Below are 109,175 nucleotides of genomic sequence, written 5' to 3' on the forward strand. Positions count from 1 at the left end.
ATCTCTTTTGCTTCTATTAAGTCCTTGCTGTTTCTCTCCTTTAATGTGCCCACCTTTGCATGAAAAGTTCCCTTGGTATCTCCGGTTTTCTTGAAGAGATCTCTAGTCTTTCCCATTCTATTGTTTTCCTCTATTTCTTTGCACTATATACTTAAGAAGGCTTTCTTATCTCTCTTGGCTGTTCTTTGTAAATCTGCATTCAGATAGGCATATCTTTCCTTTTGTCTTTTGCCTTTTGCTTCTCTTCTTTTCTCAGCTATTTGTAAGGCCTCCTCAGACAACCAGTTTGCCTTCTTGCATTTCTTTTTCTTTGGGATGGTTTTGGTCACTGTCTCCTGTACAATGTTATGAACCTCCTTCCATAGTTCTTCAGGCACTCTATCAGATCTAATCCCTTGAATCTATTTGTCACTTCTACTATATAATAATAAGAGATTTGATAATATTGTCATTTCAAGGTTGTGATGTAAGAAATAGATGGCCTGCAGGTTAGACATTTACAACTGGCCTCCTGTTTTTATTTCATGGGTCATGAAGAAGTGGGCTTCAGGTTGGGTACTTAATAACTGTTAGCATTTCTTGAGACAAGAGACAGGTGACCTCCAGTGAAGGCATTTACAGTCACCCTCCTGTTTGCCCTCCAAAATGGAAGTAACAACAGAAAGAGGGTAAATAGTCAGTATTTGTCCTTATAAACACCTTAGGGTAATAGTCATGGCAATAGTCAAGGTAATAGTCATGGTAAGGACAAAGAGGGGCAAAACTCTTTCTGAGTAAAGGATTAAGGGATCTCAGCTCCCCCTTCTTTTGGGAAGAGGGAGATACTACACATGGGCAGAAAGTCTCCTTGTGGGTCAGAAGTCAAGGAATAATGCCAGGCCATAATAAGTCTTGCTCCTTCTAGAAGCCTTCATTTGAAGATCCACCTTGGCTGAGGGGTGCATGGGCACTCAGGTGCATGTCCTAGGATAGGTCAGCTATGAAAAAAGAGACCAGATAATTGGCCTGAAGCAAGACAAAGACCCAGAAGAATGCCCTATATAAGTGACTTAACTGTCTTCTTACTGTGCCCCACCTTACGAGGGGGGACACCCACAGCCATTCTCTCTGGGTGTGTATCTCTCCTTGCTCCTGTCTTAACTAAACAAACCATTTCTCTCTGTGCTCTCCCATTTGTTGCTGTTCTTTGTCTCTAATAATAAGCTTCGTACCTGCATTTACATTTTCTGCCTGTGTGATAAATGCATTTTTCACTGGGGCGCAAAGATCCCAGGAAAATTAGCTTCTAGCCTTTTAGCCCTTGCTGATCTGGTGGCTAGAATTCCTGGCTTTCACACAGGTTGCCCACGTTCAGCTCCTGGGCAGAGAATTAAGGTCTCATTTCTAGTCACCATTCACTGCCACCTCACTGAGAGAAGTTGTACAAATGGAATCATACAATAACCTTTTGAGATTACTTTCTTTTTTAAACTCAACATAATCCCTCAAGAGCCATCAAAGTTCTATTTATCAGGGGTTTTTCCTTTTTCTTGTTGAGTGGTATTTTATGGTATGAATACCACAGTTCAGCAATTCATCCATTAAAGAATTTATATTGTTCCCAGTGTGGGACTATTATGAACTACTATAAAAGCTTGGGTACCAGTTTTTGTGTGGACATAAATCTTCATTTCTCTGGGTAAAGGCTTACTTTGGGCTGCTTTAACAAAATACCATAGACTGGGTAAAAACATCACTGAACTGGTTTCACAGGTTCACAGCTGGAGAGGATCTTTGCCACTTTGTAATACGGAATGCCTTTTTGCCATTGTCTGATGACATCTTTATTTCTCTCTGAGACATCATTGGAATCATCTTTAGTATCCATATTTCTACCAACACTCTGTATGTGATTATTTGTATTCGCTAAGAAGATGGAAGCTTTCTCTACAGCGCTCCTCTTTCCTTTCTGAGCTGTCATCAGAATTACCTTTAACAGTCCCTTCATGGCAATATCGACTTTTTCTAGCTTGTATAAAATCACTACCAGGGACTTCCCTGGCAGTCCAGTGATTCAGACTCCATGCTACCACTGCAGGGAGCAAGTTCCTTGTCCTGGGAACTAAGATCCCACACATTTCACGCAGCAAAAAAAAGAAAAAGAATAAGAAATCACAAGCAGCCTCTACCCATTAACCAGTTCACAAGCCACTACCACAATTTTTTGGTATTTGTTACAGCCGCACCCCACTTCTCAGCATCAATTTCTGTCTCAGGGCTTTTCAGAGAAATACAACTAACAGAAGATAGATATAGAGATGGCTACAATTTATAATGCGGAATTGGCTTATGTGATTATGGAGGCTGAGGAGTCTCATGATTTACTGTCCGCAAGCTGGAAACCAAGGAAAGTTAGCAGTGTAATTCCAGCCCAAGTCTGAAGGACTAAGAATCAGAGCAACAGCTATGTAACAAATTCATTCATGTTTGTCCCCAGGTCCACTTTTCCTATACCATAACAGTAAATAGGCAGAAGGCAAAGGACAACGCCAAAGCCTTTGACTGTGTGGATCACAACAAACAGTGGAAAATTCTTAAAGAGATGGGAATACCAGACCACCTGACCTGTCTCCTGAGAAATCTGTATGCAGGTCAAGAAGCAACAGTTAGAACTGGACATGGAACAACAGACTGGGTCCAAATAGGAAAAGGAGTACGTCAAGGCTGTATATTGTCACCCTACTTATTTAACTTATATGCACAGTCCATCATGCTCCATGTGCTCCAGGCTGGATGGAGCACAAGCTGGAATCAAGATTGCCTGGAAAAATATCAATAACCTCAGATATGCAGATAACACCACTCTTATGGCAGAGAGCAAGAAAGAACCAAAGAGCCTCTTGATGAAAGTGAAAGAGGAGAGTGAAAAAGTTGGGTTAAAACTCAGCATTCAGAAAACGAAGATCAAGACATCCAGTCCCATCACTTCATGGCAAATAGATGGGGAAACAATGGAAACAGTAACAGACTTTATTTTTTTAGACTCCAAAATCACTGCAGATGGTGACTGCAGCCAGGAAATTAAAAGACACTTGCTGCTTGGAAGAAAAGCTATGACACACCTAGACAGCATATTAAAAAGCAGAGACATTACTTTGCCAACAAAGGTCCGTCTAGCCAAAGCTATGGTTTTTCCAGTAGTCATGCATAGATGTGAGAGTTGGACTATAAAGAAAGCTGAGCACTGAAGAATTGATGCTTTTGAGCTGTGGTGTTGGAGAAGTTTCTTAAGAGTCCCCTGGACTGCAAGGAGATCAAACCAGTCAATCTTAAAAGAAATCAGTCCTGAATATTCATTGGAAGGACTCATCCTGAAGCTCATTGGAAAAGACCCTGATGCTGGGAAAGATTGAAGGCAGGAGGAGAAGGGGACAACAGAGGACAAGATGGTTGGATGGCATCACCAACTCAAGGGACATGAGTCTGAGCAAGCTCCAGGAGTTGATGATGGACAGGGAGGCGTGGTGTGCTGCAGTCCATGGAGTCGCAGAGTCGGGAAGAGCAACATCTAAATTATCTAACTTATCTAACAAAAGGGGCTATAAAGATAACCTGATTTCACCATGGATGCAGAATAGCCTCATTCTCAGATAAGAAAGACTTAGATATGGAAAAGGAACTAGCCATCAAGTTCTAAGGGGAGAAAAGAGGGGTGAATGCAAACAAAAGTCTGGGACAGGATTGGATCAGCTACCTTGGTGGAACATAAAGGATAATTCTGTTGTTGAGCATACAGTTTGTGGGGCTTTCCTACACAATAGAAAAGTCCAGGCAAGAAGTGACGACCACCTAAAAGAATGAATTTTTATGTTATCGGCATTATCTCATCTAATTTTGAAATTGTAATCTTGTCTTTGTGATATATACTTAGTGCTACAGGATACTTTTTATTTCATAGCTGAGGAAACTGAGGCTCAGAGAAGCTAAATCCTTTACTTACCCAAGACCACCCAGGCATTAAGGGTCTAAACCAGGATCCAAACCAAACTTCTGGCCTACTTTGAACCCTACGTTCTTTCTCAGCACCGAGGAACCACACTTTTTGCTGGCTTCCATCCCTGACTTATTTTTGCCAACAATCAACAGTGTTAAACATTTATTCATGATTGCCTTCATTAGGGCTTTACAGGTGGCTCAATGATAAAGAATCTGCCTGCCAATGCAGGAGATGAAGAAGATGTGGGTTTCATCCCTGGGTTGGGAAAATCTCCTGGCAGAGGAAATGGCAACCCACTCCAACGTTCTCCCCTGAAGAATCCCATGGACAGAGGAGCCTGGCGGGCTATATAGTCCATGGGGTTGCACAGAGTGGACAGGACTGAGAATGCACGCCTTCATCAGAGCTATTTTCCTCCTTCATTTAGGTGAAGATGTCAGTGTTTTCTTTATTAGCAATAAGAAATTGTTAACAGGTTTATTTTTTCCTAACAAATGATTCTCAAGATGACAAAATTGAAAAACATTAAGCCTTGCTTAAAATACAGGGCTACAATCAATTTGTGAAGATGTTTCAATTTCATACTGAAAAAATCATTTTTTTTTCCTTTTTATTACTTACATTTTCCTCTCATTTGGCTTTAGCACCATCAGAGCTGGTTTTTAAAAAACAATAATTTACACATAAATAATGGATAGAAATTTGTTGTGCAGTGCAGTAGCAACTAGCCTCAGAGGGCTACTGAGCACTTCAAATGGCTTCATCCTAAGTGAGATATGCCAGAAGCCTAGAATACACATTGGATTTTGATTAGTATGAAAAAAAATTTTTTGTATCTTTATTAATTACATGTTGGAATGATACCATTTGGAATCTACTTAAGTAAATGATATTATGTAAATTAATTTCACCTGTTTCTTTTCACTCGCGTAAGGTGCATTCTAGAAAATTTATAATTATGTAAGTGGCTTGCATTTGTGGCTCTCATATTTTGATTAGACAGCACTGGCAGAAGATGAAAAAGAGAGGCGTTTCATTGAAAGGTAGTGTATTTTCTTAAAATTTCTGGAGGGTAAGAGAAAAGAGAAGAGAGTAAAGCTTGGTCATACTGTGACCTACTGTGATAAACACCTACAGTGAATTGAGAGGAGCGGGGGTGGGAGGCGTATTTCGATTCTGTTCCTCTTCCCTTCCCCCGCGACTAACATAGCAGGTGGCAGACGAGCTTCCACTGCCCGGCTGCCTGCCAGTCCTCGGGTCTCGCCTGCGCCCGCACATTGAACACACCTGCGCGCCTCCGGAAGGTGAGCGTCCGCGAACCCTGGCGCCGGCTCCACGCCCCCTCCCCCCGTAATTTATTTATTTCCTGGCCTCAACCGTCAGTCTCGCACTTCTCTCCCGAGAACCATCGCGCAGGCCGGGCCTAGCAGGGGTAAGCGCCCCGTTCAGCCCCTCGCCCGGCCCCCGCGGCCTAGGCGCCGCTCGCCGGACCGCCTGCTGGGCCGCGGCTGCCCGCCCGCCCGCCGCGAACGGGAGGAGCCGAGGCCGGCGCGCCCTGGGCCTCCGGGCCGCGGGGGGCCGCTGTGACCCGCCTTCGCCCCCGCCGCGCCGGAGGCGGGGGAGCCAGATTTGTGGGGAGAATCGGAAAGCCGAGGCTAGCCTCGGGGGGCGGGCGCTCCGAAGCAGCGGGTTCGGCGGGTGCTTTAGCTGCCGTCCGCTCCGCCCGCCCGAAGCGCTGAGGAGCCTAGCGGGGACCCGCCGCCCTCCTCCTCCATGAGGCCTGAGTGAGCGCCGCGGCGAGAGCCGGCCCGCGGCGCCTCCCCTCGTGTCTTCTCCCGAGCGCAGCAGCAGCGGCCCCCGGAGGAGGAGGAGGAGCATGTCGGACGGTTTCGACCGGGCCCCAGGTGCTGGTCGGGGCCGGAGCCGGGGCCTGGGCCGCGGAGGGGGCGGGCCTGAGGGCGCTGGTTTCCCGAACGGAGCGGGGCCTGCTGAGCGGCCGCGGCACCAGCCGCCGCCGCCGCCGCCTCAACCCAAAGCTCCGGGCTTCCTGCAGCCGCCGCCGCTGCGCCAGCCCAGGACGGCCCCGCCGCCAGGGGCCCAGTGCGAGGTCCCCGCCGGCCCCCAGCGGCCTGCCCGGCCCGGGGCGCTCCCAGGTACGGAGCCGCTCTAGGGGACCCCGTCCTCCTGGGCCAACGCTTCCCCCACCACGGCCCTCCGCGCGCCCCCGAGGAGGGAGGCGCGCTGTCCCCTCTTTACACCCCAATTCCCCGAGAGCGTTCCCCGAAGGGCCCGGTTGTTTCGGGGTGGGGACGGGCCCAGAACCGGGTTTGGAAGGTGGCCGCCAGAATCCTTTGTGCTCCCCGGCGGGGGGAGGGGCCCGTGGCGCCCTCTGAGTTCTGCTGTCCCGGGAGGAAGTAAAATTCGCCTCCACTCCCCAGCCCCCGAGGGGGAGGCCTGAGGCGGGCATCCACCTCTTTTTAACCGACTCTTTAAAAAAGAAAAAATGAAAAATAAGCCCTCACGTATTTATTTAGAAAGCGGTATGTACATAAAATGATTAAAGCAAGTCTATTGTTCCTTTTTGCAGGCTCTTTGCAGCTATCCTGACGATAACCTTAAATTTCGTGGTGGTTCTTGTTTGACTTAGAAACCAGTCTTGCTCAGATGGCTTTTCCGTATATGTAAGTTATTATCCAAAGGAATGAAAGCATCTGACACCAATTTTTTTCCCCCCTTTCCCAGAACAAACGAGGCCCCTGAGAGCTCCATCTAGTTCGCCGGATAACATCCCACAGCAGAATTCGGAGTCAGCAATGGCTAAACCCCAGGTGGTTGTAGCTCCTGTATTAATGTCTAAGCTGTCTGTAAACGCCCCTGAATTCTACCCATCAAGTTATTCTTCTAATTATACAGTAAGTACACCTTTTTACTACAACTCTAATTTAGTATTACTGGAAGAATGTGGTTATTACATCATTTATCAGTATGCTGGTGTGCTTTCTGTACCTCACATAAAAACATGAATGTATTGAAATCATGAGGAAACAAAAGTGATTCAGGAATGTATTTATTATATTCGAGGTAGTTATTACAGTCAAGGTATCAGAACATAAGCTTGAGAGTAGAGAGTCTTGTCTATTTTGTTCATTGCTGTATTTCCACCATCTATAGTTTAATAAATTTACAGTGGTCAAGGACATCTTCAGTCTATAAAACTGAAGTCTGTGTCCTGACTTTATGGACGACCTATAGAATAGTGGCCTGGAAAAGTTAATTTTTAATTTGATTTTAGCGGAACAGCTGGATATTCACTGGTAACTTTAGGGTAAATTAAACTGGTTTTGCTGTGGGCTAATTGTGGTAGGTGTTTGAATGTTAAGAAGTACACATCTGGGCTCTGTTATGTTAAAATAGAAGTGTTTCTGGTTCTAATTAACAGTTATATAGAAATGTAGGGAGTTTTGATAAAGTGTTTAGGTATAAAGAACTTCTTTCAGATTCATCTTTGTCAATAATATAAATGTTAGAAATTGGTGTCACCTAAATATCAAGAGAAAACAATCAAGCATGGTTGGGATACAAAGAAAAGAATTGTTGTGATAGTAAATGCATAGCAATTGATTGTAGATAAATAGGGCAGGGACCATTCTGGATTGAAGAAATAATACTTTAGCATAAGTCCTGTCTCTCCTGTTCTTCATTTTTTGACATGTAAGTATACGGAATAGTGTAACTCAGGTTTAGCTCAAAGTTTCACAATGTGAAAATACTTGGGCATCCAGATAATGAAAAGGAACGTTATCACCATCCCCACAGCCCACTCTGTCTCCTTCTAGTCATTACTGTTCTCCAAAGTCAAAGTCGCTCAGTCCTGTCTTGCCTCTTTGTGACCCCATGGACTATACAATCCATGGAATTTTCCAGGCCAGAATACTGGAGTGGGTAGCCTTTCCCTTCTCCAGGGGATCTTCCCAACCCAGGGATCGAACCCAGGTCTCCTGCATTGCAGGCAGATTCTTGACCAGCTGAGCCGTAAGGGAAGTCCACTGCTCTCCAAAGGTAACCACTATTTTGATCTAACAGTAATCTTGCTTCTGTTCAAAATTCATATAAATGGAGTCTCATAGAATATACTATTTTTCTCTTTTCATTCAACATCAGTATTAATCAGTATTGCAGCATGTTGCTGGAGGTGATTTATTCTCGTGGCAATCCACTGTGTGAATATTTGTTGATGAACATTTGGTTGGCTTTCACAGTCGGGCTATTATGTTTGGGGCTGCTGTTCTTGTCCATGTCCTTGTTTGTGTTTGGTATATATCTAGGAGTGGAGTTGTTGGGACATACGGTAGCTAGGTTTAGTAAAGACTTCTGAATACTTTTCCAAAAAGACTGATTCCAGTGTATTCATTGAGTACCATATGGTTTCCAGGTAGTTTAATTCCTTATCAGCACTTGGTATTTGCTATTTTAAGTTTAGCTATTCCGGTGGGTGTGTGTCATCTTTTTTAATTTGAAAAGCCCCTGATCAACTAATGGTAGCACACCTTTTTTGTTGCTTTGGGGGAGAGAGTTAGAGGGACTTTACTTCCATATTTGATAGAAGGTATAGGAGAACTTTTTATTCCATATTTTAGAAACTTCATGCATCTTAGACTGCATTAGGAAAGAGCTTTGGGGCTGGAGAGGGGAAAGTACAGGCATAGCAGGAAGAGCAGTTGACTTGGGGTGGAATGGGCCATCAATTATGTAAAGTAGAAATGAGAGCAGCTTGGATTCTTGCCCCAAAACTGTTTTTGGCTTAGAGAAGAAAGGAACCATTTGAGAGCTTTGAGTAGCTGAGTAACTTAAGGATACTTACCTTAACAGCCACAAATGGTTTCTCATTTGTTTGCTTTCCCAGTGATTTGGGCTATTTCATGGTGAGAGGAATGTAGTTTTTTCATAATTCTCTACCAGCTAGTTTCTTAAATAGTTCACGTGACTCCCTGAGAGCAGTGTATTGAGCCATGTTAGTCGACTTCTTTGAGCCATTGCCATCTTTTTGGCACTTCTTAATCTCTTGTATATCAGCTCCAGCTTGGCTCTGTTTGCCAGAGCAAACTGCAGACTGGAAGCCCTGTCTGCATGGCTCACATGTTGCCTGCAGGTGTCTTCTTTGGCCCTGAGTATTTTTTAAAGTGGGGCTTTATACTTTACCAGTACTTATATTAGATACTGCAAAGCTGAATTTTTTTTTTTTTTTTTTTTTTGAGGTTTCTTTGAAATCATAAGATCTGGCCATACTGGACTGCTATTTTGATAGAGCAAATGTTGGCTGGAGCTGAATAGAGGCAGCCCCTTTAGATGGTGTGTAAGCTCTAATTTGCTCACCGGCTTACTTCATTTGCCTGTAATCCACCTGGATTCTATAGGCATTCAAGCTTGCTGAGTGCGTCTGTGCTCAGTCATGTCTGACTCTTGGCGACCCCATGGACTGTAGTCAGCCAGGCTCCTCTGACTTTGGGATTTTCCAGGCAGGAATACTGGAGTGGGTTGCCATTTCCTTCTCCAGGGCTCAAACCAGGGTATCTTGCATTGCAGGCAGATTCTTTACTGTCTGAGCCACCAGGGAAGCCCCAAGAATGAGTCCGGCTCATATCAAAACTTTAAGGACTAGACACAGAACGGGGGACGTGCGCATCAGAGCACTCACAGGGCTACCCAGGAATCCAGCCTGCGTCTTTTGCATCTTGTGCGTTGTCGGCGGATTCTTTACCATTTCGCCACCTGGGAAGCTTGCTACTCCTGCCCTGTTATATCATTCTCTGGCCTTAGCCTTTTACCCTCTGTCAAAGCTAAGAGTTTTTCTCAGTCACAGAACAGCAATATCCTTGATTTTTCCCTTAAGTCTTAGGATAAAGTCTGATTATGAGAGAAGCTTTTCCTGACAGTAACCATAATCCAGAGTTAGCTGTATTCATTCACTTGTTCAGAAAATAATTGAATACTTAACCATGAATCAAGGGCTGGGGATACAGCAGTGGATAAAAAGTTCTTATCTTTGTAGAGCCTGTATTCTAGTGGTCTCCTGGCTGGATTTCCAGAAATTTCTTGAATCTTCCTTTGTTATACACGTGAGAGGCTATTGCTTGATATCCTTGAGCAGGATCTGCTCTCAAGAATGCATGTGTTTTACATTTTTTACAATAGTCTTTTACTGTGCTTTCATAACCTTTCTAAAACTCTAGGTCCTTTTATCTTCAAACCTTCCTTTAATCTCACTGCTAGAATCTTCTTTATATGCCTTCTTACCAGTGAGTTGCCGTGTCCATCTATTCCTGGCCATTGCTTTTTCTCAGGTCAACTACTACCTCTTAAATATTTAATCATGGTTCACTTATGAGAACCAAAAATTCCACATAGGAGTTGATAAATTATTTACTAAGAGACAAAATCCCCCACCCTCCCCAACATGCACAAAAAATCCCAGCTTTTTCTGAGAACATCCTCCTTCAAGTTACTGCCCAGTTTTTCTTGCCTTTTAATTGTAACATTCTTCAAAGGAAAAATTGTTCACTGTTGTCACTACTTTACACCTCACTGACCATTGAAACCTCTGCAGACTGATCCTCTTAATTGTACTATTTTTGTGACAGCTGAGGTTTTTATTTTAAAATTGATTGTCGTCTTAACTCTCATCTAAATAGACTTCTTGAACACCGTGTGATCTGTAAGGTTGACCTCCTGGTGTAGGTCCTGAGCAAGGTGCCAAGGGCACATTTTAAGTCTTTCAAAATTTCCTCCTTTTTAAGAACTGAATATTTATGATCCTAATCTTGTCTTAAATTTTTCTCTCTTCACGTAGTTTTGATTACCAAGACTGCAACCATCATTTTTTCAGATTTGAACCAATGAAATTATTCTACAGCATTTGCTCCTATGAGCACCTCTCCTCATTTACTTTTCCTTTGGCTTCTGTGGCAGTTCTTCATCCTTCGAATTTTCAGACCATTCCTCCTCTACTCAGACTGCAGGCTCTGAGAATTGTCTTTTTTCTGTTTTATTACTTCCCTTGATGATACTACATATCTCCTAGAATCTGACCACCACATACCTGCTTGCTGATAACTCTGGAATCTAATTCTTCCTCTCAACTCCAGGCTTATGTTTCCATTTGTTTTGCCCTCTTCTGAGGATTGCACATTCAAACTCAAGAACAAAGAAAAATTCATGTTTTGCAAACCTTTGCTTACATTTTTATATTCTACCTAACTGCTCAGGCTAAAAGCTTGTATGGTGTATGACTCACTTTCCTCTTTCACAGTCTTGCCCGCTTTTGATCAAGTTAACTAAAATAGTCTTGACTGTTCACGTAAATGTCTGATCATTTTCTTTTGTTCCCACTGCTTTGGTTAGGGGCTTATCTCTTGACAGTGTATTCAAAGTACCTATGATGTTCCTACTAATCTCTTGTCACAGAATTCTAAGAAAAATAAAACTTAAATATTCCTCAACTTGGAAGCCATTTGACTTCACATTAAAGACTGAAGAAATTTATACTTTAAAAAAATCTGGTACTAGAGAACTAACATAGGCTTTGATTCCAACATTGGAGTGTTCCTCTGTTCAGAATACTCTGTGCCTCCCTTTTCCCTTTGTGAAACAGCAGGCTTTGAATCCCCTGTTCAGCTCTATTCAGAACAGCTCTGTTTTCCTCTTTTACTTTCACATTTCAGATTCCCTTAAAAGAGTAATGCTTATTTGGGGGAAAAAAACAAAAAACAAAAACTGAAGTCAATGTTCTAACCTGCATTTTGCTTCAATGAATGACATTTGATCAGAACAGTTAGGAAATCAATACCATTTGCTGAGAGACTTCCTGCTTTTCATTGTCATTAATAGTAGGATACCACAAATGTGTAAATTTTAAATTGCATATCAAAATCTTAAAACTAGTTTTTAATTGTAAAACTCATATATGTTTGTAGTTAACATTAAGTAATTATTTAATATAATGCATTTGTAATGCTTAACCACTTTCACAATTTCATAATAAAGTCAGTGCCGTACCAGGTTGCTTCAGTCATGTCCAACTCTTTGCGACCTACAATCTTTATGGACAGTAGCCTGCCAGGCTTCTGTCCATGGGATTCTCCACAAGAATACTGGTGTGGGTTGCCATGCCCTCCTCCAGGGGATCTTCCCAACCCAGGGATCTAACCCACGTCTCCTGTGGCTCCTACATTATAGGCGGACCCTGAGCCACAAGGGAAGCCCTAAAGAGTGAGTATTTATAATTGTTTCCTCACTCCATAGATAACTTATCCTTTGTCTATCTTTACAGAAATTTTCATTGCCTATAACTAACAGTTAAATAGTATGAAAATATGGTTCTGTATTCTTTTAATTTGCTGTGTTGATAGTATTTCTGTATTGATACTTGTCTTTTCAGTGGCTATATGGTGTTTTATCGTGTGGCTATAAGGTAACATACTTAACCAATTCTTTGAATTGTTAGATGAATTTTTGGCAACTTACATGTAATTAAAAACTTATTTTAAGTTTATAAATAAGTAAACTTATGTATCAAAATTGGGTTATAGGCCTTTGAATTTTTTGGAGTATAGCACAGAAGTTAAAAGCAGAGACTTTGTTCTGTGCTCAATTCTTAATAATTTGTATGTCTGTAAGAGCTATATGAGCATGCGCAGATTACTTGAGTTGGTACAACATCCTTCCTTGCCTAAACCCACCCTAACCCCGACCCCTGCTTGGTTTTTTCACTGCCTCTTGAGTTGGTCTTAGTGTGGTCCCCAAACCCTACAAGAACTCCCCATTTGCCTCATGGATCGCATTAGCAACTGCCTTATCCTCAGTTTGTGTATTCTGGCATCTCTTAAAGGTATTAGGCAAATGCATATCTCCTTAGGGCCTGTATACTTCTTGTCCTCCTTGCATAAAATCTTTCCTCAGATATTTGTGTTGCTGGTTTTAGGGTTGGTTGTTTTGCTTTTTCTTTCTCAGTTCGGATATTAACTGTTCGGAATTCTTCCCTGACAGTTTTTTCCACTATATCTCAATATCTGAAAAGTGTCTGCCATTATGAAGTAATAAACCCAAGAGAGGAAGGAGGACTTTGTCTCCTTTATCCATGATGTGGCAGTATTCCCAGCACCTAGAGCAGTCAAGTAAGCAGTAACACTCAGATGGTTTTGAATGAACAACATGCTATATTTGCAACTGGTGGCTATTGGTTTATTGATAGAGGACCATCCTAGGTACCAACAGGTGTAGTTGATCATTCTCCTTTCTGGATGCTTTTTACACTTTAGCTCCTTTAGGTGTGAGAACATGGCTGTTGTATTTGGAATGTGTTTCAGTATTTTCCTAGAAATTTAAAATTTGTTGAATACTTAGTGCCTTACTGTGTACTGGTCCAAGGGCTTTTACTGATTAACTCACTTAACTCATTAACTCATGTAATTCTGTCACACAGCTGTAATGTTTATGATTCATGAATTTGAATTTCATCAACACTGATGCTTACTTTATCTTACAGTACAGTTACTTAATTTGGATTCAAGTGTGTAATCAGACATTTAAAGTATGCAAGTTTCCCTGCTCTTCTGCTCAGTGAACCCTGTATGAGCACTATAGGCACCATGCTCTGCTCTTCCTGCCTCTGCTCTTAATTCCTGAGTCCTCTTATAGTACCTGTAGTAGGTCATGTTAAATATGACTGTAGTGTCTAAAAGTATAAAAAAATTATGCAACATGGCCTCTAAATGGTAGTCAGCTTAAGAATAGTGGTCATTACTAGCAGTGTTAGTCTTCTCACTAAGATTATACATCCAGCTTCAACATGGGGCTTTCCTAGGGCAAATTCTGACTAGGTATGATTTTTTTTTTTTTTTCCCCTTCCTTACTTTACTCACTGACTTTGGAACTTAACTCCTTCATAAAATGCTTCCATACTGTAGTCATAATTGTTTCATGTGGTTTCTCATTTTGGCTTCTTTTGGAAAGGGGTAAATTTTATCAAGCATAGTTATTGGATTTCCCTGGTGGCTCAGATGGTAAAGAATTTGCCTGCAGTGCACGGGACCCACGGGTTCAATCCCTAGGTTGGGAAGATTTCCTGGAGAAGGTAATGGCTGTCCACTCCAGTGTTGTTGCCTGGAGAATCCCATGGACAGAGGAGCCTGGCAGGCTACAGTCCCTGGGATTAGAGTCAAGACATGACTGAGCGACTAACACTATCACTTTCATGGACTTAAAAGCAAAACAAAAACAAAACAGATGATGAAGCAGACATCAGTCAACTTTTGGGCTTCCCTGGTGGCTCAGCTGGTAAAGAATCCACCTGCAATGCAGGAGACCTGGTTTTGATCCCTGGGTTGGGAAGATCCCCTAAAGAAGGAAATAACTCTCAAGTAAACTTCAGAATGCTTTAAGTGGTATTCCAGACATTGTGAACATAAGGATTAATACTCAGATCTGTTATCTTTTGCACCAGTCACCCTACTCAACATTCTGCCATTATTTAAAATGCTGGAAACTAATAAAGGTGATAGTGGTTTTAAAAAAAAAACAAAACTTTATTGGGAGTATAGTTGATTTACAGTGTTGTTAGTTTCAACAAAGTGGAACCTGTTGTACCTATGTCTACTTTTTTAGATTGTTTTCTCATATAGCTCTTTACAGAGTGTTGAGTAGAGTTGCTTTTGCAATACAGGAGCTCCTTATTAATTATGTGTTTTGTATACAGTAGTATGTATATGTCAATCCCATTCTCCATAAGTTTTTTTTCTATGTCTGTGACTCCCATTTCTGTTTTGGAAATAAATTCGTGTCATTTTTTAAAGACTTGATTGTGCATATAAGCAATCATCATATGACCTTTGTCTTTCTCTGACTTATTTTGATAATCTCTAGGTTCATCCATTATTTCATTTTTTACAGCTGTATATAAGTACCACATCTTTATCCATTCATCTCTCGATGGACATTTAGGTTGCTTCTGTGTCTTGGCTGTTGTAAATAGTGCTGCTGTGAACATTGAGATGATAGTGATATTAATTGGAAACTTGCTACTATCAAGATTGGCTGGACATAGCAGCCAGAAAGTCTCTTACCACTGTACACTATATTTTGTAATCATTTAAACTATAAAGACATTTTCTGTCTTTGGAGATTGACAGATAACAAACTTTTTTTTCCAATATAGAAATTGTTGAATGTCTACAAGGAAAGAGAATGGTATATTGAATGCCCATGGCCTCAATAGTTAACTACATGTGGCCATTCTTGTTTGTATATATCTGGTCCCTCTCCCCCTTCCATTTTGAAACAAATCCTGAATCTTATTATTAACTCTAAATTTTGATATTGGGTCTTACAGTGAAATACTGGTTTAAACTTTACTTCTCAGTAATCTTGTAAATCTGCCAGAGGTGGGAAGACAGTTCTCTACCCAGCTAGATGGAGCCCTTCTGTTACCACATTTTGGCTGTTAGGCAAGGAAAAAGTGGACTGAACTTTTTGAAGAAAATAACATTTTATCAGGTGAAAGATTCTTAAAAATACCATTTGAGCTAGAGACATTCCAATTTAAAGCTGCCTCATGTTTATTTTAGCTAGTTGCATGGGTTAATTTTTTCTCTTTTAACCTTTGACCTATAGGAATCCTATGAGGACGGTTGTGAGGATTATCCTACTTTATCAGAATATGTTCAGGATTTTTTGAATCATCTTACAGAACAGCCTGGCAGTTTTGAAACTGAAATTGGACAGTTTGCAGAGACCCTGAATGGCTGGGTTACAACAGATGATGCTTTGCAAGAACTTATGGAACTCATCTATCAACAGGTAGGTTGGCTGACTGCATGCGTGCTCATTGAACAGCTGCCCTGATGGTGGAAGATGGTGGCTGCTCCTTGAGGGGAGCCAGGTTCACGTTCACCAGCCTCGACATGCCTTGACTGTTTATGGTTCATGGGAGCTTTTAAGTCTCTGTTGTACAAAATTTCTGTAATTAGAGATCCAGGACTGTAGCCAAGGCTCTGTACAGGCATTTGGAAGGAGTTTTGGACACTTATGAAGACACTACATGAATATCTTGCTTTTTTCCAAACCCCTGTTTTACAAGAATCTGCCGTTATTGGAGTAGGGGAGAAAAAGTCATGGGAGAACTTTTTTGCCTCGTAAATGATTCTTTATTAAAAAAAAAAAAAAAAGACTATAAACACTGACTCGAATCTTAACGTTTCTGCTTGTCTTTAAAATTTTCAAGGATTTTTAATTCCTTAAAAAATCTAATGTCAGTCTAGGTTATTTACACAGAGTTTAGTTTTAATCTTAGCATATTGGTCATTGATACGTTAATGCTATTTTAAGGGGGAAAACATAGTACTCAATTTTGAAGATAAATCTAAGGTCAGTGAGTGAGACTGGCCAAAAACAATAGGAGATAAGTGCCGCCCAAGGTTATATTTCTCTTCAAGTCATTGCCGAAGGAGCAGCTCTAACTTGGATATATGAAAGGGTGACTTACGATAGCAGGTCAATTTTTTTTTTAACTGAGTGTTTCATTTGACTATTTTTCCAGTTTGTTCTCAATTGTTTCTAGACTCCTATATTACCTGGCCAGTTCATAGATTTTTTTTTGAAAATGCCTGAGCTTTTAGGAAGATAGAACTGCTCTGTTTGTCCTGAATCCTACTTTTGACATGAAAACTGTTCATCTTCCTTGGTGTTAAACCAGTAAGAAATATGTAAACTCATATCATGGAGCATGGAGATACAAAGATTAAAACCTTTGTAGCAGAAAGAGTTAAAATTGGTTGTCAGTGGAAGTAAAGTTGAGGTATAGCAGGGATGCATGAAACTTTAATGACCAATTTTGTTGTCTTTAAATTTACTTTAAATTTTAAGAGCAAAAGCAGTGCCAATAATGGAAAAAGTATAAAATTTGAATTTTAAGTCTTTTGTGGTATCAGATACACATATATGAACGTCAGTACAATCAGTCAGTCTTCCTAGATGAGAAATGTACAGGGTCCTATGTGAGCAGGGAAGTAATTAGAAATAAAATGTTCTAATTATAAAGTACTTCATGCCTGGCATTGCTAAACACTTGACCTGTAGTTAACTCACTTAATCCTTGGTGGTTGTAACATACTACGTTTATCCCCATTTTATACATAGCTTAACAGAGGTTACATGACTTGTCTTAAGGTCACACGTGCGTAAGTAGACCCAGCATAGGGTTGGAGCAGCATTCAGGCCGTTTGTTAGATCTAAGCCCTGGTTAACTACTGCCTTGTGAGAAGCCCCTTAATGTGAGTGCTCTGCTGTTCTTTAAAAACTGCAGTGAAAGTGAAGCTTCCTGAGTACTTCTTTGGCTATATCACCCAGTCTTTGATATTCAGTGTTTTTCCATTGTCTTATTAAAAATATTTTATTTCTTTTGATTTTCTCTTTACCTTGAGTGTTGGAAGTGTTGCTGAAATGTTAACCTTTTGCATCAGGGATCTTAATTACCTCTATAGGAATCAAAACTGAAGCTCAGGGAGGTTTAGTAATGTCCAGGGTCACAAATGTCCAGGCCTGTCTTGTTCTGGACAGCTAGATGCCAGAGTTGGTGCCATCCTATTCCTGAAAGATACTCTGATCAATAGTTCCACAAATACTCTTCATAATTGGCACTATGCAACTGGGTACCTGTACATATTTTATGCAGAAATGAACAGATTATCTGTTTGCTTTCTGCTAACCTCGGGTAAATGATGGGGAGAGCTTGCCTTAATGTTTTTCTTTGTATTTATTCTGGTTCTTGGTGTAAGTTTGGGAGAGAGAGTTAATTTCCTTATGCCTAACAATCATAAATGACTTGTAACTTTCTGTATAGTACTGAAGGTAGGAATGTTTTTTTCTCTTTAGAAAATTGTTGTGAAGTGTTTGCATTAATGACTTGATGTATCTGTGTCATACAAAACTTTTTTCTTTTTGAAAGGCCACATCTATCCCCAATTTCTCTTACATGGGAGCACGCCTCTGTAACTACCTGTCCCATCATCTGACAATTAGCCCACAGAGTGGCAACTTTCGCCAATTGCTACTTCAAAGGTCAGTGTGAACGTATGAGAGTGAAGGAGAACTCCTAAACATGCTAGAATTTGACCATTCTTCTTGCTAAGATTGCACTTCACAGGAAGTTTCTGGGAAAAATAGGGCAGACCATTCTTATTTTTGAATATAGTATTAAAAGTTTATACTCATATATAGCAGTCTTTTTTCGGTAATGGTCTCTGCCTTTGGTTTTGTGCCTGGAAGGGCCTTTTCTTTTTCCAAGATCTTAAAAATGGTCATTTTACATATTTCTTTGTACTTACTTTTGGCTTGAGTAAGGATCTAATTTCACTTACTGCCACACATTTAACCAGTTTTTCCCATACTACATTTTTGAATGATCCATTCCTTATTGACTAGAAGTGCTACCTTTATTGCACTACATCCTTACATTTGGGTTGATTCTGGACTTTAATTATATTCTATTCATTACTTTTTCTCTTCCTGATTTATTACCACGCTATTAAAAAGCTCTTAATTTCCTCACAACTAGTCTAGTTAGTTCCCCATTTTGTATGTGTGTGTGTGGTCTTCTTTGCTACTCTGCCATGTTTATTTTCTCCAGACTTTAGAATCAGCATGTGAAATTACAGACCTTGTTAGTATTTATTGATGTTTTGGCATGACATTGAATTTATGAGCTAATACAGGGAAATTTTCTTATAATTTGAGTTTTTTAATCAATAACATTGTTTTTGAGTTTATTATAATTTGTCTATTAGCTCTTTGAAAATACTTTTAATGGTTGCAAAGTATTCCATCATGTGGTTAAACTGCACTTTAACAGAATAGATTCCAAAAGTACACTCCAGAGACACTTAAAATTAAGTTTTTGGTGAAGGTGAAACTTCACATAGTTTAGTAGAAGACAAACTGTGCTGCTGACGTAACTGGCTAGTCATTTGGGGTGGGGGAAAACAAAGATGGATTCTTGTCTTACTCTCTACACCAAAAAGTATTTCAAATATAAAAAACAGTAAATACTAAGGAAAAATTGACAAAAAAAAATTGGTTGGCAAAGCCCTTTAAAGTAAGACATAATACCCACAGGCCCTAAAAGAAGAGATTAAACTTAATATAGATTATAAAATTGGGGGGGGTCATAATTTATATGAAGTAAATTAAAAATAGAGAAATTTGTAACACATGGCAATGAGCCCATTTATTTAATATGAAAAGAGGGGCCTCTTAGGAATGAGTAAGAAAAAGGCAAGTATTTTAGTAGAAATATTTGGAATGACTCCAGATAGGTGCAGTTTGGGAAAATGTAAATGACAAATTTATAAAAAGATAGCTAATCTACCTAATAATTAAAGAAGTACAAGTTAGAGCTTCTGGGAAGGTGTAAAAGTAGGCATTTGAAGAGGTAGAATGGCAGAAAGGCTTGCTTATCTTCCCTTGTGCTGCTCACCCTTGGAAATGGCCTGAGCCCCCTCTCTTGGGAATTCTGATACTAGACTGAAGTGGAGCCTGGGCATGGTTTATAAAGCTCTCCCAAGTGATTCTACTGTGTAGTCATGGCTGAGAACCAGTCTTCTGACTCTTCTGATTATATACCCACTGTGTATGCTTCTCTAGTATTGGCATATGGTCAAAGCTATTAACATGGAGAAATGCTACTCATGTAACAAGCAAAAAGGTAGTAATCTTATTAACTGAAAAATGTAGGCATACTTTGAAAAAAAACAGAAGTTACCTTTACAGCAGTCACCTCTAGGTTGTAATGTCTTTTGTTCTTTTTATTTCAAAAAGGTTAAAACTAAAATATAACCATGTGTTGCTTTTATAATTGAAAATCTTTAGCTTAAAGTTTTAGGGTCTTTCCTCTCACCAAGATAATCAGTCATGCACAAGGGTTGGGATTTACATTTGTACATAACTGACGTATATTAATGTATAATCTAGTAGCATTGATAGAACCAAAAGGTTACTTCATCAAAGCTCTTTCCTGAAAAGTCATGACAGGAAGGGCAGACAAAGGAAAGTAGCCAAGGTGCATGGTTAACTGAATTGGCATTAATTAACTGATCCTTTCCATTATTAACCAAAGTATTCTATTTATAGATAATCCCAGCTTTTTTTCTGATGAATTAATTTAATATGTTTGAAAAGATAACCAACAGTGCTTTCTTAAAAAGCCTAGTGAGACAATAAAATGAGGTGGTGGGTTTTTGTTTTGTTCTTTTTTAGTGCCAATATACAACAAACCTCTTGAAACCTGTGCTGCTGTAGCTTGTTACAGACTTGATCTAATAGGCTTATTTTCAACTATTGTTACCAATTTCTTAAAACTAGGAATCATTGTATGAAAGATAATACATATTCTGATCTCTGCAATAGACAGGAACACTTTTATTACAGAAAATCAAAATGTTGGTGCATTGTGCTCGCCTCTGTATTGCTTGTGAACAACCACACTGACAAATGGTTATCTTACTTGATTATTTTTTTTTAAAAAGCAATATGAGATTACAAAAGGTATGTCTTTATTAGATGTCGGACTGAATATGAAGTTAAAGATCAAGCTGCAAAAGGGGATGAAGTGACTCGAAAACGATTCCATGCATTTGTACTCTTTCTGGGAGAACTCTATCTTAACCTGGAGGTGAGTACTTTTCGGTAGTGACAAAGCCTAAGAATATAAATTGATCTCAAGGGATTTGTGTTTACCGTAGCCTTTTACAACATCAGGGATGAAATGGGAGAGGAAAAAAGTCTCAGTACCTACTCATGGTAGTTGTGGTGGTAGTTGTTGTTCAGTCGCTAAGTTGTGACTAACTCTTTTGTGACCCCGTGGACTGTAGCCCACCAGGCTCCTCTGTCCATGAGATTTCCCAGCAAGAATACTGGAGTGGGTTACCATTTCCTTCTTCGAGGATCTTCCTGACCCAGGGATCAAACCCACATCTCCTTCATTGGCAGGCAGATTACTTACCACTAAGCCACCAGGGTCTGTCCTCAAATGGAACACATACACCATTCTGTCTTCCTGTTCATGGGAAGGGTGTTGGGAGATGGTTACTAAGCACTTTAAAGTCATTATATACTTTTTGAAAGCCACGGTTTACATGTGATTTTAAGCTTTTGGAATACAGACAATCACACTTTTTTGAATCCTTGTTTCATAAATATTAGCACACTTAGTTTGTTGACTTTCAGATGGTGACTCAAAAGCAGCTTGTCCTACGGAGCACAAAGTTTTGAGTGAAGAGAGGAGAGATTAAAGTTTCTGAGGTTGTTTTTTTCACCTAACTCACCCTCTGTAGTTTTTTGGTCCTATTGTATGTATTAGTTTTCCACATAAACTGTATTTGTATGAAGTCTGCTGCTAAATTGGTGGTATACTTGAGTAAGTATATGCTTGTTGGTAGGCAACAGAAGTGCTGAATTACTTTGTAATGGGCTTGCTTGTTTTTCTTTTGACTAGTTACTCCCAGGTATAGGTATAGGGTCTTAAAACCCTGATTTGGGGACTTAGTATTGTAAATGCCACTGAAAAGACACATGAATCTACCATCAAATGTACGTCTCAGTGCATCTAGATCTTTGTCCAGTCTTGTGCCTGATTTACCATCCATTTTTACCACAGATAGCCTTAATTTAAAAAAAAACTCATGCCTTAATCTTAGTTTATTTGATATTAAGCCAAATAAGAGCACCAATATCAATTGTGCTTTAAATGAATTGTTACTTTAAGAATGCTGTTGAATTTCCTGTGTAGAAATAATAATATGTGTAGGGAGAATGATAAAGATAAGCCATGACTCCTGCGTCTATAGTTCAAGTCAGAGAGCCAAGATACATGTTCCATTCTGATATAAATTAAAGTGTTTTAAAATAGTATAAAAAGCCAAAAAAAAGCTCTGTGTTCCCCAAAAGATATTAACTTTATAGACTAGAAACTCCTTTATGAAGCGGTAAAATTAAGAGGCTTAAATTATCCTGACTGTGTGTTTGGTTTTAACCTAAAACACTTTATTTTTCCAACATTTTGTTAAACCATTTATATATGTGTATTTTGGCATGGTTGCTTTTTCTTTTCTTTTGCCCCAAAAGATTAAAGGGACAAATGGACAGGTTACAAGGGCAGACATTCTTCAGACCGGTCTTCGGGAGTTGCTGAATGCCCTCTTCTCTAATCCTATGGATGACAACTTAATCTGTGCAGTAAAATTACTGAAGGTGGGTTTTACTTACTTTTTTTCTTAAAATTTAAAATGTTTTATCCCTCTAGTGCATAACTTAGAGGAAGGGAAGTACAATACATATACAAATTCAAGATTAAGTTATCGAAGTTAAACACTTTTTTTGTCTCTCGAATTTAAATATTGGAAGAGCAGTATATACTTACTGCTTAATATAAGCAGCAAAATTTAAAAGTAAAAAATGGAAGTTCTTCACCCTTTCTGTAAAGTCCCTTTTCTTCCTTTCCTCTGTATGTATGCTCTCATCAGATCTTATTCTGTTGTGGTTTGTTTTTTTTTAATCACCAAATGAGAATCTTGGATTTTTGCATGGCTCTTTTTTCAGTAGCTTCCTAGTGTTGCATTGTATGCATGCGCATTGTTTATCCATTCCGTACTTGAACAGTTATTTTCAGTTTAGCCACTGCAGCACTGTCAGTAATCTTTAATTGTATCTTCATATATGCAGTTGTTTATGTAAGTTAAATTCCTACACATAGATTTGGTGGCTTAAGGAGCATGTATACCTCAATTTGATAGGTAATGCCAAATTTCCCTTCCAAATGCTTATTAACCAGAGTGTATTCCCAGCAACAGTGAACGAGCATACCTCTTTCCCCGTATCCTTAATCAGTGATGGGAGAATCAATCCTAGATTTTATCATTGTGATGAGTAAAAACCAAAACATTTTAATTTGCATTTCCTTGTGAATTTAAGCTTTTTTTGGTTTATAAGCAATTTTTTTTTCCCACAGTTTCTGTGAATTACCTGTTTCTATCCTTAACTTTTTCCTGATGAAGTTTGTGTTTTTTAAGTTCTGAGTTTCTATACATAATGGATGTTGTATATATTAAAAAGTGTTGGTTAAAATTGTATACCTATTTTAGTCATACAGCAAATCTGTATAGTCATTGGCATATAAAACCTGTGATTAAATTTCTGCTATAGTTCATTCCTTTTCCTTGTCAAGAAGAACAAAGGTGTAGTGATTCTTGAATATTAGATGGTAGAAAATAATTGGGAATATTTATGTTGCTAAATTCATCCTGTTTAAAGAATGCTTGAACTGCTAAGATCTTTTTAGAATTTCAATACTTCATTGAATTCCTTTTTTTTTTTTTAACTGATATTTGCTTGTTTAGTTGACAGGGTCAGTTTTAGAAGATGCCTGGAAGGAAAAAGGAAAGACTGACATGGAAGAAATTATTCAGAGAATTGAAAATGTTGTCCTAGATGCAAATTGCAGCAGGTAGGAAAAGAACTAGTATAGACAGCCAGTAGATATTCCTTGCTTTTTCTTTGGGGTGTTTTTAATCTGTTGTACTTTATCGGAATAATCTTAATAGATCCACAGAAATTTCTTCCTTTATCTATGGATTCTGCTCACCTAGCCACTTCCTTCAATTATGCTTATAAATAGAAGTTAAGATATTCCTATGGGAGTGTGAGTCCATTAAAAAAAAAAAGATTCATACTTTTAAATTCAATAAATACTTGGATAAAGTACAACTGTAAATCCAGTTGGAGGTATAAAAATGTTAGCAGGATCCCACTGCCTTTGAGAACCATATATAGTCACAGTTACCTAGAACAAGTATCAAGGCTGTTTATTCCCAAAAAAGACAGCAGGAGCTAGGCAGTGGGGTACAAGCACATAGCTTACACCTCAGTGCATGCGAGAGCAGTTTGTATCCTTTGGCCAGTGCTGGATGCTGCTGACCAAGTGTGGCTCTTAGAGGTGAGGACTGGCCCTTCAGTGGGCGGCACTGTGGGAGTCTGACCTCGATAAAGCGGAAATTGCTGCCACACACAGTGAGGCTAAGGTAAAGATCTAGAAGTGGTTCTTTGAAGTCCCTCTCCCTCCCGTGGCTTCAGGTCATCTTTTCCACAGCACCATCAGTGAGGGTCAAAGGCACACAGATCTCACTGGAGATCAGCTACCCTCCTGCGAGAGTCTGAAGGGTACTATTGCCATTGGAAGGAAGAAATTGTTCCCCAGGTCAAGGAGACGAAAGAAGTACTGACTGTAGCCCTGGCACCAACCTTCTGGGGCCTTTTCAAGCATCTGGAAAGGGTCTCTGAAAAGGCTAACAGGGAGCTGAGCCTGCCAACTGGCATTCCCATTGTCTATGAATTGGACAGAAACATGAAGCCCAGCAAGCCTGTGCAGTTCCTAGGGCATAAGGAGACAGTGTGTAAAGCCATGGAAGCTGTGTGCCCAGGGCAAGGCCAAGAAGGAAAAGCAAGCAGCAGACTAGTCCCAAGGATACCCTCCCTGCCCCTCCCATTCCTTTGCACTTCCCCCTTGCACATGTCACAGCGACCACATCTGTGTAAGTGGCAGCTCCGGATGGAGACTGGTGGCTCCCCATTTTGTATTAGCTATTTTGTCTATTGCACCCACTCCCTTCATACACTCTAGTTAGAACAGCACATCTGGGGCAGGGTCCTCAGTCTAAGCTGAGGGAAGCCTTGTTCAAGAAGGTCAACAGGTAGTAATTCAGGGGCATTTGTCAGTGCTTTGTTTATTACAAGGCCTTGTTTGAATAATGGTAGGGTAGCCATGTTAAGGTGTGAGCAATGAGGGGAGGCAGGAGAGCCTATTTGTGTTTCCAAGGGCCAGTCCTGTACTATCCTGTAGTCAAGTGACTGCATGGCTCTAGTCATTGCAGTGGGAAATGAATGTAACCTGTGATGATTCAAAGAAATATTTCTTCCCTGGCTCCAGGAGATTGGGATTGATCCTGAATGTTTCTGTGTTGTCTTTATTTTTACAAAAAGTTGTATAATTAAAAACATTCTGGAGTTGCTGGTGGCAGTTTCAATATTACCACATGTGGTCATCACAAAATAAGCCGTTCCTTACACCACCATGGGATAAGCTCCTTAACTTCTAAAGTGTAAGGAGTTCATGTTTTGATGTAAGTTAGAATTCCTCCCCTCCTTATTTTATGGCAGTGAAATGCCTCTTGATCAAGTCCAAGTATGTCTTTCATTGTGCCCTGATTTCTGAATCTTGTTCCAGTTGCTTGGCCTGCCACTTGGACCCACAACTCATTTGAGCGTAACTGTACCAAATTTTTTTTCCAGATCAGTATAATAAAGGAGTGATATTCATTTTTTAAAGGAGATAAATTTGTTTCATTATAGGAAATGTCTAGTAAATCAATGCATGTTAAATTTTTTAAACAAAGTTTTAAGCATCTGTGATATATTAGAGAATGGTAACGCTTGCTCACCTTAACTCATTTTTAACTTTTGTCTGCAGAGATGTAAAACAGATGCTTTTGAAGCTTGTAGAACTCCGGTCAAGTAACTGGGGTAGAGTCCATGCAGCTTCAACATACAGGGAAGCAACACCTGAAAATGATCCTAATTATTTTATGGTATGCCAGTGGATGCATTTTAAGTTTGGTTATTGCTTGAATTCAGATTCTGGTAATTTGTAGATAAGTTACATAAAGCAGAATTTAATATAACAGTTCTTCACTGACTTAGGGTCACATGGCAGCCATGGAATCCTTAGTGAAAGGGTAGACTAGAGAAATAGCCATTTAAAGGCAAGGGAAATTGATAAGGCTTGGCTTGCACTTGGGTGAATGTAGGGATTCCTTGAAGCAGTTTTTCCAGAGAATTCATGATCAAAGGCCTGTATCTCAAACTTTTACTGGCATTTTGTAGTAAATTAAGAAAATGAAAATCGTTACCAGGCCAGTGATGCTCTGAAGCTCTCAATAAGATAGGCATAAAGAAACCTTGGAGGAATGCTTTTATTATAATCCAGTCTTGGAGATGGCTTTAAAGAAAAAATGGTGGTGGGAACCACAGCTAAAAATCAGTTGACTTTAAATCACAATGCACAACAGACCAAGTCACTTAGAGTGTGACGGGAAGTAGACAGGGTTAGACATAGGAGCTGGAGACAAGGAAACAGTCATCTAAAGACTGTAGACTTTTGCAGTGAAATGGAAATGGCTGCTAGGAAGTTTTTTGCTTGTTACTGCATCATCAGTTACAGTTGAGTGACCTCAGCCATGTTCTATTAATGTGCTTTTAAAAAATCAATTCTGAAATAACATATTTTAATCACTCTTGATTCCTCCTAGAATGAGCCAACATTTTATACATCTGATGGTGTTCCTTTCACTGCAGCTGATCCAGGTATGTCATCTCAGCCATTTTCTGCCCATTTATTGGTAAGATATTGAATTACAGAAACCATACCCTCACCGGCATGAAGTTGTAGCTTTTTGAAGAATTCACATCATTGTAAAATATAGGGTAAAGTTTTGTCTCGCTAGAATATTCTCACAGTTACCGTTTGGAACCACTTCAGGTTGAACATCTGATTCAGTATATAGTACCTTGTCACCTTAACAGTGAAGGATTGGAAGAATCCCTCAATTAAATGCAACCATTTTTATCTTTTCTCTAATACTTTATTTTTAATACTCTAAACTTTCAGGTAGTTAGAATGAAAGGGAAGGATGGTTCTAGTTCACTATGTAGTCTGCAGCTTTCATTGGTACAGGTTAATACTTGCAGATACTAAGAATTGTGGATTTTATTAATAGTTGGGTCAGTTAATTAAAATCTAAATCTGTGCACACTACTCCTTCCAGAAAAGGGCCATTTGTAAAATGATTGCTTTAATTGTGGTAAACAGAACTGAACTGTGAGCAACAGAAAATTTTCCCACTTAGTACAACCTTAACAGCCAGCTTATCAGAATTTTCTCATTTGTTTCCTCTGGATTGCAGACACTGACTGTCCTGTGCCTCTAGCACAGAGGTCAAAAGAACTGCTTAACTTCTCAACTTTATGAATTACAGACATAAGTACAATTTAAAGTTGAAAAGTTAAGCAGTTCTTATGACCTCTTTGGTGGTTTTTATATTGTTGAGTATTTCAAAACTGGCCACCAAAAACCTGGCCAGTTTGATTCACTGTCAAGATAATCCAATTTCACTATATCATTATATATCTTGGGTCTTTTCCAAGAAATAAAACTGTATAGATAATACTAAGCCATTTTCTGTTACTGTAATTGATCTTTCACCCTCAAGTCCAGTCCTTCCATAATGTCCCTCCTAGGATACTTACTATCCTGACGTTGGTGTCATTGTGTTGTCTTTTTACTTCATATTTCTGTAAGTTATAGGTATTAACCATACACAGTAGTATTAACCTAAAAGGTACCTTATTGTGCATGTCTTTCTGCAGCTTATTTTTTTACTCAGTATTTTTGGTTTTTGTTTGTGTTGAGATACATAAATGCCAAATGATAATCTACTGAGAGTAAACCATAATTTATAGATTCCATCCCCGTTGGGCCCCGCCCCCCCCCCCCCCCCCGCCGTTATTTTTACAATGCGGGGGGGTGGTTCGCACTTATTACTACCCATAATACCATGCAAACAAACCTTTAAGAATCTGTGCATATAGAGAAATTTCCTTAGGGTAAAGAAGTAGAATTGTTAGATTATAGGCAATATACATCTTCAGCTTCACTAGATGTTGCTAATCTGCTTTCCGTCATGATTATACAGCTTTATATTCCCACCAGCAGCATATGAAAGTTCCTGTTTCCCATTGTTGGTAACACTTACTATTACCAGACTTATTTTTCTTTCACCAGACCTCTTTTTCTGGTTTCTGTTTTGTTTTTATTAACCTTTTGATTTCTTTGAGAATCACCTGCTTGTGTCCTTTTCACATATCTCTATTGAATCATTTGTTTTTCTTACTGATTTGTAATTACTTACATGGTCTGGAAAGTGATCCTTAGTTTCTCCCAGTATGTGCTATCTTTGCATTTTTTTGTCTTATGTAGAAGCTTTGAGTGTTAGAGTCTTATGTGTGTCTATGACTTAGTTTCCTTACTACAGTCAAATTCTATTGTTTTCTAAACCCTGTTTGTTTAATCCATCTGGCTAACTCTTGTATGTGAGATATGGTAGGAATTAAATATTCTATAGTTTCTCATTTCAGCACAGATGATGCGTCCTCTCTTGGATAAAATATCCCTCTGTGTACCGTGTAACGCCTATAACTTTCTGTCTTATTCCTGTGTCTGTGGATCTTCGTTTGTCTTGACATCAATACTGCATTCTTTTAAAATTTTATTAATTTTCTGGCTCTGCTGGGTCTTTGTTGCTGCATAGGCTTTCTCTAGTTGCGGGGAATGGTGGCTTGTCTCTTGGCTCAGGGGTTCTAGAACACACAGGTTTAGTTGCTCCGTAGCATGTGGGATCTTCCTGGACCAGGGAACAAACCTGTGTCTCCTACATTGGCAGGTGGATTCTTAACCACTGGACCACCAGGTAGTCCCAATACTGCATTCTTAGTTATTCTAACATACTGTAAATCTTGCTGTGTCTGGTAAGACAGATTTTCCTTCTTCCCCTTACTCTTTGAAGCTGCCTTGATTCATTTTGGTTCTTTGATCTTCCTTTTTGTCTAATCTGTCTTTCCTACTTATTTCTGGTGACTCTGGAAATTCATTTTAGTTTTCAAATAGTTTTGTTTCTGAATTTTGTTCAAAGTATCTTGATCTTAAAGTTTCAAGGCCTTTTTTCTCATTATTCTAAATATGCTTAGTTTTGCTCCATATTTTAATTCTAACCCTACTGTTTCTTCTGTCATATACAAAATTAATTCTTTATATTGTGATATTTTTTGCAATCTCATAATTTAGCTTTCTTAAACTTTTGAAATGTTTTCAAACTTACTTTAAAGCTACGAAAGTAAAAACAGTGGAAAGAACATCCATCTGCCTTTTACTCAGATGTATCTCTTTGGTTAACAGTGTTTTCTATTTATAATTTGTTCTTTCCACATTCACTTTTTCCTTAAATCATTTGAAGTTACATATATTATGGCCCTTTCATGACTGCTCTAGCATTCTAACTACTGCCTGTTTTTTATGAAAAAGCCTTGTGACTTGGATTATAGGAACATGTATCCAAAGGGGAGTTTGTATTTGCTGTGTCAGGAGCCACAGGAGTAACACTGGCTTGGGAAATAAATAAATAAAATATTTTTATTTTCTTGTCATAGATATTCTTTATGTGGATAATAGTAATTTGAAATGCATACCCATTGTTAAAAATTCTCTGGGGAATTATCCTTCAATTAAAAATAATTTTAAAAAATTATCTAGGGAACCAGTTTCTTCACAGTTCTTCTGTCCTGATTCCAAACGCAGGCAAGGACAGCCAAGCTTCTTTTCCATCTCCCTTTACAACTGAGGTTTTTCATTTTTTTCTTGGTTCACCTTTTGCTTGAAATACCAGTTCTTTGTCCTGGGTTTGTGTAGGTGAGATGGACGTGGGGCATGAATTCCATCTCCCTGTTTCACGTGGACTCAAGACCTTGCCTTCTGACCGTCTGTGGGTTTTAAAATCCAGGCTCTTTGTTCCTAAGACCGCTTGGTCTACCAGCCTCCCAGCCGTAAGAGTTATGTCATCTGGTGACGTGAGCGGGTGTGTGTGTGAGTGAGTGAGTAAATGTGAACTCATTCATACATTTAAGAGAGTGTTTTATCTGTTGCTTTATTTATTGCAGGACCGTCTTATAGTTAAAATTATCTCAAATACCAAGATTGGATATCAAAAATATCACTAGCCCTTTGAACTGGAATTAGTTTTATAGAGACTAACAATCTTGGAAAAACATGGTCTCTGTCAAGTTTAATGTAATTATATCATCCTCTTGAAATTTGAGGTAGCTGTTCACAAGAAACTGACTGTAAGATAACTAGTTCTAATATACACTGACCCATTTTACTAATAAGGGGTAAGGGCTTTATACATACTTGTTCATCTTAAAAGATACTCAGTAACTCTGCCTAAGACATTGGCAGATAGAGAGCCATAATACCACCTTCTTACTGCCTTAGAAAGCCCAACCAACGGAAAGCTCCTGTTACTGCTAAGTCGCTTCAGTCGTGTCCGACTCTGTGCGACCCCACAGATGGCAGCCCACTAGGCTCCTCTGTCCCTGGGATTCTCCAGGCAAGAGTACTGGAGTGGGTTGCCATTTCCTTCTCCAATGCATGAAAGTGAAAAGTGAAAGTGAAGTCACTCAGTCCTGCCCGCCTCACAGCAACCCCATGGACTGTAGCCCATCAGGCTCCTCCGCCCATGGGATTTTCCAGGCAAGAGTACTGGAGTGGGGTGCCATTGCCTTCTCCGAGGGGAAAGTTGGTATAGCTGAAACACTTACCAGGTATCCACCTTCCATCTATCTCTAAGAGAGAGGGAAGAAAAGAAAATCTCCTCTACTCAGAACATTTGCTAGGTTAGCCTCCTCTGAGAAACTTTGAGCAATGATGGCTCTTACCTGCTAGCCAGATAGCTGAGGAATAATGGAGCCAAAAGCTAGGAGGTTCAATTGAAATCCCTCCTTGTGGAAGGACAAACAGCAGTATGGAAGAAACAAGTTAGGACAGTATCTTTTCTGATGGAAAGAAACAGAGAATGTAAACAGCACACACATGGTTGTGAAGTGTACTCTGATATGTTCATAGTGGCTTTGAGTCCCATCATATATTTAGAGGAATATTATACTGTTCACCTCTGAACTGCACAGGTCTGTGTCTATGTGATTTTTTTCACTAAATGTGTACTACAGTACTTATGTAGGGTTAGCTAAATCAGCAAATACAAAGGAACCGTGTATAAGGAGGGCCAACTAAGTTACATACGAATTTTTGAGAATGTGGAAGGTCAGTGACCAATAAGGGTCAATTGTATAATTTATGAGCACATGGTGTACAGGGGAGAGAGAAAGCAAACCAGTTAGAATGTAAGTTGTGTAAAAGATATTCTTAAATATGTAAATGGAACCTTAACTGCTATTTAAATATATCTACTTAAAAATCATAATATTAAAAACAAAATTTAGGGGTAACTTGGCTGTTTCATACAAATATTTTTAGTATTAAAATTTTTTATTTTTTATAGATTACCAAGAGAAATATCAAGAGTTACTTGAAAGAGAAGACTTTTTTCCAGATTATGAAGAAAATGGAACAGATTTATCAGGGGGTGGTGATCCGTAAGTTCTTCAGATCCTTTTTTTGTTTTGAGGGTTTGGTTTTTTTTGGATTTTTGTTTTCATTTTTCTGTTTGGCCATGTGATGCAGATTGCAGGCGAGATCTTAGTTCCCCTGCAGGGATTGAACCCATCCCCCCTGCAGTGGAAGTATGGAGTCCTCAAAACTGAACTGCCAGAAAATTCCCATCTTTAGCTGCTTTCTTTGTGAATTCCTGTGGCCATAGTTTGTGGATGGAGTTTATAGACTAGAAAAGATGATGAAAGAATATGCATTTTGATTTAATGATGTTAAAGTAATATATATGTAGTTACTTACTAGAAATTTTCAGAAAATCATATTAGAGAAAACAATATGAAAATTAAATATAGTTAAGGTGAAAAAACTATTAATGTAGCATATTCAAACAGTTTTTATAAAATAGATTCTATTAACTTTAATACTATAAGATCTTGGGCAAGTTCTATGCCTTTTTCTCCATCTATTGAATAGGAATAGTAGTACCCCTCCTTGAATATTTTTGAGACTTAAATGAGATACATAAACAACTTGGAGTAGCTGCCTGGCACACAGTAAAAGTCTCAAAGCTTGGCTGTTAAGGGATTAAAGTTAAAACACAGATAACTATATGAAAATGTTTGGACTGATAGACATATAAGACATATAAATTATAGTCCTATATCCCATATCTCAGTCTTTACCTGCCATTCTTTATGACAAAAGAAACTTTTATTGTATTGCTCACTTATCATTAGATCATACTACATTTGTATATAGAAAGACCAGGAACTTGAGGTTTAGTCCCAGTTCTGTTAACAATTCATGTGAATTTGAACAGGCTACTTAGATTCTCCTCTTCATAAGCAGAGGGCAGAAATAAATCCGTGACTTCAGTGTTTCTTATCCCATCTCATGTATTGTAGGTTTAAAAAAAAAAAAAAAAAGAATCACATTTATTCTTTCTCCAGGTAGTGACATTTTAAATATGTCTGATTTTCTGATAGTGTCATACTTTTATATACTAGCTTAATAGAGAAAAATACAGGGATGTGCTTCCAAGCACAGTTAGGAAGGTTCAACCCTGCTGAGAGCACCAGTGGAAACTGAAAGTTGTCCTTCCATTAAATGTCAGGTTATCCTCTACAGTTTAGCTTGGTAAGCGTTATAGTCTCTTTGCCCTAATGAACTTGAGGCATGAGGAAAGGAGGAGAAAGACCCATCAGCAATTGGTAGGACTGGCAAAATAATTTGTCACGTGTTGGTGGAAAGGGTCCTGGGGGTGGGGAGATACACACTTTCATGACTTAGTATCTTAGACATTTTCTGAATTAAAAAATAAATAAACCTCATCTGTGCTGCTTTCACAGGTACTTGGATGATATTGATGATGAGATGGACCCAGAGATAGAAGAAGCTTATGAAAAGTTTTGTTTGGAATCAGAGCGTAAGCGAAAACAGTAAAGTTAAATTTCAGCATATCCGTTTTATAAAGCAGTTCAGGTTATGGTGATTTAGCAGAACACAGGAAAGCAAGAAAATGTGTCACACTTATACCAAATTAAGGATGTTGAGTTATGTTACTAATGTATGCAACTTTAATTTTGTTTAACATTCTCTGCCAAAATAAACTTTATTCCCTATAACTTAAAATGTGTATATATATATAATAGTTTATTATGTACAGTTAATTCCACTGTTTTGGCTGCAATAAAATCGATTTTGAAAAAAATAAAATGTTGAAAGTAAATTTTGCTAGCTGGTTAGTAGCTTATCCTTACATTCTACTTTTCTTGAGGGAAAAATTCTTTGCCTGGAAATACATATAACTGCAAAATGTAGCATCCTTTCTTAGATATGATTATTATAGCTTTCACTTAGTTTTACATTTAGTCTCAATGAATTGAGTTTCAAATATGAATCACAATCACAAATATCTTTAGAACTTGAAGTCTTAGAAATGTCATTAACAACTGATTTACATGTCCAGATGCTATTTGATACCAAGGGCTTTTAAAATGGCATTTTAAAAAAAAGAACTCCCAACTAAACAAGATCTTCACTGAAGATTTGTTGCAGTTCTAGAATTTTTTTTTAACCTAACCTCATTACTTTAAAAACCTAGAATATTATTCTGCTTCATTTATATGGCTTTCTCATTTTTGTTTTATAGCATAAGTTGCATTGACTTTTTTACTAGAGAATTTTACTAGGTCTTTGTCACTCAAGTTTTCATCTGCTTTATAATCGATAAACCTTGAACCACTTTTCTAATACTTTTACTATAATGTGGTACCACCTCAGCCCTACCTTAGTAATATTTTTACCTATGTCAAAAATCTTTTTCCAACTAACTAAAACTTATGTACAAAAAGATTGCTTGTAAATATGCATGTAAATAGTTCTGTTAATAACCCACTGTTTTACATTTGGTACATCTGTGTCTGCTAATTCAATTAGCTTTCTCACTTTTTGGCTTGTTTGTTTGGTCTGGATTAAAATTAGACTTTAAAAATAAAATTTAAATAGTTTTGTTTCCTCTAAGTTTTTGGAGTAGTATCCTGGAATTCTAAAGAATTTCTGTTGAATTTTTTTACATGACATCATAAAATTAAGATTTGAAATCAAACTACTAGGATAGAAGATATTCAATGTCTGTTGAAATGAGTTTCAATAAACATTCACATCTACTTGGAAAAACTAGCAATTATGAAATGTAAACTGTTAGTGTTCTTATTGTAAAAGGCAAGTATATATGTAATTGGGGTTTTTGAAATTTGTAATAGAATTTTTTTCAAAATGGTGGCTAACATGGTGGCTATTGCCTCAATCTGAAGTTCTCTGAAGGTTGTGCTCACTGAATGAATCTCAGGGATGAGGGGAAGGGCGTGTAGGAAAAAGGCTGGACATTAGGCTGGGGCCAAGAATATGCTCACTGAATATACTTTAAACTTTGTGCAGTTACTCTGTGAATAACCACCCAGTTTTATCTAAATGTTACCAATATGCTATGCTTACAACAGCTAGCAATAGGATCAGTATGTTCCAGTTACTGGTGCTACTTAAGTAACCGGCCAGACTATAACCATTTTATCATGCTCATGTTTCTGTGGCTTAGGAATTTGGACAAGGTACCAGAAGGGGTACTATTTTTCTAGTCTGCAACATTTGGAAAAAGTAAGGTCTAGGGATGGATGGCTAGAACAGCTGGCTGCTGTAATCTTTTAGAGTTGTCTTCATGCACATGGCTGATGACTGGGCTGAGGCCATCCTTGACCTGAAGCACCTACACCTGGCCTGTCCACGTGGCTTAGACTTCTCACAACATGGCAGCTGGTTAAGAGGGGGCATTACAAAGACCCAGGAAGAAGCTGCATTCAGAAGTTGCAAGCAGCATTGCTTCTGCTACAGTCTCTGGGTTCTGAATAGCTTGCTAAAAAGCCATATCAGATAGGAGGCCTTCAAGGAACGTGTGGACATGTTTTAAATACTGAAAGGAAGAGGTGGCCTTTAGGATTGCCATGTCTTCCACAGAACTTACAGATCCGTACATCCTTTGTAACAGGGATTATTAGTACAAATCTTTAATGAGCAAGGACACAAAGGTGCTAGTGAATGTTAGTCTTGTAACAAAGTACAAATATTAGTCTTGGAAGTCGTGTCATTAACTCAGACCCTCTGTCTGTATTGTCAGTGCCCTGCAGCCAGAGACTACCAGGGCCACACCTGTACCTGAATATGTTGAGTTTAGTACTTGTCAAGAGGCAGAATATCCACCATGGGGAACTGTTGCTAAGTCACTTCAGTCGTGTCCGACTATGTGCAACCCCATAGACAGCAGACCACCAGGCTCCCCGTCCCTGGGATTCTCCAGGCAAGAACACTGGAGTGGGTTGCCATTATGTCAATAAGAGTGTTCAAAAGAACCTATATAGGATTGGTGCTTTGATTGGATAATTTGGGAGAGGGCCTAAGAAACTGGAGATTTGCTGTAGCCTGGATGCTGTCAGAAAGCAGGGGAATTGCATGATTAGGTATATTATTCAGTCTTATCTGTCATGAGGATAGTAGGATATGGATTAATTTGTCATTGTTTTTTTAAATCGTCACATTAAGAGAGGATGCTTGGTGTAAAGAGTAAAAAACTGTGGGGCTGAAGGACTGAAAATCGGCTTAAACTGAAAAAGCAGCAGCCCTGCCTGTTAATCAACCTGGGAAGTCAGACACAGATAAAGCCAGCTGCAGCTTAATAGACAATGTTTTTCCCAAGGTCATAACCCCCAGTGTGTGTGTGAGACCAGGGCTTTGTTATCACTGATGCTTTCAGACCTGCTTTGCAGTTCTCATCCATCTTTTGGGGGATACCCAGTTGCTAAACTGCCCTCACCTCAGGATAGCAGCCAGTCCCTTAGCTAAACCCTGTTGCTAATCCTGCTACAGAAAGAGCATCCAACCAGGAACTGGTCTCTCTCCCCTTAGAGCTTCCTCAGAATTTCTCAGCAGGAACTCAGACCTTACAACGAAGATGCCCTCCTCCCCCTGTGGAGAACCTCATTTGAAGTATACTTTCTTGCTTACACATCAAATATTTTGTCAGACTACAGGCTTGAGCCCAGTGGTCTTTAGCTGACTAGACCCTAGCAGATACAAATCATTTAAGGGCATATACACTACTGCTGTATCGTGCCAGCCTAGCAAAATGCCGGCCGGGGACGGACTGGACACTGCTGCTGCATCCAGGCTGTGGGAGGCCATTTTCTGTTAGGTTTGTACTACTGTAAATCCATAGTCACCTTCATTTAGGCTGCCAGTAATCTGTGTTTCTTCATTCTCTTGCTCAATTCAAACCCTGTCTACTCTGTTTGCCTATTTATTCCCTGATGATTTGCTTCACAGAAAAAAAAAAAAGGTCACTAGAGAGATGTTCACAAATGCATCTGAATACACTTCATCCCTCCTCTTCTTCTATAGGAAGCATCCCTCCTATTATTAAAGAACAGTTTTTCAACATGTGCTTGAACTCCATGCCCTCTCTCTCTCACAAACTCTGTTGTTACTTGGTCTGTATTTTTTTTTAAAATATTTCTCCACTGGACCTTTGCATGAGTTTGAATATGCCATTCCTCTCATCAAAAGAAATCTGGCCCTCACATTTCTCCCCAATAACAGTCCTGTCTCTGCTTCCTCATTAGACTTCCCAAGTATTCTTTTTTTTTCCATTCTCTTACCTATTTGCTCTTCAAACCCACTGTATATTCTGCCACTAGTATATACAACAATCCTTATTACAGTCCATGATGATATCCGTGCCATTTAATTGAATAAATATTTAATTGTTTAGCTTGTTCTCTAGGCAATATCTGACACTGTCAATACCAAAATTGAAAATATCCCAAGTGGCGTTAGTGGTAGAGAACCTGCCTGCCAATGCAGGAGACCCAGGAGATGCGAGTTCAATCCCCAGGTCGGGAAGATCCCCTGGAGGAGGGCACAGGTAACTCACTGCAGTATTCTTCCCTGGAGAATTCCATGGACAGACAGCGTGATGGGTTCTGGTCCGTGTGGGCTGCAAAGACAACTGAGCAACTAATACACACACACAGGCATCTAGAATACAATGGCTTGCTTCCTCCATAGCTTTGTGCTGTTTCTCAGGGTTTGGTACCAGTGTTCCTCAAAGCTGAATCCTAAGCATTCTTTTCTCATGTCAGCCCAAAGCTTCAATTAGCAGCTATCACTTTCAAATAAATATGGAGGTCAATATCACTGCTGACCTCCATATTTATTTCTAATATCCTGATTCTAGACCTTTACTAATTTGTTTCCACTGGGAGGTCTCACAAAATTTATGTCATACTATACCCTGAACTTATTCTAAACACCCACCTCTCATTGAGGGCACTGACACCTCTCTACTTTCCCCAACCAGAAACCCCTGGAATTGTTTTAACTCTTACTGTTAAGTCATCTCTAAGATTTAAGAGTTGATCTCCTAAATACTGGAACCGTGTTCTCCATTCTCACTGTCTAGTCTTGAGTCAACGTCATCTCTGCTGTTGCTCTTTCAAAAGCCTTTTGAAAGAGCCACACATTGTTCTCATATCCTTCAATTCACTCTCCATTCAGCACTTGCAGGAATTTTTCTAAAGTACTGGATTGGCACACACACAAAAAAAATCCAATGCAAAAAGCACCACAAAACCCCTCTGTAGTAGACAAAATTTATATATAGGAGGTTCTTACACAGTGGAAGGGGAAAAGATGGGGGTTTGATAGGACCTAAGTTAGCAGTGTGTAATAAAACTGAGATTATAGATCATGGTTATCTGAGGTTATTACACCTGACAAAAGACTGAAGTCAGTTTGCATATCAGACTTTTTAAAATGGAGATGAGTTTAAGGCATTGTATTTTTCTCAGTCCCTCAGTGCTGCCACCTTTGTTTAAAGCCCTTGTAATAGTTTACCACTACTTTTAAGATAAAGTCCATAATTCATAAACCTGTACTGCCTATCTCTATAATCCAGTTTCAAGCTTCTCTCCACCAAGAAGAGCCTTTTTATCCTCTTTAAGTATACTTAGAACAAACTGGCTTTCTTTCAACACTTTTAAGGGAGGGGCCAGATTTTTCCTTTGGGCCTCAGGGCCTTAACATATGCCATAATCTCACCTTGAAACATTTTCCCTCTCTAGGGTATTTAGCTAACACCTACTTACTCTTTAGATTTCAGTGGAAATATTTCCTCAGCCTGGATTAAAGTGAAAGTTGCTCAGAGATTTCCGACCCTGCGACCTCACAGACTATACATTCCATGGAATTCTCCAGACCAGAATACCTGAGTGGGTAGCCATTCCCATTTCCAGGGTATCTTCCCAACCCAGGAAGATTCTCGCATTGCAGTCATATTCTTTACCAGCTGAGCCACCAGGGAACCGCGGTTTAGGTCGCCACTATAAACTCTCACCAGGGCTTCCCTGGTGCCTCAGACGGTAAAGAATCCACCGGCAATACAACAGACTCTGGCTCGATCCCCGGGTGGGGAAGATCCTCTGGTGAAGGCAATGGCAACCCACTCCAGTATTCTTGCCTGGAGAATTTCACTGACAGGAGCCTGGAGCCCTACAGTCCATGGGGTCGCAAAGAGTCGGACACGACTGAGCGACTCGCACACACAAAACTCTCACAGACCTCTGTATTTTATTTTAGGAACACTTACCAAACTTGTGATTAAATTATTGTCTAGTTGTTTCTTTCCAGTTGATCTCTAGCCCCCATCCTCGACCCTGGATCTCATTCCCTGCTTTATCCACGAACACGCTTAGTACATAGTAGACTCTCCACAAATGTTTGTTTCAGTGGCAATAAGATATAGCAGAAGCGTCCATTTGCTGTTTTAAACAAAAATTTTAAAGGTGCAAACACACACTTGAACGACATTTTCTAACATCAAACTAGGAAAGCAGAGGTCTCTATCTTCGGTCAAGTTTTTTTTTTTAACCGCTTTATTGACGTATAATTGTTTAGATTATTTAAATAGTATCACTCCACTAAATTCCAAATCTGTAGCTATCTTGGCTAGAGCATCAAAATGCGCGTCCGCACCAGGCCGGCTCCTTGGGGGGTACCGGAAGTAAAAACCTGAGAGTAGACCACTAACTTCCGGCCAGAGAGCCCCTATCTCCCCTACTTCCGGTCCCGCCCTTCTTTGCGAGAGGAGGGCTCAATTAGGTCAGGACTTCCGGTCTTCCTTTGTAAAAGGGGCGGGTTTCCTAGGGTACGGGAAGGTTTGAGTTTCGACTGTTTGCATTCGGTTCGTCTTCGCGGTTGCAGCTGCAGCTGTTCCTGGCTACTCGGACTTGAAGAGAGACCGCCAAACCTCCTCCCTGTAGCCTTAACTCCTCTCGGTTATGACTTTTCTTTCATCGGGAAACATCACTTGCTGGTAACTTGTCAAATTCAAGAAATACTCCTCGAGAAGCGTCGAAGGCAGGAACACAAGCTGCTACTCCGAGTATTTTGGCAAACTAAAGCACAAGGGCCATTGACTGGCCTCGTTTCCACGACTTTAAAGCTCAGAACTGCTTGCTGTGTGAGTCAAAGACGTTGATTGTATGAGGCTTTTCCTGTAGATATGCGTTTGATGAGGTTCCCGTTAATGTCGAGAACAAAATTTTTGATCAAAGTAGACATGACGCTGGAAATGTAGGTTGGAGGCATATTATTATTATTATTAATGATGGCAAGAACTTAAGATATTCTGTTTCTTGTGTCTGCTTGATTATTTAAATAATCTAAGTAACAATTATACCAGAATAAGCTGTTGGAAAAAGAACCTTGGCTTTAAAATAGAGGCCTTTTTCCAGTTGGTATGAGAAAATATATTTTTCGACTGTGTATCTGCACCTGTTTTTTCTGAAATAGCAAGTGGACCTCGTACGTATATAGGGTACATATAGCCGCAATATAAATATATTTAATGCTGTGAGTATTTATTGCCAGTTAACAAGTATGTAAAAAAGTGATGTAAAGTGGTTGGTATGGTCTGGATTGTGGAAAATTACCAATGAGGGAAATACTGGAAATGGATTGGAGAGGTGGAAAACTGGGAAAAGGTCCCACACGGTTTACAGGAGTGGAGGGGAAAGCTGACCAGAAATAGAAAAGGAAGAGACAGATTTATGGGAGAGACATACAGAATCAACAGGACTTGTCACAAGGGTGTGAAGGGAAACACTAAGAAGTCAAATTGAGATGCCGTTGACTCAAATTGCAAATTCAGGAGAAGCAAGAATTTTAAAATTCACTTATATATTCTTATATATTACTTATATATTTGTGATTAAATAGTTATTGCACCCTTATTATTATTGGCCAAGTATTGTTTTAGATGCCAGGGATACAGTGAATAAGAAAGATGAAGTCCCTGCTCTCATTGAGTTTCTGTCCACGACCCTGGGATCGAACGCGGTTCTCCTTTATCAGATTCTTTATCATCTGAGCCACCAGGGAAGCCCCATGAAAAAAGACAAAAAGCAAGTACATAAATAGAACCCATTTTGATAGTAATAGATGTTATGAAGAAAAACGATGAAATGGATAAAAAGTCATGGTTGGGAACAACTTTTAACTGGTCAGGTTAGGCCTTTGAGGAAGTTAGATATTTGTGCTGAGATATTAATGGTGCCAAAGAGCCAGTCGTGTGATGAGTTGGGGAAAGTGCTAGGCAAAAAGAACAGTGCAAAGGTTCTGAGATGCGTTGCTGCTGCTAAGTCGCTTCAGTCGTGTCCAACTCTGTGCGACCCCATAGACTACAGCCCACCAGGCTCCCCCGTCCCTGGGATTCTCCAGGCAAGAACACTGGAGTGGGTTGCCATTTCCTTCTCCAATGCATGAAAGTGAAAAGTGAAAGAAAAGTTGCTCAGTCGTGTCCGACTCTTAGTGATCCCATGGACTGCAGCCCACCAGGCTCCTCCGTCCACGGGATTTTCCAGGCAAGAGTACTGGAGTGGGGTGCCATTGCCTTCTCCGATGCATTACAGCTTCTCAAAAAAAACATATAAAAAGCCAACGTAGCTAAAGTGTCCTGAACAAGAAGAGATTAGGAGAAGACATTGAAGAACTAGATAGGTGCAGATTGTATGGCTTTTATAGGCTGTGGTTAAGAATCCGGCTTTTCTAAGTGCAGATACTGGGTTTAAGTCAGAAGGGGTTAAATCTCATTTTTATGTTACAAGGTCCTTCTAGCTACTGTTTGTAGATTGGCATTGAGGGAGTTAAGAATGAAAGTGAATTTGAGGGTATTAACAGAAGTCTTCCTTGAGTGGAAGTGATGTTGAGTTTGATTTATCTGTGGAACCAGGACATGGAGAGAGCTCCTGGAGGCAGCTGGATGCTCAGGAGAGAGGTCAGGTAGATTTGGAAGTTCTCTAGAGAAAGAGAATGATTAAAGTTGTGTGAATTTCCTCAGGAGAGATCATGTGGTTTAATATTTATATATTGACATACTCTGCCAAAGATTGTAAGCTATATCATATGTAGCTCATTACATACAGTGAAATGGGTAAGATTTTTTTAAAAGGCATAAAAACCTTTTAAGGGTGGGCATAAAAGCAACATAAGTGTATCTAGTAAGAAGAGATAAAATGAGGACTAACTAAGGTCAGGTGTTGATGAATCCCTTGATTTAAGAAATGGTGAAGAAGAGCAATGGTTATTAAGAAGAACAGATATAGAGGCGGGGTGGGGAGGACCATGGCACCCCCACCCCTTTTACATAAAAGGCAGAAGAAGAGAGTTTGGTGCAAAGAAAGACAGAAAACACTGTCACATATTGACTAGTTTAGTAGGATGAAGACTGAAGTCATTGGGTGTAAGAAGATAGGGGTGACCATTGTGAAACAATTTCAGTAGTGAGGTGACAGAGAAAGCTGGATTGCAATGCACTGAAGATTGTTGGGAGAGAAAGTGGACACTGGGACTTGCCTGGCAGTCCAGTGATTAAGACTCATGTTCCCAATGCAGGGGGCTTAGGTTGGATCCCTCGTCAGTGAACTGAGATCTTGCATGCCTCGAAGCTCAGCCAAAAAAAAGACAAAAGCAAGTTGATCCTGAGTGAATACTACACCTGAGAAGTTTACTGGTAGGAAACAGAGGTAAGCTGGGGAAAGTGGTATCTGTGAAAAGTTACTATTTTTTTTTTTGGTCAGGTGAAACTCGATCACCTGGGTAACAGATGGAGATAATGTCCTAGTAGGGGATGCAGTTAGTTTTAGAAAGAATTATAAAATTTATTGATCTCCTGCAAAGCAGCATTCCCACTACTGGCACTGTTACATATGTTGTCTCATTTAATCCTCACAGCAGTCCTGTTACTACCCCCATTTTACAAATAAGGAAACAACCAACCTGAAGTTTATAGCTAGGAACTGGTAAAGTGTGAATGGAACCCAACTCTTTCATTCCCCTTCCATCACACCTGTGTGGAAAGCATAGGTGAAAATACAGAGACATTTTAGAGGTAAAGAAGAGGAAATTGAATTCAGTGAATAAGATGAAGTAATTCACTAGGTGATTAGTTAGCTTTCTGAGTTGTGACGTGGAGCTACTTCCATAATGCCAGGTTAGTGGCAGGAATCCAGGTGTTATTTTCAAGTGGGCCAAATAGTTACTTTTGGCCTGCCTTTTACATGTACTACAAATGGTTTGCTACATTTTTCTTTTTCTTTTTTAAAAATATTTATTTATTTATTTGACTGCCGCAGGTCTTATTTGCAGCATGTGGGATCTGGTTTCCTGACCAGGGATCAAACCCGGGACCCCTGCATTGAGAACATGGAGTCTTAGCCACTGGAGCACCAGGGAAGCCTCTGATTTGCTGTATTATTTTTGCAAAGATGGAATTTGATTGTTATTTGAAGTGAGATCCTGAGCATCCAATTTTCAGAAGTTAAACTTCAGAAGTAAAGCTACTAAAATAAGGGCAGTTATAACTTGGTGGGCTGTCTTCCCCCTCCCAATTATCTTCCCACACTACTGAGGTAAAGCCCTCGGGATTAATCAAGGCATTCAGGTCAGGTCAGGGTAAGATCATCACTTTTCATCCAAAAAAGTAAGCTCAGTGGCAGTGTGTTGTGCTTATGTTCATCCATTTATTTTGATAGAACTTTTGTACGTGAAGAGAACTGTTGGTGCTACTGTATTTGCTATTTCCTTCAGCCTTTTGCCTTGGAAAGACATTTTATCCACAGTCACAGTAATGGAGGCTGAAGTGCAAATGGTACTTTATGAAGATGATTCAGTGCAAGTGCAATATATTGATGGTTCCAGATTGCAGCTTTCTCCCTGTGGCTCTGAATTTTTATTTGAAAAGGCACCTCCTGTTTCAGCACATCCTTTACAACAGCCAGAAAGAATTCGCCAAAGGACACACTTCGTTATTAGCGCTTACCGAGTACGTAAAGATGACACAAAAACTACTCTTTTTCATACTAAAATATTGTTGAGGTGTCCAGAATATAGAAAGTGGCTAGTATTCTGGATTACTGTCATTCTAAATGGATTTTCAAATCATTTTTAAAAATCACTTGGTGTTTTTTTTTGTAGGAGCAGTTACAACGAGCCCTCGATTTTCGTAACTCTTTTGCTACCTGTCCTTTTTTATCTGAAAGCATCATACCTTCTGAAATGAAAACGGTAATATTTTTTAAACAAATATTCGAGGACAAGTAATTGCAAACAGGTAGTTTAATATTTAGGTTTTTCCTTCATGTCCCTGAGCATGGACATGTTGCTGTGCAATGCGTAGGCCTGTACATTTCAACAGACTGATATTTTCAACTGATATTTTGTCCCTTGAGACACAGAAGTTACATAGTGTATCTCTGTGCCTTTTTTCCTTTTTATCTTTTTTGTATCAAAGGATTATACTCAGAACTTTATAGATTGGTGATTTCCTGATTCTCAAAGGTATCAAAGTTAAGAAATTATATGGCCATTTTCAGTAGCTTATGTGTAGTTAATGTGTAGGAGAAATGTGTAATTACTTATAGGTATACACGTTTTATTCTATTTTCAACTTTTAGGAGTAATAATAACCATCATTTCTTGAGGGGTTATTATGAGCCAAGTTCTAGGAATGATATAGAAAAATTTTAATAGCTTCAGTATGGCATGGGTATCTGCTAATCAAAATGGATGTTCAAACAATCAGAACAGGTATATTGACTACTACCAGCCCCTTTTTACAGATGAGAGAACTAAATCTCAGACTGTTTACCTAATTTGTCCATGCAGTTTTTCTAAATGGCAAAGTCAGGATCTGAACCCAGTGTATCTGACTCTGAAGACTGTGGCTCTTAACCACTTTCTGCTGTAGACATGATGTTTGCCTGCCTGCTGAGTAATTTTCTATTACATTGTCTCATGGCAAAGGAGTCAAAAATTATAAGCCAGTAACGTTGTTTACAGGGCCATTTTTCCACTGTATCTTTTGAGTAACAATTCACTGAAACTATATAGCTTGCTGCTGATGCTGCATTAGATAGTCTGATTCTAGAAAACAATTGTCTTAACTGATCATCCTTATAAAGCACCTTTGCCATCAATGAATACTGGCCTTACTTTTTTTGTATTTCTTTTAATTGAAGTATAGTTGATTTACAATATTGTGTTAGTCTTTGCTGTCTCTGCTGTACAGCAAAATAACTCAGTTTACATATATATATACATTTTTTAAAAAATATTCTACTCCATTATGGTTTATCTCAGCAGATTGGCTGTGGTTCCCTGTGCTATGCAGTATCCATTGTTTATCCATTCTAATGTAATAGTTTGCATCTACCAACCTCAAATTCCCAGTCCATCCCTCCCCGACTCCCTCACCAAGTCTGATCTCTGTGTTTGTGAGTCTGTTTCTGTTTTGTAAATAGGTTCAGTTGCGCCACAGTTTAGATTCCACATGTAAGTGCTATCATATGGTGTTTATCTTTCTGTGTCTGGCTCACTTCACTTAGTATGACTATCTCTAGTTGCATCCATGTTACTGCAAATGACGTGACTACTACCCTTAATTTTAGCACACTCACATCTGTACACACAGACAGCATTGTAAATTTACAAGGCTTTTGTAAGTTTTAAGGTTTTTTTATAAATGGAAGATGAAATATGTGATTTGGCAAGCTTAACTGGTTAAAAGACCATTATATTACACTCACTGTTCTTATCTTATATGAAAAGATGCAGCAGGCTCTGTTACCTATTACAAATCTGTTTGCTGTTGGTTCAGAACAGTTTACCTTTGAGCAATTTGATTTTTTTTTTTTTAATGTTACCTTTTAAGGCACCTGGAATTTATTTTAGTGTGTGATGTACCTCTGTAGGGCAACTACCTTAATACATGTTATCCTATTTAGTCCATGTGATAATCCTTTGAGATAGCATTTCCCAATGCTATTGAATAATTTCAGTACCATTTGTTAAATACTTAATTCTCCCTTTACCTCCTTGTTCTGAAAACCTTAGGTTACCATATGTAACATTTTATGATATGGTTGAGTCTGTTTCTGTATTCTCTCAATTTATGGTATGGTTGCTTTTTCATACAGTTGTGCTGGTCTTCTCTCATTTATATTCTTTTTTCAGAATAGACTTTTGGGGAAGGGCTGCAAATCGGTTTATCTCTGATGCATTGTACACTTTAAATCAGAATATGTTTGCCATTAAAAATAATCAAGATGATTTTTCTTTCTCTTTTCTGTCCTGTTTGTCAGTGTGTGTGTGTGTGTTGTCTCTACTTTTCTGAGACAGATAATAATATCAAATGTTCTCTGGAAAACCATATATAGACTGACATTTTTCATTCTTTCTAAATGGTAAAGGACAAAACTTTTAAGAGCTTTCTTCCATAATATGTTAAGTATCAAATGATGGAAAACGTGTACTGTTAACAAAAAATACCATTCCTTTTTTTCCTCTTGTCTCAGCGTATCTTGATTGATGTCTCAGAAGTGAGATGGCCCAGTCTTGACACTGATGATGGCATGACGTATATGCAGGGTGGCACTGTGAGGATATCATCTTTAGATGGTCATGCGTACCTTTGCCTGCCCAAATCTCAGCATGAATTTACAGTACATTTTTTGTGTAAAGTAAGCCAGAAGCCAGACTCATCTATAGAAGTGTCCGAAAAAAATAATAAAGGCAAAAAGGACAAACAGGTTGAAAAAGCTGGAAAAATCTGTACACATGAAAGTTTATCAGGACAGAGACTGAAGAATAAAGAAAATGAACTTTATCATCAGATCATGAAATCCGAAGAAGCTTCAGAGAAGAGTTGTGTGAATGGAGCCAAAGGGAGGGAGGTGCTGTCTTCACCTCGTACGAAAGACACATGTATATACACATGGGTAAAGCAGTGCTGGTCTGTGGCCTCCTGTCCGGAGGAATGGAAATACCCTTTGTCTTTAGCACTTCATTTTCATGATAAAATCAGCAGTATGTCTGGAATTGATGCAGATATCACCCAGAAGAGAATGTTAACTTCTGATGTTTCTGAGGAACGAGGAAAAGAAGTTTCTGTTCTTCCCAGGGCCCTGTTACTGAGCTGTCCTGCCCCACACTTGCACAGGTAATGGAAGAATGACTTATTTGTCCTAACACTTTTGTCAAAACCAGACCTCACCTAAGGATCATTTATCTATCTGAATCATCTGATACCATGCATAAGGAAAGTTCAGTTGATCTTAAACTTTGCTTGTAACAGATAGGAAATAATGTCCCTAGCTAATGTGTTACTTATATTTCTTCCTTTATATACTACACTACGTACTTTGTTAAGCACGGAGACTGTAGAGATGACTAAGACAGAGTCTGTGCTCTCTAGGAGCTTAGAGTCTAGTAGGGATCCCTGTCACCGAAAATTTTGATAAAGTGCAGTAAGTGATGGCACAGAATTCTGTGGGAACCAGCTCTAAGACATGTCAGCTGCTGCTCAGTGGACCCTGTTACTTCTGTTGCTAGAGCATGGACCTGACAAGTTTGTGATCATGATCCTTGTGTCCATGATCTTTGTTCATATATAGCCTCAGAGAATACCCTTGTCTTTGGTTAACTCAGTATAAATATGTCTGGGTTTCCTGGGCGGCACTAGTGGTAAAAACCCTGCCCACCAGTGAAGGTGACATAAGAGATGTGGGTTCAATCCCTGGGTCGGGGAGATCCCCTGGAGGAGAGCATGGCAGCCTATTCCAGTATACTTGCCTGGAAAATCCTATGGACAGAGGAGCCTGGCAGGCTATGGTCCATAGGGTTACACAGAGTCAGACACACTGATGTGATTTAGCACATGTGCAGCATACATGAATATGTCCATTTCAAAAGGGATAAACATGGAGAGACTTCTGGATGGCCAAGTACAAACCTTTTACCATCACTAAGAGTTGAATAACCTAATGGTTACAGATTTTTAACATGAACTCTGTATAAGTAGTATAGTAATAATGATAATAGCTAGCACAAACCACTACTTTGTGTGACGTGCAGTCATACTTTAGCTGTTTCATCCTCATAGTCAACCCTTGAGGTAAGTACTTTTATCACCCACCACACTGTAGAGGAACTTGAGACATGGAAATGTTAACCCAACCAAAGTCTCAGCTGGTGCTTGTAGAATTGGGATATGATCTCAGGTCCTTTTCTGAGTACTTATTTGTTACTGAAAAACAAAATGCAGGACTTATCATGATTATCTAGTTAGAATTGGGAATTCCAGTATTGTTAGTATACATGAAAAGAGATTAACGCTTCTAAATGAATAATTTCTCAATAACTTGATTATCCTTAAACACGACTTAACAGGCCTTCATTATCTGGTCCATTCCTGGATCTGTAATCCTCACCCCTCTTGCCCTTGCTCTCTCTGTACTAAACTGGACTTTAATGTGTGTGTATGTTTGGCTGTGCTGGGTCTTAGTTGTGGTTTGCTGAATCTTTTTAGTTGCAGCATATGGGATCTAGTTCCCTTACCAGGGATCGAACCCAGGTCCCTGAATTGGCAGCATAATGTCCTAGCCACTGAACCACTGGGGAAATCCCTAAACTGAACTTCTCGCCATCCCTCAAATGCTTGCCCAAGCTTTCTTTTACCACTTTCTTTTACCACTTGTTCTTTCCTGTGCCTGGAACACTCCCTTTCTCTCTCTAAGCTCACTAACTTATGCTCATTTCCAGGTCTTAGCATAAGCCTTATTTCTTAGATAGGACTAGACTGTATACAGTACATGGTGGTGGTTTAGTTGCTAGGTCGTGTCTGACTCTTGTGACCCCATGGATTGTAGCCCGCCAGGCTCCTCTGTCCATGGGATTTCCCAGACAGGAATACTGGAGTGGGTTTCCATTTCCTTCTCCAGGGGATCTTCCTGACCCAGGGACTGAACCCACATCTCCTGTGTAGCAGGCAGATTCTTTACCACTGAGCCACCAGAGAAGCCTGAAGTGCGTGTGTGTGCTCAGTTGTGTCTGACTCTTGCAACCATTTGGTGGATAGCCCACCAGGCTCCTTTGTCCGTGGGATTTCCCAGGTGAGAATGCTGGAGTGGGTTGCCATTTCCTCCTTCAGAGGATCTTCCCAACCCAGGGATCAAACCCACATCTCCTGGGTCTCTTGCATTGTAGGTAGATTCTTTACCGATGAGCCATCAGGGAAGCCCATACAATCCACAGCATCCAGTAGTTCTCCTTTCTTTATGTTCAGTATCTTCTGTTTAATATCTGAGCTAGATAAAATTCTCCACTGAGGGCAGGGCCCATGTCTGCTTTCTTGAGTGTAATATCCACAGTGTGTGTAGCACAGTATCTGGCCCACCATAAGTATTTCAGTAAATATTTACTGTTTGAATCCTAAATTTTTAAGGTCAGTAAAACTTAACATATATTTATGCTGAGATTCAACAATGAGATTATTAAAAATACTAAGAAAATATGTGGAAAAATAAGATTACAGTTGACTCTTGGACAATACAGATTTGAACTATGTGAGTCCACTTACATGCAGATTTTTTCAATAAATATAGTACCTGCATTTTTATTTTTTACATCTTTAAGTTACTAAATGTGGGAGAGAGTTTGTGTTTGACTAGAGATCACAGTTTGTGGAATCAGCAGAACTAGGGTTTGAGTCCTGATTTTAGCCAAAGTGTTTCAGCTTTTCCTGCCTGTGGGTGGGTCATTTATCAGCTCCTTTGTTTTTGAAACAGAGACAATAGTACTTGGTTTCCTACTGCACTGGTGTATTGCTGATCCTGTTCACAGCACAGGATCTTGCTGTTCACACTGTTTGCTGAACCCAGGGTAGGCAAGGCGTGAGCTAAGAGGCTGGAAGAAGACTTGAGGAGCTGTAGGAACAAACTGCAGACACGTTATTCTCTCCTGGCTGGCTTAACACAGCGTCTCTCCTGGCTGATGCAGCAGCCGGAGTAGCAGCCATAACATAACCGTAGTGTAGCCATAACACAGGCATAACATAACCTCATATAACATGACCATGATGCCACTCCAGTGTAACCCTGATTCAGCAGAAGCCAGGGCTTTCATGGTGGAGCTCACACAGGCATACGGCACAGAGTAACCCGTGACCAAGCAAGTACCTCCTGATGTGCAGCATTATAAATGATCTCAGCTGTTACATAATCAGTATTTATTTACACAACGGCACAAGAGCAAGAGGCCATGGGGCGAGAGAGCCTGACCACGCCATCTTGGCTAATTTGCTCTTTCCCTACAACTGGCATCAGTGCCCCCACCCCCATGTTATTCAAGGGTCAACTGTAGTTTTAAATTTTATTAATGTACTTTTGTATTTTTACTTTTTTTTTAATCTAATATAAGCAAGAAATAAGTCTTACTACAGCAGCACTGTTTTGTTGAATTCTAAAGGTAATTCTATCAAGCAGCCAGAGTTAATAGTTTGGATTTTTGTCCTTCACAGGTGGAACTTTTCTGATTCACTTTCACAGAAACAGTTTGGTGAAGAGGAATATTCCTACCATGAACTAGTCAAAGTGGTCTGGTACAAGGGTGTTACCTATAGGTAAGGCTCTTCTGTTACATTTGGAACTATTTAGTGATATCACAGAGGGTAGAACTGGCCTTGGAGGTGGATTCCCCCAGGAGGATACAGTTTTGCCAGGACCACCGTTGTCCTGTGTTGGCCCTGTGTTTTTCAGGTCTCATAGTGCACCTAGGGGCTTTGTGACTGACTCACATTAACCACAATCACAAGATTTTTGTGACAACACCAAAGCCAGTGAGGGATTCATTTTGCTTGAGAATGAAATGTTTTGCCAGTTATTTAGGATACCCCTTCTAAGAAAAGGGGACCTTGTCATCTTAGACATATCAGAGGGTTGCCTGTTGAGCATGGAATTAGGGAAGAAGTTCACTAGCCCAGGAGAGATTTTGGACATCATTCATGCAGCAAATATTCACTGACCATCTCCTCCGTATCTAAACTATTCTATAGAATTATCCCTATTCTACCACAAAGTATACCTCTAGTGACTGGAGTACTTAGTGTTGGCTAGATTCAGAGTTTCACTTCTGTAAATAATGCTAGAAGAAATTTGTGAAGTTTTTTTCTTTTGGGTTCTCCTTTTCCTGCATGAAAACCCACCCCCTTCTCTCTCTTTTTTTTTAAAAAAAAGTTTATTAAAATAATTTTATTGAAGTACAGTTGGTTTACAATGTTACGTTAGTTTCAGGTGTACTGTAAAGTGATTCAGTATACTTTAGTATGTATATATTTTTTTCTTTTTCAGATTCTATTCCCTTATAGTTTATTATAAAATATTCGGTGTAGTTCCCTGTGCTATACAATAGGTCCCTGTTGGTTATCTATTTTATTATAGTAGTTTGAATCTATTAGTCCTAAACTCCTAATTTATCCACCCCCTTGATTCTTTCCCCTTTGGTAACCATAAATTTGTTTTCTATGTCTGTGTCTATTTCTGTGTCTGTGTCTATGTCTATTTCTGTTTCATAAATAAGTCCCTTTTTATCTTTTTTTCTTTTTCAGATTTCACATACAGGTGAAAAAACTATGGCATTTGCTTTCTCTGTCTGACTTATGTCACTTAGTATGGTACTCTCTAGGTCCATCCATGTTGCTGCACATGGCAGTATTTCATTCTGTTTTATGACTGAGTGACCCCATGGACTGCAGCCTACAGGCTCCTCCGTCCGTGGGATTTTCCAGGCAAGAGTACTGGAGTGGGTGGCCATTGCCTTCTCCAAGAACATTCCATTGTATGTACATAGACAGGTAGATCGCATCTTTATCCATTCATCTGTAGATGGACTTTTAGGTTGCTTCCATGTTTTGGCTATTGTAATAGTGTTGCATGGAACATTGGGGTGTGTTTATCTTTTTTCCTGGGACATGTGCCCAGGAGTGGGATTGTTGTATCATATGGTAACTCTACTTTTAGTTTTTGAAGGAATCACTGCACGGTTCTGCATAATGGCTGTACCAATTTACATTTCCACCAACATTGTATAAGGGTTCCTTTGCTCCACATCCTTGCCAACATTTGTTATTTGTGGTCATTTTTTAAATAATGACCATTCTGACTGCTGTGAGGTAATGTCTCATTATAGTTTTGCATTTCTTTAATAATTAGCAATCTTGAGCATTTTCTCATGTGCCTCTTGGCCATCTGTATGTCTTCTTTGGAGAAATGTCTACTTAGATCTGCCCATTTTTGATTGGGTTATTTATTTTTTTGGTATTGAGCTGCATGAACTGTTAGTATATTTTGCAGATTAATCTCTTGTCAGTAGCATCATTTTCAAATATTTTCTCCCAGTCCATAGGTTGTCTTTTCATTTTGGTTATGATTTCCTTTGCTCTGCAAACCTTTTATGTTTAATTAGGTTTAGAGAAATTTCATTTAGAAAAGTTAAGGAAACAATCCCATTTATCATCACATCAAAAAGAATAAACCTAGGAATAAACCTACCTAAGTCCCATCACTTCATGGGAAATAGATGGGGAAACAGTAGAAACAGTGTCAGACTTTATTTTGGGGGCTCCAAAATCACTGCAGATGGTGATTGCAGCCATGAAATTAAAAGACACTTACTCCTTGGAAGGAAAGTTATGACCAACCTAGATAGCATATTCAAAAGCAGAGACATTACTTTGCCAACAAAGGTCCATCTAGTCAAGGCTATGGTTTTTCCAGTGGTCATGTATGGATGTGAGAGTTGGACTGTGAAGAAGGCTGAGCACTGAAGAATTGATGCTTTTGAACTGTGGTGTTTGAGAAGACTCTTGAGAGTCCCTTGGACTGCAAGGAGATCCAACCAGTCCATTATGAAGGAGATTAGTACTGGGTGTTCGTTGGAAGGCCTGATGCTGAGGCTGAAACTCCACTTCATGCTAAGAGTTGACTCGTTGGAAAAGACCCTAATGCTGGGAGGTGCCGGGGTCCAGCCCCGGCTGATCCAGGGTATTTGAAGTGGGGACGGCGTCGGCGAGGATCAGGATACAATAGCTTCAATTAGATATTAGAGATGTAAAGAGTAATAGAATGAGGATAGCTCAGCAGGAAAATTCAGTGGAGAAAAGAGGCTGAGTAGCTTGGTTTACGCGGGAGACCAATAAAACTTCAAGACAAGAAGTTTGCACCACTTACATAGGCCGCAGGCATCCTTCCGTTCTCCCGAAGGAGAGGAGACACTGAGGCCTCCCCGATCGGATCTTAGAAGCCCAGGCATAATTAGTAAGCATGGCGGGTTCCGTGCTCCAGATGGAGACTCAGCCAGAGTGAGAGAGAGAGCAACATGGGGAGACCAGTATTTCGAGAAACTGATCCCAATTCTTTATTTTCCATGGTCTACTTTTATACACTGAGATGTTATGCAAAAGTCACGTGGGGTCAGCAGTCCTGACTTTTATCAAAGTCAGGTGCGTCATACAAATGTATACAGAGGTCTTAGGGGTGTTACATCATCTTCTGGCCAGGGGGCCTGCTGACAATTTATGAGCCTCTCCTTGTGACAGCGGTCAGTCAACCAGGACACTTATTTCTCCAGGGGTGATTATTCTTAAAACAGACACCACCCAAATAAAGTTACATTCCTATAGGGTAAGGGTGTAGTGGGTTTTAGTTAAGGAAATAATTTACTTAGCCTAAGGTCTAACGTGATTAATATCAAAGGTTAATGCTTATTTCTTCTATATATTCATTAATGTGTGTAAGGGCAGGGGATGTGGAGACTTAGCAACAAACATTGGCTCAACAAATGAAAAACCCTTCACCAATACAATTTCTAATCAGCCCACTATACTTATACTAATAGTTTTCTAACTTTTCTAAGGAACCTGTTTTTAGAAGGTTTAAAGCATCTCGTGCCTCTCACAGTTGGGAGGCTGTGAGCAATCACATGTGGCCGGACAAGCCTGTCAGGCAGGCTAGAGAACCTTCAGAGGAGTTTGTAGGTTAAAACACTCTTATCATGCCCAGGAATTATTATTAACTGGAGCTCTAAGTTAACTCCTTCTCTGAAAGAGGTGGTGGGGGACAGCCCCCCGTAAAGTCAGAGGTGTAGGTGAGAGCACAAAGTAGTAAAGTAGGCAGGCTCTGGTTATGGGGGTAGATGCTCGAGGATTTCCAGGGGGACTCCTGAGGCTCGATCCCGCCTTTGCGTATGTCGAGCCTCCTTCCTCATGACCTTTGTCATGGGCAGAGTGCCTCACGCCAGCTCCCAACAGGGAGGAATTGAGGACAGAAGGAGAAGGGGACGACAGAGGATGAGATGGCTGGATGGCATCACCGACTTGATGGACATCAGTTTGGGTGAACTCTGGGAGTTGGTGATGGACAGGGAAGCCTGGCGTGCTGTGATTCATGGGGTCCCAAAGAGTCGGACACAACTGAGTGACTGAACTGAACTGAAGGAGACAGAAGACCTGTGCTCTGAAAACTATAAGACACTGAATGAAAGAATTTGAAGATGACACAAACATATTCTTGGATTTAAAAAATCAACATTGTTAAAATGTCTGTACTACCCAAGACAATCTACAGATTCAGTGTAATCCCTATCAAATTAACAATGGCATTTTTCACAACTAGAACAAATAATTTTAAAATTTGTATGGAAATACAAAAGACACCAAATAGCCAAAACAATCTTGAGAAAGAAAAACAGAACTGGAGGAATCAGGCTTCCTGACTTCAGACTATACCACAAAGCTACAATAATCAAAGCAGTATGGTACCGACAAAAACAGATACATAGATCACTAGAATACATAGAAAGCCCAGAAATGAACTTAAGCATCTATGGTGAATTAATCTATGACAAAGAAGGCAAGACTATGCAATGGAAGAGACACTTCTTCAAGAAGTGGTGCTAGAAAACATGTAAAAGAATGAACTTAGAACATTCTCTAACACCGTATACAAAATAACTCAAAATGGATTGAGAGACCTAAATGTAAGACCATATACTATAAAACTCCTAGAGGCAAATATAGGCAGAACACTCTTGATGTAAATCACAGCAATATCTTTTTGGATCCACTTTCTAGCGTAATGGAAATAAAAATAAACAAATGGGACCTAAATCCACCCACTTCTGATAATATATTCTTTATACATGTTTCAATAAATTGACTTGGCTTGAGTTTTTATACATTATATACCCAATACCTTTATTATACCTGGCTGCTCTAGGTACAGTCAGTCACCTTCTTTTAGGGTGGCTCCATTTACACATAGCTAATCTGATTCATCAGGTATTGATTCTACTAGTTTCATTATTACAGAATAATATTATTTTTAGGTTCTAGAGTTGTCATATTTAACTCCTATGCAGTAGGCATTGCTTTGGTGACTTTACTGTGCCAGCCACTATGACTGTCAGTGGAATACCAGGATGATAAGATGCCTGACTTCTATAAATTGCCTTCATGTATGTTTTAATCTCAATAAGAAAAAAAATTTTTAATGATTATTTCTTTTCCCTAGACTTACCCATAAACATATGAACTCAATAGAGATTTATCCTGGAGATGGATCTGTTTTCAAATCAGAAGGAGCTTATTTGGGGAACTATTTTACATATTATTCCATTCGAGAAGAATCGGAAGAGGTATGTTGTCAATAAGATCAAGAAGATTTTTTTTTCTCTTTTTGGCCACAGTGTGTGCATGGGAAACTTCCCCAAACAGGGATTGAACCTATGCCCCCTGCAGTGGAAACAAGGGGTCTTAATCACTGGACCACCAGGGAGGTCCAAGAAGATTTTTGATAGATAGCTGTTTCCAAATAATGCTGAATATGTATATGGGAACTGTGATCTTTTATAGCATTTCTTGCTACTACTTCTTAGTCTAGAGAATTAATATAATTTTACTACCAGTAATTCTTTTGCCATAGACCTCATCAAATGGAAACACTGAAACGAGTGATATTTGAATCAGTACATTTCTTTGAGGGCTCCCCAGATGCCGCTAGTGGTAAAGAACCCATCTGCCAGTGCAGGAGACGTAAGAGACGCAGGTTCGATCCCTGGGTCAGGAAGATCCCCTGGAGAAGGAAATGGTAACCCACTCCATTATTGTTGCCTGGAGAATCCCATGGATAGAAGAGCCTGGTGGGCTGCAGTCCATGGGGTTGCAAAGAGTTGAACACAACTTAGGACAGATGGGCAGATACTTCTTTGAATTAATATTTGCACATTAAGAAGCACATTCTTTTTTCCCCCCACCACAGGTATTTAAAACACTTCTTAACTCTTAAATCTTTATGAACAATTAGAAAGTTGAACAGAATTGTTCTGTCATTGAAAACACTAAAACACAACATGATACATTTAATACATCAGGCCAAAATATCATCATGTGGAAGTTTTGTTAATAATCTAAATTTACTTGTTCCCAGTCTGACACTTGAAATCCACCCTTTTATAAGGATCACCATAGTATCACACAGCTTTGCTTTGCAGGATGGAATATAATGTTTTCTGTCTCTTACAGAGTGGAGTATTTGAGTGGTTAGATTGCTAGGGAGAAGAATTAAAACTTAAGCAGATTTTTTTTTCTTTTTTTTTAACTAGGGAAAACTTCAAATATATACAAAAGTAGAAAGACAAGTGTAACTGACCTTCATGACCCATTACCCAGCATGCTCCATCTGTACTTCCCGCTGCCCCTTCTACTCCCTGTTTATTTTTAAGTAAATACCTCAAATCATTTCACTCATAAATATTTTACTGTATATTAGAGCAGATTCCCTCCTGAAATCTATTTATAGGAAAGTATTTATTCAGTAAATACTAATTGAATTTTTGAAGGCAGGATACTTCTAAGCACTGGGTGGAGACGAAGAGCTCCTGTCTTCAAGAGTCCACAGTCTAGTAGTCAGTCAGTAGGCACACGGGCAGATGAGATGAAAGCATGACCAGCAGTACGTGTGTGTGTGTGTATGCGCACATGTAGTGCATGAGATAATCAACGGGCACATAGAGTGTACGCATAAATATCTACCTTCTGACTTCATCTATCAGAGTTCAAAAAACCACAAGATAAATACAGAATATCTTCCTGGAGCTTAAGTTTTACTCAGAGGTATCATAGGGAGGAATCATTGGAAGGAATGACGCTAAAGCTGAAACTCCAGTACTTTGGCCACCTCATGCAAAGAGTTGACTCATTGGAAAAGACTCTGATGCTGGGAGGGATTGGGGGCAGGAGGAGAAGGGGACGACAGAGGATGAGATGGCTGGATGGCATCACTGACTCGATGGACGTGAGTCTGAGTGAACTCTGGGAGTTGGTGATGGACAGGGAGGCCTGGCGTGCTGCGATTCATGGGGTCACAAAGAGTCGGACACGACTGAGCAACTGATCTGATCTGATCATAGGGAGGGGTTGATAATTTTTATAATGAAGCAAATATATCATGGAATAGCAGCATGTGTTCTGGGGGTAAAACAGAACTTCCAGACAAGTTGTGCCTTTGTGGTGGACTGCTTTGGGTTCACATCTCAGACCCCTGTGTACAACACATTCACTCTTCTCCGTCTACTTGAGTGAAAAGATCTAGAAACAGCTGGCTTTCCTTTTGGAGTAAAATTGTTTGTTCCTTACTTGAACACACACTCCAAAATAAATTCCAGATGGATTAAAAGGCTAAGTGTAAGACCAAAAAAAAACCTAATAGAGGATGAGTAAAGGATAAGAATGGTTGTGCTGTGTAACCCATTGTATTTGAAAACATGTTCAACCTTACTACTTGCATCAAAGTAATGCAAATTAAGATAACAATGATATAACATTTTTCACTCATCAAATTGTCAAAAGGTTGATAATATCTACTGCCAGCAAGGGTGTGTGGAAAGGGGTGCTCTCATCAATCAATTTACAGCCTTCATGAGGGCCAACTTGACAGTATTAAGTGAAATTGGCAAATAGATGCTGAGGTTGGGAAGAGCCCTTGGAGGAGGGCGTGGAAACCCACTCCAGTATTCTTGCCTGGAGAATCCCCACGGACAGAGGAGCCTGGCGGGCTGCAATCCAGGGGGTCACAAAGAGTCAGACATGGCTGAGCGACTAAGCACAGCACACACTGAAGTCAGCAAACAGATAAAGCCCCTGCCTTCACGGAGCTCCATTCTAGCCGGGCAGACCAACATTAAGTATAAAACTATTGAGATTATAATGAAAATCAAGAAGCAGGGGAAAAAATGCAGATTATGAAGTGAAGGTAATTTCATTTTTGATATGTTGAAGCTGAAATGTCTTTGTGATATCCAGTAGAGACTTAGATACTCAAGTCTATAGACCAGGATAAATGAGGAGACTGTTTTTTGACTACCTACTGTAGACTAAATTCTGTCCCAGGTGCTTTGTAAATGCATTATTTCATTAATCCTTGGGACAGTCTGGATTGTAGGTAGTATTCCTGTTTCGTAGGTTGTGGACACTGAGGCTTAACAAAAGTTTGTCTAACCTGCCCATCACTGTAGTTAGTGAGTGGCACACCTGTGAAATGAATCCAGCTCTGACTTCAAAGCCCATCTTCTCTCACTGATAGTAAAGTATGAGCTACATTCTCTTGTGGTTTAGTTCAGGTCTCTACTGCTACTTCGCCCTCCAGCATTAGGTTCATATCTCTCATGCTTTATTTGAGGAGTAAATGAGATGATCCTTTGCAAACTACATAGCATAGCACCCAGCACATAGTATCTGTTTAATAAATGTTACTTGTTGCTGTTGTGATATTTATTTATTCAGAGGAATAACAAAAAACATTTTTTTTCTAATTCAAGAAATTGAGCCTGTAAATAATATTATCTTACACAAGCTAGCAGTTGTTCTTCCATTAATAAAATACAACAAAATGGGAACGTCTCTGGTGGTCCAGTAGCTAAGACTCCTGTGCTCCCAGTGCAGAGTTTGATCCCTGGTCAGGGAACTAGATCACTCATGCTGCAACTAAAGATCCTGCCTGCAGTGACAAAGACCTGGTTCAATCAAATAAATAAAAAAAAATTTTTAATGACAAAATGATATAGTCAGTCAATTAAAATAGTTCTGTAAGCTTATACAATAGTCTTTTGGGTATATCTAAAGAGAAAAGGGCACTTATATAGTAGGTTTCCTATTAATGTACAGGGAAATTAATTTGTTAATTTGAGTATAGCCAAGATTTAAATTGAGCAGTAAGTTATAGGCTATTAGACTATACTTTTTATATAAGATGACTTTTGATAGGAGGAATTTTAGACTTTAAAAAAATTGGGAAAGTAGAAAAGCATCATAAAATACCTTTAAAATTTACCTTTTATGGATTTTTGATTAAGTTAAAATAATTGCTTGCCTTGTCACTATGTAGATAAATATTTCAAGAAAAAAATAGCTAAGTAATAATGGCCAAATTTCATTATTGAGTTTTTTTTGTTTTTTTTTTTTAATTTTAAACTAATTTTCAGAGAGAAGAGAAAACTTACTCAGTAAATAACCTTCCTCCGGATAGGCCAGGAAGTCCGTTTTCTGTGTGTTCTCTAATTAAACAGGCAACCAGGTAAGTGCTTCCTGTTCAGCTGAATTTGGTGTTGTATGTCTGAGAAACATGATGCATTTTCTAGTGCTTAGGATAAGGTTAAGAATTGATAGGTATAGCGGAAATGTCTTTAGTAAAATCTGTCAGCTTTTCTGGTCTCATCATTTATAAAATAAAGTGTTCACGATGTCATTCTAAGAGCACTTCTGGCTTTGAAGTTAAATATGGAGAAATATCCATATGTGGTGAGCAACCGCTAGTAGAAAGCATGTGCCTTTTCTCTGGGTGCTGGCATCGTTGTTGTCCCTTGGGATCAAGCTGACGGTGTGATGATACTTCTAAATCGTCATACTTCTTCATTGTCCTAGAAGCCATCTTGATTTCTGAGAGTGAACAGAAGACGAACTGTAGTTTGGTTCTCTGGCTCATGTGTTTTTTAATTAATCAGTCTGTGGTGCCTAGAGGGATGAAAGCGGATTGTTCAACTAAATTGTTTTTATAGACTTATGTCTAAGCAACTTCCAAAGTAGATTTGAAGGAGTGGAATTGGTCATTTGATTTTCCAGGGAAGTTGATTCACATCCCCGCCACCCTTGGTCTATACCATACCTTTCACGTGCTGTGCGTCTGTCACTTCTTAAAAAGAGCAAATTCTGAAAATTCTCTCCATTTGGATTCTTTTCATTGCCAAAAATTAGAGGAATAACTTTAACTGTGTAAGATTAGCACAAAGAGAAGCAACAATAAGTAGATTCCTTTTAGGGGCTTAAGGAAGAAAAGAGGTCCAAACATATTTTTGTGGAAATGAGTTACTTGCCTCAAGTTCTATAGCAGTGAGAATGGGTTGCTAGAATTGGAAAACGACAATATTTGCAAATGTCTAAGTATTTTTCTTGTTCACAGAATTCTTCAGCATTGTGCCAAGATGAGGCTCTCTTTAAGCCATAACTACCGTGTATGCTGCTGGAAAATGGTATCTTATTTTAAAAGCAAGATATTTTTAATCATTTTGTTATTTATGTACATACTTATAAGTTCAAATTACTTTCATCCAAGTCATGTGAGAAATTCTTTGTCACATGAGTACTGGTTTATTAAAAAATCCACTTAATAAACACTACAAAATGCCTGTTGCATTATGCTTTTACTGTATATAGTTTGGTTTTGTTTCTTCTTTCTTAGTAGAGGGGGAAGGGCAGAGGAGTTGATTGGATTTGAAGTAGGTAAAAACAGCTCTTTTAAAACATATTACACTACTCTATGTTCATAACTGTAAAAGTAAGTTTTTTTTTTAAATGTTGACTTGGAGGAAGTGATTCTCAGACCTTGATTTCTGTATTTATACTACTTTGATTATAAATCTCTGTGTTGCTGTAGTTCCTATTCTTTGTCTATTTTCTATATAAAGTTTAGCAGAATGGTGACTTTCCAAAGATACTAGAACTTAATCTGCTTATAATGGACTCTTGGATAGCCACTTCCTGTAAAGTCAGAACATGTCTAAGGATTCTGCAATATTCAACTTCTGAATGAGAATCTGAAGTTGCCTCAGAGTTCATTTATCATTTCAGTCTTGTTAGTGCATTACTCTGTTTCCTGCTGTTTTTATTTTCTGGTTTTAGGTGCCTGGAATAAATGACAGCAGTGTACTGCCTTTGCTTTTGAGAGAATCGTTCGTGCCTGGCGTGGGAAGATTTCTTGCGTACTCAGATGACAAAGTACATGCTATCTTTTTAGATGGCATTACTTTAACCCTGAATTGGAATTTTGGCTCTTTTATTGAAAACAGACAGGTAATTATACTTCAGGCTGAAATCTCTCTTTTATCAGTTTTTTTTTTAACCTGTGGAAATAGTACAAAGAAAACATGATGTTCTCTACACTATCTCAGTTTATTTTTTGAAGTATAAAATCTGTCAAGAGGCTTTACTAAGCTCATTGGATTTCCCATCAAAAATCAGAAAGGTATGACAAATCCTCATTTTTATAAAGATAACTTCATTATAGAGAAAAGGATTAGTATTTTTGTTCTTTTGATAATTACCTATATAAGAGTGGTGATTAAATAATATCCATATCCCTTGTAAAATATAACTTTTAAGTTAGTCAAAATAAAGTTTTAATGATTCATCTACTTATTTTAATTGAAAATTAAGTAAGAAGGAGGTTTTGTTTTGTTTTTCAGTTCTAGAATAATAAAACTTACCTTTCCTGCTTGTTTCCTCAGGTAAATCGAGGTCTCACCTTAGGTTGGTGTAAGTTAACTTTTCCTGATGGACAAAATCAGTTAATTCAAATTCAACATCCCAGACCATATGAAAGGTACTGAAAAACAATTTAAAAAAATAACTTCATGTTAGTAAATAACTTCCTTTTAGATGGAGGAAGCATTTATATTATTTAACTTAGTTTTAGACCAAGAGGAAGCATATAAACATTTAAATATTATATATATACTTTTAGTTTTTCCATGTGGCTTGAAGTCATTTCAGCAGGTTTCAGAATTTACAATTATATTGTCCTCTAGCATAACTAAATAGATCAGATCAGCTTTAATCATTTCCATCTGTATTCTAGTGATTTTTCAAAATAAATATGTTATAACTGGCTTGCTATGGAGGTTGGACTGTGGTCAGCCGTGTTAACGAATTAACTAATTAATCCCATAGTGTGTGCATGCTCAGTTGTGTCCGACCCTTTGCAACCCCATGGACTGTAACCCTCCAGACTCCTCTGTCCATGGAATTTTCCAGACAAGAATACTGATGTGGGTTGCTATATCCTACTCTGGATGGGATCTATCCCGTGTCTCCTGCATCTCCTGCATTGGCAGGTGGATTCTTAACCGCTGTGCCACCTGGGAAGCCCATTAATCTGCTAACTGATTTGAAATAAAGTTTACAGCCACAAATAGCTAAACTTACGTATATTTCTATAAAGAGAAATAAACTAGCTGATGATTATTCTTAAATGGAGAAGATTAGGGGTTCCATGGTGGGCCAGTGGCTAAGGCTCTGTGCTTCCAATGCAGGGGACCTGGGTTTGATACCTGGTCAGGGAACTAGAACCCACATGCTTCAAACTAAGAGCAGATAAATAAATAAATTAATTTTTTTTAATGGAGAAGATTAGTGAAATCAGCTTTTTCATGAGTGTGCTTTTTCTTTTTTGGCTTATGGAATTTGTTATAATAATCATTCTTCTTGTGATGTTCTTGACATGTCAGCAGTTTTACTTGAGGATCCTCACAAAACAACTGCTGTTTTACCTCTTAATTTATTTTCCTGTTGGGATTTATTGCATTTTAATTTAAATGCTCCAACATTTATTGGTAGTTTGAATAATTTGCCTCAAAAGATAAGCAAATTTGTATTTAGCAAGCATACTGTTTATTTCAGCCAGTCATTCCAGATCATTCATTTTATTGAACTTGATACTTACTTTGTATATCCAGTGAGTTATATATAATTATGAATGTGTGTGTGTGTTAATAGGTGTGTTCTGGTTTAAATTTTAGAAAGTAAATACTCACTTAGTCATGTATATAGAGATATTTTTGTGATAAAATTTAATGAAACTCATTTTACTTTAGAAACTAAAAGGAGAATTTAGGCATTTGAACTTTGAATTAAATCTAAGTGTTACCTTTGTTCTGATTCTTAAATCTCATTTTTATTAATCATGAATGTAAATCATTTCTGATGAATGAGAAAAACTGGCCTTTTTCTTTTACCAATGAAAACAAATTTTCAAATAGCCCTACTTTAGAATTTTTTCCCCAAATTAATAATTTTTTGAAGATTTTTATAAATATTCTACATTTTCATTTTTCAAACATCTCTCTTAATGTGTTCAATCTAGATATGTGACAACAGTAATATCATGGTGCAGAAGGCTGACCCAGATTAGTCAGCAAGAAATACCCATACATCCTTCATCTTCTGTTCCTGAAGAAAGCTGGTATTTATATTTATTTTAAACTTAATCTGTGTAGAAGAGCCAACTAATCCTCTCCCCAAGAAAACTTTCTCTTAAATATATTTAACCAGTATGATTTTTTTTGATAGCTTAAATCTTGACAATAATTTATCTTTAATAGGATATCTCATTTATTACATTTCATCATAGTATGTTTCATCTAAAGATCAGAAAACTGCATTGAAAACTTCATATCAAAATGGGTGACTCTTAGTGTAAAAAATTCATCCTGGATACTTTATAGAAAACTTTAGAGTTTTTTTTTTTCTTCAGTAATATTAAAGGAAATAAAATGTTGACTAACAAGCTTTCAGAAAAACTTGATTTTTAAATAATTTCTATTGTATTAATTGTCTCCCTCAAATTAATTGACAAATCAACAAATAAAGCAAGATTTCAGTCCCTCCTGCTTACCTTTCTGTGTGCAGAGGACTGGAACTGGGCTTTGAAGGAGTTAAGACATTTAGAGCGGAAGCAAGTGTAGAAATGAAAAAGGATATTTTGGCTTGTGGAGACAGTAAGACGTTTTTGTGGAGCAGACACTTGTTTCTTGGGTATAGTGTGACCTTGATGGATAGGAATAGATCTTATTAGGGGAATTCAGACTTCAGAGAATTGTAAGTTCCTATATGGGGAAAAAATGACAAAAACAAAGAATCTTGGGAAAGTCGTTGTCACTGTGGGTACATTACAAAAGGAGGATACCAGGAAAAATTTAGGAAGCTTTAAATTTAAGTCAGTTGTGGACTTGCCTGGCCATCCAGTAGTGGAAGACACCATGCTTCCCACTGCAGGGTGTGTGGGCTCAGTCCCTGGTTGAAGAGGATCCCACATGCCATGTGGTGTGGCCAAAAAATAAACTTAAGTTGTAAGGTACTTAGCATAGTGTGGTGAAAAATATAAACATTAAGGTGATAACGTTTTCCTGAGTTACTTAGAGAAAGAGGTACAATCAAATCAGTGGATGTTATTTGAATACCCAGATATCTTAAGGATTCAGCTTTGGTCCATCTCTTCAGCTATGTAGGAACAGAAAAGTTGCCTCAGTAGGTAGCAAAAAATATGGTTGGGAAGAAAGGGAAATTGTGCATGGCTATAAAATTGGTTACTTCATTATTGCTTAGCTGTCAAAATTTATAAAACGTTAGCCTTTTTGTATGAAAGCTTAGAAGAGGGTAGCTGTCAAGACAAACTGAGAATTGAGCAGTTGAGAGAAGTACAGATTGGTGAAAGCAGCTATGGGTGGAAGCAATGCGGAGCAGAGGGGAGACAAGAAATTGAGGAGTGGGGAAGGGAAACACAGTGCGTGCAACAGCTCCATTCCCCTCGCAAAGCCTAAGACGTCTGCACTGTGATTCTTGTTTTCTTATAAAAGTGAAAGGGTTGAAGGAAGAGAAGAGGTCACATAATAAACAACTACCTAAATTGTATTTCAGTATTTTTTTTCCAACTCAACTTCTATTATTAGCTTACTGGTTCGACTTTTTAATAAGGATACTTGTCAAAAAATAGGAGATATCTCATAAGAGATTGGCTTATCGTATGAGCAACAGCCTTAAAGGTAGTTTGTGTTGTTGCTTACACCCAGAAAATGCTTCTCATGTGTGAAAGGGTGGAGGGAGTGTGTGTTTTGCAATGATGAAGAGTCAGCAGATTTTAGAGTAAGTCACATCCAAGTCTTTACTACAGATACTTAAAATGATGATATATTTCTCTTATTCTCCATCCATAGGCTGGAGTACAAGGGAAGAGTGCAGGCTGACAAGGTCCATTGTATATAATAAAGTCAGTAAAGCAGACAAGTCTTTTACCCTTTTGTGAACTGTGAAAAGACTTTTCTAGTGACTTGAATAGAGAGACGTTTTAGACGTGAATGTCCTCATTAATTTTGCAGAGAGCTAGTACAGTTACACTATTTTCTAGTTGTGTGCCAGTGCTCACGTTTCATCTAGTGATGAGGGAAAAGGCAACATACACATAAAAGGTTCTCCTGGATTTGTACACATTCAGCCTTCTACCCAATACTGGTTGCCAGTGCCTGTTTCTATGGAACATGGTGAGAGTCAGTGTTCATGTTAACCCTTCAAGCCAAAGAGAAAAGAATGTTTAGTATGCTTCGTTTAAGAAAACAATGAAATGATTAGTCTATTCCAGAAGAAATTTAATAGAAAATAGTTATGTTTGGACACCTAATTCAGTTGTATAAAAAGTTAGCTCTAGAGACCACCCATTCCCTAAAAGTTCCATATAAATGAGGTCTTACTGTATGTGTAAGATCCCTTCTCCTCCAAAGAAACTATCTAGATGTGAAGATTTAAAAGTTAAATTGATCAAGAAAAGGCATTACAAAGAAGTTTATGATTAATTAACATAATGGTATAGGAATTCAAAGGAGAGAGCATTTCTTTCATAGCAGTGATGAGATTTTAGTAGTTTTTTAAAGTTTGAGTAAACCTTGTGGAGGAAAGTAGAAGGTATGCCAGATCAGTACTGAGTTATACCAGAAAGGCTCATTACCTTCCAACCTCGATACTGAATTCAGAAGTCCTTGGGATGGAGGATTTCTATTCACTTGCCTCACTCATGCTTGAGTGCATCCTCAGTTCTGTCTGACTCATTGCAACCCCATGGACTATAGCCCGCCAGGCTCCTCTGTCCATGGAATTTTCCAGGCAAGAATACTGGAGTGGGTTGCCATTTCCTCCTCCAGGGGATCTTCATGACTCAGGGATTGAATCCGCAGCTTCTGCATTGGCAACCAGATTCTTTACCACCGCACTATCTGGGAAGCCCACTAACTCGTGAAAGACTATCAGTTGAGTCAAGGTGATCTGTGGCTAAATAAAGTCAATATAAAGAGAATTCTTAATTTCTAGGTTCTTCTCTGTTAAAAATTCTGATCTTTATGAAAAAAATAACTATGCTTATTTGAAATATTGTGGATATAAGAGAATCAGACAACTGGCATTAACCTTTTTTTTTTTTTTTGGCACAGGTCTGTGGCTTCTGAACTTGAAAAGATACAGAAGTTTAATTGTATCCTTTAAGCATAATGTAATGTCCTGCACGATTTCTCTTTTTCCCTTGTAGGCTTAAGCTAGCATATGGAGACTTTCACACTTATATTATTATGTCCTAACATTATAACTGAGAACTGTCTCTGACTTCTTTCTTTTGTAAAATCTGTATGATTTTTATTTACTATTATTTTTTTTAAAATTTCAGCTTCATTGAGGTATAATTGAAAAAACTGTACGGTATTTAAATAGTACCTCACAGTGACCTGACCCACATATGCATTGTGAAAAGATTACCCTATCTTGTTAATAAACCCAAGCATCACTTCACATATCTTCCACCTCTCTTTTTCTTGGGGACAAGAGGGATGAGAACATCTGATTTCCACCCTCTCAGCAAACTTCAGTCATACAGCACAATATTATCAACTACAGTCATCATGTTATACATTAGATCCTTAGACTTTATTCATCTTATAGCTGAAAGTTTATATGCTTTTACTAACTTCTCCCTCTTTCCCCACCACCCAGCCCCTGGCAACTACTACTCTGCATTCTGTTTCTATGAGTTTGACTTTTTTAAAAAATTCTACATATGAGTGACACCATATAGTATTGATATTTGTCTTCCTCTACTTATTTCACTTAGCAAAATGCCTTCTAGGTCCATCCATGTTGTTGCAAATGGCAGGATTTCCTTCTTTCTCATGGCTGAATAGTATTCTATTGTGTGTATATATGTGGAAATCATCTTTATCCATTCATCCAACAATGGACAATAGGTTATTTCCATATTTAACTACTATGAACATAGGAGTGCAGATCTCTCTTCAGTAGACTGTTTTCATTTCTTTTGGATATATATACCCAGAAGTGGGATTGCTGGATCATATGGTAGTTCTGTCTCTAATTTTTTGAGGAAACTTCCATACTGTTTTCCATAGTGGCTGTACCAATTTATATTTCTCCCAAAGTACACAGTGGTTCTCTTTTCTCCACATCCTTACCAACACTAGTTATATCTTTCATATATATACACATATATATATATATAAACTTTATTTTTATTTTCTTTTTAAAAAATGTCTGTATTTGGCTGCATCTGGTCTTGGTTGCAGCATGTGGGATCTTCATTGCATCATGAGGATCTTTTGTTGTGGTATACTTTTCACTGTTGACTGTATTAGCTGTGGGCTAATCATATATGATCTTTATTATGTTGAAGTATATTGCCTCTATATCCAGTTTGTTGAGTGTTTTTCTGCATCTATTGAGATTATATGACTTCAGTCCTTCATTTTTCATGTGGTGTATCATATTTTCATATGTTGAACCATCCCTGTATCCCTGGGATAAATCCTGCTTGATCATGTATATGACCATTTTAATATATTATTGTATTCAATTTGCTAATATTTTGTTGAGGACTTTTGCATGTGTGTTCATCAGGGATATTGGCCTGTAATTTTCTTTTCTTGTAGTGTCTTTATGTGGTTCTGGTTATCAGGGTAATCCTGGCCTCGTAAAATCAGTTTTGAAGTATTTTCTCTTCTTCTATTTTTTGGAAATGATTGGTTTAAATATTTAGTAGAATTCACCAGTGAAACCATCTGTGTCGGGAGGTGTTTGATTACTGATTCAATTTCCTTACTAGCAGTTGGTCTGGATTCATCCTTGGTGGGTTGTATGTTTCTAGGAATCCATCCATTTAACTTGTCCAATATGTTGGTCTATAATTGTTCATAGTATATTATGATCCTTTGTATTATATGGTATTGGTTGTAATTTCCCCTCTTTCACTAATTTGAGCTCTCTTTTTTTCTTGATAAGTCTAGCTAAAGTTTTGTTCATTTTATTTTTGCGAAAAAAAAAAGCCAGCCTTTTTTCATTGATCTTTTCTATTGTGTATAAGCTCCTTCCAGGGAGACAGAAACAACCTAGAGCAGGCCAGAGAAGGAATATGGAGATATCACCTGCCAGCCTTCCTCTGCAGGGGATTATACTCTGCCCCTAGGTGTGTGCTAAATTAGAAACTTTTTAAAAATTTGTCTGCGCTGGGTCTTAGTTGCAGCATGCAGGATCTTTGATCTTTTCTGCAGCATGTAGGATATTTAGTTGCAGCATGTGGGATCTAGTTCCCTGAGTAGAACTAGGGATGGAGCCCGGGCCCTCTGCGTTGGGAGAGTGGCCAGTGGACCACCAGGGAAGTCCTAGAAGCTTTTAAAGTAGCAGACAGGCCGCTTTTAGGCAAAGATTGGGAGATGAGTGTTTGTCTGCTCAGAGCTAGGAGTTTTAGGGGCCTGTCCCACACTTGGAAGTCTTAAAAAATTAAAGCATTAGATCTTGGGTCTAAACCCTTTACTCCTCAGAGTAAAGCTGGGAATTGTGAATTCCCCCCTATTGTGCTGAGGGTGGGGTTTATAGTGAAAGCCTGTCTCATTCTTACCCATTTCTTTCATTGCTGATGTTTTCTTATTCATTCAGTGTATAGCAGTCACTTGGGTAGTTCCTACATTTCTGACAGTGAGAATTGCTCTGTATGTAACGTAGATTCAGTGTGTTTGTGGGAGGAGGTGAGTTCAGGAACTTCCTCTGTTACCAGCTTAGACTGGACTCCTACTTCTTTTTCTTGTTAAACCTTTTGTTCTGTGCATTCCTATCCCACTCATCTAAATTTCTTTTATCCTCTTATTTTTCGATAATCCTATTCAAATAAAGTAGCTCTGAAACAGCTGCTGCTGCTGCTGCTAAGTCACTTCAGTCATGTCCGGCTCTGTGTGACCCCACAGACAGCAGCCCACCAGGCTCGCCCGTCCCTGGGATTCTCCAGGCAAGAACACTGGAGTGGGTTGCCATTTCCTTCTCCAATGCATGAAAGTGAAAAGTGAAAGGGAATTCGCTCAGTCATGTCCGACTCTTCGTGACCCCATGGACTGCAGCCTACTAGGCTCCTCTGTCCATGGGATTTTCCAGGCAAGAGTACTGGAGTAGGATGCCATTGTCTGAAATAGCGGACACATTTATTTTCATTCTAGATGTTTTAAGTTATTTAAAAATACCCTGCACAGATTGTTCATATTCCTCTCACCCCTACTTTGTTCCCTTTCATTCCCAAATCACTTCATCACTTAAAGAAATGTTGTTGTTTAGTCACTAAGTCATGTTCAACTCTTGCAACCCCATGGACTGTAGCCCCCTAGGCTCCTCTGTCCATGGGATTTCCCAGGCAAGAATACTGGAGTGGGTTGCCATTTCTTTCAGGGGATCTGCCCTACCCAGGGATCGAACCTCGGTCTCCTGCATTGCAGGCAGATTCTTAGCTACCTGGAAGCCCTTAAAGAAATGTTACTAAGATTTTAATTCATTTCCTCCCTGTCACCAAACTTCCATCCAAATACAGACTTCTTCCTTTCCTTTCCCCTTCTTATATTCTAACTAGTTTCTTCATTTATATAAGGGATAGACTTGATAAATTCTGACATCCCAACTCTATTATGAATCCAAGAGATCTTCCTCCCAATAGAAAAATAATATTTTAATATGAAGGCTAGGTTTTCTGTATAGGGGGAAAGCTCCTTAACTAAGCAACTTAGTGTTATTGGAGAGTAGTGGTGTCCTAAACCTGACTTCTAACAAGAAAAACAAACAGTCTTTGGATCGTTGTAAACCAAAATCTTCAGAAACCTTGCTAAAAGAAGTTAATGAAAAGAGTGTATCAGTGGCATTGAAAAAAACCTCTGAAATCCTTCAGGATATTGACAATCTTCTATCAAACTCTAAATGGTGAAAAATGGAATTAGTAAAATATATTATTAAACCCTGAGGATATTATTTCAAGTGATTGGTAGAATATTACTAGAAAGCCAAGAAATTATATATATACATGACTTGTGTACAATGATTATATGAGTAATGATATCTAACTTTGGAGGTGTTTTATCTAACTTGTAAATTTTAAAGTATATATTTGTATATAATTAATAAAGAACCATTTAAGAAACTTGAACAATGTATCTCAGATTTGAGAAGAAAATTTTATAAAACTTTAGAGTTGTTGCTGTTTTGTCTTGTGGAGCATTCACTATTAATCAAGTTTTTTTTTTATTTTTAATATGCAGAATTGTATGCATTGGTCATTTGCTATTTAGTCTCTCCAAGTATTTTTCAGCAGATCTATGAAAAGAGAATCAGCTCTTTCAAAAAAAAAAAAACCTTAATGTGGGCAATATCGCTGCAAGCTAAGAATGGAGCACTTCAGCTAAGACTAAATTTTATCTGAATTTGTCTCATGTTACCAAATATTTTCATTTGTTTTGAATATCTCAAAAGATTTATGCTACAAAATACATGAAACCAAAAGAGAAATAAGCTCACCAAAAGTACTATTTATTGCACCTATTGCGAAAGAACAAAACCATACTTCCAAAAAGACTTAAGGATTATACCAAATATAACAAGAAATAAAATTAACTTATGATTTCTTGAGAAGACCAGCCAGCCTCTTCACATAAAAGGGAAGAAGCAACAGAGGAAACAAGAAAAACACAACGAAAAAAGCAAGAGTGTAACAGGTTAGGAGATACAATGTAAGCAATTTGAGCACAATGCTTTCTTCAGTTTCTCTCCCACGGGGCTCCCTGCCACCTTCAAGTATCAGCACAAATATCCCTCAGAGGGTCTTCCCCCAGTTACTATTACATCACCATATTTATTCTTTGTGGTCTATATCTTCCACTAGAATCTGAGCCCCATAAAGTTATTTTATAGTCTTATTAACAAGCATAGTGTCTGGCATGTTGTGAACACTGTGTGTGTGTAAATGAATAGCCCCTTTGGGCAGCAGACTGACCACAGAAATAACTTAAGTTCTGTTTTGGTCACAGGAAACCATCTATGTCGTCCCTAAATAACTCCAGAAAGCCTCGACTATAGTAAGACATGTACCCATGCTGCCATAAGGGTAATGCCAAATTGTTATTGCATTCAGACAGAAAAAAAACTGTCCATAACACGACTAAAAGCACTGTGGTTAATGTATTCAGCGATAACTGTGTTTAATAAGCTTTTACGCTGTGCAGGTAAAATATGTTATAATTTCCTCCTTGAGTCATTCCCATTAGCTCAGAGCCTAGAGTATTACTTTGCCAACAAAGGTCTGTCTAGTCAAGGCTATGGTTTTTCCAGTAGTCATGTATGGATGTGAGAGTTGGACTGTGAAGAAAGCTGAGCGCCGAAGAATTGATGCTTTTGCTGTGGTGTTGGAGAAGACTCTTGAGAGTCCCTTGGACTGCAGGGAGATCCAACCAGTCCATTGTAAAGGAGATCCGCCCTGGGTGTTCTTTGGAAGGAATGATGCTAAAGCTGTAACTCCAATACTTTGGCCACCCCATGCGAAGAGTTGACTCATTGGAAAAGACTCTGATGCTGGGAGGGATTGGGGGCAGGAGGAAAAGGGGACGACAGAGGATGAGATGGCTGGATGGCATCACCGGCTCAATGGACGTGAGTTTGAGTGAACTCCGGGAGTTGGTGATGGACAGGGAGGCCTGGCGTGCTGCGATTCATGGGGTCGCAAAGAGTCGGACACGACTGAGCGACTGAACTGAAGAGTGTGTCAAGCAATGTAAACTTCTATAGCAAAAGCTGAGCCACACCTTAAGGTTCTGTGAGAGACCTAGAAGTTTGCTTGAGATGGAAGATTCCAATTGTCTACCGTCTCCTTCAACTATATATTAGTATTGATACAATCCCACTGCTGCCCCTGCACTACATCCAACAGTTGTTTTGAGAAAGTAGGTAAGAAGGAGAAAGAAATTTCCCTCTTTGAGTCCCCTCTTTTGGGCCAGTACTTCCTAGGGTCAAATGTGAAGCTAGATGTATCCTTGGTGCTTGGAGAGCACCCACCACTCTCAAAGCAGGGAGTCGGGATGGAACTGGTCAGACCTACTAAACACCTGCACCTTGTCAGCCCAGTTAATCAAGGTCAAGCTACCCTTTATGTTGTCTCTTTTTCGACTCGAGGGAATTAATAGTCACGATTAAGCCTTCTAGCCTTGTCACTGCCGACCACAAGGAGCGGCCCCCTAAGTCCACTGCACAAACGCAGAGTAACTATCAAGAACTCCCCAAGGGGGCAGTGGAGCACCACAAGAGAGCTTCAGGCCGGCAAAGTCGCGCGGTCTCGCGGAGTGAAAAACTCCTACGCCCGCCGTAAAGGACCCCTTGGAGGAAGTCGGAAACATCTCAATACATCCGGGACAGCCGGTGTCTCCGAGCTCAAGCGTCTAAGACCACGCTTCCCACATTTGGTGAGGTTAACTATGTGTCGCCGCTTCCCGCCGCAGCTTGGGTGGGCTGTGGACAGCTCCGGCTAAGCCGAAAACGAATCCTCATGTTGAAGATGGAAACCAATAAGGCACTTTTCACTTCCCACCCCACTGTCCCAAATGTCTCCTTTTAGGGAGCACGACTTTCGAGGTAACACTAGATACCCACCCTCGCGGCTAACGAAAACTCAAGTAGCGTTCCGCTCGGCGGGGAATGGAACTAGTATCCCGGCGTCCTCTCGGCTTCCGTAACGACGTAGCGGGGAGTGGGGCGGTGATGTAGCCGCTCTGGCCTGCGGCGGGCATCTCTATCGTACCGACAGGAGGGTGGAGAGGGTATAGGGGGGCGGGGCCGCCGTTCGCGTCACAGGCTTGCCTCAGCAGGCGGAGCAGATAGTGGTTGCCTTTGGTCCTCAGTGAGGAGCAGACTGTATGGACGCCGCGAAACTGCGTCCTGAGGTGGGAGGCCGGAAGCGGGGACCACTTGAATCTGAAAGTCTAGAAGATCCAGGTTCTCGGTGGGGAAGGCGGCAGGCGCATGGGACCCGGGAGCAGGTGGAGTGTGCTCGACCGGCAGTAGCCCGGAGCCCTTCGGCTTTGTCGCGCCTTCTAGGTCCCATAGGCATTCAGCCCTCACCTAAGCTCCTCGCCCCTTGCGTTTCCTTGGGTCTGGGCAGGGTGCCGGCGCTCTTGCCCGAGTTGCCCCTTGCCATCCTTACCGGGCTCGAGGGCCCGTAATGCGCCCCCGGCTCAAGTGCTTAGTCGCTCAATCGTGTCCGGGTCTGTGCGACCCCATGGACTGTAGCCTGCCAGGCTCCTCTGCCCACGGGATTCTCCAGGCAGGAATGCTGGAGTGGGTTGCCGTGTCCTTAAGAGGATCTTTCTGACCCAGAGACTGAACCTGTGTCTCGTGTGTCTCCTGGTTTAGCAGGCGAGTTCTTTACCGCTAGCGCCACCTGGGAAGCCCTGAATCAGGCCCGTAGTTGGTGGCATTATACTGTAATGGAGATGGTGTGTGGTAGAGTTTGGCTGTTGCAGAAAGTGTCTCCTGCAAGTCATGGAAATTGATGATCTGGGTAACTGGCTGTTATGGCAGATATCATTAAAAATAATATCGTTAGTTCACAGGCTGAGGATTGCTAACTTGCTTTCCCCTTGTATTAGTATCATGACATATTAAACACCTTGAGCATATTAGCTTCATGCATGACAAGTTTAAAAGAAAATTACAATTCTCGTAATGAACTTGCCCAACAAAAGTGAATATGTAAAATAAACATTAAGCTATTTTACAGTTTAAGAGGTTCTAGAGCCCATTCTATTTATGGAGAAGGAGCAGGAAGTGGGGAAACTGGAAGGGAAATGAAAAATGGGACACTTGGGTGTTCTCAGTTCAGTCGCTTAGTCGTTATCAGACTCTGCGACCCTGTGGACTGAGTGTTCTAATCAGAGATAGTAAGAGGAAGTACACCTATTAAATTTCTCATACCCAGAATCTATTCTATACATCTGCACCAACAGTTGCAGTGGAATAGATGATCAAGTTGTGTGTTTCTGGGGCCATAATTATACCTTTCTTGAAAAGAGAAACTACTGTTTTAACTATCCATGCTGCAAAACAAATTACCCCAAAGCTTAGAGGCTTAAAACAGTAAACAGTTGCTACCTCGCTGTATCTTTGGGCCAGGACTTTTGGAAGAGACTTAGCTGGGTGGTTCTGCTCAGGGTCTCAAAGTTGTAGTTCTAGATGTTGGCAGGGCTGCAGATATCTGAAGGCTTGACTGGGGCTGAAGGATCTGCTTCGGAGTTTACCCAAGTGTGCTTTTTATTCCTCTCTCATCGAGCAAGTTGTTTACACCTTCCATTTAAAATGCGATTTGTGCTACCCTATTATGTGTATCCGTTCCTATTCGTAAACTACTATATAGTTATTTTGTAAACAATTTTTTCTTTTTCAGATCACTTTAAATTTGGATCATCATTTAAATACTTTAAGTGATCTTTTCTTGTTTCATTTTGCTCATGACACTTCATTAGCTACCTGATCATTTTTGTATCTGAGCTCATCAAGTAAAATATACGGTGAGTAACATTTAAATATTTATTGATGGTTGAAAATTGTTTAGTGAGTAAAAAAAGATGGACGTAATGAAATGGCTTTACAGAGACATCATGCAACTTGCAGTTAGGTGGATGATGACCTTTTATTTCTGTGTGCTTTCTGGGATGAGATTTGACAATGAATCTGTAATTAAATGCATATGGAAGCAAAGTTTGAGTGGCAGAAGAGCTGTTCTATTAGGCCTTTATGTATACTGTGCCCAACCTACGTTCTCCTCGCACTCATCCACCTGACTGGCCGCCTTTCTCCTTAGGGCTAATTTACAGGCCACAGCTTACTGAAGGAGGGGGATATTGTTTGATACTGTGGCACCTCTCTGGCTTGGTCATTAATTCAATTTGTGTGTCCCAGTTTCCATCCAGCTAAGTGGATAATGATGTTATCTTTGGTTTAAGGAATATTTTATAAACTTTATATATACTGAGCCTTTAAACACATTGACTTCTTTATCCATTCAGGTGTCAAATGCTTACTTTGCAAAGTAGAAACAAATGATTCATGACTTATGGAGCTATAAATCTTAAGGTATATATAGAAAGGATTCATGACCTTGGAGGTCTCTTTTGCATTTTGGTTGTATCTCTTGGTTGAGAATACCTTGAAATCATTATTTCCTAATCCTGGAAGAATCTGTAGACTATAACTCAGTATTTGTGCTTTAGAGAACAATTTTCATTTTTTCAGTTTTGCAAATGACTAAGAATGTGAGGGGGTTTCCCTGGTGACTCAGTGGTAAAGAATCTGCTTGCCAATGCAGGAGACAAGAGTTCAATCCCTGGGTTGGGAAGATCCCTTGAAGAAGGAAATGGCAACCTACTCCAGTATTCTTGCCCAGGAAATCCCACAGATAGAGGAGCCTGGTGGGCAATAGTCCATGAGGGGGTCACAAAAGAGTCAGACACGACTAAGGGACTAAACAACAAAAGAATTCGAGGATTGTTTTAGGGTCCCATATCATTAACAAAATAGCTGTTCTCTACAAAGCAAGTATTCTTCACACTATTAATTAAATTAATTAATTAATAATTTAATTAATTAATTAATTTAAATTAATTAAAATATTAATGGAAACTTCATAAATTTATTTCATCTAGAGATATAGAAATCTTTAATATAGACTTCATATGCCAACGAATACATAAATGTGAATACATTATTTTTATATTATACTATCAATTGGACTTATGAGATTTACATACAACTTTACAGCTTCCCAGGTTGCACTAGTGGTAAAGAACCTGCCTGCCATTGCAGGAGATGTAAAAGACACAGGTTCAGTCCGTGGGTTGGGAAGATACCCTGGAGGGGATGGCAGTCCACTCCAGTATTCTTACCTGGAGAATCCTGTGGACAGAGGAGCCTGGCAGGCTACAGTCCATAGGGCTGCACAGAGTCGGACACAACTGAAGTGACAGCATGCATGCACACATACAACTTTATTAATGTTTATTAATGTTGTATAGTCTAATATTTTTATTAACATTTATAATGCTATGTATATATTTCTACATTTTAAAAAATTACACTTTTATGAAGCTGAGTTTAGCATCGTGGTCTGAGTTTAATTAATTCTAACTAACTTTTCAAAGGAGTTTTATTGGTTTTGTGTTCATGCTGCTGCTGCTGCTGCTGCTAAGTCACTTCAGTCGCATCCGACTCTGTGTGACCCCATAGACGGCAGCCTACCAGGCTCTTCCGTCCATGAGATTTTCCAGGCAAGAGTACTGGAGTGGGTTGCCATTGCCTTCTCCATGTGTTCATAATAGATATTGAAAATTTGGGGGAAATCAAAGAAAGGAAAAAAATAATGATCACATGTAAGCTGAATGAACAGTCTCCCAGATTTTTTACATGTATGTACATATTTTTAACAAAAAGGTAATACTTTATGTATTATTTTATAGGATACCTTTAAAATTTTAATATTTAATATGTCAATAAATTGGAAATAAGTATTTTTTAATGACTGCATAATAATATGGAATTCATTTCAGTAGTCCTGTATTTTGGACACATAGTTTCTAACTTTTCCTTATAAACTATGCCATGCTGAACATTCACGTGTAACTCTTTGTATATATCTAATTAGTTTCTTAGGGTAATTTTGTAGAAATGGAAATGCTGAGTCAAAAGTGTTTGCTCATTTATTAATCATTTTTGGTACATATTGTCAAATTGTTTGAGAAAAGTTATGCCAATTTATACAACTGCTAATACTCTATTATAATAAAGTGATCATTTCCCCACCACTAACAGATCATTAGCGATCTTTTGTCAATCTTAGATTGAAATCTCATTGTTTTAAATTAAATTCAATTGATTACCAATAAAGTTGAAATATTTTAATACTTTTCTTGATCTTTGTATTTCTTCCTTTTCCAAATTGCCTTTTCTTAGACATAGCCAAGTTATTATTGAGATACTTATTTTTTCTTTGTGTTAATCTTTTTTTCTTTTTTATTTGGCTACATCAGGTCTTAGTTGCAGCACTCAGGGTCTTCATGTGTTACATGGGGTCTTGCGTTGTGGCTCACAAACGCTAGCTGTGTGTGGTGTGCGGGCTCCAAAGCACGTGGGCTCAGTAGCTGTGGCATGTGAGCTGGGTTTCTCTGTGGCATATGGGGTCTTAGTTCCCCCTGACCAGGGACTGCACCTGCATCCCGTGCATTGCAAGGCGGATTCTTAACCACTGGACCGGCCCATCTTCTCATTAATCTTAAAAACTCTTTGTAAAGTAAGGCTTCTTGTCTTTCTCCATCATACATTTTCAAAATTGCCTTCATGTATTAGTCTTTAACTTTGCCATGCAGTTTACATTTTTATACAATCGTGTCTATCAGTATTTTTAAAATATTTTTGAGCTCCTCTAAAAGTCTAGCCAGCTGGACTATGTAGAAGTCTGTTTACAAATTCATGTAAATATCCCAAATTTGGTACCAAACTGATTACAAAAGCTCTCTTGACCATGGTTTCCATGGTTTCCAGGCAGCTAGTCAGTCAAACTGATTCCCTCTCTTAATTTAACCAGAGAAATGGTCTGTATTATTAATATAACACTCTAATCCATGTGAATGTGACATTTTGAAATCTAAAGTTGTTTAAACAACTCCTCCATATAAAATCGAGCATTGTACAGATGATCCAATCTCAGGTTTCACCTGATGATTGACTTTTCAGTACTACTTAGCAATTAAAACCTTTTGTAACGGAACCCATTACCATTGCAGACTGGTCATTATCCTGCTCAGTATAGTATATATTTGAGATTCCTCTTCTAACGCATGTAGAAGGAGAAAAGAACCACTTTCTACTAGTTATGCTGAAAAGGCCAAATACTATCTTTTCCAACCTCCCTTGCAGCTCAGGAATGGGCATGTGATCTAGGCCCAGCCAGTGCCCAACTCTGAATTTTGTATTGAGAGCAAAGAAACAGAACTCCAAGAATTTTTTTATAACAGCAGCAGATGAGGCAGAATTAGCAGCAATGCCCGTGATAATATCTGGTGATGGGTTAAGCAGTGTAAGCTGGATTCAGGGGCAGGGGGGTCTTCACTGCAGGTGTCTGGTGTCATGTGCTCTGAGGTGCTTGAGGCATAGTTTGAAACTTGTCTCTTGAAACCTGGCAAGTCTGTGATTTCCCAATATCCTTTTAATAAATGCTTTTTGCTTTTATTGCCAGAGTGCTTTCTGTTCCATGTACTTAAGAAACCTAACTGACACAGGATCTGAGTACAATAATAATTGTTCCTTACCAATTTGGAATGGTACATACATTTCCCTCTTCTGCAAACACACACTTGATCTGTCTCAGATTTTGTGTTCACCTTTCAGTGTTCACATCACTCTTCTTTTGCAAGTTTGCTTGCTAAGTCTATTCAGTTGTATCCTTGCAACCCAATGGACTGTAGCCTGCCAGGCTCCTCAATGCATGGAATTCTCCAGGCAAGAATACTGGAGTGGGTTGCCATTTCCTTCTCCAGGGGTACTTCCCAACCTAGGGATCAAACCTGCTTCTCCTATGTCTCCTGCATTGGCAGGTAGGTTCTTACCACTAGTGCCACCTGAGATTGAATGCCAGTCTGAAAACAGTCTGTGAAGCTGCTAAAAGAAAATCCCTGTTATGATTTTGACTAGAGGTGGATTAAATTTATAGATTAATTTGAGGACAGTAATACCATCCATGTTGTCTTCTATAAACCATTCAGTAAAATGGTCTGGCTCTTGTTATCAGTGAAGTTCCATCAAAGAAGCAAAACTACTTTGCATGCTAACGAATAAGAAAGACCTTCTGTAACTGTAGGGGCTGGGAGAGCAGGCAGTGCCTTTGAGTCTGTTTTTGGGCCTGAAGCATGTCAGCTAGACAGTTGGGAAGGGAAGGTGGATGTGGGTGAGAATAAGGACATTGCAGTCTGCATTGGCCTCTCACCAGCTTTAGTTTTGATGCTGTGGGTGAGCTGCAGGAGAGGCCCAGGACTTGGAGAGGGTGAAGGAAGATATGGTGGGAGTTGAAGGAACTGCAGGCCTAGCCTGCCCACACCAGCAAGGTGAGCTGACAGATCAGCAACAACACACGCAACCTCCACAGTGTCTAGCACCAACCTTCAGAGTTTAAAAATATGGCTGCTATTTCACTTCTGCTTTCCAAGTTCCATGTACAGAGTCTCCTATAGCTGGCACTACAGGAAGGGGATTCTGGGAAGTATATTTCCAGCTTAGCTGGAACATAGCACAAAGCCACAGAGCTCTACATAGTTGATCGATGTAATACAGTTCTATCATTTTCTTCACGTGCGGTGCAGTATCTGTTTAGTTTATCCTTGATATTTGAGTTTTTATTGCTGTTATGAATGTTCATTTTCCTGTACTTTCCCCTTACAATTATTGCTGGTATATTCATAATTTATCTTGAATTAGCCACCTTTTGCAACTTAAATTCTAGGATAGGCTACATTGCTTCAGTTGTGTCCAACTCTGTGCAACCCTATAGACTGTAGCTTGCCAGGCTCCTCTGTCCATGGGATTCTCCAGGCAAGAATACTGGAGTGGATTGCCATGCCCTCCTCCAAGGGATCTTCCCAACCCAAGGATCAAACCCACACACATCTCTCAACCTGCATTGACTGGCAGGTTCTTTATCACTAGTGAGACCTGAGAAGCTCTAATTTCTAAAAATTTTCAATTTATTATCTTGAATAAGCAGTCATTTCACTTACAAATTAATGTAATTGTCTTTTCCTTCCTGAGGAGGGTAATGATACATTTTCACTCTCCCTCCCTCTATCTCTTCTGAGAAATGGAGTAAAAGTGTTAGTCTCTCAGTTGTGTCAACTCTTTGGGACCCCATGGACTGTAGCCCACGAGGCTCCTCTGTCCATGGAATTCTCCAGGTAAGCATACTGGAGTGGGTTGCCATTTCCTACTCCAGGGGATCTTCCTGAGCCAGGGATCAAACCCTGGTTGGTCTCCTGCACTGCAGGCAGATGGAAGCCCCAAGAAATGGAGTATGTTCTGCCAGTAAACAAGGATATCACAGTCATCATCCATTCCGTTCTCCACTGTGAATTCCTGAGCCCCAAGGGAACTCAGGAAGGCGAATACCTGCGACCTCATAGCCATCAGATTGCAGCCACTCCCTAGAGTCAGCTCGAGAGACCTCAGGATGTGAAAAACACAGGGTACTGGCCCCAGGATTGCTGCGATGCAAATGAATGATTTCAGTGAGCCCAGACTCTTGCATCTTCTCATACATAGAAAAGCACTAAATTCCTTAAATTGGAATATCTGGTTTCTCTTATTAACAGTTATCTTTTAATGTTCAAACTACCTGCTGTTTGTTGTAAAACTTCTATATAACCTGGCTCCTCCCCTCTCCTCCTCAAGCCTAGCTGTTCTTTCAGGATTATTTGAGATGTTCATCTCCTGGGCTTGAAGTCCTAAAAATTCCCACCAAATAAAGCGTAACTCTCAACTTTTAGGCTGTGACTTTTTTTTAAGTCAACACTTGCTTGCTTCATTGCATTGATTAGAAATGCCAGAACAGTATTATAACAGCTGCACTGTTTCTGACTTTAAAGGTAATGTTTCTTGGTTTTCATTCATTTTGGTTCTTATAACCTAGCAATTCTTAATGTTTAGTGAGCATAAGAATTACCTGGTAGTCACACTTGCTAAACATGGAGATTTCCAAGAAAAATGCTGCATTTTACTAAATGCCATTTAAGCATTTACTAGGCAATACCTGGTTGATAATAGATACACTGTATGATGAATTTTCATTAATTCATTCAACAAATACTTACTGAGCATCCACAACCAGAGCATACTTCTCAGATGTAATGGTTTTGCTGGGATTCAGAAAGCTATAGTGGATAAGACTGGCAGCAGACCACCAAACAATGACCATGACCCTTTTTTTTTTGGTGCAACTTTGGTTTTTGGAAGTGCTTTGGAGCTTCTTTTCTGTCCAACTGCTTAGCTGGTCGTCACCGGTTTTCATAAAAAATCCACTTTTCCTTGCAGGTCACAATCTGATTGAGAAATGGTTTGTTGTTGCGTAGAATAAGAGAAGACAACACTTCAAAATGATGGTGTTTTTTTGTTGTTGTTGTTGTTTTTTTTCCCGGTCAGCTCTTGAGGCCACCCACTTATCGGGCTTTTTTACCTTTTCAACTTGCTACAAATGCCAAACAACTGTAGAATGGTTGACGTTGAGTTCTCAGCAGCTTCTCACGTAGTTGTAAGAGACTCAGGTTTGATGGTGGTTCTCAGTTGGTCATTGTCAACTTCTGATGACCGGTCACTATGCTCTGTGGCTTCAGGGCCCTAGTCTTATTTGCAAAACTTCTTGAACTACTCTGTAATTCGTTAGCAGTTCCTGGGCCAAATGTGTTGTTGATGTTACTTGTTGTCTTTGCTGCTTTACGACCCATTTGGAACTCGATTTTAAAAATCACTCAAATTTGCTTTTTGTCTAACATCATTTCCATAGTCTAAAATAAATGTAAAATAAACAGCAAGTAATTGGTGAAAAACAAAGCGAGAAATGTACATTAAAATGGTATATAACATAACCACATTTAAGAGTGTGTTCCAACATCAAATGGCAAAGTTCAACAATGCAAAACTACAATTACTTTTGCACCAGCCTAATACCACTGCTGCTTAATTTTGTTTGTGTTTTCTAGATAGGTATTTTCTCAGCTCTTTATTTTCTATATTGCTGAGACTTTTTGTTTGAGATGTTTTCTTATGAACAGTAACTTCATGGATGTTTCTTTCTTTTCCAAGCTGTCTCTTTATAGAGAAATTTAATACATTCACATCTATTATAGTATTTGTGTTTGACGTGTTTGTTTCCTTTTTTTTTTTTTTTTTTGGTATGTGAGGGTGGGAGTAAAATTGTCTTCTTCATAGTTTACTTTTCTACTTTGCTATATTGAGCAAGTTTTCTGTATTTTTCTCTTATTCCCGTAAAAATTTAAAAGACCTGCTCCTTGATTATTTTTTCCCAAAAAATTATATATAAGTGTTATAATTTCTAAGGAAAAATCTCAAAATTTACAGTTGTCACATAGATGCTATAATTTAGTTATGTTTAGAGTCCCTGTTGTCATAGTCCTGTTCTCTCAGAGCTCTGTAATTGTCCCACAATGTTCGGTGTTGGTGTTAATTACATTCTGTTTCTTTTGCAGATAACTGTTGTTGCTGGTTTGGGTCTTAAGGATTTTATCTTTATTTATTTTTAAATATTTATTATTTTTATTTATTTAGCTGCTCAGGATCTTAGTTGCAGCATGTGGGATCTAGTTCCCTGCTGCTGCTGCTGCTGCTGCTAAGTCGCTTCAGTTGCGTCCGACTCTGTGCGACCCCATAGATGGCAGCCCACCAGGCTCCTCCATCCCAGGGATTCTCAAGGCAAGAACACTGGAGTGGGTTGCCATTTCCTTCTCCAACGCATGAAAGTGAAAAGTGAAAGTGAAATCGCTCAGTCGTGTCCAACTCTTAGCGACCCCATGGACTGCAGCCCACCAGGCTCCTCCGTCCATGGGATTTTCCAGGCAAGAGTACTGGAGTGGGGTGCATTTCCTTCTCCACTAGTTCCCTGACCAGGGATCAAACCTGGGCCCCCTACATTGGGAGCATGGGGTATTAGCCACTGGACCACCAGGGAAGTCCTCTCTTTATTTTTTGAATTTGTTTTTTCTCTCAATGTCCAACTCTTTGTCTTTTTTTTTTTTCTCCCTCAAGCTTTTAGAAAATTCTTTGAATGTATTTTTATTAATTGTGTTTTTTGAAGCATTCATCTTACTATGCGTTGCTTGTTTTGAGTTTTTATTTGGGCAGTCAGGTTTTTTATTTCCATAAGCTCTTTCTTGTTTTCAGGTTGCTCCTTACATGAAAGGCTGCTATTGTTATTGACAATAAAGTATATTTTCCTAACTTTTTAACATCTGTATTGGAGTATAATTGACATATGATAAACTGCATATGTTTAAAATATGCAGTTTGATACATTTTGGTGTGGGTTTGAAACTATGAACCATGAAACTGTTACCACAATCAAGATAATGAAGTAATGAATCTGTCTCTCCAGTTTTCTTATGCTCCTTTTTAATCCTTCCTGCACCTCCTTTCTTGCATTTTCTAGAATTTTGTGTAAGTGGGATCATACTAGGTACTTTTTAAAAAAACATTTCTAGATAAGAAATTCAAACATAAAAGTATTACCTAAATTTAACAATTATAACATTTTCCCATACTTTATTTGCTTCTTAAAAATACTTTGTTTTATAACAGTTTTAGGTTAATAGAAAAGTTGAGCAGAGTAGAAAGTATTCCCATATGTCCATTCTTGCTCTACACATTTCTCCCCATTATTAACTTTTTCCAAGAATGTGGCATGTTTGCTTGGCTTCCCCAGTGGCTCAGCGGTAAAGCATCTGCCTGCAATGCAGGAGACACAGACCTTCCTGGGTCCGTCCAGAAAGGTTACAGTCCACGGGGTTGCAAAGAATTGGACAAAACTGATCATGCACATACATTACATTACACACACACATTTGATACAGTTAATGAATAAGTATTGATATGTTGTTATTGACTAACGTCCACAGTTCACATTAGGGTTCATTCTTTGTACAGTTCTATAAGTTTTTGTGCTAAGTCGCTTCAGTCATGTCCAACTCTTTGTGACCCCATGGACTATAGTATGCCAGGCTCCTCAGTCCAGGCGATTCTCTAGGCAAGAACACTGGAGTAGGTTGCCATGCCCTCCTCCAAGGGATCTTCCTGACCCAGGGATGGAACCTGCATCTCTTTAGGGCTCCTGCATTGGCAGGTGAGTTCTTTACCACTAGTGCCACCTAGGAAGCACCCTATGGGCTTTTACTGTAGCCTTCCCGCGCCTTTTACTGTAGCCATCCCCCATATTTTGTTTCTCCAGTTGGGTTTTTCCAGTTTGAAGCTAATATAAAAAAAAAAAAAAAAAAAAAAGCTGCTATGAGCATTGATGTGCAAGTCTTTGTGTGGATGTTTGCTCTCGTTTCTCTTAGGTAAATGCCTAGGAATGGAATGACTGAGTCATATGGTAGGAGTATGTTTAACTTTCTCAGAGACTGGAAAGTGGTTGTATCATGTTACATTTCCACCAATAATGTATGAGAGTTCTGATCGCTCCACATTTTGCCAACATTTGGAAACGGTCAGCCTTAAATTTTAGCCATTCTGATAGTTACGTTTGGACTCTCATTGTGGTTTTACTTTCCATTTCCCTAATAATTAATGATGTTGAGCACATTTCATGTGCTTATTGACCATTTGTATATCATCCTTATAAAGTACCTTTTCACATCTTTCATACATCTTGTTATCAGCCTGTTTTTCTGTGATCGTGTTTTGAGAATTCTTTATTCTGTATACATATCCTTTATCAAATATGAGATATGCAAATATTTTCTCCCAATCTATGTCTTGTGTTTTAATTCTCTTAACATTGTCGTTCAAAGAGCAGAAGTTCTTAAGTTTAATGAAGCTCAATTTATTAACTTTTTTAAACAATGGAGCTTTAATACTGCTACCAAGAACTCTTTGTATAACCCGAGGACAAAGATACCCTCCTGTATTTTCTTCCAAAAGTTTTATAGATTTGTTTTACTTTTACTGTGATCCATTTTGAGTTAATTTTTATATAGGGAGGAAGGTATGGATTGAGGTTCATTATTTTTGCATATGGATACCCAGTTGTTATAGCACCGTTTGTTGAAAGGAGTGTCTTTTCTCCATTGACTTTCCTTTGCATATTTGTCAAAAATCAGTTGACCATATGTGTGGATCTGTTTGAACCCACTCTCTATTCTGTTGCATTGATATATTTGTCTGTCTTCATAATGGCACCACATTCTTGGTTATGTAGCTTTATAGCAAGACTTGAAGTCAGGTGGTGCAAGTCCTTCAACTTAGACCTTTTTAAAGGTGTTTTCCTATTCTAGGTGTTTTGCATTTCTCTATAAACTGTTAGAATATATACAGTGATCTATGTATAGTTTTTATTACAGAATGGAAGTTGAATCATTCTCAATAAATCATTTAGTTAGTCTTTAATGCTCAGAACAAAGACACAACAATACAAAGTAAAAACTTCAGGTATCACACAATATTAATAACTGGATAAGTGATCTCAATATTGTATGCCAGGTGAGCACTCAGAATTACGATTGCCTTTTTATGCCAGTTAAGGTCCTTTGGTTAGAGGTAACAGTCAGGAAAAGGGGACTTATTGAGAAAATCCTGAAGTAGCTCATAGAAGTGAAAGGTGAGTTGCAGGAACCAGGGCAGCTCTGAGAACCTTAGAGATTGGTCCTGAGGACTTGATGTCCTTATGATTCTTTTTTCCTAGGCTCTTCCATGTAGTAGAGCCCATGCTCTATAAGAAGTAAAGGAACTTTCTCCATCAGGTCCACTTGGAAAAATTCTGATAAGGAGTCCAGTTGGCCTAGCCAGGGTCACCTTCATCAGCAGAGTAATCACTGCCATTCACTACTATAAAATTATTACTAATTAGTCATTGCTATTTAATCACTACTACTAGTAAGGGAGGCAGGGAGTTCTAATTGGTCAGCTCCAGAGTCTGGGTATTGTGATGAGCACTTTTCCCAAAGGAAGGTGATGCTGTTATCAGAAAAAGTATGGAAAGCAGTTGCTGGAGTGGATGCCCACTGCTCTGTAGTACACATTGCCAAAAGAAAGATTTGATGACTTCAAAGTAATAGATTAGTCAACAGGTTTTCTTAAATTTCCCTTGATGCATGCTACCATCTAAACAGTTGTTCCTACAAGGCTAATCTGTTCTCTTTGGGCCACGTGGCTTATTATATATAAACTTAAGAAATACTATGTCTTTCAATACTTGAAAGTTTCTAAGACAGTATATCATAAAATGTTCTCCCTGTACACACTCAAAGGTACCCATGTGAAGTAATGGATATGCTAACTGTATTATGATCATTTCACAATACATATGTATATTAAATCACCACATTCTGCAGCTTAAACTTACACAGTGCTGTGTATCAGTTATATCTCAATAAAGCTGGGGGGGGAATGAAATTACAGATAACAGTTAAAGAAAAAAGGACTTTCCTGGTGGTACAGTGGATAAGAATCCACCTGCCAATGCTGGGGACTTATTTGATCCCCGGTCCAGGAAGATTCTACATGCTGCAGAGCAACTAAGCCCAGGTGCCTGGAGCCTGAGTTTCGCGACAAGAGTAGCCACCGCAGTGAGAAACCCCCGTACCACAACAGAGAGCAGCCCCTGCTCGCTGCAACTAGAGAAAAGCCGGAGCAGCAGTGAAGACCCAGCACAGCCAAAAATAAGCAAACAGTGGAAGAAACACCAATTTTTACAATTTGATTTTATACTTCTAGAATTATTGCTGGTATTTTTTATTTATATATCATATGGCATCCCACAGTCTTCATTAATATTTTTCTCTCCTTTCTATTTTAGGATGACTGGGAATGTAAACAAGAACAAGCTGTTTGTTTTGTGATGGCTTTTAGCATGTACTGACATACTGTTTGCCATGGCATCAGAGACTGAGAAGACTCATGCTTTGCTCCAGTCGTGCAGCACTGAATCTCTTCTTTCCAGCCTTGGTCTGGGCTTATTCTGCACAGTAGCTGACAGACTTCTTCAGTTTCCCATAATTCAACAAAATGCCTGGCTTCGTGCACTTTCAGATAATTCAGTACACTGTGTGATTGGCATGTGGTCATGGGCAATAGTCATTGGAATCAGGAAGAAGACTGACTTTGGAGAAATCATTTTAGCTGGATTTTTAGCCTCTGTTATCGATATAGACCACTTTTTGCTATCTGGATCCCTGTCTTTAAAGGTAAGAAGCCTATATGTTTAATTTTTCTGGTCTTTGATTTCTTTGACGCCATGATATTGATATTTATAGCATCAGTTTAGTTAGAGAAGATTAGCCTTATTTTAAAACAAGAAAGCCCATTCATCCAGTTTTTTTGAGCACCACTTTCCTGAGGGTTCACATATGTTACTGACCACATTATATCACATCACAAAGTGCTGTGGATGTGCCCAGAGCAAAGGTTCAATAATTATAACTGAGGGGTTCCATTCTGGCTTTATAGGAGATGTTTTAGCCAAGTCTTTTATTTTTTTAATTGAGGTATAATTGATTTAGAATGTTGTGTTAATTTCTGCTGTACAACAAAGTGGTTCAGTTAAACATATATATATATACATTCTTTTTTAAAGCTATATTCTTTTCCATTATGGTTTATTGCAGAATACTGAATAGAGTTCCTTGTGCTATACAGTAGGACATTGTTGGTTATCCATTAGCCAAGTCTTGAAGGAGAGATTAAGTTCTATGCTCTGCTGTGCTTAGTTGCTTCAGTCGTGTCCGACTCTTTGCAACCTATGGACTGTAGCCCGCCAGGCTCCTCTGTCCATGGGATTCTACAGGCGAGAATACTGGAGTGGGTTGCCATGCCCTCCTCCAGGTGAAATATCCCAATCCAGGAAGCAAACCCATATCTCTGGCATCTTCTGCATTGCAAGCAATTTCTTTACCTGCTGAATCACCTGGTAAGCCCATTAGCACACTGCTGCTGCTGTTGCTGCTGCTGCAACAACCCACTGGAGTGGGTTGCCATTGCCTTCTCCAATGCAGGAAAGTGAAAAGTGAAAGTGAAGTCGCTCAGTCATGTCCTAAGACCCCCTAAACCTTGTTCCCATTAGCTCATGGTATCAGAATGTGGAGAAGCAAACCTATAGGTTTGTCTCCTGACTACCTTCATAAGGCATGTATCTGGTGTTATCAACTGCACACAGGCCTCCTGAATGGATGGTTTCTCCAGCCCTGCAGAGCCTCTCAAACTACTTCTGTAAGTGACATATGCAGTAAGCAAGGGCACCAGTATAAAGACAAATGCTAATTGAATGATATTGGAGCAACATTTCACATACTTCTGACAAGCACAAGCACAGGATATGAAGTAAGTGAAGAACAGAACCAGGAAAAATCATGTCCTAGACCAGGACTGGTAGGAGTTTACCTATTTTTGCGGGCAAGCTGTCACTTCAGTCATATCCGACTTTGTGTGACCCTATGGACTGTAGCCCACCAGGTTCCTCTGTCCATGGGGTTCTCCAGATAAGAATACTGGAGTGGGTTGCCATGCCCTTCTCCAGGGAATCTCCCCCACCCAGGGATGGAAACTGGATCTCTTAAGTCTCCTGTATTATAGGTGGGTTCTTTACCACTGGTGCAACCTGGGAAGCCCTATCTATTTTTTACTTCTATGATTTTATGATATATCCTTCTTTTATTATTTATGAATAAAGGTTCTGCATGAATATTTTAGAAATCAGGCAAGCAACAGAAATATCTTGTTTCCTCCTTGTGTGTGTGTGTTAGTCACTAAGTTGTGTCCAACTATTTGCTATCCCATGGACTGTAGCCCACCAGGCTCCTCTGTCCATGGGATTTTCCAGGCAAGAATACTGGAGTGGGTTGCCATTTCCTTCTCCAGGGGATCTTCCCGACCCAGGGATCGAACCTGGGTCTCCCGCCTTGCAGGCAGACTCTTTACCGTCTGAACCACCAGGGAAGTTTCTTCCTTAGAAACTATTAATGTAAATAGTCAATATCTGTCCATACATCCAGAGCGTAACTACTAATCATCTCAACAGGAGGCTGTTGCTCTCCTCCGAGCAGTGACTACCATAGGCGCCCCATCCCACCCTGTTATTAGGGAGCATGTTATGCTGTGGGTATAGAACTTAAAACCCTGGTTTCATTCCTGGGTTAGGAAGATCCCCTGGAGAAGGGATAGGCTACTGACTCCAGTAGCTCCCTGATAGCTCAGATGGTAAAGAATCCATCTGCAATGCAGGAGACCTGGGTTCAATCCCTGGGTTGGGAAGATTCCCCTGGAGGAGGGCATGGCAACCCACTCCAATATTCTTGCCTGGAGAGTCCCCATGGACAGAGGAGCCTGGCAGGCTGCAGTCCATGGTGTCACAGAGTCGGACATGACTGAGCTGCTAAACACAGCGCAGCATAGAACTTAAAAACAAAGGTGGAGACTAAAACGGCATAATGCAGAAATGTTTTATGTTTTGACAGAATAGAAATAGACAACTGAAAGTATGGAGAAGGGAGAAGGATAAGAATGTAGAATAAATCAACTCTTTGACTGATGTTTAGCAAGTTGTTGTTGTTCAGTCGCTAAGTCATGCCTGACTCTGTGACACCATGCACTGCAGCACAGCAGGCCTCTCTGTCCTTCGTCATCTCCAAGAGTTTCCCGTGGATCATTCACGAATTAAGCCTGGAAAACTTGCATTTGTTTAGATATTGATTACATTTTTACAATGGTTTAGAAATTCTATTGGTTTATTTAACTCAACTTTCAAATCATGTTTAAAATAATACACTCTTTCTAATGCTTTTGTAAATAAATTTGAAAGTATTCAAGGCTAATATAAAATAGTTACAACAAAAATACTCCCCTTTTATGCATTTATTAATTGAAGAATGGAGTAGGGGAGAGGCAGGATAGGAGAAAGGAATTATGAGATACAAACTACTAAGTATAGAATAATTAAAATACAAAGATGTAATGTACAGAGCAGGAAATATAACCAATATTCTATAACAATGTTAAATGGAATATAACCAATTAAAAAATTGTATAGCTAAGTTGTATACCTGAAATTAATATAACATTGTAAATCAACTATACCTCACAGTTTTTTATGTTTAATTGAAGTGTATTTTATTCAATTGTGAGACTTTTTCATTGCTCTTAGAGGCCCCAAACAATTCTTTAAAACTCCAAATTTACTCTAACCATACATTTAGGATATAAATTGTATTGTGACTTTTCTGAGCACATAGTAGGAAACTTTAAGAAGTTAGTCACATGTTCTTGAGATCTTGATTTCATTTTTAGTGCAAAGTGTATTTGGAGGTGACATAGACAGTGTTCCCTTTGCATTTCCAGTAGACTGCAGGAAAACATACTTACGATGTTAGGCAGCATCTATAAAGTGCTGTTTGCCGAGAAGGAGATGATACTAGCTACCGCTTTCTCCCTGCAGGCTGCTCTGAGTCTTCCACGACGCCCTTTCCTTCACTGTTCTACTGTGATACCCACTGTGGTTCTGACCCTAAAGTTTACAATGCACTTCTTCAAGCTCAAAGACTCATGGTGCTTTCTTCCCTGGATGTTATTTATATCCTGGACCTCACACCACATCCGAGATGGAATTCGCCATGGCTTGTGGATGTGTCCATTTGGAAAAACTTCTCCTTTGCCATTTTGGCTTTATGTAATAATCACATCATCTCTACCTCACATCTGTTCATTCGTCATGTATTTCACAGGGACCAGACAAATGATGTCTTCAAAACATGGAATTCATATTGATGTGTGAGATAACCACATGGCAGTCTTTGAGGACCACTGGTTGAGACAATGACAACCAACATTAAAGTGAATTTAAAACACATATAAGGCACTTATAGTAATTATTATAATTCCTAAATCCTCCTGCTCAGGAGGCATGTACATTTCTTAAAAAATTATCTGTATTTGTTGTATTCCTTTCTTCTATAACACTGTAGTGCAATATCAGAGTTTCACTCCATGGTATATTTTATTATTTGTTTTCTTTATCTGGCTTTACTAATATTATTAGATTAACATCCAGTTAAGTTTTCTGGAAATATACCTTTAAGGTAATTCATTTCCTGATGAAAAACAGCTCAAATTTTAGGATGATTAATTTGTGGAACGTTAGCATTTTATTTGGATCCAAGTTTTCCTGAGATACTGAGATAAGAAAATGGGCAAAGTAAATGAGATTATGAATAAGACGTATAATGAATGCTAACGTTTCTTCGTTTCATATATTTTGATCCTGACTCATTTGCCAAGTGCTTTAGTGAGTTGTGACTACTGGCAGAAACTGCTTTAGTGCATTTATAATATTCTTAAAAGACAATAGCATTAGACCTAGATTATTGTTTCAGAAATAACTTTGGGAAATTATTATAATGTGTTGGCTGTAGTAACATTCTACCGAAGTACTACTTTCCAGTATCTTTGCCCTCAAATCTCATGTGTTGGAGTTTTAACTGTTTTGAAAAACATAACTAAATTTAACAAAATATTTGTTTAAAGTTAACATTAACAAAATATTGATACTTGACCCATCACCATAGAATCCACAAAAAAGGACCTAACCAATAATGTCATTTCAAATGTAAGCTCCTGAATGTGCCATTAAAATTGCTTTAGTTGCTATCAATTTGTTTATATGCTATTCTAAAATACTATACCAGCTAAATCGTTTCTTAAAAATTTGCCTGATACTGACAAATTTTTTTTTTTTCCCCCAAAAAAGGTAGTATTAAGAGATTGGCTTTTTCCTCTGTTCTTTAAGTTGATCTTCTGTTAAAAAATGATTAACCTTCATTGGAGAAGGAAAATTGAGTTGCTGTAAGCTTTACATTTGCAGTTTATGTTACTTTGATATAAGTCGGTGCCCCCAAAGCACCTGTTTTTGTTTTTGTAGCATTTGTACCAGCTGCTGTCTTCAGACTTTCTTACACGTTTGAGTTTGTAATGCTGGTGATTTTGTGCCTTAATCTCTGAGAAGTGATGAAGCGATGCCTTATCCAAAGCAGGTTTTTCTTATTAAGTTAACAGAGTTCTGTAAATTGTTATAAACGGTCAGGCTCTTTAGTTTTTCTTCTTCTTGTTAACTAATTGGTTGCAATCTGTTATATTTTATAAAATAATTCACCCTTACAATCTGTTCTTGTCTTTCCAGAGCAATTACTGTGTCAATTTGGTTGGTTTAATAGTATACATTATATAGTGGGGGTAAATTGATTAAGGTAGAGATTTTTTAAAAGCATTTGATTTTAGAAATCCATGGAAATAAAGTTATCTTGTGTCATTTTTCTGACTGAATTACACAACTCTCCCTTTTTTCTCTTCTCTGTATTAAACAAATTAATATCATAAAAATATAGGGCCTTAAATAGGAATGTCACATGGGCATTTTGGAGGTTGTCCTAACTTTATTAGAATGGGAACTCACTTTGACCATGTCTCCTTGCTTAAACAGTCACTTCAGATTTTAAGTGTGGCTTTATCTTTGTTCCTACCTCCACCATCAGAAACGTTTATTGTCCTCTAAGTGGTCTCTGAAAGCAGTGGTTGTAACCTGTAGAGATATAGTGACCAAGTTCCCATGCCACCATTGTGTTCCTTCTCTTAGTGGAAGAGCTTGTGGCAATACAACTTACGTTGTATCGTCCTTGTACATGTGTGTTTTCTCTATTCTCTAGACATTCTCCTTTCTTGTAATCTTTCTGTCTTGGCTGTATCACTGATCTGACCTCCCAGCCTACTGGTCTCTTGAGCCACTTCTGTTATACTGGCTACTCAGGAGAACTTCTACCAATAAACTGTTTTCTACTCATCCCAAGCCTACTTTCTTTTAGCAGTAGACTAAGAACCCCTGCCACCTCTTCTTAATATCGTCTGCTTCTGTTAGGTCCATACCATTTCTGTCCTTTATCGAGCCCATCTTTGCATGAAATGTTCCCTTGGTATCTAATTTTCTTGAAGAGATCTCTAGTCTTTCCCATTCTGTTGTTTTCCTCTATTTCTTTGCATTGATCGCTGAGGAAGGCTTTCTTATCTCTTCTTGCTATTCTTTGGAACTCTGCATTCAGATGCTTATATCTTTCCTTTTCTCCTTTGCTTTTCACTTCTCTTCTTTTCACAGCTATTTGTAAGGCCTCCTCAGACAGCCATTTTGCTTTTTTGCATTTGTTTTCCATGGGGATGGTCTTGATCCCTGTCTCCTGTACAATGTCACGAACCTCCGTCCATAGTTCATCAGGAACTCTATCTATCAGATCTAGTCCGAGAAATATCAATAACCTCAGATATGCAGATGACACCACCCTTATGGCAGAAAGTGAAGAGGAACTGAAAAGCCTCTTGATTAAAGTGAAAGAGGAGAGTGAAAATGTTGGCTTAAAGGTCAACATTCAGAAAACGAAGATCATGGCATCCGGTCCCATCACTTCATGGGAAATAGATGGGGAAACAGTGTCAGACTTTATTTTTCTGGGCTCCAAAATCACTGCAGATGGTGATTGCAGCCATGAAATTAAAAGATGCTTACTCCTTGAAAGGAAAGTTATGACCAACCTAGATAGCATATTGAAAAGCAGAGACATTACTTTGCCAACAAAAGTCCGTCTAGTCAAGGCTATGGTTTTTCCAATAGTCGTGTATGGATGTGAGAGTTGGACTGTGAAGAAAGCTGAGCACCAAAGAATTGATGCTTTTGAACTGTGGTGTTGGAGAAGGCTCTTGAGAGTCCCTTGGACTGCAAAGAGATCCAACCAGTCCATTCTGGAGGAGATTAGCCCTGGGTGTTCTTTGGAAGGACTGATGCTAAACCTGAAACTCCAATACTTTGGCCGCCTCATGCGAAGGCTTGACTCATTGGAAAAGACTCTGATGCTGGGAGGGATTGAGGGCAGGAGGAGAAGGGGATGACAGAGGATGAGATGGCTGGATGGCATGACCGACTCGATGAACATGAGTTTGAGTGAACTCCGGGAGTTGGTGATGGACAGGCAGGCCTGGCGTGCTGCAATTCATGGAGTCGCAAAGAATCGGACACAACTGAGCGACTGAACTGAACTGAAGAACCGCTGTAGTGTATGGGTTAAAACTCCCGTTTATCCTCACTTCCCTTCTTTAACTTAGACCTCTCTTCTCCCAGGCAGCCTTTTCCTCCCAATCAGGCACATACTTCTTGGCTCCTTTCCCAACTGAAAGGGAGAGGAATAGGGGCTGTTCTGATATATGCTCACTACTGTCACAGCTAAACTTTTTATCCATCACAATTCTCAGTCTGCTTCATTTGATATCTCATTATATTATTTGCTCCAAATCCTCACCCACTCAACTACCTTAAGACTCAGCTTCACCTTCTTTGATGATATGAGTCACTGGATCACTTTTTATCTCTTCTGTGCCACTGACTCTCATCACCACATCACATCAGCCATCCACCAGGACAACAGGCCTCCATACCTCTTTTTCAGGTGACACTGAGCATCTCTGAGATCTCCAACTTTGTTTCCTTTTTCTAGGCCAGTTGTTCTCTAATATACAACAGGATCACCTATGATGCTTATTAAAACAGGGACTGCTTGAGACCCACCCCAGAATTTGCCTTTCCAGAAAGTTCCCAGCAGCTCTTGCTGCTGTTCAGGAACCATCCTTTAAGAGCCACTACTCCAGACCCAGCCTGTTTCTTTAACTTCATTTTCCTCCCCTCCCTTCTCTTCAGTGATACCTTTAATTTTTTCTTAACTTTCCTTTATCAGCAGGTCCACTAGCCTGCTGCTGAAAGTGAAGTGAAAGTCACTCAGTCGTGTCCAACTTTTTGTGACCCCATGAACTCTACAGTCCATGAATTCTCCAGGCCAGAACATTCTGGAGTGGGTAGCTACTGGGTACATTTAATTCTGTCCTGGCCCCTACCTGTGCAATGCTGTAAGTTACTGTTTCAACACCCTAATACTCCAGACTTCCTTGTGTATTATCCAGTTAGTCAACCCAGAATAATCCTTAGTCTGCTTTCCCCAGTTTTTTCTCCTTAAGATCACATGTCTTTCAAGTAGTTATGGAACCATGCTGACTTGGTCACTACAGCTCATGTCAGCTAACTTCACCTGGGTACTTAGAGCTTTGCTCACTGCCAATTTTTTTCCTAAAATATTGTACGGGACAAGCCAAGGCTCAGAATATCTGTCCATGTTAGATGCAGCCACAAGCCAGTAGGCTCAAAGCATTCCACTGATCTGAGAAACTCTTGTTAATAATCAATCTCCACAGTTAACTTTGCACTTTGCATAAATCTAAGGTATTGCCACATGTCTCCCTTGGCATTTTTTTACTTCCCAGGAATCATGATAATAACCAAGGGATTTCTGAAGCATTTAACCCTTTTGAGTGACCTTGAAAGGAGTTACTTAGCTTACATACCCAGCAGCACCAATAATTGCTGCTTCAAGATCTGGGCAGCATTCAAATCCCATCAGCTGCAAGGCTGAACAGGAGGGGAATGTCAGATAAGGGCTCTAACACTCCAGTCTTCTTCAGACATCTGTGTGAGATGCTCACCAAGAAAGTACCCATCTGAATTCACACATCCTTACTCATTCAGTATTCATTTGACTTAATTTAAGCACTGTCCAGGTTCTCAGATCAGCAGTATTGATACCATGTTCATGAAGTGGAAGTCAGAGGAAATTTCCATAAATATCTAGGTGATGATAAAGTATAAAGTGTGGTATTTATTAAAGGTTATATAACAGACCATACATAGGGGTGATATAAAGCATTCATAAGAAATCCTATCAGGACCACAATGCATGCTGCAGAGGCCCTGCTCTTGGACATTCAGTTCAGTTCAGTCGCTCAGTTGTGTCCGACTCTTTGCAACCCCATGAATCACAGCACGCCAGGCCTAAGCCATGTGCAAATACCATAGTTCCCTCTTCCTGGACCTTCATGGCTGTTTGCCCAGTCCATAACAATAGTCTCTCAGTGTTAGGCCTGTCCCATGGCCAGCAAAGACTATGTTGTTTCTCTAGATTCTAAATTGATTGGCACAGGGCTGCTCTTGGTCAATCTGGCCTCACAAAGTGTTGCACAAGCCCCAGGCCAATCCTTCTGGGAAGGGCTCTGCCACATTTCTTTTTTTTAATGTATTTTAATTAATTAATTCAGCTATGCCGTGTCTTTTTTTTTTAATTGTGGCATGCAAACTCTCAGTTGTAGCATGCGGAATCTAGTTCTCTCACCAGGGATTGAACCCAGGCCCCTTCCCTTGGGAGCTCGGAGTCTTAACCATTTACTGGATCCCCAGGTAAGTGGCTCTGCCATTTCTAGCATGTGAAACAGAGCAAACCACTCTGCAAACCGTATGTTCCTATCTTGACAGATCAACCCAAGTGAGATGGGATTAAATAACCCCCAAAGATCTCTGAAAGGGTAATAATATTACAGAAGAATGAGAAGAAAGTAGAGATGGGAAGCCTGCCTATCTGGCCTGCTTATGATATGTGTAGCCTATATTACTTTTCTCTTGCTGCTATAACAAATTACCGTTAACTCAGTGGCTTAAAACAGACAAATGTATTACTTTACAATTGTGTGTGTCAGAAACCCCATATGGTCTCACTGGGCTGCAACCCACACATTGGCTTGGATGCCTTCACCTGGAGGCTCCAGGGGAGGAGCAGCTCTCTTGCTTCCTTCAGCTTCTAGACACCACCTGCACTCCTTGGCTCATGGCGCCACCCATCTTCAAAGCCAGCAATGCCAGGTCAGGTTCCTTTTCACTTTGCTCCTCTCTGCTCCTCTGCCCATAGTCATGTCTCCCTCTGACCACAGCTGGGGAAGATTCTCTGATCTAAGGGCCCAAGGGATTAGATTGCATCCATCTAAATAATCCAGGCTAAACTCCTCATCAGTGTTCTTCATCACATTATGAAGTCTCTTTTGCTGTGTAAGGTAACACTCCCAGGTTCCAGGGATTAGGACGTAGAGATCTTCGGGGCCATTATTCTGCTTGCCCTTTGAACCGAGCCCTGGTGTCTTTGAACAAGTCATTTGTCCTTTTTAAAAATCAGCGACAGGCCAGGTGTTTTCCAAGACCCCCTTTCTGCTCTTTTTTTTTTTTTTTTTTGAATTCCTGATCTCATTATTTATTATGTTTTGGCTGTGCTGAGTCTTCCTTGCTGTGTAGGCTTTTCTCTGGTTGCAGCAATCAGGGGGCTACTCTAGTTGCAGTACCCAGACTTCTCGTTGCAGTGGCTTTTCTTGTTGTGGAGCACAGGTTCTAGGCACTAAGGCTTTAGTAGTTGTGGCTCCTGGGCTCTAGAGCACAGGCTTGAGAGTTGTGGCACATAAGCTTAGTTGCTCCATGGCATTTGGGATCTTCCTGGACCAGGGATCACACCTGTGTTTCCTGCACTGGCAGGTGGATTCTTAACCCTGAGCCACCAAGGAAACCCTGCTCTTACTTTCCAGACTCCTCAGCTCCTGTGCTAGTCATGGGTATCCTCACTTTCTGGGGGAAATGACCTCCAACTTGCCTTGTCTGAGTTAAGTTTAACCTTGGGATAATAATGTCCTTTTTTCCCCCAACTAGTAACACCTCTGATTGTTATCTCTCTTTATTTTTTCCATGTAGAACTACCGAATCTTCATACAAATGCTTTTTCTATTCCCTGTGAAAAAAACTGTTTAATTCATAAATGTCTTGGCCAGTTAAACATTCATCATTCCTCTGAGTGGAAATGAACACTGTACCAGCCCTTACATAACACTGGTTCAGTCAGCCGTGGAACAAATGTTTAATGTATCCCTGCTGTATTGCAGGCCTTGCATTAAAAACTAATCTTCTAATGGTGAAAATGACACTATTTCTATATTAAAAGAACAGCAAGGCTAATAGTGCAGCATGCAGGAGACAGGACATTTCAGTGCAGCATGGTAAGTGCTGCTGTGAGAAAGCTCAGGGCCTCTGATGTCCCACTAGGGAAAAAAGGGGAGTTCCCTGAAACTAAAAAAAAAGGAGGGCCCCAGTGAAGGTAAGAGTGAGGTGATCAGAGACGGGTGGAAGATCCCCAAAGCCCGAGGAAACAGTGTTCACAAAAGCCTAGAGAGACTGCGGATTGTAGATAATTTCAGCATTGCTGGAGCAGGGTGTTTGAGGTGGGAGGGTAGTGAGGGTTGATGGTAGTCAGCTGAAAACCTTGTTTACCTGTTAAAGAGCTGGAATTTATCCTGAGGGCAACGTGGAAGCATTGAAATGTTTCAGCCTGAAGTTGGCATAATCAGCTTTGCCTTTTTTTCTTGGAGACTCTTAACTGGGAGCTCGATCCAAGAGCACCTGTATTTTAGCAGTGGTCACATAATCACGTGGCCTTTCCATGAAGAACTTCGGAGGTAGAGGCACAGCAGCAGGAAGAAGCTTATGTACTCAGTGCCACTTGCCTCTGAATCTGGCTGCTGCTACTGCTGCTACTACTACTACTACTACTACTACTACTACTAAGTCACTTCAGTCGTGTCCGAATCTGGGCGACCTCACAGACGGCAACCCACCAGGCTCCGCTGTCCCCGGGATTCTCCAGGCAAGAACACTGGAGTGGGTTGCCATTTCCTTCTCCAGTGCATGAAAGTGAAAAGTGAAAGTGAAGTGGCTTAGTCATGTCTGACTCTTCACAACCCCATGGACTGCAGCCTACCAGGCTCCTCCATCCATGGGATTTTCCAGGCAAGAGTACTGGAATGGGTTGACATTGTCTTCTCCCTGAATCTGGCTACTCATAATCTAAGAATAAAACACTAGAAATACTATGTAAGCAAAATGACCCCTACCTTAAGCAGACCAGGGATATGGTCCCTCTCCAGTGGACTGCAGCCCTTTGGTTCAGGTCTGAGCTCTCGGCATGGACCACTGGATTCTCTGCAGTGCCTAGAATGAACTGTGCTCCAGTCACCTTTGGGCACTGGATTAGAAGCCTTTTCCTTCCCCACTTAAGTGTCAGGGTAGCTCTTACTCTCCTTTCAAGACTCACCTCCATTGTGTCCTATAGGTGGAGTAGGTGCCTGCGTGTGTATGCTCAGTCATGTCCAACTCTATGCCACCCCTTGGACTGTAGCCCGCCAGGCTCCTCTGTCCATGGGATTCTCCAAGCAAGAATACTGGAGTGGGTTGCCATGCCCTCCTCCAGGGGACCTTCCTGACCCAGGGATCAGAACCCACGTTATCTTCCATCATCCTGGATGGGCAAGCGAATTCTTTACCACTGTGTCACCTGGGAAGCCCTGTGTCCTGTCGGTAAATCATTTTAAATCCTCTCAATCCAGCCTCCAAGGTCGAGCAAGGGCTCCACTTCAGTGAAGTGTTCTGCATTCTTCTGTTTCGTGGTTATCACACTATGCTCTCCTATCCGTATTCAGGTGCTTCAGCCCTCCCCCACCCACCAACACTACAAAGGCTAGAGGAGAAGCCTTGCAATTACACAGATCTGGGGACTTCCTGGTGGTGCAGTGGTTAAGACTCTGCCTTGCACACTATGGTTTGCACACTTAGCCAATGCAGAGAGTGCGGGTTCAATCCCTGGCTGGGGAACTAAGATCCCACATACCACAGGGTGTGGCCAAAGAGAACAAAAAACAAACTAGATCTGGATATGCACCATTTATAACCAAGGCAAGGCAAAAACTACCCTAAAGTGAAAGTGAAAAGAAAGTGAATTCGCTCAGTCGTGTCCGACTCTGTGCGTCCCCATGGACTGTAGCCTACCAGGCTTCTCTGCCCATGGGATTCTCCAGGCAAGTATACTGGAGTGGATTGCCATTTCCTTTTCCAGAGGATCTTCCTGACCCAAGGATCCAACCCGGCTCTCTCACAATGCAGGTGGCCACTTTACCGTCTGAGCCACCAGGGAAGCCTGGTATAGTAGTCCCCAGATATTAATTAATAAGAAACCAGTTCAAAGATATGTCGGTGAAAGGGACAGGACTTCCTCATCTCACCAGAGGTTTGCATAGGAATTAATGGTTCTGAACCCTACCATAACCCTGCCCAGCTTCTCCCTCACACTTACCCTTTGCTGGGCAGCAGTAACTGGGCAGAGGAGGAAACGACAGGCATCCAAACTTTGCAAGTCGCAAGGCACTGGTGAGAGAGTTGATTATTTCCATCCAGAGGTGCCATCCCCTGGGTGGAGGACACTGAAATGGCAGAGCACTGAGGGGAGAAGGCTGCCGGGCTGGGTGCTTCCGAGATGGGAAACGATGCCCACCTGAGGATGCCCTCCCAAGGTCCGGGGAAAAGTCCTTGCTTGCCCCTGAAAAAGAACGGCTCAAAGGATATGTGTTCACTGTGCAGAAAAATATCAGGAAGTATCAGAAAAATTGACAGATGAGGTACTCAAGGTCCCCAAACTTTCTTGGCTTACAGTTGATGTTCTTAATGTTGCCGTAATTTTTTAAACATACCACTACGCCAAAAGAAACACCAAACAGTTCCTGTTATTTGGTTAGCTCCAAATGACTTAATAGTAGTAGTTGTGTGATGTCCGAGAGTTGTCCTTGTGTGTCTCTTGATGATTCAGAATATCCCACACCATCCCATAGAGTTAGTTTCAGCATCTGGGTGGGCCTTGGCACACACTTTGGGGACTACATTACCAAGGCAACAGCAGCCTTCTTTTTGAGGACCTGGGTTCTCTGAAGCATCCATTCCAGACAGGACAAAGATTCATCGAGCCCTGAAAGGCTGGGGATTTTGATTTTCCCCACTTCAGAGTAACCAAGGGCTTGCCCCAGGAACGGAATAGGATGGAGCCTATCCTGGGAATTAACATTGAAATTGTTGGTTTTCTTTCTCTCTCCCTCTACCAGCAAGGACACCTTGAGGGCAAAGAACGGTCTGCTCTTACTCTTTCCCTAGAGCCGTGACCAACGTAACGTGAGGACTCAGTACAGACACACCTGCCTTCCTTGTACTTTGCAGATACGTATTGTGTATTTTTACAAATGGAAGGTTCATGGTAGCCCTACATTGAGCAAGTCACTTGGTGACATTTTCCCACCAGCATTTGCTCACTCTTGTGTCTTCATGTCACATTTTGGTAATTCTTGCAATATTTCAAACTTTCTCATCATTATATGTTATGGTGGCCTGTGATCGGTGATCTTTGTTATTACTACAACTCCCTGAATGCTCAGATGATGGTTAGCATTTTTTAACAACAAAGTATTTTAAAATTAAGGTATGTACATTGTTTTTCTAGATATAATGCTATTGCACACTTAGCAGACTATAGTATAGTTTAAACATAACTTTTATACGCACCAGGAAACCAAAGAATTCGCTTGACTCACTTTATTGTTGTATTTGCTCTATTGTAGAGTCTGGAACCAAACCCTCAGTATCTCCAAGGTATGCCTGTACATTTTTGTTGATTGAATGGTTATATCTGTTTCACCTTCCACTATTTTCTTAGAAGATAAGCATTGACATGTCTTAGCTGTAACTCAAGGTTCTTTCCTGAAATGTCAACCAAAAAAAAAGGAAAATATAATTAAAAGTTTCAAAGCCAGCACCAAGGACCTGATGGGAGCTTAAAATTTCATCTCTCCACCCTAAGGAAGACGTAAGGGGAAAGGTGATCGAGGAGTCCAAACACAGGAAAAAGAAAGATGGACATTGCTTTGATGATTTTATTATTTAAAATTGTGGGGTCTTTTTTGATGCTTTTAAAGAATTGCTAAATTATTGGGGTGGTTAGGGTACAAGCTAGCTATGAGACAGAGGAATACATTAATCTCCCTTTTAGAGGCAGCTGACAGCAATATCTCAGGTTTTCACGCTCTTCCGGAACCTTCCCACTTTCCATTGAGAGGGCCAGTCTGTTTCTCCTTCTTTCATCCTGTGTAGAACTCCGTGGCTGCCCCAACTAATGGAATGCAGTGTAAACGAACCTGCACACACTTCCAAGACAAGTCGTGAAAGGCCATACGGCTTCCATCTGGTTCAGTCTCACTCTTGGGATACTTGCCTTGGAAGCCAGCCCCCAGGCTGTGGGAAAGACAAGACAGTCACGTGGAGAGGCCCATGCAGACAGCAACCGGGTCCCCAGCTGACAGCCAGCCTCAACTGCCACATGACGGGAGTGAGCCCTCCAGAGCATTCAGGCTCCCAGCCTCCAAATTTCTCCAGATTATGCTGAGTGGAGATGTCAGTCATCCTCTTCCTCAAATGTAGATTCAGGAGCAAACTAAATGCTGGGGTGGGCTTTTGTTTGTTTTGCAGCTCCATACCGCCTATTGGAATCTTAGTTCCCCAACCAGGAATCCGACCCATGCCCCTTGCAGCTGGAAGCATGAATTCCACTAGGGAATTCCCCAATACTGTGGTTGTTTAAGCCACCAGTGTTGGCGTATTTATTATGCAGCCTCAACCCAAAAATATTTTTTACCACTGTATTTGAAAAATGTGGGACTTCCTGGGTGGCTCAGTGGTAAAGAATCTGTCCGCCAATGCAGGAGATTCAGGTTTGATCCCTGAGTTGAAAATGGCAGCTCACTCCAGTATTCTTGCCTGGAAAATCCCATGGACAGAAGAGCCTGGTGGGCTATAGTTGATGGGGTTGCAAAGAGACACAATTGAGTGACTAAATAACAACATTTGAAAAGTATATACATGATATAGTAAGGAACACAGAACTCTGAACTTAGAATGCCTGGGTTCCAATGCTAGCTCCGATATTTACTGCTCTAACCTTGGGTAAATTACTTAACCTCATGCCTGTTTCCTTATCTGTAAAATGGAGGTAATAAGAGTCCCTGCTTCATAGGGATGACGCTAATATTTAGGGGACTTAAGATGTGCAAAGTGTTCGGAATTGTGCCCACTGGGAAATAAGCTCTAAATAAGGATTAGATTAGCAGTGGCCACAGGACTAGAAAAGGTCAGTTTTCATTCCAATCCCAAAGAAAGGCAATGCCAAAGAATGCTCAAACTACTTCACAATTTCACCCATTTCACATGCTAGCAAAATAAGGCTCCAAATTTTTTAAGCTAAGCTTCAGCAGTACATGAACTGAGAACTTCCAGATGTACAAGCTGGATTTAGAAAAGGCAGAGGAACCAGAGAGCAAATTGCCAACACCTGTTCCATCATAGAAAAGGCAAAGGAATTCCAGAAAAACGTCTATTTCTGCTTCACTGACTATGCTAAAGCCTTTGACTATGTGGATCACAACAAACTATAGAAAATTCTTAAACAGATGGGAATACTAGACTACCTTACCTGCTTCCTGAGAAACCTGTATTCAGGTCAAGAAACAATAATTAGAACTGGACATGGAAGAACAGACTGGTTCAAAATTGGGAAAGGAATATGTCAAGTCTGTATATTGTCATCCTGCTTATTTAACATATATGCAGAGTACATCAGGCAAAATGCCAGACTGCATGAATCCCAAGCTGGTATTGTGATTGTCAGGAGAAATATCAACAACCTCAGAAATACACATGATACCACTCTAATGATAGAAAGTGAAGAGAAAATAAAGAACTTCTTGATGAAAGTGAAAGAGGAGAGTGCAAAAGCTGGCTTAAAACTCAACATTCATAAAACTAAGATCATGGCATCCAGTCCCATCACTTCATGGCAAATAGATGGGCAAAAAGTGGAAACAGTGGCAGATTTCATTTTCTTGGGCTCCAAAATCACTGCAAACAGTGACCTCAGCCATGAAATTAAAAGACACTTGCTCCTTGGAAGGAAAGCTATGACAAACTTAGGCAGCATAATTAAAAGCAGAGATACCACTTTGCCAACAAAGATTCATATAGTCAAAGCTATGGTTTTTTTCCAGTAGTTATGTACGAATGTGAGAGTTGGACCATAAAGAAGGCCGAGCACAGAAAAATTGATGCTTCGATTTGTGGTGCTGGAGAAGACTCTTCAGAGTCCCTTGGACAGCAAAGAGATCCAACCAGTCGATCTTAAAGGAAGTCAACCCTGAATGTTCACTGAAAGGACTGATACTGAAGCTGAAGCTCCAGTCCTTTGGCCACCTGATGTGAAGAGCCAACTCATTGGAAAAGACCCTGATTCTGGGAAAGACTGAAGGCAAAAGGAGAAGAATGACAGAGGATAAGATGGTTGGATGGCAGCACTGACTTGATGGACATGAGTCTGAGCAAGCTCTGGGAGATGGTGAAGGACTGGGAAGCCTGGAGTGCTGCAGTCCATGGGGTCACAAAGAGACAGACACGACTTAGCAACTGAACAAGGATTAGATATTGCTGTGGTGGTGATAATGGTTTTATAGTTGGTAATCTTGGTGTGTTCGACAGAATTCTAAGACCCCAGTGACTCTGGCTTCCTGGAATCCTGTCATTTGCTTCTAGTCAACTATGGCAAAGACAAAGAAATTTTGCAGATGTTGCAAATTTTGCAGTACTTAAAACTAACTTTAAGTGAATCAAAAGGGAGATTCTTCTAGATGGACCTCACCTAATGAGGTGATCTCTTTAAAAGAGAATCTAGAGATCAGACCCTCTTGCTGGCCTTGAAGAAGCCAGCCACAAGGAGTGCAACAACCGTGAGGAAATGAGTCAACTACCAGGTGAGTGTGGAAAGAAAGTGCAGCCTCAGGAGAAAGTGCAGCCCCTGCTGACATATTGATGGGAGTCAGAAGCTGAGGAGAAGATCCAGGTAGGAAGTCATACCTGACTCCTGACCCATGGAAACTGTGAGCCAATAAACAGATGTTGTCTTAAGCAAACTAAATTTGTGCTAATGTTGCTCAGAAATTAAAAAAAAAAAAATATATATATATATATAATTAAGGACCTCCCTGCCGGTCCAGTGGTTAAGACTCTATGCTTCAACTGCAAAGGGTATGGGTTCGACCCCTGGTTGGAAAGCTAAGATCCCACATGCTGTGCAGCACAGCCAAAAATAAGTATTTAAAATAAAATTTAAAATTAAAAATATATATATAATTAGTAAAAATTCAAACCATAAAAAAGTATACAGAATGAAAAGTAGATTTTTCTACCATCGTAGACATTCACCTTCCTCAGAGGCAACCACTAGGAAGAACTTGGCCCTCCTCATTCCAGAAATTTTCTATGCATGTGAAAATGTCTGCATGCATCTGTATTTCATTCATACACATACAAGATATTATAGATGTAGATATATAATATTCTTAAAGCCTAGGCCAAGGGCATTGGGTGAATATATGTTATCTCAGAAATCTGCATTCTTTAGAATCAGTATAAAACATCTTGCAGCTGAAATGGCTTTTAGGAGAGCCAGGCTAAGTCCTCTTAAGTGCTTAGGTGGCTTTTTGATTTACACTCTGTAATTAAATGAGCGATGGGGTTGAGCATCAGTTTGCCAAAGCAAACAGAGAGGAAAGACTATTTTCCACTGCTTTGCAGTCTTTTTCCCTTTCGCTTACAGACCCGAAGTCTTTTCTTACAACACATTATCTTTACTGTTGCAGCAGTCCATTGTGTGGTGTGCCATAATTTATTTTTCTAATACCCTATTGATATGACTGATAGGTGTGCGAGTTCTCTTAGTATTTTGCTATTAAAAAATGCTACAATGAGAGTTGTATGCATCCATCTTTGCGTACTTGTAGTCTGTACCGTAGAATAAACTCTGATAGTGAAAATCTTATGTCAAAGAATATCTTCATATTAAATTGATAAGTATTACTAAATTAATGTCCTAAGACTTTGCACCAAATTACACTCCTAACCACTGGTGATAAATACTAGCTAACACACTTTGATCTTTGCCACTTTCGTAGGTGAAAAAATATATCTCACTTTACTTTCTTTTTGCTCAAGTAGTTTTGAATGTTGAATAATGCTGAGTAATGTTTATAAGCTTTATTTCTATGAACTACCTGTTCATATCCATAGCCAAATTTTCCATTAAGTCACTGGCCTCTTCCTTATTGATACTCAAGATCTTTTTACATAATAGCCCTTTGTCTGTTGTCTTACAAATATCGCACCCCCCACCCCCACCACATGTACTTTTATGCCATTTGTCTTTTACAGAGTTTTATTTTTCGGTGAAAGAATTTCACTTTTTATACAGTAAAATTTTTCATTCTTCTTATTTTTGAGTCTAATTTTATGAGTCTTATTTTATGCTTAGAAAGTCATTTGCTGCTCCATTTTTTAAAGTTCATATTTCCATTGGATACCTTTATGTTTTAACTATTTACATTATATACATAGTACATCTGGAATCTAAAGCTTCGGCTTTATCTTTTCCACGTGGTTAACCAGTTGCTGCAAACATTTCATTGAATAATTCAGTTTTTCCTGAAGTAAAATGCTAACTTTACTATGTATTAAATTCATACATTATATTTTCTGGATTTATACACTGGTGTCTTGTGTCCACTATGACTCTTTACAATCTCTTTTGTTTTCTTTATTTACTTTTGGCTGTGCTGGGTCTTCGTTGCTGCATGGACTTTTCTCTATGGAGAAAAGAGAGCGGGGGCCACTCTCTATTGTGGTGCAGGGGCTTCTCATCGTGGTGCCTTCTCCTGTGGAGCACAGGCCCTAGGCAGGTGTGTTTCAGTAGCTGCGGCACATGCGCTCAGGGGTTTTGGCTCCCGGGCTCTAGAGCACAGGCTCAGTAGCTGTGGTACACGGGCTTAGTTGACCCACAGCATGTGGAATTGTCCTGGATCAGGGATGGAACCTGTGTCTTCTGCGTTGGCAGGCGGATTCTTTACTGCTGAGCCATAAGGGAAGCCCCTACTCTAACTCTTTTAATAATAGTCGATTTGTGGTATATTTCAACACCCAGAAAGACTAGTCATCATTCACAGTTCTTCTTTTTCAGGTTTTCTGGAGGACATTCTGTTTTTATTAGAGTTACTATTCTGCTCTGATTCCCAATTTATTGACTGGTCTTAGGCAAGTGACTATATTTCTATATGTCAACATCATAAAAAACTGATGATATTGGACTGAATCTGGATTATTTATATATATGGAAAACATGAAGGCTAAAAAAGAAAAGTTGTAAGTTTAAGTCTGGAACAGAAACTACAGTGTTAACCAGGAATAGGAATTCAACGAGAGGGAAATTCCCTACTGAGGTTCTCCCCGGTCATACTGTTTCCACTTAGTCCCTCATTCACATTGTCTGCTCTGTTTACTTTGGCATACCTGATGCCCAACCCCGGCACACTTTTAGTTAGAGCACAAGTCAGAAACTGCAGCGCTGAAAGAGACCCAGCATGGCACTTCTAGAAGCCGTCTCAGCTGAAAGATGTTCTATCTGATTTCTAAAGAATACAGATTTCTGAAATATCACATACTCACCCTCTCCCTCAGTCACCCATCCTTGACCCTTGTTTCAAGTCTACAAATTCCCTGGTGGGTGAAATATATATATATTTATTTATATATATTTATTATATATATATTTATATATTTATTTATATATATATTTATTTATTTATACAGGCTTTCCTTGTGGCTCAGTCAGTAAAGAATCTGTCTGCAGTGTGGGAGACACATTCAATCCCTAGGTCGGGAAGATCCCCTGGAAAAGGGAAAGGCTACCCACTCCAGTGTTCTTGCCTGGAGAATCCCATGGACAGAGGAGCTACAGTCCATGGGGTTGCAAAGAGACAGATACAACTGAGTGACTAACATACAAACACACACACACACATATAGATAGATTTATTTATTTGTTTTTGACTAAGCATTTGTTCCTGTGTGGGGGCTTTCTCCAGTTGCAGTGCACGGCCTCACATTGCAGTGGCGTCTCATGTTGGGGACATGGCTCTGGGGCATGTGGGCTTCTGTAGTTGTGGCACACGGGCTCGGTAGTTGTGGTGCATTAGGCTGAGTTGCCCTGAGGCACGTGGAAACTTCTTGGACCAGGGATTGATCCCATGTCCCCTTCATTGGCAGCTGGATTCCTAAACCACTGGACCACCAGAGAAGTCCTCAAATATATTTTAATAACTAACCATCCTCCATGCTTTAAGGAAAACTCAATGCATAATTTTTCTTTTCTGTATGGTATAGAAAAACAATTCCTTCTGAGAAATGACCATTTGAAATATTATTACTAGTTGGACTATAGATATTCAGAAGAGGCCACCAGTACTAACAGTGGACTTCTGTGACCGCCATTGGCAAGATTTTGCCCACGTGATGAAGGCTTATTCAAATAATCCAATTTCTTATTCATTCAACACAAAGCCTCTAGTATTTGCTGCACACTGAGTGAGGCACTAGGGGTATAACGATGAATAGGATACAGGCCCGGTCTTCACTGAGTCCCAGTCTACTGGAGGACAGAGGCACACACATATTTACAATAGTGTGAGATTCAGTTCAGTTCAGTCGCTCAGTCGTGTCTGACTCTTTGCGACCCCATGAATCACAGCACGCCAGGCCTCCCTGTCCATCACCAACTCCCGGAGTTCACTCAGACTCATGTCCATCGAGTCAGTGATGCCATCCAGCCATCTCATCCTCTGTCATCCCCTTCTACTCCTGTCCCCAACCCCTCCCAGCATCAGAGTCTTTTCCAGTGAGTCAACTCTTCGCATGAGGTGGCCAAAGTATTGGAGTTTCAGCTTCTGCATCATTCCTTCCAAAGAACACCCAGGACTGATCTCCTTTAGAATGGACTGGTTGGACCTCCTTGCAGTCCAAGGGACTCTCAAGAGTCTTCTCCAACACCACAGTTCAAAAGCATCAATTCTTTGGTGCTCAGCTTTCTTTAGAGTCCTTCTCTCACATCCATACATGACTACTGGAAAAACCATAGCCTTGACTAGATGGACCTTTGTTGGCAAAGTAATGTCTCTGCTTTTCAATATGCTATCTAGGTTGGTCGTAACTTTCCTTCCAAGGAATAAGCGTCTTTTAATTTCATGGCTGCAATCACCATCTGCAGTGATTTTGGAGCCCCAAAAATAAAGTCTGACACTGTCTCCACTGTTTCCCCATATATTTCAAGCTGGCAGTACATATTAAAAATGTGCATACTCTTTGAGAAGTTCCGTTTCTAAGAATGTAAGAAAATTTTGAGATGAACAATCTCAAAGAACAAAGAACATAAAACTGATTACCGCAGTATTTCCATAACAGGAATAAACACCAGAAAATGACCACAACCATAAGTTTGTTTCTTACATGTGTGTCTGAACCCGCTCTTGAAGCTCCTTCCCAGTGAGTTCTGGCCCATGTCTGCCTGGTAAATACCCTTTGACACAGAGACACAGGCACTCAATAATCACACCATGTTCTCTCAAGACAGAAATGCCATGAGTTTTGCCCTCACTCCAGTCAAACTGATCTGCTGGTAGATGTCAGGTTTACTTTATAACACCAGGCTCAATATATCCAAATACCATTTTGGCATATAATTAACACAGAGTTTTTGACAATATATTTTATATTTCTTTGTTCCAAATCTTTGAAATCTAGTGTGTGTTTTATAGGAGTTCCCTGGTGGCTCAGATTGTAAAGAATCTGCCTGGAATGCAAAAGACCAGGTTCGATCCCTGGGTCTGGAAGATCCCCTGGAGAAGGGAATGACAACCCACTCCAGCAGTCTTACTTGGAGAATCCCATGGACAGAGGA

General features: G+C 39.7%; 3 protein-coding genes and 1 pseudogene across 7 annotated transcripts; all 4 read left to right on the plus strand.

The window, feature by feature from the left end:
• Positions 1–5,168: 5,168 nt before the first annotated feature.
• Positions 5,169–33,872, plus strand: PAIP1 (poly(A) binding protein interacting protein 1). 4 transcript variants are annotated; one of them, XM_061393591.1, is made up of 11 exons: positions 5,169–5,280; positions 6,719–6,888; positions 15,641–15,826; positions 17,973–18,085; positions 20,582–20,693; positions 22,145–22,270; positions 23,416–23,522; positions 25,542–25,659; positions 26,380–26,434; positions 31,240–31,333; positions 32,699–33,872. In XM_061393591.1, the coding sequence occupies exons 2-11, from the start codon at positions 6,790–6,792 to the stop codon at positions 32,790–32,792; spliced, it is 1,104 nt and encodes a 367-aa protein (XP_061249575.1). In that variant the 5' UTR covers positions 5,169–5,280; positions 6,719–6,789; the 3' UTR covers positions 32,793–33,872. The 4 variants fall into 4 exon arrangements, with proteins under 4 accessions (XP_061249575.1, XP_061249576.1, XP_061249573.1 ...); XM_061393592.1 differs by lacking the exon at positions 5,169–5,280 and adding an exon at positions 5,302–5,408; XM_061393589.1 differs by lacking the exon at positions 5,169–5,280 and adding an exon at positions 5,445–6,129.
• LOC133233311 (phosphoglycerate mutase 1-like) lies at positions 23,710–25,535 on the plus strand (annotated as a pseudogene).
• A 5,219-nt stretch (positions 33,873–39,091) lies between the features above and the next one.
• Positions 39,092–69,937, plus strand: C20H5orf34 (chromosome 20 C5orf34 homolog). Of its 2 annotated transcripts, none has more exons than XM_061393586.1 (14): positions 39,092–39,417; positions 41,850–41,980; positions 42,590–43,278; positions 43,431–43,520; positions 45,809–46,452; positions 49,810–49,911; positions 54,857–54,980; positions 58,824–58,915; positions 59,798–59,867; positions 60,517–60,687; positions 61,122–61,216; positions 62,756–62,854; positions 65,868–65,908; positions 69,483–69,937. In XM_061393586.1, the coding sequence occupies exons 3-14, from the start codon at positions 43,084–43,086 to the stop codon at positions 69,674–69,676; spliced, it is 1,917 nt and encodes a 638-aa protein (XP_061249570.1). In that variant the 5' UTR covers positions 39,092–39,417; positions 41,850–41,980; positions 42,590–43,083; the 3' UTR covers positions 69,677–69,937. The 2 variants fall into 2 exon arrangements, with proteins under 2 accessions (XP_061249570.1, XP_061249571.1); XM_061393587.1 differs by having other exon boundaries at positions 39,095–39,530.
• A 1,293-nt stretch (positions 69,938–71,230) lies between these two features.
• TMEM267 (transmembrane protein 267) lies at positions 71,231–91,854 on the plus strand. Its single transcript, XM_061393593.1, has 4 exons — positions 71,231–72,674; positions 74,174–74,297; positions 86,345–86,732; positions 89,975–91,854. The coding sequence occupies exons 3-4, from the start codon at positions 86,421–86,423 to the stop codon at positions 90,308–90,310; spliced, it is 648 nt and encodes a 215-aa protein (XP_061249577.1). The 5' UTR covers positions 71,231–72,674; positions 74,174–74,297; positions 86,345–86,420; the 3' UTR covers positions 90,311–91,854.
• Positions 91,855–109,175: the final 17,321 nt, after the last annotated feature.

Source organism: Bos javanicus, chromosome 20 (assembly GCF_032452875.1).
Source record: "Bos javanicus breed banteng chromosome 20, ARS-OSU_banteng_1.0, whole genome shotgun sequence".
In the NCBI taxonomy this organism is placed as follows: domain Eukaryota; kingdom Metazoa; phylum Chordata; class Mammalia; order Artiodactyla; family Bovidae; genus Bos; species Bos javanicus.

Excerpts from the sequence above, each read along its gene's own strand:
- PAIP1 (XM_061393589.1), top strand. The coding sequence starts at position 5,853 with ATGTCGGACGGTTTCGACCGGGCCCCAGGTGCTGGTCGGGGCCGGAGC. Across the intron at positions 6,889-15,640 it reads GTTATTCTTCTAATTATACA|GAATCCTATGAGGACGGTTG; the intron begins GTAAGTACACCT and ends TTTGACCTATAG. Across the intron at positions 22,271-23,415 it reads GTGCAGTAAAATTACTGAAG|TTGACAGGGTCAGTTTTAGA; the intron begins GTGGGTTTTACT and ends TTGCTTGTTTAG.
- C20H5orf34 (XM_061393586.1), top strand. The coding sequence starts at position 43,084 with ATGGAGGCTGAAGTGCAAATGGTACTTTATGAAGATGATTCAGTGCAA. Across the intron at positions 43,279-43,430 it reads TCGTTATTAGCGCTTACCGA|GAGCAGTTACAACGAGCCCT; the intron begins GTACGTAAAGAT and ends TTTTTTTTGTAG. Across the intron at positions 43,521-45,808 it reads TACCTTCTGAAATGAAAACG|CGTATCTTGATTGATGTCTC; the intron begins GTAATATTTTTT and ends CTCTTGTCTCAG.
- TMEM267 (XM_061393593.1), top strand. The coding sequence starts at position 86,421 with ATGGCATCAGAGACTGAGAAGACTCATGCTTTGCTCCAGTCGTGCAGC. Across the intron at positions 86,733-89,974 it reads CTGGATCCCTGTCTTTAAAG|GCTGCTCTGAGTCTTCCACG; the intron begins GTAAGAAGCCTA and ends TTCTCCCTGCAG.